Raw genomic sequence first — 144,179 nt, 5'->3', positions numbered from 1 at the left:
AATGGTACCAAATCTGAAATTAGTCTCTAATCTGACCTTTCTACATATGTATTGGCATAAGTCTATGCCAGTTATTTTTCTGAAGCCTGTGATTCCTGATGAAGAGCTTTAGCCTGAAGCATCAACTCTCCTGCTTCTGGGATGCTGCCTGACTTGCTGTGCTTTTCCAGCATGACACTTTTCGACTCTGACATCCAGCTTCTTTGGTCGTCACTTTCTCCTTTGAGAAGTTTAAACCAAGAATATTTTTTGTTGATCAAAGTGCAATAGGAACCAATTCATGAAATTCAGATATCTCACATTTACCTTAACTATGGGAAGGCGAAGACATTATTGTCAGTCTTTGAAACCATTCTGACAAACTTTTGCAGTATCAGTGCCTCACCTTTAGAGTGGTCCCAGATATTGCACAGCTGCAGTATTTTGTTTTGCACTGAGCTATATGTTGTTCTCACTTTTTTCTTTGTGAAAGATTACAAAATTAACTTGGATGAATGAACTTATAATTTCTTTAACCAATGTTGGGAGAAAAAAAAATGTCAGTATTTCAAGTGCTGATAAAGTAAAATAAACTGAATCAGTAGAAAGGGTTTAAGATGGATATGGAGCAAATGCTGGCAAATGGGACTAGATTAATTTTGGATAAATGGTCAGCATGGGCAAGTTGGACTGAAGGGTCTGATTTTGTGTTGTACAACTGTGACTTCATTCTCTCAATTATTCAAGAAGTTGAATACTTCGAGGAGGAAAAGGAGAATTTATGCAGAGAATGCACGTGAAATGATGATTGAAGTATATCAAACTCACATTATATCATTACCTTTTCCTCTGGGTTCTTCAATGAACAAACTTGTTTTATTATCTGACTAACTATGTATCATGTGATTTGTTTCGCACAAAATATTTCATTAGGATCTAGTGAACTGTTGAGAAGTGTTCATTTTTAAAATTGACGTAGTTTGATTGTTAAGCAAGAAATGGTTAGTGTTTTACTCCCACTAAATCATTGCTCCATAAAAGGTAACAAGCTTTTTATCTTTTCTGGGCACTGAATATATGGAAGTCAATTCTGAAATTAAAAAAATCCTCGTCGGTAATGTTCCCACATATGTGGAGTAATTGCTTCTGGTCAGTCTTCAGGTTATAGAGGCTCGGAAAGAAATGAGTTGGCCAAAGTTAGCAACATCATTTGGATGGACTATGCTCATTGGGGAAACTTGCAGGATCTGCAGAAGGAACACGTGTTTCAGAGTGTATGCAATAAACCTGAACATTGTTATTTTTTCACAGAGCTTGTGACCCGACTGGAGCAGCAATGAAGCTCGAATTGTTTTGTTAAATTTCCGAGCTTGTCAAATTATTGTCGGTAAATGCAGGTTACTTTATCAAAGCACATTTCACACTTCCCAGCCAGGAATTTGATCCCAATTCTGTCAGTCCATCCATTCCTATGGATAACAGGTATTTTAAATGTGAGCACTCCATTTAACTATTTGAATTGAATACTTCAGTGGTTAAGTCCTCTTGGATTCTTAATTTCAAATTACTCCATGTGATTTTTTGTCCCCCCCTGAATTTGCCAAGCCCTGGGCAGTTCTGGAATATTCCAAATATTTACAATAGATGCATTCACACTATTGAAGGCAACCTGGCAGATTTGAATACCATTCCGGGAGTCCACAACAATACATAAGTAACTTTATGAATTGCTTACTGTCCACCAACAACACAAGCCAAGTACTATTGGAACCACAGATTGTCTCCCATAGATTCCTAAATCTAAACAGTGCATTCCAGATATGCTCACTACCACCATCTGGGAGCAGTCTCCCAAAGTGCTCCCAGAAGTTAGAAAGCACACACACTGCCCTCCAAAGCTAAATCTGCTGTCACAGGCTTCACTCTTATTGCATACAATGACATTTATTGTCCAGTTCTTTAACGTGACAAATAATTTTACAAACAATTTATAAAATACTTTAAATCCTGAAGAAATGTGATGTCAGCCCTTTGTAGAAGTGAATGGAAAGTGTGATGTTTGCTTGACCTTTGTCTCTGTGTATCAGACCGAACTGAACCTTTTGCAAGATGTGGGATGTTTCCTACACACTTTGTTTAAAAAAGCAACGATTATGCTCTGAGTTTTAAATGTTCAATCAGGTTTAATAAAAATCCTTCCAAAAATTGAGTTTGACTTCGACTTCAGCTCTTTTGAAGAGACATGCTCTTGGCCTTCAATTTTGTGACATGTGATCATTCTCTGGTAAAGGTGGCTGTGTGCAACACTGCAGGATGTTGTGCTGAAGTGCCTCATTGGGTGGATGAGCTTTATTACTGGTGTAACTTGGTTAATTTTGAGATGGAATATTATTTTGAGTTAAATCGTGTTTTTAAACTGAGACGTGTCTGTGTAACTCAAGTGTGGAAACTATGCTCATGTTTGCAATGAACCTTTCACTTTTGGAGATTAGTATTTTTCCGATCTGTTTTGTAAATAAAGTTCACTATAGAAAGCACAGTACTGGAGAACCGCAGGTCCAGCAGCATCTCTGAGGGGAATTAAACATTGGAAGCTCCAAGTCTCATGACCATTTGTCCGTTCAGACGAAGAGTCACTGAAATTGAAATGTAACATTATTTTTCTCTCCACCAATGCCCTCAGAACTGCTGAGGTTCTCCAGCACTTTGTTTCTGGGGTTCAGATCTCCAGCACCTGCAGTTTATTGTTTTGTTATTGATCCTATGATTTGACTTGGGGAGCGAGAGGCAGCAACTGTGATCAACTAGAATAAAAGTCCCCAACCATGGAAAACAAACCGGTTCTTTATACTTTGCAAAACACGACTGTAAATAAGAAATGAAATTAAGCTAAGTGCAAGAAGGCATACCACCTGCCTTGTCTCAAACTTGCTACTCATCTCTGAGAACTAATCTGTCAGAATTGTGTTTGCTCCATTCCTTTGAGATCACAGTCCACAAATGTCCCAGTTCCAATTCCTGGGCCGGGCCCAGTTACCACATTGCAGTGGGGGAGGGAGATTTGTGTCAGCCTGAAGCTTTTGTTAATAACAACATCGCAGGTTGAAGTTGACGGTTTTGACGAATATTGTGTCATCAAACTTGGAGGAAATCCTTCCAAATGTATTGATTAACTGGACTGAGCCTGTTTACATGCTGACCTGTTAGTAGTGCTGTAATATTCTAAGTTAAGAATCACACAACACCAGGTTATAGTCCAACAGGTTTAACTGGAAGCACACTAGCTTTCGGAGCACCGCTCCTTCATCAGGTGATTGTGGAGGGCACAATTCTAAGGCACAGAATTTATAGCAAACATTTAGTGTGATGTAACTGAAATTATCCATTGAAAAATACCTTGATTGTCTGTTGAGTCTTTTATCTGTTCGAATACCATGATAGTTTCACTTCTTTCATGTGTAAATCACAAAACCTTTTTTTAAAAAGTTGCATTCCTGACAGTGGCCAACCAAATCACTCATTGTATTAATCACTGCACAGTCTCAACAAAGGAATGAAACTGGATGGACCACATTACATCTACTAACGCACTGGAAAATACAACCACACAATCAGCCCTCTTGACCCTTCTGTCTCACTGTGGGCCAACAACAGCAACAGAACTGTACTCCAGCCCAATCTGAAATCTCATGGCCTGGTATATTCCCCACTCAACCATTAACAGCAAGCCAGGGGATCAACCCTAGTTCAATGGAGAGTTCCGCAGGGCATGCCAGGAGCAATACCAGGCATACCTAAAAATGTGGTGCCAACCTGGTGAAGCTACCCAACCTACATGCCAAACAGCGCAAGCAACACCAAATAGAACTATGTGATCCAACAACCAATGGATCAGATCTGAGCTCTGTAGTTCTGCCACACCTAGTCAGGAATGGTGATGGACAATTAAACAACTCACTGCAGGAAGCATCACAGGTATCCCCACCCTTACGGATGGAGGAGTCTCACACATCCATATAACAGACAAGACAACAGCATTTGCAGCAATCTTCAGCCAGCAGTGCCAAGTGGATGAGCCTTCTACATTGGTCCCTGACATCACAGACGTGAATCAACTTGGTTGAAAACTTATTTCAAATCAGATCAAGAAATGGAGAAGTAGTGTAAAGGCTGTCGGCCCTGCCAGCATTGTGGCAATAAGACTGATGGCTGTGCTCCAGAAATTGCTGCCCACCAAGACAATTCCAGCACTGGCACCTACTGACATTGTGGAACATTTCCCAGGGATCTTCAACACAAAAACGCAGGACAGAGCCAACCCAGCCAATTTCCCTCCATCAGTGGACACTCGCTCAGCAGTGAAGTGATGGAAGGTGTCATCAACAGTGCTGTCAAGCAGCTGCTCAGCAATAACCTTCTGTGACACCCAGTTTGGGTTCTGCCAGGGCCACTCAGATCCTAGTCTTGTTACAGACTTGATTCACAAACTGACAAACAGCTGAATTCCAGAGGTGAGGTGAGGGTGATAGCCCAGTTGCACTCCAAGACCACTATTTCGACTTCAATGATATCACCTGACCTCACCACAGTCTCAGCTCATTTGCTGAAACTCTCATTCATTCATTTTGTTGACTCTAGATTTCATTATCTAAACCCACTCCTGGCCAGTGTCCCACAATCATCCTCCTTTTAATCTCCAGAACATTGAAAACTCTACCGCCCAAGTGCTCACTTGTACCAGAACTTGCTGATCCATCAAAAGGTTCCCATTTATCAGCAACAACAATTTACTTTCACACCCTTGACTTAATTCCTGGCTGTAATCATTCCTGTCTTCCTGCACCACACACCCTTTCATATCTGAATAACTCATTTTAGTTTAGTCTCCCAATGATGTGTTTATTTTTGAGTTCAGCAGTGTCACTGTTTCTATAGATTCCAAGGCAACATGGTCTGCAATTCCCACCCTTTAAGATCTGTTTTCTTCCTTTAAGGCATTCCTGAAAAATTGCTGATTTGGCAATGGGTTTGGTCACTGGACATAATATTCTCCAGCTGTGGCCTTATGTCAAAAGTTCTCAATATTTTTGTGAAATTAAAAACATGTGGATTTGTACAGATATCTTCTACGTCTCACTATTGCTGAGTGAATAATCTGTAATGTCTCTTACCCAACCACATTGTGGGAACGCCTTCACCATTCAAACTGCAGCTGTACAAGGAAGTCAAACATCACCCTCTCCACAGGCAACAGGGCTTTGGCAATGATCACTGGTATCTGTGGAAGGTGAAATACACATGATGTTTCAGGGAGTGCAATATGAATTATAGGGAATAAAAATGGTGCAGAATTTGACTGTCAGAAATGGAAGAAAAATCCACTCACTATTGGAAAAAAAGAATTCTTGACTGTCAAAGATATTGTGGAAAAAATAACCTGATAATGGAGCAGCGTATGGTCAGGAGTCGGGCAGCAGTGGACAATTCATTTACAAAAAGGTCTGTGAACGTCGTGGTAAAATACTAAACATGGCAAAAATACACTCATGTGAGACTGAGGAAGCTGGATAACGAACAAGTGGACATCAAGAAGCCCAGAGGTGAATCAGAGCAGTGTTCACTTTTATGATCCCACAGTCAGAGATGTCTAGCACAAAAACAGACTCTTCAGTCCAACCCATCTATGCAAACCAGATATTCTAACCTAAACTATTCCCATTTGCCAGCACTTGACCGTCATCCTTCTGAACCCTTGCTATTCAAATGCCTTTTAAATGTCACAATTTTGGTTGCCCTTTAGGCTCCTTTTGAATTTTCCCCTCTCACCCTAAACCTATATCCTCTCGTTCTGGGTTCCACCACCCCAGGGTAAACACCTAGTCTATTTACACTATCCATGCCCCTCACAATTTTATAATCCTCTTCAACATCACACCTCAGCCTATGACACTCCAGGGAAAATGGCCCCAGCCTATTATCCCTCTCCCTGCAACTCAAATCCTCCAACCCTGGCAACATCCTTAAAAAATAATTCTCAAACCTTCCACGTTTAAGTGCCTCTTTCTGATAAGAGGGAGACCAGAATTGCACACAATGTAACAAGTGATCTAACCAATGCCCTGTACAGCTCCTTTACTCGATGCTCTGACCAACGAAGGAAGAATTCCAAACAATTTCTTCACTATCCTATCTACCTGTGACTCTACTTTCAAGGAACTATGAACATGCACTCCAAGGTCTCTTTGTTCAGCAAGACTCTCCAAGATCTTACAATTCAGTGTGAGTCCTGCTCTGATTTGCTTTTCTAAAGTGCAGCACCTCACATTTATCTAAATTTAACCCTATTCGCCACTCCGCAGCCCATTGGCCCATCTGATCAATATCCCATTGTATTCTGAGACAACCTTTATCACTGTCCACAATACCTCCAATTTTGGTGTCATCTGCAAACTTACAAACCGTACCGGCTCTATTCACATCCAAATCATTTAAATGGATGAAGAAACAAATCCAGAAAAGAAAACATCCATATCTCTGGGTTTGAATGTGCTCTGGGTAAATCCTGCCCTATGAATCTCTACCAGGGAGGGCTGCACATTGTGGGATATCAGTAGGATTAGTGTTACTTTTGCAATTCCATTTTACAAAGGAGGTGAACTCACACCAGTGGGTAATTGTTTTAGCCAAGTGCTGGGTCAACAAGAATGGAAACGATGTGGAGGAAATATATAATTGTTTTTGTATTAGCTAAAACTGTATGTCAGAAGGTAGACATTATGGGCAAGTAGATAAGATGTTGTGAGGGGATGAAGTTAAGCTAGATACGCCTGTACAAACAGTAGGTATAAACATGTGCTTCCCACTTTTACAAAAACACAGGAACAAACCCCAATTAAAAGGGTCATAGGGATCAGAACGGCCTCGGGAAAGGCACAGATGAAGGGGGTAGATAATGATGAAGAAGGGATATGCCTAACAATGACCTATAACAGGGTAAGGTCAAACAGCCTTGTGAGACCAGAAATAAGCATTTTATCACAGACAAGGCCGGATAAGGCAAGAGGTAAACAGGGGTAATGGGGGCCGGTCTTAGGGAAGTGGACGATGTAAGCAGGGGAGGGAGCAGTGTAAAACAATAGACATCAAATCATATAAATGTTATGTATGAATTGAATTTAGTGTGTGTATGTCCCTTGCCTTGAGAAAGGGACATCACACCCACTTGCAAGTGTAAAATAAATGACACTATTGATTCAGATCTTGTCTCGGACTGAAATTATTGAAGTGAGTGGGCTTTGTTTCTCACAAGTGGGGGCTCGTCCGGGATTTTCTTCCATCACCGGGGGGAGTGGCTGGCCTTGGATACTGGGAAGACGCGTCCCGTTCCCCATTGAGGAGCGGTCTCGTGTCCTGGTTTGGTCTGCTCCCTTGGGCGACTGGTACGAATCCCACAAGAGAGACATCTGAATCAGACAGTGATAGGAGCTCGATAGACAATACGGCACAAAGGGGCCAGGCAACTCTGTGCACAGACCAAGGTAAGAAACCTGACTTTTAAGTATTGCCTTGGTGGCCGGGATTGAGTTTTAGTAGTTAATAAGGGACTAACGAAGGAACTCAATATGGGTTGTGCCGTGGGTAAGGAAAAAGCCTCCGGGAAAAACAAAAGGAGGAAAAAGCAATGGAATTGGAGGCGGGGTCCCTTACAACATACCTCCAGAAAGTTCTTTGGGGAGGATGTTGTGGAATTGGCAAAATAATACTTGTACAGGGGAAAAAGATGCATATGGACTAAGGAATCCATTCTTCGTCCCGCCTCTTTTGGCCAAAATTCAGGTCGGACAAAGACTGGGTTTGTAAATATCTGAATTTATTTGTCGATGAGTGAGAGAGAGAGAGAGAGAGAGAGAGAGAGAGAGAATGAAGAGAGCTGTACAGCTGGTAGAAAGTTTAACCCTTCGTGATTTGGTTTGAATGCACATTTGTTTGTTGGTGATTGAATGTTTGCGTTTTATTCCCTGGAGCTTGAGTTCCGGGACTGTTTTGAATCTGATTCTTATTATGGAAACTTAACATGATTTCTTTTAAGGTTAAGGATTCTACAGAGATTGTGAAAAACAAAGAATGTTAACTCCTGTTCTTCTTACAGGTCATGACTGCCTTACTATCAGTTTCTAACTAATCTCTTCTATCTTTACATAAAAGCGATTTATGGAGGACAGTTGAAGTTTCAGTTCAACATTAGATTGTAGTAAAAACAAGATCCTATGGTTAATATCTGTGACCTTGGATTCGGCCATTGTTCATGCATTAGAAGATTTTTTCTTTAAACTGGAATAGACAAATAATTTTAAGGCAGCTCTGATTATTTCAAGACCTATAGTATTGTAATTGAGCAATGATTGGTCAGGACTACTTAAGAAAACTAATTTTGGATTTAAATTAAGGGACTAAAACTGGGTGATTACAGTGGATTTCAAAATTGAGAACTGTATGCATTTGACATTTTGAATATTAAATACTGAATAAATGAACGTAAATATATAAATATATTTACAAGTTTGGAACAGGCTTTAAAGTTAGTCAAGCATGAATTGATGAATTGGTGTTTGAAGTTATGGGGAGCTAGAAATATTGCAATATTTCTTTAAAAAAAAAGAAAAAGGGGAAGAACGTAATGACTTATCCCCTTCGGGAGGTACCAATAGGGGACAAAGATTGGGTTTGTAAGTGTCCCCCTCAGCAGTGGGGAGGTCAGAATATTTAAAAAAGAAATGAAGGTCCTGGTTGAGGATCTGGTAGGGTTGTCTGAACAAACTGATCAATTTTTGGGGCCCAGTCTGTATACCTGGGCTGAGTTAATGTCTATTTTGAATATACTATTTACTGGGGAAGAAAGGGGACTTATATGGGGAGCAGCCATTAAAATATGGGACAGGGAACATCCGATTGGAGATGGAGATGCTGGACAGGGAGAGGTGAAGTTTCCCCTCAGAGACCCCCAGTGGGAAAATTAAAATCCGGAGCATAGAGAAGAAATGAGGGAATTGAAAGACCTGATTCTAAAAGGAATAAAAGAGGCAGTTCCGAAGTCACAGAATTTGACTAAAGCCTTTGAAGTTAGACAGGAGAAAGATGAGACTCCCTCAGCTTTCTTGCAAAGATTAAGAGACTCAATGCGGAAATATTCTGGAATGAACCCTGAGGACCCAGTGGCACAGGGTCTTTTGAAAGTACATTTTGTGACAAAGGCATGGCCAGACATACAGAGAAAGATACAGAAGATAGAAGGGTGGAGTGAAAAGCCATTAGATGAATTGTTAAGAGAGGCACAGAAAGTGTTTGTAAAGAGAGAGGATGAGAGACAAAAACAGAAGGTGAAAATGATGGTAGCTACAGTTGATGAGGTAGTTCAGAAAAGAATGGAACCAATAGTGAGCAACTGGAGCGGTGGGTGGCAGCAGGTAGGGCAGAGAGGACAAGGGGGAGTGTTTGACAGAGGGTTCGAGCGACAGGGGCAGAGCTGGAAGACTCCACAGGCGGGATGTTATTATTGCGGAAAGATAGGGCATTTTAAGCGGGAATGTCCGGCTCTGAAAAGGGAAGAGAGGGCAATTCCGCTTATGAATTTTGATGAAGAATAGGGGTGTCAGGGGTTCCTGCCCTCGGGGGCCCACCAGGAACACTTGATAAACCTGAAGGTGGAACCCTGTAGGGAAGAGGTAGTCTTCCTAGTAGATACGGGGGCAGCACGGTCATCACTGAATTTTAAACCAAAGAAAGTAGAAATGTCGACATGGTCAATTACTGTTTCAGGGGTTAAAGGGGAGGGATTTACTGTTCCAGTATTTGAACCTATGATGATAGAAGGTCCTAAGGATAGGGTCAAAGGGGAATTGTTGTATATCCCTGATATAGGAAGTAACTTACTAGGGAGAGATTTAATTATCCTCTTAGGACTGGAGATTGGAATTCAGGAAAAAGAATTAGTTGTCCAAATGGCAATGTTGACAGAGGATATGGAGAGAGAGATAGACCCTATTGTATGGGCTAGGGAAGGGAATTGTGGAAAACTACAGATCCCCCCCCCCTTGAAATAAATTTAAAAAGGAAAGGGGATGTTGTCTGTGAGCAACAATATCCCATTTCCATTGAAGGTAAACGAGGACTGCAGCCAGTAATTGAAGGATTGATTAGAGATGGATTGTTGGAGCCATGTATGTCTCCTTATAATACCCCAATACTACCAGTGCGGAAATCCGATGGAAATTATCGATTGATGCAGGATTTGAGAACATTAAATCGAACAGTACAGATCAGGCACCCAGGGTGCCAAACCCCTCTACGTTATTAAGTAAGATCCCTCATGACCACAAATGGTTTAGTGTGAGAGATTTAAAGGATGCCTTTTGGGCTTGTCCCTTGGCAGAGGAAGGTAGGAATTTGTTTGCCTTTGAGTGGGAAGACCCTAAGACAGGACAGCAACAGCAATACCGATGGACTGTGCTTCCCCAGGGGTTTACGGAATCCCCGAATTTATTTGGACAGATGTTAGAACAAGTATTGGAGAAATTTAGCAGCCCCAAGGGGACTACCCTGTTGCAGTATGTAGACGACCTCTTAGTAACAGGAAAAAGAAGAGAAAGAGTAGTAGAAGCCACTAACAAATTATTGAATTTCCTGGGCCAGCAGGGACTGCGGGTATCTAAAAACCAACTACAATATGTGGAGCAAGAAGTGAAATACTTGGGACATTTAGTTAGTGAGGGAAAGCGAAAGATAAGCCCGGAACGGATAGAGAAAATAGTGGGAATGCCACTGCCCAGCACTAAAAGGGAGTTACGCAAATTTTTAGGTCTAACGGGTTATTGCAGATTGTGGATTGATTCCTATGCACTGGAGACTAAGAAATTATATCTCAAACTATTAGAGGGGGGAACCCAAATGTCTAAGTTGGGATGATAAGGAAAAAGAACTAGTTGAGAAACTCAAAAGAGATTTGATCCATGCCCCTGTGTTAGCCCTACCTTCCCTAGATAAACCTTTCCACCTCTTTGCTACCGTGGATAAGGGAGTGGTTTTGGGAGTATTAACCCAGAGGTGGGGGAAGGGATTAGTACATGAAGAATTGATTAAACGGGTCTTGGAGTCCCTATTACTTCCCCGAGAAATAGCAGTAGTGCATGTAAATGGTCATCAGAAAGGAAATGAACTAGAAGTTAGGGGGAATAGATTAGCCGATGAGGTGGCTAAGGAAGCAGCCCTGAACCCACAAGAAGTGGTGATTCATTCCCTAATACCTACTGTTCCAGGTCCTCGGGAAGCTCCTATATTTACTGAAAGCGAAGAAAATGAATTGAGAGATTTAGGAGCTGTAAAAACAGCAGACGGGCATTGAGGTTACCTGATGGAAGGGAAATGTTAAACAAAATGATGATGCGAGAGATTATGGCCGTCCTACACCAAGGCAGCCATTGGGGAGTACAAGCAATGTGTGATTTAGTTCTTAGGGAATATGGATGTAAAGGAATATATACAATTGCTAAACAAATATGTGAGGGATGTATCATATGCAAAAAGGTAAACAAGAAAGTCTTGAGAAAACAGACCCCGGGAGGAAGAGACCCAGGACTGAGACCTTTCCAGAGTATACAAGTAGATTATACTGAACTCCCCAGGGTAGGCAGACTAAAATATATGTTGGTCATAGTAGATCATTTATCTGGTTGGGTTGAGGCATACCCCCTAGCTACCGCCACTGCAAGTGGAGTGTCTAAAACAATATTGGAGCACATAATTCCCCGATATGGGCTCGTGAACCATATTGATTCCGACCAAGGAACTGACTTTACTTCTAAAGTGTTACAGGGGGTAATGAAAGGGTTGGGAATTTCCTGGGAGTTCCATACTCAATGGCACCCGCCATTATCGGGAAGGGTTGAGAGAATGAACCAAACACTCAAACGATAGCTCTCTAAATTGATAATAGGAACCAGACTCCCTTGGATCAAATGTTTACCTATAGCTCTCTTGCGAGTACGAACAGCCCCAAGGAAAGATTTGGGACTATCCCCCTATGAAATCTTATTTGGATTACCTTACTTGGGAACGAATGGAGAATTGCCAATTCCCGAAACTAAAGATTTGTTTTTAAAGAAGTACATACTGGGTTTGTCCTCCTCTTTGTCTTTCCTAAGGAAACAGGGTTTATTGGCACAGACTCCACCCCTTGAATTCACCGTTCATCCCATCCAGCCGGGCGATTGGATCTTAGTAAAATCATGGACAGAGACTAAATTACAGCCGGACTGGGAAGGGCCGTACCAGGCTCTTTTGACCCCTGAAACAGCGATAAGGACAGCGGAGAAAGGCTGGACTCACTACACTCGGATCAAAGAGACAGTGGACCCTCCAGTTGAGGAAGAAGTCTGGACAGCCGAATCAACGCAAGATTCGCTGAAACTCAGGCTAAAGAGACTTTGAGTAACTGATTATACAGTGGCGATGTGAGCGCGGGATTATTTCTGTAAGATTGTATATTCAGCATGATGGTTAGAATACTGGGAATGCTGCTAGAGATATGATGCTAGCCCTTTTAGTATTGGGATTTTGTCAAATATCATTTTCATATGTATTATTAACGGTCCCCAAGTCTGATAATCCACAAGTAATAGACGCTGATGTATGTAGCTTAGTAAATTGTGGGGACGTAGATAATCAGAGACAGTATCGCAGCTCTGAGATACATCTTAAGTCCTATGGGGATGGCCTTGGGGACGGTACTTGGTATAATGGTCTCGTCACAGTACACCAGACCCCCTTCCGACCAGCTCGCGATTGCCCTGATAAAAAGTGTAACCCAATATACCTAACAATAAGGAAAACCACATGGCACGAAACAATCCTGGGTGGGGCCACCTATGAGATACAATTAAATGAAACATTTGGGATAGAAATGAAAGCAAATGGGAAGGATTTCTTGGGCTGTTGTTTCCGAATTAGTGTAGGACAGGGAAAACGGGTAGAACTACTGGGTAATAAGATACAATCTTTCACCCCTCCCGATGATCCTAAAGTAGTAAAATTTATAGAGGTAAAGGACTTGAAACAGACCATTGAAATAGAAACTGGGTACGGGGATGCAAATGCCTGGGTTGAATGGGTAAAGTATACTGTAAAAAGTCTGAACAAAAGCAATTGCTATGCATGTGCCTCCGGTCGGCCAGTGGCCCAGGTGGTTTCCTTTCCGCTCGGGTGGAAGGGAGACAGGAAGGGCATGAAATGTATGATAGCCCTGTATCAGGATGAGACTGCATGGAATGATAGGAATTGTACCTCCCTATCTCTGATGTTCCCTCCCTTGGAGAAGAAAGATGTAAAAGTTCCCCCCCTGTTTTCTGCCGCAGTTGGAAATCACACATCGTGTGTGTAGACGAGGTACAAGTCAGTCGAAAGATTTGGGGGAGCTGAAACTATGTACAGAGATTAAGAATGTCACCGAAACGGAGAAGGGAGGGCACTACTCAGCATTAAAGGTTCCCCGAGCGGATCTGTGGAGGCAAAATATTGAGACCCACGCTATCTCCAGATTGGAGAGGGATATGTGCAATTGTACAATTGGCAATTCCATTTACCCTGGCATTTGAGAAGGAAAACAAAGGAGGGAAAAAGGGAAGGGGTAAGAGATTACTGTTAGACACTTCTTTCGATGACAGGATTTATCTTGATTCGGTAGGAGTCCCTAGGGGAGTACCGGATGAATTTAAGGCTCGTAACCAGATTGCAGCAGGCTTTGTGCCAGCTCTCTTTTGGTGGGTAACAATTAATAAAAATGATCATACCCTGTATACGAGGGCTCACCCAAAGGTTGATTGAAACAGCCTTAATGAAACAGATGCCCCTAAAAGGGAATCAGGCTGAAGGACTTTATCGACTAAATAATGAGGGGATGAGTGAGACCAAGATGGATGAAATCTCTGGGATGATGCTTGCGAATTTCGGGAGCGATGCTTAAAAATAAAATATTTGCAGAAGATAACAAATGGTAATTAAAAGAAAGAGGGGGAATTGTGGGATATCAGTAGGATTAGTGTTACTTCTGCAATTCCATTTTACAAAGGAGGTGAACTCACACCAGTGGGTAATTGTTTTAGCCAAGTGCTGGGTCAACAAGAATGGAAACGATGTGGAGGAAATATATAATTGTTTTTGTATTAGCTAAAACTGTATGTCAGAAGGTAGACATTATGGGCAAGTAGATAAGATGTTGTGAGGGGATGAAGTTAAGCTAGATACGCCTGTACAAACAGTAGGTATAAACATGTGCTTCCCACTTTTACAAAAACACAGGAACAAACCCCAATTAAAAGGGTCATAGGGATCAGAACGGCCTCGGGAAAGGCACAGATGAAGGGGGTAGATAATGATGAAGAAAGAATATGCCTAACAATGACCTATAACAGGGTAAGGTCAAACAGCCTTGTGAGACCAGAAATAAGCATTTTATCACAGACAAGGCCGGATAAGGCAAGAGGTAAACAGGGGTAATGGGGGCCGGTCTTAGGGAAGTGGACGATGTAAGCAGGGGAGGGAGCAGTGTAAAACAATAGACATCAAATCATATAAATGTTCTGTATGAATTGAATTTAGTGTGTGTATGTCCCTTGCCTTGAGAAAGGGACATCACACCCACTTGCAAGTGTAAAATAAATGACACTATTGATTCAGATCTTGTCTCGGACTGAAATTATTGAAGTGAGTGGGCTTTGTTTCTCACAACATCCACACCACTGAACTTTGCCCCTGGCAAAGCTGGCGGCCGCGCACGTGTCCAGTGAATCTTTGCCCCGAATAAAGATGGCGGTGATCACACAATTATGTTATTTTCCAGTTTACTGCAAAAACAGGACTGTAAGATTCAAATTTGTATTTTCCGATGTGCACCAAATGTTTGTAAAACCTCTCAGCCCATACCAATACCATTTCCCTCCCACTTCCTGCTGTTTATTTCTTTCCTTACCAACAGCTCTCCATCCACATGTCCCGCACATCCGCGCCCACCGCAAGGATGATCACGTGGTATAGTCTAGTCCCGTCCCTCATTTACTCTGATTGGTCGGAGGACCAAATGCCCCGCCAGGTCCTCCAGCTCTGCCCCTGCCTTTCCATTGGTCTTCTGCTGACATCAACTACCAGGGGCCCATTGTTGCCTGGAGCATGCGCACTGCTTCACGGCTTTTGTTGCTGTTTATCAGTTACAAGAGTGAGACACAAAGTTGAAAATCACACAACCACCTGATGAAGAAGCTGCAAAGCTAGTCCTTCCAAATAAACCTGTTGGACTATAACCTGGTGTTCTGTGAATTTTAATTTTGTCCATCCTAATCTAACACCAGCACCTGAAAGTCAAGAGTGTGGGAGGAATGCAAAATATAACAACAAAAGAACTCGGAACAGGAGAAGGCTATCCTGCCCTTTAAGCTTGCTCTGCCATTCAATAAGATCATGGCTGATCATTTTGTGGACGCAGAACCATTTACCAACGTTCTCACCATATCCCTTAATTAATTAGTTATTTCTTTTTTTAAAAAGTTATCTTAGCTTTAAAAACGTTTAATGAACTAGCATCAACTACTTCCCTGGGCAATGAATTCCATAGAGATCAAGAAGTTCTTCTCAATTCAGTCCTAAATTTGCTGCCTCTAATCTTGCAGTGATGCTCTCTTGTCCTGGCTATGTCTGCCAGTGGAAACACTCTCTCTCCTTCTGTTTTATACATTCCATTTATTATTTTATATGTTTCCCATTCTTCTGATTTCCAATGAATATAATCCCAATCTACTCAGTCTCTGTTAAGCCAAACCCCTCAACTCCGAAATCAACCTAGTTAACCTCATCGGCACCCCCTCTAGTGCTGGTACATCCTTGAGCAAGTAAGGAGACAAGAACTGCATGCAGTACTCCAGATGTGTCCTCACCAGCACCCAATACAGCTGGAACATAACCTCTGCTTTTAAACACGATCCCTTCAGCAATGAAGGCCAAAATTCCATTTGCTTTCTGAATTGATTGTTGTACATGGTAACCAACCTTCATGCACAAGGATACTCAGGTGCCCCTGCGTAGCAAATGATGCAACTTTTTAAAATTCAAGTAATAATCTCTTTTTAATGTTTCTCCAACCAAACAGTAGGACTTTACATTTATGAACATTCTATTCCAAATGCCAGCCCATTGCCCACTCAATCACTGTATCTATGTTCCTCTGCAAAGTTTCACAGTTCTCCACACACTTTGTTCTGCTACTCATCTTAGTCTCATATGCAAACTTTGACACCCTACATGTGGCCGCCAACTCCAAATCATCTGTATCAATTCCATATAGTCGCAGTCCCAACACTGATCCCTGAGGCACACGATGAGTCACTGATTGCCAGCCGGAATAGTACTCATTTATCCCCACACTTTGCTTCCTGTTAGTCAACCAATCTTCTATTCATGCTAATACTCTACTCCTAACGCCATGCACCTTTATATTATGCAACAGCCTCTTGTTGCAGGCCTTTTGGAAATCCGGGTACACCGCATCCACTGGATCCCTGTTGTTCACCTTGCTCGAAATGTCTTCATAGAATTCCAACAGATTTGTGAAGCAAGACCTGCCCTACATGAACCCATGCTCTGTCTGTCTAATGGGACAATTTCTATCAAGATTCCCTGCTATTTCTTCCTTGATAATAGACCCAAGCATCTTTCCCACTACAGAGAATAAGCTAACTTGTGTATAATTCCCCACCTTTTGTCCACCTCCTTTTTAAAATAGTGGCATCACTGTTGCTGCTTTCCAATCTGCTGGGACTGCCACAGAGTCCAGTGAATTTTGGAAAATTACTGCCAGTGTATTTGCTATTTCTCCTGGCATCTCCTTTAGTACCCTGGTTTGCATTCCATCAGGGTCAGAAGACTTTTCTGTCATTAGCTCAATTAACTCTAACAGTCCAACACTAGCTGTTCTGTAATAATGATGGTTTCCAAATCCTTACCTATCTTTAACTCTTTGCTCATTATTGGCAAGATATTAGTTTCCTCCACTGTGATATCCCATAATTAAATGCTCCTTCTCATTTTCCAAAGGACCAACATTTACTTTAGCCACTCTTTTCTCATTCAGTATAAAATTTTGCTATCTGTCTTTATGGTCTGTGCTAGTTTATTTTTCTCATGTTCTATCTTACGTTTCTTTATAGCTCTTCTGTGGCTTTCTGTTGACCTTTAAATTTTTCCCAGTTCTAGTTTCAGGCTGTTTTTGGCCACTTTGCATGCCTTCTCTTTGAATTTGATCGCTTTCCTTAGATACCCATCACAGAGTATGCCTTTTCTTAGAGTCCTTCCTTTTCACTGGAATATGCCATTGTTGAGCACTTTGTAAATTGCCTATGAAAATCTTCCACTGCTCATCAACTGTCCCACCATAACATCTTTGTTTCCAGTCTACTTTATCCAGGTTCTCCCTTATTCTATTGTAGTTCCCTGTGTTGAAGCACAGGACCCAGGTATTAGATTTTATCTTCACATTCTCCATATGTATTCTAAATTCAACCATACAGTGATCACTTCTTTCAAGAGGATCTCTAACTCTGAGGTCATTAATTATTCCTGTCTCTTTGCACAGGGCCAGATGCTGGATAGATTGCTCCCTTGTCAGTTCTATTTCAATCTGTTCAAGACAACTATCATGGATACACTTAATAAACTCAAGGCTACCCTGACTGAGCTGGTTTGACCAAACTACATGTAGATTAAAATCACCCATGATAATAGCTGTACCATTTTTACCGGCAATAGTTATTTCTTTGTTTATTGCCCATCCCAGTGTGATGTTATTATTTGGTGGCCTGCACACTACATCTATCAGTGACCTTCTTGTTGGAATTTTGAATGCATCATTCCAGTTTCTCCTAATGTACAGCATTAACAACAACTACTTGCATTGAATGGAATCTTTTACAATGGCAAATCTCCAAGGTGTTTCATGGATGATCAAAATATTGATTAAAGAGAATGATTTTAAAATACATCTTAAAGGAGGATAGAGAAGGTTAGGGAGGGTATTCCACAGACTTCTGCCCTTGACAGCACCATTCGTGGAGTGATGCAGGTGGGATGGATTGGAAAGGGAACGTGCAAAGGGGAAATGGAGGAGCACAGGCTGTGCATAAGGTCTTAAGGACAGAGGAGGTTCCAGACTGAGTCTGTCTGTCAGAGAATATGGCTGCCTCATGGAGTTTGAAGCACTGCAATGGGTGTATGCATGTCACGTTAGTCGTGGAGAGTATAACGGTGGCTGAGAGAACTTTTGATGAGGACTAGTCTCCTGAGGTAGTGTGGGCTGAGGTTAGAAACAGAAGAGGAGAGGTCACACTGCTTGGAGTTTTTTTTTATATAGGCCTCTGCAGAGTTCCAGGGAGGTGAAAGAGAGGATTAGCAAAATTATTCTGGATAGGAGTGAAAGTAACAGGGTGGTCATTATGGGGGACTTTAACTTCCCCAAAATTGACTGGAAATGCTCTAACTCTAATACGTTGGATGAATCGGTTTTTATCCAATGTGTACAGGAGGGTTTCCTGACACAGTATGTTGAAGGGCCGACAAGAGGGGAGACCACATTGGATCCGGTCCTTGGTAATGAACCATACTAGGTGTTTGATTTAGTTGTAGGTGAGCACTTTGGAAAGAGTGAACATAATTCAGTTAAGTTTAGTTTAGCGATGGAAAGGCATAAATACATGCCACAGTTCAAGAGTTATTGATGGGGCAAGGGCAATTATAATGCTATTAGGCAAGAATTAGATGCACAGAATGGGGTAGCAAAATGCAGGAAATTCAGACAATGGAAATGTGGAGCTGGTTTAAGGAACAGATATTGCGTGTCCTTGATAGGTATGTCCCTATCAGGCAGGAGGAAGTGATAAGGTAAAGGATCCTTGGTTTACTGCAGAAACTGCATCTCTTGTTACGAAGAAGAAGGAGGCTTAGGTGTTGATGAGGCAAGATGGTTCAGATGAGGCGATGGAGAATTACAGATCAGCTGAGAAGGATTTAAAGAGAGAGTTAAAAAGAGCAAAGAGAGGACACGAGCAGTCTTTAACAAATAGAATAAAGGAGAACCCTAAAGCTTTCTATGGGTATGTGAGGAATAAAAAGATTATTAGGGTAGGAATAGGGCCAATCACAGACAGAATGGGAAGATGAGTGTTGACCCTGTGGAGATCGGAGAGATGCTAAATGAACATTTCTCATTGGTTTTCACTCAGGAAAAGGAGAATATTGTAGAGGAGGAGAATGAGGTATGAGATATTAGACTAGAAATTATCAAGGTTAGTTATGAACAGGTGTTATCAATGATGGAAGGAGTGAAAATAGACAAGTCCCCTGGGCTGGATGGGATTTATCCGAGGATTCTCTGGGAAGCTAGGGAGAAGGTAGCATAGCCTTTGGCTTGGATATTTGAGTTGTCATTGTCTGCAGATTTGGTACCAGAGCACTGGAAGATTGCAACTGTTGTGTCCTTGTTCAAGAAGGGCAGTAGAGATGATCCAGGTAATTATAGACCAGTGAGCCTTACTTCTGTTGTAGGAAAGTGTTAGGAAAGGAGTATAAGAGATAAGATTTAAAATCATCTGGCAAACATCAATTTGATTTCAGATAGTCAACTTGGTTTTGTCAAGGGCAGGTCATGTCTCACAAACTTCATTGAGGTTTTTGAGAAGGTCACCAAGCTTGTAGTTGAGGGTAGGACATTTGACGTGGTACACATGGACAAAATTAAAGCCTTTGACAAGGTTCCACATGGTACGCTGTTGGAGAAAATGCAGAGGCATAGAAACAAGCCTCACTACGAGAGCAGATTTGTTCAAGCAAATTCGAAGGCAGGTTTGCAGGTGGGAAAGCAAGCAAGAAAGCTCCATTCTTGTCCATGTAAAAGGCTGCAGTTGACGAACAAAGCAGTTTCTCCCCAGTTTCAAACTGGGACCTTCCGTGTATGAGGCGAACGTGATGAGTCCAGTTACTAGTCATGTGCCACCAGGATCTGTTTTGGGACCACTGCAGGTATAGGTGAATGGATTAGGAAATTTGCAGATGACACTAAAGTCAGTGTCGTAGTGGACAGTGTGGAAGAATGTTACAGGTTGCAAAGGGACTTGGATAAACTGCAGAATTGGGCTGAGAGGTGGCAAATAGAGTTCAATGCAACTAAATGTGAGGTGATGCACTTTGAGAAGAATAACAGGAAGGCTGAATACTGGGTCAATGGAAAAAATCTTGGTACTGTGGTGTGCAGAGGGATCTTTGAGTCCATGTACATAGATCCCTGAAAGTTGCTACTTCGGTTGATAGTGCTGTTAAGGCGGCAAACGGTGTGTTAGGTTTCATTCGTGGAGGGATTGAGTTCCGAAGTTGAAATACCATACTGCAACTATACAAAATGCTGGTGCAGCCACACTTAGAATATTGTGTTCAGTCCTGGTGCCCATATTTCCGGAAAGATCTGGGAACATTGGAAAAGGTGCAGAGGAGATTTACCAGGACATTGCCTGGTCTGCAGAGAAGGTCTTGTGAGGAAAGGCTGAGAGACTTGAAACTCTTCTCATTGGCAAGAATAAGGCTAGAGGGGATTTGATAGAGATATACAAGATGATCAGAGAATTAGAAAGGTAGACAATGGAGGTATTTTTCCTAGGATGATGACGTCAGCGTGGGGGGAATGGGGGTGGAACCCTGCTCATGACTCCATTCCTCCCACTCCAGTTACAGGCTCCGCCCCACTCCCAGCTCCACACCCACACCAGATCCCAGCTCCCAGCCCTGCTGAGTTTTCACCATCCCTCCAGACCTTCCCCTCACTGAGGACGAATGATCAGTTCTCAGCAAAGGCCTCACCTTCATCCCCCGCCGTCCACGCATCAATGAATTTAATACACGCCGTGACGTCGAACAATTCTTCTGTTGCCCAAATCTCCGAGCTTACTTTCACAATCAGGACTCCTGCCCACCTTCCGAGGACCCCTTCGCCCACCTCCAACACACTGCATCCACCTGGACACCCCGTGCTGGCCGATTACCTGCCCTCTACCTCTTCATTTCCAACCGCCGCCGGGACATTAACCGCCTCAACCTGTCTACCTCCCTCCCCCACTCCAACCTCTCACCCTCACAACGTGCAGCACTCCAATCCTTTGGCTCCAATCCCAACTTCACCATTTCGCCAGCAGATAAAGGGGGTGCAGTGTTAGTCTGGCACACTAACCTTTACACCGCTGAAGCCAAACGCCAACTCAAGGACACCTCTTCCTCCTGCCCCCTCGACCATGACCCCACCCCCATCACCAAACCATCATCTCCCAGACCATACAGAACCTTATCACCTCAGGAGATCTCCCACCCACAGCTTCCAACCTCACAGTCTGGGAACCCCGCACTGCCCGGTTCCACCTCTTTCCCAAGATCCACAAGCCTGACCACCCTGGCCGACCCATTGTCTCAACATGCTCCTGCCCCACTGAACTCATCTCTACCTACCATGACACTGTCCTATCCCCCCAGTCCAGGAAGTCCCCACATACATTAGAGACACCACCTACGCCCTCCATCTCCTCCAAGACTTCAGTTTCCCGGCCCCTAACGCCTTATCTTCACCATGGATATTCAATCCCTCTACATCTCCATCCGCCATGACCAGGGCCTCCAAGCCCTCTGTTTTTTCCTCTCCCGACATCCCCACCGACACGCTCATTCCTTTGGCCGAACTGGTCCTCACCCTTAACAATTTCTCCTTTGAATCCTCCCACTTCCTCCAGACCAAAGGGGTAACCATGGGCACACGTATGGGCCCCAGCTATGCCTGTCTCTTTGTTGGCTACGTAGAACGGTTGTTCTTCTGTAATTACACCAGCACCACTCCCCACCTCTTCCTCCACTACATTGATGACCGCATTGGTGCCACCTCATGCTCCCGCGAGGAGGTTGAGCAATTCATCAACTTCACCAACACATTTCACCCTGACCTTAAATTTACCTGGACCATCTTTGACACCATCATCCCCTTCCTGGACCTCTCCATCTCCATTAATGATGATCGACTTGACACTGATATTTTTTACAAACCCACCGACTCCCACAGCTCCCTGGATTACACCTCTTCCCACTCTACCTCTTGCAAAAATGCCATCCCGTATTCCCAATTCCTCCGGCTCTGCCATATCTGCTCCCAGAAGGAAACGTTCCACCACAGAACACACCAGGTGGCCTCCTTCTTTGGAGACCACAATTTCCCTTCCCACGTGATTAAAGATGCCCTCCAATGCATCTCGTCCACAACCCGCACCTCCGCACTCAGACCCCACCCCTCCAAATGTAACAAGGACAGAACGCCCCTGGTGCTCACCTTCCACCCCACTATCCGACGACATTTCTGCCACCTCCAAACAGACTCCACCACCAGGGATATATTTCCCTCCCCACCCCTTTCTGACTTCCGCAAAGACCGTTCCCTTCATGACTACCTGGTCAGGTCCACGCCCCCCCACAACCCACCCTTCCATTCTGGCACCTTCCCCTGCCACCGCAGGAATTGTAAAACCTGCGACCACACCACTTCCCTCACCTCTATAGAAGGCACTAAAGGAGCCTTCCAATTCCATCAAAGTTTTACCTGCACATCCAGTAATATCATTTACTTTATCCGTTGCTCCCAATGCGGTCTCCTCCACATTGGGGAGACTGGACATCTCCGAGCAGAGCGCTTTAGGGAACATTTCCGGAACACCTACACCAATCAACCACACTGCCCTGAGGCCCAACATTTCAACTCTCCCTCCCACTCTGCCGAGGACATGGAGGTCCTGGCCTCCTTCACCGCCACTCCCTCACCACCGGACACCTGGAGGAAGAACGCCTCATCTTCCGCCTCGCAACACTTCAACGAGAGGGCAACTTTCAACTGTTTCCTCATTACCCCTTCCCCCACCTCATCCCAGTTCCAAACTTCCAGCTCAGCACTGTCCCAGTGACTTGTTCTGACTTGTCCTACCTGCCTATCTTCTTTTCCACCTATCCGCTCCATCCTCCGACTGCTCCCGACCTATCACCTTCATCCCCTCCCCCACTAACCTATTGTACTCGATGCTACATTCTCCCCAACCCCACCGTCCTCTAGCTTATCTCTCCACGCTTCAGACTCTCTGCCTTTATTCCTGATGAAGGGCTTGTGCCCCAAACGTCGATTTTACTGCTCCTCGGATGGTGCCTGAACTGCTGTGCTCTTCCAGCACCACTAATCCAGAATCTGTACCCCACCACATCACTTTGGTATCTGGCTGTGCACAAAGAGGAGTGGCACAGTCTGTACTGGGGCCCTGAAACACATGGTAAAGGCTATAATCACCAGAGCATTGAGAGCCCCACCACATTGTTTGCATGTTCTATTGTTTTTACAGTGTTCCTGCCTTCCCTTGTTTTTTCTTAATAAAGTGGTTATTACACACAACTGCACAAGCTGTGAAATGAACTCAGGCATCTCGATCCAAAATTCGGGATATTTTCAGCACATCACAAGGCATCGACTCTAACTTCCCTTGTCCCTTAGCCTGCTGAGTCGCGCCTGAATCAACTCCGCAATTGTGAGGAAGGGGCGGAACAGGAGGACCGAGCAGCGGCCGGTCGTCTAACCACAGTGAGTGAGGAGCGGGGCCAAAGCATTCTCGGGAGTGAACGCTTCAGGATTGATCATTCTCACCACAAAGTGGAGCATTAAGCCTCTCCCGTGAATCAATGTGAGATTTTTAAGAAATAGTTGAGATGTAAATCTGATAACGTGCATTAGGGAGATTTAAACAATCCTTAGATAAACACATGGGTGATTTTGCACTCGTGTAGGGGGACGAGCTGGGAATAATTCATAGGCCGGCGTGAATAATTCACAGGTAGGTTTACACAACTCGAGGAAGAAACTTATTTTCAAACTCCCAGAACGATTGGTAATTTACATACCTGGCTAGTATGGTTAAGTTGGACCAAACAATCTATTTGCATACTAATCATCTCAATGACTGTAACTCGACAGAGCAAATGTTAATGACTAATATTTCACCCACGATCCTGTGCAGATATGAATATTCTCTATAAACTCACTGATCACCTCAGACGCACGCGCGGTTTGGTTTCTATGTGGAGCATGCGCAGTGTCACATTGATCAGGACACGGAGAGCGACATGGAGCTGATTTCTCCGGCAGCGGCTGCGATCGGATTCAGAAAGTCGCGCTTAGAGCCGGTGTGTGGGAGCCCTCGCTGGGAAAAAGGAGCGGAGAAAATTCACAATTCCTGGATACAGGTTAAAAATAACTCGGAAAAGACCCTCCAGGCCCGGGTAAGGAGGTGGCGGTCTCTGATCAGGGAAGGGGCCCAGCGTCACGGCCGCCATTTGTTTGAGGGAAGAGGGAGCGCGGTCCTGAGGGCCGCCATCTTGTGAAGGTCAAGGTGCAGGAGGGCGGGGCTCTGGGGGTCTGTAGAACAATCCGAGGAAAGGGAAGCCCCATTGTTATTGATTAATCCCACGAACACAGCGTCACTGGGCGGTCCTGCAGGAATATCCTCTCTCAGTCCTGCTGGGATGTTTCACCCCATCAGAACCAGCAGCTCTCCTCCTCTCTCAGCTCCCCTTCTGTCCTTCCTGCAGCATCTGTCCCCTGGAACATTGAGCTGCCTGTCCTGTCCCTCCCTCAGCTGTTGTTTCTGTAATACCTGTGATATCCCAGTCGCACCTTCGATTACTTCACTAAAGACAGGAATGTACCTGATGGATTTTTCTTAACATCAGCAATTGTTTAATACTCACTTACAGGTTTTTAATTACATTGTTTTTGAAGCATTTACTTCACATTCAATCATTTGCAATGGTGGGATTTGAACCTGTGTCCAGAGAACATTTGCTGAGTTTCTGGATAAATTGTCACACAATAATGCCACTGGGCCATCAATTCACCTGCTCACAGTTTGTATATCCCAGTGCAACATGAATCAAAATCCTTTCTTACTGCACAATTGTTTGACCCGGCACTCTGTTGATGTGACTCAGTACCTCTGCATGTGGTATCCCTCACTGTGAGTGTCTAATTGCAGCCTCTGTCAGCGTCTCTCACTTTTGAAGCTACTCCAGATCATGAGTCAACAGAATTCTCCACTCCAGAGAGATGAGACAGCACAGGTCAGGAATGGAGACTGGGATTTTCCAGATCTCTGTGGGCTCACTGCCATTCTATATGTGTAACCCTCACAGCATCAGTCTAATTTCCCACTCTGCCTATTTATGTGTCTTCTACAGGTACTCATGGAGTTCCTGACTCAATAGACTTGCCAACTGCTGGTTGGGACGATGGTTGGTCAGCCAGAAAGACAAAGTCAGGGAGGTCGGGAGTCTTCAATAAATCCTGCTGCCAGGTAAGATCATTCCAGTGCACAGAGCAGAAATTAATAATGGGGACCCAAACATCAGCTAACAAGACATGACATAGGGAAAGTGCTGGAGGGGGAGCACAGTACAGACACACCCCAGGCTCAATCACCACGCCTGCTGCAAGTTATGTTGTAATGAGACAGTTCCCAGTTATCAGTCCAGGCCTGTGCTTTCTTAGAGAGCATCAGAACAACTGAGGGGAAAGCAGGCCTCCCAGGAGAGGGTGGTAATGCTGCCTGGGATCTTTCTGTTCCCTATTCCCTCTCCAACACTGTATCTATGGCTTGTATTGAGGACCAGTGTCTTCAATCATTCTAACTCCTATAACAGTTCCTATCTCTGTCATCTCCTCCCCTCTCACCAATTATTTCACATATTTGAAACCTCCAGTCCAGATGACCATCCGTATCGCTGTAACTTGCTTCAGTCTCTCCAACATGCCTTGTCTCGATAGTCTCCTCCTCCAATAACTGGAGACAGAGGGTCTGTTTCTGTGCGTCATGACTCTTCGGCCGATGTTTCCTGAATGGAATGAGTCGGAATTGCCTGTGTTTGGCTCATATCCCTTCAAACCTTCTCCTCTCCATGTACCTGCCCGAGTGTCTTTTCCATGTTGTAATTGTACTTGTTTTTCCCATTTCCTCTGGCAGTCCATTCCGTCTATGCACCATCCTCTGTGGATAATGTTGCCCCTCAGCTCCCTCTTTAAATCCTTGTTCTCTGACCTCACATTTATGCCTCTAGCTTTGGACTCACCTACCCTTGGCAATTCACATTACTTAGACCCTACATGGTTTCATAAACCTTTATAAGGTCACCCCGTGGCCTCCTCTGTCCAGGAGAAATATTGACGACAGTGTTACCCATATCTCCAACTCATGTACTCAATGCTCTGACCAATGAAGACAAGTGTGCCAATTGCCGCTTTCAACACCCTGTCGCCCTGTGATGCCAGTCCAAGGAACAATGCACCTGCACCCCTTGGTCACTCTCTTTTCTACAACACTGTCCAGGGCCCAACCATTACCCGTGTTAGTCCTCCTTGGTTTGTCTGAACTAAATCCAACACCTGAATTAAACTCCATCTTTCATTCCTTGGCCCATTAGATTAACATCCCCTTCAATAACTATAATCTCTGCCCACTGTTCCACTAATCTTGGTATCCATAAACATACAAACATATTTTCACTCAAATTATTTATGTAAATGGTGCACAACAGTGGTCCCAGCACCAATCTTTACAGCACACTGCTGGTCAGAGGTCCCAGTCTGAACAACAACCCTCTCCCACGACCCTCTGTCTCCCACTGTCATCCCATGTTGTATCCAGTTGGCTAGCCCTCCCTGATCCCTTGTGATCTACCCTTACTAACCAGTGTATCATGCTACACCCTGACCAAGGGTTTGCGGAAGTCAGAAACAACGTCTGTTGCTCTGCCTTCGTCTTTCTTTTTGGTCACATCTTGATCAAACTCCAGTCAAGTTTGTGGGACATGTTTTCCCATGAACAAAGCCATGTTGGCTGTCTGTAATCAGGCCTTATCTTTCCAAATGCATGTAAGGCCTACCTCTCAGAATGACCTCCAACAACTGACCCACCCTGATGTCTCGCTCATCAGTCTGTAGTTCCCTGGCTTTCTCTTGCAGCCTTTCTTAATTAATGACACAACATTATAATCATAGTCAGAGAGTCAGACTGCACTGTTCGGTTAACGCTAACCATACTCTAAAACGGATCTCATCGCACCTGCCTGTTTCTGGATCATATCCCTTCAAACCTTTCCTATTCCTGTACTAATCCAAATGTCTTTTAGACATTGTAATTGTCCCCATGTTCACCCCTTCCTTGGGAAGTTCATTTCACTCACAACCCACCCTCTGTGTAATAATGTGCCTCATGTCTTTTTTTAAATATGTCTCTCCTCTAAACTCAAAAATGTTGTGCCTTGTCTTGAAACTCCCCTGTCCATGGGAAAAGACAACTCCCATTAACTCTATCTATCCTTCTCATGATTTTATAAACCTCTATGAGGTCATCTGTCAACATTGGGGTTTCAGTGAAAAATACTAACCTGTTCAGCCTTTCTTTATACTGAAGCCTTTCGTACCCAGCCACATCCCAGTAAATCTCCTTCCAACCCTTTCCAGCTTCATAATATCCTTCCTATAACTGGGCGACCAGAACTGGACACAGTATTCCAGAAGAGGACTCACCAATGGCCTGTATAATCTCAATGCGACTTCCCAACTCCTATATCCAAAGGACTGAGCAATGAAAGCAAGTGAGGCCAGCACCTTTTTTTAAACTATCCTGTCTCTCCATGTTGTAATCTTCAAAGAATTATGTAGCTGAACCCTGAGGTCCCTCTGTTCTACAACACTACTGAAGGTCTTGCCATTATTTGTATAAGTCCTGCCCGTGTTTGTTGTACCAAATGCATTACCTCGCATTTATTCAGATTGAACTCCATCTACAGTTTTTCAGCCATTCACACATTTCATCAGGATCCCTTTGTAATCTCGGAAAACCTTCTTCACGCTCCACAATGCCACCCTCCGGTCTATCAGCCTATCACACATAGCTCTCTATGGTGCAAATATCTCTGCTAGGGGCCCTACAATTTCTTCACCAGCTTCCCACAATGTCCTGAGATCCACTTGATCAGGTCCTGGGGATTTATCTACCTTTGTGTTTTAAAACCTCCAGCGCCTCCTTTTCTATAATGTGGACTCATTTCAAGACATTGAGTCATAGAGATGTACAGCACAGAAACAGGCCCTTCAGACCAAATCCTGCATGACGTTTCTAGTCACATTTGTCACAATTTTGCCAATATCCCCCTAAACCTTTGCTATTCATACACCCATCCACATGCCTTTTAAATGTATTTCTATCAGCCTCCACTATTTGCTTTTACAGCTTATTCCATCCACTCTGCGGGAGCCAGTTGTCCTTTAGACCCCTTTGAAAAGTTTCCCTCGCCTGGGGAAATGACCTTGTCTATTGACCCTGTCGATGACCATCATGATTTTAAACACCTTTTATCGGTTAACTCCTCAGCCTCCCATGTTCAAGTGAAAACAGCCCCAGCCTATTCAGGCTTTTCCCTGAAGCACAAACCCTCCAACCCTGGCACCATCTTTGGTCATTTCTTCTGAACGCTTTCATGTTCCACGACATCCTTCCGATGGCATTGAGACCAGAATTACACACAGTATTCCAATAGTGGTCAGGCCAAACACTGTTTCGTTCCCTGAGCGCCCCAGTCTTTCTCCACAGTAAGTTCCAAAGTGAAATATTTGTTTCGGATCTTGTAGTTTCACACATCGTTGCCTTCATTGATCATTAAGGAGACCGGGTTTGTCCCGAGCTCTTCTTTTGCTCTTAATAGACTTGTAGAGTCTCTTTGGATTCTCCTTAACTTTCTCTGCCAAAGCTATCTCGTGTCCCCTTTTTACATTCCTGATTTCCATCCTAAGTGTATTTCTACAGCCCCGATGCTCCTGAAGGGATTCCCTTGAGTCAGCCAGTTATATCTGACATGTGACCCCTTTTTTTCCTTGACCACAGCCTTGAAACTCAGCCAGTGTTTCCTAATTCAGTCAGCATTGAGCTGCACACTAACAGGAACACGCTGGCGCTGAACGCTCCTTTTATCTCGGTATTAAAATATTCCTACTTGCCAGACTTCCCTTTATCTGCAAATAGCCTCCCCGGATCTACTTTAAAAATTCCTGTCTAATACTATTTTGCTCCATTGAATAACTTTAACTTGTGGACCAGGCCTGTCCTTTTCCATCACTATTTTCAAACTAATATAATTGTGGTAACTTTCCAAAATGCTCCCACACTAACACCTCAGTCCCGTTCCCGACCTTGTTTCCCAAGGGGAGGTCAGGTTTAGCCCCATTCTCCAGTTGGGCCACTTACATAATGACTTGGAGTTTTCGGAACACACTTAACAAATACCTTCCATCTAAATGCTTAACTTAGTAGCAATCCCAGTCCAGGTTTGGAACGGTTAAGGTCCCCTATCATTACAACCCTATTATTCTAATAACTATCTGAAATCTCCTCACATATTTGCTCCTTCATCTCCCTTTGCCTATCGCTGTAGTCCGACCGTAGAAAACTAATGACCAATTTTTATTTCTCAGCTCCACTAATATCGTTTAACTGGGCGATCCTACATGAATCCTCCCTCTAGGTACTGCTGGGATGTTTCCTCCAATCAAATCCACCAGCTCTCCTCCTGTTTTGCCTCCTGTTCTATCCTTCCTGTAGTATCTGTCTCCGGAACATTGAGCTGCTGCTCCTGTTGCTCCCTCAGCTGTGTTTCTGTAATATCTATGGGATCCCAATCCCATGTTCCCATCCATGCTCTGGGTTCATCTGCCTTATCTGTCTGGCCCTTTGCATTGAAATAACTGCAGTTTAATCAACCAGTTTTCCCTAATTGTCTGCTATGTTCTTGCCTGCCTTGTCTACTTATATTCCTCTCTTGAACATTTGTACCAGCCTCAACTTTCTTTCTGGCCTTACGACTCTTTGGGGTCACACAGCCCTGCCAGATGAGTTTAAATTCTCTCGAGCAGCTTCAGCAACATTCCCCACCTGGATGTGGGTCCCCTCCTGCTCCCAGTTCAGGTGTATTCCCCACCCTGTCTTCCTGTGCTGACACCTTCAGACATCCAGGGACTTACCCACCAATGTCCCTGTATTCCTCAGTACTCCAGGAGGACCGACCATTCATTATGTATATCATTCATTTATTAGACTTCCCACAGTGCATTACCTCACAGTGATCAGAAGTAAACTCTGTCTGTCATTACTCTGCTCAGTTTATCATCTGATCGATATCAGACTGCAGCCTGAGTCCATCCCCCTCACTGTTATCTGCAAACCTACCAATGTTACCTTCTGCTTTGATATCCAAGTTATTAATGTATGGAAAAGCCAGCAATGGTTCCTGCACAGATCCCTGTGGTACACCCGCTGGGCAAAGGCTTTCAATCACAAAACCAACCCTCCACCAATTGTGGAGCCAATTTGCCAACTTACCTTAAATCCAATGGGATCTTCCCTTTTGGACTAGCCTTCCATGTGGGACCTTGTCAAAGACCTTAATGAACTCCATATAAACCACATCATCTGCACTGCCCTCATCAATATCAGAGGACAGTCGTCTAGCAAATCCATACAGACAATCCCGAATGAAATTGCGGGGGCATCCGTTTTTAGCGAATACATTGTATAGGTGTTCTTCTTCCTCTTTTTGCTGTTCTGGTGTGCTGCAGTGTGTTGTGGCCCTTTTGAACAGTGTCTTGATGCAACTTTTGTGTGTGTTGGGGTGGTTGCTTTCATAGTTCAGGACTTGGTCTGTGTGTGTGGCTTTCCTGTATACCTTTGTGGTGAATTCTTCATTCGGTGTTCTCTGTACCGTCCCGTCTAGGAATGGGAGTTGGTTGTCCTTTTCTTTCTCTCTAGTGAATCGGATTCCTGTGAGTGTGGCGTTGATGATCTGGTGTGTGTTCTCTATTTCTGTGTTTTTAACGATTACAAAGGTGTCATCTACATATCTGACCCAGAGTTTGGTTTGAATTTGCAGTAAGACTGTTTGTTCTAACCTTTGCATTACCGCTTCTGCTATGAGTCCAGAGATGGGTGAGCCCATAGGTGTGCCGTTGATTTGTTCATATATTTGGTTGTTGAATGTGAAGTGTGTTGTGCGGCACAAGTCCAGTAGTTTGAGTATGCCGTCTTTGTTGATATGTTCACCGTCCTGTTGTCTGTTCTGTTTGTCCAGCAGGTTGGCTATTGTTTCTCTGGCTAGGGTTTTTGTCGATGGAGGTGAACAGTGCCATTACATCGAATGAGAACATGGTTTCTTCCTTGTCTATGTGTATATTTCTGATGATGTCCAAGAATTCCTGTGTTGACTGTACAGAGTGTCTGGATCCGCTGATCAGGTGTTTCAGTTTCTGCTGTAGTTCTTTAGCCAGTTTGTGTGATGGTGTCCCTGGTAGTGATACTATAGGTCTGAGTGGGATGGCTGGATTGTGCACTTTGGGTAGTCCATAGAATCTGGGGGTGTTGTTGCTTTCAGTTTTCATTCTCTCTCGTTCAAACCTGGTTATCTATCTGTTTTCTTTTGTAGTTTTCTCAGTGTGTTATTTATCCTATTGGTGAGCTGTGGGGTGGGGTCAAACTCCACACAATGTCATTCACAGATGCCTCGGGGAAAGACAACGGAATGAAGACATGCCACGACCCAAAGGACTAGTCACACTATCATACATCAAGAACATTTCGGAACTGACAGCCAGACTACTGCGACCACTAGGACTCATAACCGCACACAAACCAACAACCACGCTCAGACAACAACTCACCAGGACGATGGACCTGACACCCAGCATGAGCAAAACCAATGAGTGTACAAAATCCCATGCAAGGACTACACAAAACACTACATAGGACAAACAGGAAGACAGCTAATGATCCGCACCCATGAACACCAAACTGGCCAAGAAACGACACGACCAGCTATCCTGAGTAGCCACGCACGCAGATGACAAGCAACGTGAGTTAGACTGGGACAACACTACTATTATAGGACAAGCCAAACAGAGAACATCCAGGGAATTCCTAGAGGCATGGCACTCATCCACAGATTCAATCAATAAGCACATCGACCTGGACCCAATATACTGGCCATTGCAGCGGACAGCTGGAACTGACAACCGCAAGTGGCAGATACAAACCACTATAAATGCCGGAGGAAACAGCACAGAAGCGCTTCACAGGAGGCTCCCAAGCACTGAGGATGTCACCTAGACAGGGGACGAAACATCTGCAACACAAATTCCCAACTCGGCGAACAGAACCACAACAACGAGCTCCCGAGCTACAAATCTTCTCCCAAACTTTGAAGCCCTTTAGACTCTACAAAGCTCTGTCATGAACAAGCCACCATCTCTCTAGTTCCTTTGCCTTCTTCAGTGTCTGCAACTCTCGCTGTATCTTCCAATAAAGTTGTTTAGATACTGCAGGTCTGCCTAGCTCCCCAGATAACCTGTTCCATCCCCTACAGCTCCCTCAATCACTGTAACACCCTCTGCTCTGTCTAATCCTCCTCTTTCCCACTGTCTTCCAGGCACAACGGCGATCCTGTAAGAGAGCAGTGCGGAGTGGGATATTATAAATCTCAGCTGAGGCTTGAGGCCTACCATTCCCTGGGAGTCACAAGGGGAGAGAAGCTGAGAGAGAGCAGCACAAAGCAGGAGAATATAAATCAGCAGCGAGGGTCAAGGCCGACTGGGACTTGGATTTGGATATAAAGCAGAGCAGGAGGCTCGAAATCAGCACCGAGTCACAGAGGGAGTGACCGTGTGAAGGAGCAACTTGGAGCAGGAGCATGAGGCTGACTCCCACCTGGGAGAATATAAATCAGCCCTGAGGATCGAGGCCTAGTTGTACCTGGGAGTCACAGAGACGGTGACCCTGTGAGGGAGCAGACTGGAGTGAGAGCTGGATAATTACACGTCCGAGGAGACACATCACTGTGTGTGCACGTGTCCCTCCATTGTTCTGTGTTTGCGTGTGTGTCCCCTTCCCGCGCTGTGTGTGTGTAACTCTCCTCACTGTGTGTTTTGTACCTCCCTGGTTGTGTGTGTGCATATCCATTCCTCACTTTGTGTGTGTGTGTGTGTGTATGTATCCCCTCTCGCTTTCTGAGCACATGTCCCACTGTTGCTGTTTGCGTGTCCAACCCTCGCTGTGTGTGTGTGTGTGCGCCACTCTTGCAGTGTGTGATGGTGTCCTCCCCTCACTCTGTATGTGTGTGTATGCATATTACTCACTCACTGTGTGTCTCTCCCTCGCTGTGAGTGTGTGTGTATGTCCTTCTCTCACTGTGTGCGCATTGTTCTTGCTGTGTGTGTGCGCGTGTCCCCCCTCGCAGTGTGTGCGCGTGTCCCTCCCCCGCTGTGTGTGTGTGTCCCTCCCCCGCTGTGCGTGCGCGTCCCCCCTCGCAGTGTGCGTGCGCGTCCCCCCCTCGCAGTGTGCGTGCGCGTCCCCCCTCGCAGTGTGCGTGCGCTTCCCCCCTCGCAGTGTGCGTGCGCGTCCCCCCCTCGCAGTGTGCGTGCGCGTCCCCGCCTCGCAGTGTGCGTGCGCGTCCCCCCTCGCAGTGTGCGTGCGCGTCCCCCCCTCGCAGTGTGCGTGCGCGTCCCCCCCTCGCAGTGTGCGTGCGCGTCCCCCCCTCGCAGTGTGCGTGCGCGTCCCCCCCCTCGCAGTGTGCGTGCGCGTCCCCCAATCGCTGTGTGCGTGTGTCACCCCCCTCGCTGTGTGCGTGCGTGTCCCCCCCTTGCTGTGTGCGTGCGTGTCCCCCCCCTTGCTGTGTGCGTGCGTGTCCCCCCCCTTGCTGTGTGCGTGCGTGTCCCCCCCCTTGCTGTGTGCGTGCGTGTCCCCCCCTCGCTGTGTGCGTGCGTGTCCCCCCCTCGCTGTGTGCGTGCGTGTCCCCCCCTCGCTGTGTGCGTGCGTGTCCCCCCCTCGCTGTGTGCGTGCGTGTCCCCCCCTCGCTGTGTGCGTGCGTGTCCCCCCCTCGCTGTGTGCGTGCGTGTCCCCCCCTCGCTGTGTGCGTGCGTGTCCCCCCCTCGCTGTGTGCGTGCGTGTCCCCCCCTCGCTGTGTGCGTGCGTGTCCCCCCCTCGCTGTGTGCGTGCGTGTCCCCCCCTCGCTGTGTGCGTGCATGTCCCCCCTCGCTGTGTGCGTGCGTGTCCCCCCCTCGCTGTGTGCGTGCGTGTCCCCCCCTCGCTGTGTGCGTGCGTGTCCCCCCCTCGCTGTGTGCGTGCGTGTCCCCCCCTCGCTGTGTGCGTGCGTGTCCCCCCCTCGCTGTGTGCGTGCGTGTCCCCCCCTCGCTGTGTGCGTGTCCCTCATTCGCTCTGTGTGAGCGTGTCCCTCCTTCACTGTGTGCGTGCGTGTCCCCCCCTCGCTGTGTGCGTGTGAACCCCCCTCTCTGTGAGCGTGCGTGTGTCCTCCCCTCGCTGTGTGCGTGTGTCCTCCCCTCGCTGTGTGCGTGTGTCCTCCCCTCGCTGTGTGCGTGTGTCCCCCCCTTGCTGTGTGCGTGCGTGTGTCCCCCCCTCGCTGTGTGCGTGCGTGTGTCCCCCCCTCGCTGTGTGCGTGCATGTGTCCCCCCCTCGCTGTGTGCGTGCATGTGTCCCCCCCTCGCTGTGTGCGTGCGTGTCCCCCCCTCGCTGTGTGCGTGTGTCCCCACCCTCGCTGTGTGCGTGTGTGTCATCTCCTCACTGTGTGGGTGTGTCCCTCGTTCGCTGTCTGTGAGCGTGTCCCTCGTTCGCTGTGTGTGCGCGTGTCCCTACCTCGCTGTCTGTGAGCGTGTCCCTCCTTCGCTGTGTGTGTGTGTCCCTCCCTCGCTGTGTGTGTGTGTACCTCCCTCGCTGTGTGTGTGTGTCCCTCCCTCGCTGTGTGTGTGTGTCCCTCCCTCGCTGTGTGCGTGAGTCCCCCCCTCGCTGTGTGCGTAAGTCCCCCCCTCGCTGTGTGCGTGAGTCCCCCCCTCGCTGTGTGCGTGAGTCCCCCCCTCGCTGTGTGCGTGAGTCCCCCCCTCGCTGTGTGCGTGAGTCCCCCCCTCGCTGTGTGCGTGAGTCCCCCCTCGCTGTGTGCGTGAGTCCCCCCCTCGCTGTGTGCGTGAGTCCCCCCCTCGCTGTGTGCGTGAGTCCCCCCCTCGCTGTGTGCGTGAGTCCCCCCCTCGCTGTGTGCGTGAGTCCCCCCCTCGCTGTGTGCGTGAGTCCCCCCCTCGCTGTGTGCGTGAGTCCCCCCCTCGCTGTGTGCGTGAGTCCCCCCCTCGCTGTGTGCGTGAGTCCCCCCTCGCTGTGTGCGTGAGTCCCCCCCTCGCTGTGTGCGTGAGTCCCCCCCTCGCTGTGTGCGTGAGTCCCCCCCTCGCTGTGTGCGTGAGTCCCCCCCTCGCTGTGTGCGTGAGTCCCCCCCTCGCTGTGTGCGTGAGTCCCCCCCTCGCTGTGTGCGTGAGTCCCCCCCTCGCTGTGTGCGTGAGTCCCCCCCTCGCTGTGTGCGTGAGTCCCCCCCTCGCTGTGTGCGTGAGTCCCCCCCTCGCTGTGTGCGTGAGTCCCCCCCTCGCTGTGTGCGTGCGTGTCCCCCCCTCGCTGTGTGCGTGCGTGTCCCCCCCTCGCTGTGTGCGTGCGTGTCCCCCCCTCGCTGTGTGCGTGCGTGTCCCCCCCTCGCTGTGTGCGTGCGTGTCCCCCCTCGCTGTGTGCGTGCGTGTCCCCCCCTCGCTGTGTGCGTGCGTGTCCCCCCCTCGCTGTGTGCGTGCGTGTCCCCCCCTCGCTGTGTGCGTGCGTGTCCCCCCCTCGCTGTGTGCGTGCGTGTCCCCCCCTCGCTGTGTGCGTGCGTGTCCCCCCCTCGCTGTGTGCGTGCGTGTCCCCCCCTCGCTGTGTGCGTGCGTGTCACCCCCTCGCTGTGTGCGTGCGTGTCCCCCCCTCGCTGTGTGCGTGCGTGTCCCCCCCTCGCTGTGTGCGTGCGTGTCCCCCCTCGCTGTGTGCGTGCGTGTCCCCCCCTCGCTGTGTGCGTGCGTGTCCCCCCCTCGCTGTGTGCGTGCGTGTCCCCCCCTCGCTGTGTGCGTGCGTGTCCCCCCCTCGCTGTGTGCGTGCGTGTCCCCCCCTCGCTGTGTGCGTGCGTGTCCCCCCCTCGCTGTGTGCGTGCGTGTCCCCCCCTCGCTGTGTGCGTGCGTGTCCCCCCCTCGCTGTGTGCGTGCGTGTCCCCCCCTCGCTGTGTGCGTGCGTGTCCCCCCCTCGCTGTGTGCGTGCGTGTCCCCCCCTCGCTGTGTGCGTGCGTGTCCCCCCCTCGCTGTGTGCGTGCGTGTCCCCCCCTCGCTGTGTGCGTGCGTGTCCCCCCCTCGCTGTGTGCGTGCGTGTCGCCCCCTCGCTGTGTGCGTGCGTGTCCCCCCCTCGCTGTGTGCGAGCGTGTCCCCCCCTCGCTGTGTGCGAGCGTGTCCCCCCCTCGCTGTGTGCGAGCGTGTCCCCCCCTCGCTGTGTGCGAGCGTGTCCCCCCCTCGCTGTGTGCGAGCGTGTCCCCCCCTCGCTGTGTGCGTGCGTGTCCCCCCCTCGCTGTGTGCGTGAGTCCCCCCTCGCTGTGTGCGTGCGTGTCCCCCCCTCGCTGTGTGCGAGCGTGTCCCCCCCTCGCTGTGTGCGAGCGTGTCCCCCCCTCGCTGTGTGCGTGCGTGTCCCCCCCTCGCTGTGTGCGTGCGTGTCCCCCCCTCGCTGTGTGCGTGCGTGTCCCCCCCTCGCTGTGTGCGTGCGTGTCCCCCCCTCGTGTGTGCGTGCGTGTCCCCCCCTCGCTGTGTGCGTGCGTGTCCCCCCCTCGCTGTGTGCGTGCGTGTCCCCCCCTCGCTGTGTGCGTGCGTGTCCCCCCCTCGCTGTGTGCGTGCGTGTCCCCCCCTCGCTGTGTGCGTGCGCGTCCCCCCCTCGCTGTGTGCGTGAGTCCCCCCTCGCTGTGTGCGTGTGTCCCCCCCTCGCTGTGTTCATGTGTCCCACCCCTCGCTGTGTGCGTGCGTGTGTCCCCCCCTCGCAGTGTGCGTGCGCGTCCCCCCCCTCGCTGTGTGCGTGCGCGTCCCCCCCTCTCTGTGTGCGTGAGTCCCCCCTCGCTGTGTGCGTGTGTCCCCCCCTCGCTGTGTTCATGTGTCCCACCCCTCGCTATGTGCGTGCGTGTGTCACCCCTTCGCTGTGTGCGTGCGTGTCCCCCCCTCGCAGTGTGCGTGCGCGTCCCCCCCTCGCAGTGTGCGTGCGCGTCCCCCCCTCGCAGTGTGCGTGCGCGTCCCCCCCCCTCGCTGTGTGCGTGCGTGTCCCCCCCCTCGCTGTGTGCGTGTGTCCCCCCCTCGCTGTGTGCGTGCGTGTCCCCCCCTCGCTGTGTGCGTGCGTGTCCCCCCCTCGCTGTGTGCGTGTGAACCCCCCTCTCTGTGAGCGTGCGTGTGTCCCCCCTCGGTGTGCGTGTGTCCTCCCCTCGCTGTGTGCGTGTGTCCCCCCCTCGCTGTGTGCGTGTGTCCCCCCCTCGCTGTGTGCGTGTGTCCCCCCCTCGCTGTGTGCGTGTGTCCCCCCCTCGCTGTGTGCGTGCGTGTGTCACCTCCTCGCTGTGTGGGTGTGTCCCTCGTTCGCTGTGTGTGAGCGTGTCCCTCGTTCGCTGTGTGTGCGTGTGTCCCCCCCTCGCTGTGTGCGTGTGTTCCCCCCTCGCTGTGTGCGTGTGTCCCCCCCTCGCTGTGTGCGTGCGTGTGTCACCTCCTCGCTGTGTGGGTGTGTCCCTCGTTCGCTGTGTGTGAGCGTGTCCCTCGTTCGCTGTGTGTGCGTGTGTCCCTCCCTCGCTGTGTGAATGTGTCCCTCCCTCGCTGTGTGAATGTGTCCCTCCCTCGCTGTGTGAGTGTGTCCCTCCCTCGCTGTGTGAGTGTGTCCCTCCCTCGCTGTGTGAGTGTGTCCCTCCCTCGCTGTGTGAGTGTGTCCCTCCCTCGCTGTGTGTGCGTGTCCCCCCCTCGCTGTGTGCGTGCGTGTCCCCCCCTCGCTGTGTGCGTGCGTGTCCCCCCCTCGCTGTGTGCGTGCGTGTCCCCCCCTCGCTGTGTGCGTGCGTGTCCCCCCCTCGCTGTGTGCGTGCGTGTCCCCCCCTCGCTGTGTGCGTGCGTGTCCCCCCCTCGCTGTGTGCGTGCGTGTCCCCCCCTCGCTGTGTGCGTGCGTGTCCCCCCCTCGCTGTGTGCGTGCGTGTCCCCCCCTCGCTGTGTGCGTGCGTGTCCCCCCCTCGCTGTGTGCGTGCGTGTCCCCCCCTCGCTGTGTGCGTGAGTCCCCCCTCGCTGTGTGCGTGTGTCCCCCCCTCGCTGTGTTCATGTGTCCCACCCCTCGCTATGTGCGTGCGTGTGTCACCCCTTCGCTGTGTGCGTGCGTGTCCCCCCCTCGCAGTGTGCGTGCGCGTCCCCCCCTCGCAGTGTGCGTGCGCGTCCCCCCCTCGCAGTGTGCGTGCGCGTCCCCCCCCCCTCGCTGTGTGCGTGCGCGTCCCCCCCCTCGCTGTGTGCGTGCGTGTCCCCCCTCGCTGTGTGCGTGCGTGTCCCCCCCTCGCTGTGTGCGTGCGTGTCCCCCCCTCGCTGTGTGCGTGCGTGTCCCCCCCTCGCTGTGTGCGTGCGTGTCCCCCCCTCGCTGTGTGCGTGTGAACCCCCCTCTCTGTGAGCGTGCGTGTGTCCCCCCTCGGTGTGCGTGTGTCCTCCCCTCGCTGTGTGCGTGTGTCCCCCCCTCGCTGTGTGCGTGTGTCCCCCCCTCGCTGTGTGCGTGTGTCCCCCCCTCGCTGTGTGCGTGTGTCCCCCCCTCGCTGTGTGCGTGCGTGTGTCACCTCCTCGCTGTGTGGGTGTGTCCCTCGTTCGCTGTGTGTGAGCGTGTCCCTCGTTCGCTGTGTGTGCGTGTGTCCCTCCCTCGCTGTGTGAATGTGTCCCTCCCTCGCTGTGTGAATGTGTCCCTCCCTCGCTGTGTGAGTGTGTCCCTCCCTCGCTGTGTGAGTGTGTCCCTCCCTCGCTGTGTGAGTGTGTCCCTCCCTCGCTGTGTGAGTGTGTCCCTCCCTCGCTGTGTGAGTGTGTCCCTCCCTCGCTGTGTGAGTGTGTCCCTCCCTCGCTGTGTGTGTGTGTCCCTCCCTCGCTGTGTGTGCGTGTCCCTCCCTCGCTGTGTGCTAGCGTGTCCCTCCTTCGCTGTCTGTGAGCGTGTCCCCCCCTCGCTGTGTGCGTGCGTGTCCCCCCCTCGCTGTGTGCGTGCGTGTCCCCCCCTCGCTGTGTGTGTGCGTGTCCCCCCCTCGCTGTGTGCGTGCGTGTGTCACCTCCTCGCTGTGTGGGTGTGTCCCTCGTTCGCTGTGTGTGAGCGTGTCCCTCGTTCGCTGTGTGTGCGTGTGTCCCTCCCTCGCTGTGTGAATGTGTCCCTCCCTCGCTGTGTGAGTGTGTCCCTCCCTCGCTGTGTGAGTGTGTCCCTCCCTCGCTGTGTGAGTGTGTCCCTCCCTCGCTGTGTGAGTGTGTCCCTCCCTCGCTGTGTGAGTGTGTCCCTCCCTCGCTGTGTGAGTGTGTCCCTCCCTCGCTGTGTGTGTGTGTCCCTCCCTCGCTGTGTGTGCGTGTCCCTCCCTCGCTGTGTGCTAGCGTGTCCCTCCTTCGCTGTCTGTGAGCGTGTCCCCCCCTCGCTGTGTGCGTGTGTCCCCCCCCTCGCTGTGTGCGTGTGTCCCCCCCCTCGCTGTGTGCGTGAGTCCCCCCCCTCGCTGTGTGCGTGAGTCCCCCCCTCGCTGTGTGCGTGAGTCCCCCCTCGCTGTGTGCGTGTGTCCCCCCCTCGCTGTGTTCATGTGTCCCACCCCTCGCTATGTGCGTGCGTGTGTCACCCCTTCGCTGTGTGCGTGCGTGTCCCCCCCTCGCAGTGTGCGTGCGCGTCCCCCCCCTCGCAGTGTGCGTGCGCGTCCCCCCCTCGCAGTGTGCGTGCGTGTCCCCCCCCCTCGCTGTGTGCATGCGTGTCCCCCCCCTCGCTGTGTGCGTGTGTCCCCCCCTCGCTGTGTGCGTGCGTGTCCCTCCTTCGCTGTGTGCGTGCGTGTCCCCCCCTCGCTGTGTGCGTGTGAACCCCCCTCTCTGTGAGCGTGCGTGTGTCCCCCCTCGGTGTGCGTGTGTCCTCCCCTCGCTGTGTGCGTGTGTCCCCCCCTCGCTGTGTGCGTGTGTCCCCCCCTCGCTGTGTGCGTGTGTCCCCCCCTCGCTGTGTGCGTGTGTCCCCCCCTCGCTGTGTGCGTGCGTGTGTCACCTCCTCGCTGTGTGGGTGTGTCCCTCGTTCGCTGTGTGTGAGCGTGTCCCTCGTTCGCTGTGTGTGCGTGTGTCCCTCCCTCGCTGTGTGAATGTGTCCCTCCCTCGCTGTGTGAATGTGTCCCTCCCTCGCTGTGTGAGTGTGTCCCTCCCTCGCTGTGTGAGTGTGTCCCTCCCTCGCTGTGTGAGTGTGTCCCTCCCTCGCTGTGTGAGTGTGTCCCTCCCTCGCTGTGTGTGTGTGTCCCTCCCTCGCTGTGTGTGCGTGTCCCTCCCTCGCTGTGTGCTAGCGTGTCCCTCCTTCGCTGTCTGTGAGCGTGTCCCCCCCTCGCTGTGTGCGTGAGTCCCCCCCTCGCTGTGTGCGAGCGTCCCCCCTCGCTGTGTGCGAGCGTCCCCCCTCGCTGTGTGCGTGTCTCCCCCCCTCGCTGTGTGCGTGCGTGTGTCCCCCCCTCGCTGTGTGCGTGCGTGTCCCCCCCTCGCTGTGTGCGTGCGTGTCCCCCCCTCGCTGTGTGCGTGCGTGTCCCCCCCTCGCTGTGTGCGTGCGTGTCCCCCCCTCGCTGTGTGCGTGCGTGTCCCCCCCTCGCTGTGTGCGTGCGTGGCCCCCCCTCGCTGTGTGCGTGCGTGTCTCCCCCTCGCTGTGTGCGTGCGTGTCCCCCCCTCGCTGTGTGCGTGCCTGTCCCCCCCTCGCTGTGTGCGTGCCTGTCCCCCCCTCGCTGTGTGCGTGTCCCTCATTCGCTCTGTGTGAGCGTGTCCCTCCTTCGCTGTGTGCGTGCGTGTCCCCCCCTCGCTGTGTGCGTGTGAACCCCCCTCTCTGTGAGCGTGCGTGTGTGTCCCCTCGGTGTGCGTGTGTCCCCTCGGTGTGCGTGTGTGTCACCTCCTCACTGTGTGCGTGTGTCCCTCCTTGGCTGTGTGTGCGTGTGTCCCTACCTCTCTGTGTGAATGTGTCCCTCCCTCGCTGTGTGTGTGTGTCCCTCCCTCGCTGTGTGTGTGTGTCCCTCCCTCGCTGTGTGTGTGTGTCCCTCCCTCGCTGTGTGTGTGTGTCCCTCCCTCGCTGTGTGTGTGTGTCCCTCCCTCGCTGTGTGTGCGTGTCCCTCCCTCGCTGTGTGTGCGTGTCCCTCCCTCGCTGTGTGTGCGTGTCCCTCCCTCGCTGTGTGCTAGCATGTCCCTCCTTCGCTGTCTGTGAGCGTGTACCCCCTCGCTGTGTGCGTGAGTCCCCCCCCTCGCTGTGTGCGAGCGTCCCCCCTCGCTGTGTGCGTGTCTCCCCCCTCGCTGTGTGCGTGTCTCCCCCCCTCGCTGTGTTCGTGTGTTCCCCCCCTCGCTGTGTGCGTGCGTGTCCCCCCCTTGCTGTGTGCGTGTGTCACCTCCTCGCTGTGTGCGTGTGTCCCCCCCTCGCTGTGTGCGTGTGTCCCCCCCTCGCTGTGTGCGTGTGTACCCCCCTCGCTGTGTGCGTGTGTCCCCCCCTCGCTGTGTGCGTGTGTCCCCCCCTCGCTGTGTGCGTGTGTCCCCCCCTCGCTGTGTGCGTGTGTCCCCCCCTCGCTGTGTGCGTGTGTCCCCCCTCGCTGTGTGCGTGTGTCCCCCCCTCGCTGTGTGCGTGTGTCCCCCCCTCGCTGTGTGCGTGTGTCCCCCCCTCGCTGTGTGCGTGTGTCCCCCCCTCGCTGTGTGCGTGTGTCCCCCCCTCGCTGTGTGCGTGTGTGTCCCCCTCGCTGTGTGCGTGTGTCCCCCCCTCGCTGTGTGCGTGTGTCCCCCCCTCGCTGTGTGCGTGTGTCCCCCCCTCGCTGTGTGCGTGTGTCCCCCCCTCGCTGTGTGCGTGTGTCCCCCCCTCGCTGTGTGCGCGTGTCCCCCCCTCGCTGTGTGCGCGTGTCCCCCCCTCGCTGTGAGCGTGTGTCCCCCCCTCGCTGTGTGCGTGTGTCCCCCCCTCGCTGTGTGCGTGTGTCCCCCCCTCGCTGTGTGCGTGTGTCCCCCCCTCACTGTGTGCGTGTGTCCCCCCCTCGCTGTGTGCGTGTGTCCCTCCCTCGCTGTGTGCGTGTGTCCCTCCCTCGCTGTGTGCGTGTGTCCCTCCCTCGCTGTGTGCGTGTGTCCCTCCCTCGCTGTGTGTGCGTGTCCCTCCCTCGCTGTGTGCTAGCATGTCCCTCCTTCGCTGTCTGTGAGCGTGTACCCCCTCGCTGTGTGCGTGAGTCCCCCCCCTCGCTGTGTGCGTGTGTCCCCCCCTCGCTGTGTGCGTGTGTCCCTCCCTCGCTGTGTGCGTGTGTCCCTCCCTCGCTGTGTGCGTGTGTCCCTCCCTCGCTGTGTGCGTGTGTCCCTCCCTCGCTGTGTGTGCGTGTCCCTCCCTCGCTGTGTGCTAGCATGTCCCTCCTTCGCTGTCTGTGAGCGTGTACCCCCTCGCTGTGTGCGTGAGTCCCCCCCCTCGCTGTGTGCGAGCGTCCCCCCTCGCTGTGTGCGAGCGTCCCCCCTCGCTGTGTGCGTGTCTCCCCCCTCGCTGTGTGCGTGTCTCCCCCCCTCGCTGTGTGCGTGGGTCCCCCCCTCGCTGTGTGCGTGGGTCCCCCCCCCCCTCGCTGTGTGCGTGTGTCCCTCCCTCGCTGTGTGTGAGCGTGTCCCTCCTTCGCTGTCTGTGTGCGAGTCCCCCCCTCGCTGTGTGCGAGTCCCCCCCTCGCTGTGTGCGAGTGTCCCCCCCTCGCTGTGTGCGTGTGTCCCCCACTTGCTGTGTGCGTGGGTCCCCCCCCTCGCTGTGTGCGTGGGTCCCCCCCCTCGCTGTGTGTGAGCGTGTCCCTCCTTCGCTGTCTGTGTGCGAGTCCCCCCCTCGCTGTGTGCGTGAGTCCCCCCTCGCTGTGTGCGTGAGTTCCCCCCTCGCTGTGTGCGTGAGTCCCCCCCTCGCTGTGTGCGTGAGTCCCCCCCTCGCTGTGTGCGTGTGTCCCCCCCTCGCTGTGTGCGTGGGTACCCCCCCTCGCTGTGTGCGTGGGTCCCTCCCTCGCTGTGTGTGAGCGTGTCCCTCCTTCGCTGTCTGTGTGCGAGTCCCCCCCTCGCTGTGTGGGTGAGTCCCCCCCTCGCTGTGTGCGTGTGTCCCCCCCTCGCTGTGTGCGTGGTTCCCCCCCTCGCTGTGTGCGTGAGTCCCCCCCTCGCTGTGTGCGTGAGTCCCCCCCTCGCTGTGTGCGTGAGTCCCCCCCTCGCTGTGTGCGTGAGACCCCCCCTGGCTGTGTGCGTGAGTCCCCCCCTGGCTGTGTGCGTGAGTCCCCCCCTGGCTGTGTGCGTGAGTCCCCCCCTGGCTGTGTGCGTGAGTCCCCCCCTGGCTGTGTGCGTGAGTCCCCCCCTGGCTGTGTGCGTGAGCCCCCCCCTGGCTGTGTGCGTGCATGTCCCCCCCTCGCTGTGTGCGTGTCTCCGAGTCCCCCCTCGCATGGTGTGCGTGTGTCCCCCCCCCGCTGTGTGCGTGTGTCCCCCCCTCGCTGTGTGCGTGCGAGTCCCCCCTCGCTGTGTGCGTTTGTCCCTCCCTCGCTGTGTGTGCGCGTGTCCCTCCCTCGCTGTGTGCGTGTGTCCCTGCCTCGCTGTGTGCGTGTGTCCCCCCCTCGCTGTGTGCGTGTGTCGCCCCCTCGCTGTGTGCGTGTGTCCCCCCCTCGCTGTGTGCGTGTGTCCCACCCTCGCTGTGTGCGTGCGTGTGTCCCCCCCTCGCTGTGTGCGTGTGCCCCCCCGCTGTGTGCGTGCGTGAGTCCGCCCCTCGCTGTGTGCGTGAGTCCCCCCCTCGCTGTGTGCGTGAGTCCCCCCCTCGCTGTGTGCGTGAGTCCCCCCCTCGCTGTGTGCGTGAGTCCCCCCCTCGCTGTGTGCGTGAGTCCCCCCCTCGCTGTGTGCGTGAGTCCCCCCCTCGCTGTGTGCGTGAGTCCCCCCCTCGCTGTGTGCGTGAGTCCCCCCTCGCTGTGTGCGTGAGTCCCCCCCTCGCTGTGTGCGTGAGTCCCCCCCACGCTGTGTGCGTGAGTCCCCCCCTCGCTGTGTGCGTGAGTCCCCCCCTCGCTGTGTGCGTGAGCATGTCCCTCCTTCGCTGTGTGTGCGAGTGTCCCCCCCTCGCTGTATGCGAGTGCCCCCCCTCGCTGTGTGCGTGTGTCCCCTCCCTCTCTGTGTGCACGTGTCCCCCCTCGCTGTGTGCGTGCGTGTGCCCCCCTCGCTGTGTGCGTGCGTGTCCTCCCCCTCGCTGTGTGCGTGCGTGTGTCCCCCCCCTCGCCGTGTGCGTGCGAGTCTCCCCTCCCCGTGTGCGTGCGAGTCCCCCCTCGCCGTGTGCGTGTGTCCCCCCCTCGCCGTGTGCGTGTGTCCCCCCCTCGCCGTGTGCGTGTGTCCCCCCCTCGCCGTGTGCGTGTGTCCCCCCCTCGCCGTGTGCGTGTGTCCCCCCCCTCGCTGTGTGCGTGTCCCCCCCCTTGCTGTGTGCGTGCGTGTGCCTCCCTCGCTGTGTGCGTGTGTCACCTCCTCGCTGTGTGCGTGTGTCCCCCCCTCGCTGTGTGCGTGTGTCCCCCCCTCGCTGTGTGCGTGTGTCCCCCCCTCGCTGTGTTCGTGTGTCCCCCCCTCGCTGTGTGCGTGTGTCCCCCCCTCGCTGTGTGCGTGTGTCCCCCCCTCGCTGTGTGCGTGTGTCCCCCCCTCGCTGTGTGCGTGTGTCCCCCCCTCGCTGTGTGCGTGTGTCCCCCCCTCGCTGTGTGCGTGTGTCCCCCCCTCGCTGTGTGCGTGTGTCCCCCCCTCGCTGTGAGCGTGTGTCCCCCCCTCGCTGTGTGCGTGTGTCCCCCCCTCGCTGTGTGCGTGTGTCCCCCCCTCGCTGTGTGCGTGTGTCCCCCCCTCGCTGTGTGCGTGTGTCCCCCCCTCGCTGTGTGCGTGTGTCCCCCCCTCGCTGTGTGCGTGTGTCCCCCCCTCGCTGTGTGCGCGTGTCCCCCCCTCGCTGTGTGCGCGTGTCCCCCCCTCGCTGTGTGCGTTTGTCCCCCCCTCGCTGTGTGCGCGTGTCCCCCCCTCGCTGTGTGCGTTTGTCCCCCCCTCGCTGTGTGCGTTTGTCCCCCCTCGCTGTGTGCGTGTGTACCCCCCTCGCTGTGTGCGTGTGTCCCCCCCTCGCTGTGTGCGTGTGTCCCCCCCTCGCTGTGTGCGTGTGTCCCCCCCTCGCTGTGTGCGTGTGTCCCCCCCTCGCTGTGTGCGTGTGTCCCCCCTCGCTGTGTGCGAGCGTCCCCCCTCGCTGTGTGCGTGTCTCCCCCCTCGCTGTGTGCGTGTCTCCCCCCCTCGCTGTGTGCGTGGGTCCCCCCCTCGCTGTGTGCGTGGGTCCCCCCCCCCTCGCTGTGTGCATGTGTCCCTCCCTCGCTGTGTGTGAGCGTGTCCCTCCTTCGCTGTCTGTGTGCGAGTCCCCCCCTCGCTGTGTGCGAGTCCCCCCCTCGCTGTGTGCGTGTGTCCCCCCCTCGCTGTGTGCGTGTGTCCCCCACTCGCTGTGTGCGTGGGTCCCCCCCCTCGCTGTGTGCGTGGGTCCCCCCCCTCGCTGTGTGTGAGCGTGTCCCTCCTTCGCTGTCTGTGTGCGAGTCCCCCCCTCGCTGTGTGCGTGAGTCCCCCCTCGCTGTGTGCGTGAGTTCCCCCCTCGCTGTGTGCGTGAGTCCCCCCCTCGCTGTGTGCGTGAGTCCCCCCCTCGCTGTGTGCGTGTGTCCCCCCCTCGCTGTGTGCGTGGGTACCCCCCCTCGCTGTGTGCGTGGGTCCCTCCCTCGCTGTGTGTGAGCGTGTCCCTCCTTCGCTGTCTGTGTGCGAGTCCCCCCCTCGCTGTGTGGGTGAGTCCCCCCCTCGCTGTGTGGGTGAGTCCCCCCCTCGCTGTGTGCGTGTGTCCCCCCCTCGCTGTGTGCGTGGTTCCCCCCCTCGCTGTGTGCGTGAGTCCCCCCCTCGCTGTGTGCGTGAGTCCCCCCCTCGCTGTGTGCGTGAGTCCCCCCCTCGCTGTGTGCGTGAGTCCCCCCCTCGCTGTGTGCGTGAGTCCCCCCCTGGCTGTGTGCGTGAGACCCCCCCTGGCTGTGTGCGTGAGTCCCCCCCTGGCTGTGTGCGTGAGTCCCCCCCTGGCTGTGTGCGTGAGTCCCCCCCTGGCTGTGTGCGTGAGTCCCCCCCTGGCTGTGTGCGTGAGTCCCCCCCTGGCTGTGTGCGTGAGTCCCCCCCTGGCTGTGTGCGTGAGTCCCCCCCTGGCTGTGTGCGTGAGTCCCCCCCTGGCTGTGTGCGTGAGTCCCCCCCTGGCTGTGTGCGTGAGCCCCCCCCTGGCTGTGTGCGTGCATGTCCCCCCCTCGCTGTGTGCGTGTCTCCGAGTCCCCCCTCGCATGGTGTGCGTGTGTCCCCCCCCCGCTGTGTGCGTGTGTCCCCCCCTCGCTGTGTGCGTGCGAGTCCCCCCTCGCTGTGTGCGTTTGTCCCTCCCTCGCTGTGTGTGCGCGTGTCCCTCCCTCGCTGTGTGCGTGTGTCCCTGCCTCGCTGTGTGCGTGTGTCCCCCCCTCGCTGTGTGCGTGTGTCGCCCCCTCGCTGTGTGCGTGTGTCCCCCCCTCGCTGTGTGCGTGTGTCCCACCCTCGCTGTGTGCGTGCGTGTGTCCCCCCCTCGCTGTGTGCGTGTGCCCCCCCGCTGTGTGCGTGCGTGAGTCCCCCCCTCGCTGTGTGCGTGAGTCCCCCCCTCGCTGTGTGCGTGAGTCCCCCCCTCGCTGTGTGCGTGAGTCCCCCCCTCGCTGTGTGCGTGAGTCCCCCCCTCGCTGTGTGCGTGAGTCCCCCCCTCGCTGTGTACGTGAGTCCCCCCTCGCTGTGTGCGTGAGTCCCCCGCACGCTGTGTGCGTGAGTCCCCCCCTCGCTGTGTGCGTGAGTCCCCCCCTCGCTGTGTGCGTGAGCATGTCCCTCCTTCGCTGTGTGTGCGAGTGTCCCCCCCTCGCTGTATGCGAGTGCCCCCCCTCGCTGTGTGCGTGTGTCCCCTCCCTCTCTGTGTGCACGTGTCCCCCCTCGCTGTGTGCGTGCGTGTGCCCCCCTCGCTGTGTGCGTGCGTGTCCTCCCCCTCGCTGTGTGCGTGCGTGTGTCCCCCCCCTCGCCGTGTGCGTGCGAGTCTCCCCTCCCCGTGTGCGTGCGAGTCCCCCCTCGCCGTGTGCGTGTGTCCCCCCCTCGCCGTGTGCGTGTGTCCCCCCCTCGCCGTGTGCGTGTGTCCCCCCCTCGCCGTGTGCGTGTGTCCCCCCCCTCGCTGTGTGCGTGTCCCCCCCCCTCGCTGTGTGCGTGTGTCCCCCCCTCGCTGTGTGCGTGTGTCCCCCCCCTCGCTGTGTGCGTGTGTCCCCCCCTCGCTGTGTGCGTGAGTCCTCCCCTCGCTGTGTGCGTGAGTCCCCCCCCTCGCTGTGTGCGTGTGTCGCCCCCTCGCTGTGTGCGTGTGTCGCCCCCTCGCTGTGTGCGTGTGTCCCCCCCTCGCTGTGTGCGTGTGTCCCCCCTCACTGTGTGCGTGCGTGTGCCCCCCTCGCTGTGTGCGTGCGTGTCCTCCCCCTCGCTGTGTGCGTGCGTGTGTCCCCCGCTCGCTGTGTGCGTGTGTCCCCCCCCTCGCTGTGTGCGTGTGTCCCCCCCCTCGCCGTGTGCGTGTCCCCCCCCTCGCCGTGTGCGTGTGTCCCCCCCCTCGCCGTGTGCGTGTGTCCCCCCCCTCGCCGTGTGCCTGTGTCCCCCCCCTCGCCGTGTGCGTGTGTCCCCCCTTCGCTGTGTGCCTGTGTCCCCCCCCGATGTGTGCGTGTTTCCCCCCCTCGCTGTGTGCGTGTGTCCCCCCCTCGCTGTGTGCGTGTTCCCCCCCTCGCTGTGTGCGTGTGTCCCCCCCTCGCTGTGTGCGTGTGTCCCCCCTTCGCTGTGTGCCTGTGTCCCCCCCCGATGTGTGCGTGTTTCCCCCCCTCGCTGTGTGCGTGTTTCCCCCCCTCGCTGTGTGCGTGTTTCCCCCCCTCGCTGTGTGCGTGTTCCCCCCTCGCTGTGTGCGTGTTTCCCCCCCCTCGCCGTGTGCGTGTGTCCCCCCCCTCGCCGTGTGCGTGTGTCCCCCCCCTCGCCGTGTGCCTGTGTCCCCCCCCTCGCCGTGTGCGTGTGTCCCCCCTTCGCTGTGTGCCTGTGTCCCCCCCCGATGTGTGCGTGTTTCCCCCCCTCGCTGTGTGCGTGTTTCCCCCCCTCGCTGTGTGCGTGTGTCCCCCCCTCGCTGTGTGCGTGTTCCCCCCCTCGCTGTGTGCGTGTGTCCCCCCCTCGCTGTGTGCGTGTGTCCCCCCCTCGCTGTGTGCGTGTGTCCCCCCTTCGCTGTGTGCCTGTGTCCCCCCCCGATGTGTGCGTGTTTCCCCCCCTCGCTGTGTGCGTGTTTCCGCCCCTCGCTGTGTGCGTGTTCCCCCCCTCGCTGTGTGCGTGTTTCCCCCCCTCGCTGTGTGCGTGTGTCCCCCTCGCTGTGTGTGTGCGTGTCCCCCCCTCGCTGTGTGTGTGCGTGTCCCCCCCTCGCTGTGTGTGTGCATGTCCCTCCTTCGCTGTCTGTGAGCGTGTCCCTCCCTCGCTGTGTGTGTGCGTGTCCCCACCCCTCGCTGTGTGTGTGCGTGTCCCCACCCCTCGCTGTGTGTGTGCGTGTCCCCCCTCGCTGTGTGAGTGTGTCCCTCCATCGCTGTGTGTGACCGTGTCCCTCCCTCGCTGTGTGCGTGTGTCACCCCTCTCGCTGTGTGTGCGTGTGTCCCCACCCCTCGCGGTGTGCGTGTGTCCCCACCCTTGCTGTGTTCGTGTGTCCCCCCACTCGCTGTGTGCGTGTGTCCCCCCCTCGCTGTGTGCTTGTGTCCCCCCCCATCGCTGTGTGCATGTGTCCCTCCCTCGCTGAGAGTGCGTGTCCCTCCCTCGCTGTGTGTGCGTGTCCCTCCCTTGCCGTGAGTGCTTGTCTCTCCCTCGCCGTGAGTGCTTGTCCCTCCCTCGCTGTAAGTGCGTGTCCCTCCCTCGCTGTGTGTGTGCGTGTGTCCCTCCCTCGCTGTGAGTGCGTGTGTCCCTCCCTGGCTGTGTGTGAGCGTGTCCCCCCTCGCTGTGTTTGTGCGTGCCCCCCCCCTCGCTGTGTGTGAGCGTGTCCCCCCTCGCTGTGTGCGTGTGTCACCCCCTTCGTTGTGTGCGTGTGCCCCCCTTCGCTGTGTGTGAGCGTGTCCCTCCCTCGCTGTGTGTGAGCGTGTCCCTCCCTCGCCATGTGTGTGCGTGTCCCTCCCTCGCTGTCTGTGAGCGTGTTTCTCCCTCGCTGTCTGTGAGCGTGTTCCCCCTCCCTCGCTGTGTTTGTGCATGTCCCTCCCTAGCTGTGTGTGAGCGTGTCCCGCCCTCGCTGTGTGTGAGCGTATCCCCCCCTCGCTGTGTGTGAGCATGTCCCCCCCCTCGCTGTGTGTGAGCGTGTCCCTCCCTCGCTGTGTGTGAGCGTGTCCCCCCTCGCTGTGTGTGTGCGTGTCCCCCCCTCGCCGTGTGCATGTGTCCCTCCCCTCGCTGTGTTCGTGTGTGTCCCCCCTCGCTGTGTGCGGATGTCCTCCCCTCGCTGTGGTCTTGTTTCCCCACCCTCTGTGTGTGCGCGTGTCCCCCTCGCTGTGTGTGTGCGTGTCCCCCCCTTCGATGTGTGCGTGTGACCCCCTCGCTGTGTGTGTGCGTGTGCCTCCCTCGCTGTATGTGAGCGTGTCCCTCCCTCGCTGTATGTGAGCGTGTCCCCCCCTCGCTGTGTGTGTGCGTGTCCCCCCCTCGCTGTGTGTGTGCGTGTCCCCCCCTCGCTGTGTGTGAGCGTGTCCCCCCTCACTGTGTGTGTGTGTGTCCCTCCCTCGCTGTGTGTGTGCGTGTCCCTCCCTCGCTGTGTGTGTGCGTGTCCCTTCCTCACTGTCTGCGTGTGCCCCCCTCCCTCACTGTCTGCGTGTGCCCCTGCTTCGCTGTGTGTGTGCGTGTGTCCCCCCCTCGCTGTGAGCGTGTGTCCCCCCCTCGCTGTGAGCGTGTGTCCCCCCCTCGCTGTGAGCGTGTGTCCCCCCCTCGCTGTGAGCGTGTGTCCCCCCCTCGCTGTGAGCGTGTGTCCCCCCCTCGCTGTGAGCGTGTGTCCCCCCCTCGCTGTGTGCGTATGTTCCCCCTCGCTGTGTGTGAGCGTGTCCCCCCCTCGCTGTGTGCGTATGTCCCCCCTCGCTGTGTGTGTGTCCCCCCCTCGCTGTGTGCGTATGTCCCCCCTAGCTGTGTGTGTGCGTGTCCCCCCCCTCGCTGTGTGTGCGTGTCCCCCTCGCTGTGTGCGTGTGTCCCCCCCTCGCTGTGTGCGTGTCCACCACCTGCTGTGTGCGTGTGCCCCCCCTCGCTGTGTGCGTGTGTCCCCCCTCGCTGTGTGCGTGTGTCCCCCCCCTCGCTGTGTACGTGTGTCTCTCCCTCGCTGTGTGCGTGTGTCCCCCCTCACTGTGTGCGTGTGTCCCCCCCTCGCTGTGTGCGTGTGTCCCCCCCTCGCTGTGTGCGTATGTCCCCCCTAGCTGTGTGTGTGCGTGTGTCCCCCCTCGCTGTGTGTGCGTGTCCCCCTCGCTGTGTGCGTGTGTCCCCCCCTCGCTGTGTGCGTGTCCACCACCTGCTGTGTGCGTGTCCCCCCCTCGCTGTGTGCGTGTGTCCCCCCCCTCGCTGTGTACGTGTGTCTCTCCCTCGCTGTGTGCGTGTGTCCCCCCTCGCTGTGTGCGTGTGTCCCCCCCTCGCTGTGTGCGTGTGTCCCCCCCTCGCTGTGTGCGTGTGTCCCCCCCTCACTGTGTGCGTGTGTCCCCCCCTCACTGTGTGCGTGTGTCCCCCCCTCGCTGTGTGCGTGTGTCCCTCCCTCGCTGTGTGCGTGTGTCCCCCCCTCGCTGTGTGCGTGTGTCCCCCCCTCGCTGTGTGCGTGTGTCCCCCCCTCGCTGTGTGCGTGTGTCCCCCCCTCGCTGTGTGCGTGTCCCCCCCTCGCTGTGTGCGTGTGTCCCACCCTCGCAGTGTGCGTATGTTCCCCCTCGCTGTGTGTGTGTGTGTCCCCCTCGCTGTGTGCGTATGTCCCCCCTCGCTGTGTGTGTGCGTGTCCCCCCCCCTCGCTGTGAGCGTGTGTCCCCCCTCGCTGTGAGCGTGTGTCCCCCCCTCGCTGTGAGCGTGTGTCCCCCCCTCGCTGTGAGCGTGTGTCCCCCCCTCGCTGTGAGCGTGTGTCCCCCCCTCGCTGTGAGCGTGCGTGTCCCCCCCCCCTCGCTGTGTGTGTGCGTGTCCCCCCCTCGCTGTGAGCGTGTGTTCCCCCCTCGCTGTGAGCGTGTGTCCCCCCCTCGCTGTGAGCGTGTGTCCCCCCCTCGCTGTGAGCGTGTGTCCCCCCCTCGCTGTGAGCGTGTGTCCCCCCCTCGCTGTGTGCGTGTGTCCCCCCCTCGCTGTGTGCGTATGTTCCCCCTCGCTGTGTGTGAGCGTGTCCCCCCCTCGCTGTGTGCGTATGTCCCCCCTCGCTGTGTGTGTTTCCCCCCTCGCTGTGTGCGTATGACCCCCTAGCTGTGTGTGTGCGTGTCCCCCCCCTCGCTGTGTGTGCGTGTCCCCCTCGCTGTGTGCGTGTGTCCCCCCCTCGCTGTGTGCGTGTCCACCACCTGCTGTGTGCGTGTGCACCCCCTCGCTGTGTGCGTGTGTCCCCCCTCGCTGTGTGCGTGTGTCCCCCCCCTCGCTGTGTACGTGTGTCTCTCCCTCGCTGTGTGCGTGTGTCCCCCCTCGCTGTGTGCGTGTGTCCCCCCCTCGCTGTGTGCGTGTGTCCCCCCCTCGCTGTGTGCGTGTGTCCCCCCCTCGCTGTGTGCGTGTGTCCCCCCCTCACTGTGTGCGTGTGTGTCCCCTCGCTGTGTGCGTGTGTCCCCCCCTCGCTGTGTGCGTGTGTCCCCCCCTCGCTGTGTGCGTGTGTCCCCCCCTCGCTGTGTGCGTGTGTCCCCCCCTCGCTGTCTGCGTGTGTCCCCCCCTCGCTGTCTGCGTGTGTCCCCCACTCGCTGTGTGCGTGTGTCCCCCCCTCGCTGTGTGCGTGTGTCCCCCCCTCGCTGTGTGCGTGTGTCCCCCCCTCGCTGTGTGCGTGTGTCCCCCCCTCGCTGTGTGCGTGTCCCCCCTCGCTGTGTGCGTGTGTCCCCCCCTCGCTGTGTGCGTGTGTTCCCCCTCGCTGTGTGTGTGTGTCCCCCCCTCGCTGTGTGCGTATGTCCCCCCTCGCTGTGTGTGTGCGTGTCCCCCCCCCTCGCTGTGTGTGTGTCCCCCCCTCGCTGTGTGCGTATGTCCCCCCTCGCTGTGTGTGTGCGTGTCCACCCCCTCGCTGTGTGTGCATGTCCCCCTCGCTGTGTGCGTGTGTCCCCCCATCGCTGTGTGCGTGTCCACCACCTGCTGTGTGCGTGTGTCCCCCCCTCGCTGTGTGCGTGTGTCCCCCCCTCGCTGTGTGCGTGTGTCTCTCCCTCTCTGTGTACGTGTGTCTCTCCCTCGCTGTGTGCGTGTGTCCCCCCTCGCTGTGTGCGTGTGTCCCCCCCTCGCTGTGTGCGTGTGTCCCCCCCTCACTGTGTGCGTGTGTCCCCCCCTCGCTGTGTGCGTGTGTCCCCCCCTCGCTGTGTGCGTGTGTCCCCCCCTCGCTGTGTGCGTGTGTCCCCCCCTCGCTGTGTGCGTGTGTCCCCCCCTCGCTGTGTGCGTGTGACCCCCCCTCGCTGTGTGCGTGTGTCCCCCCCTCGCTGTGTGCGTGTGTCCCCCCCTCGCTGTGTGCGTGTGTCCCCCCCTCGCTGTGTGCGTGTGTCCCCCCCTCGCTGTGTGCGTGTGTCCCCCCCTCGCTGTGTGCGTGCGTGTCCCCCCCTCGCTGTGTGCGTGTGTCCCTCCCTCGCTGTGTGTGAGCGTGTCCCTCCTTCGCTGTCTGTGTGCGAGTCCCCCCCTCGCTGTGTGCGTGAGTCCCCCCCTCGCTGTGTGCGTGAGTCCCCCCCTCGCTGTGTGCGTGTGTCCCCCCCTCGCTGTGTGCGTGGGTCCCCCCCCCTCGCTGTGTGCGTGTGTCCCTCCCTCGCTGTGTGTGAGCGTGTCCCTCCTTCGCTGTCTGTGTGCGAGTCCCCCCCTCGCTGTGTGCGTGAGTCCCCCCTCGCTGTGTGCGTGTGTCCCCCCTCGCTGTGTGCGTGGGTCCCCCCCCTCGCTGTGTGCGTGTGTCCCTCCCTCGCTGTGTGTGAGCGTGTCCCTCCTTCGCTGTCTGTGTGCGAGTCCCCCCCTCGCTGTGTGCGTGAGTCCCCCCCTCGCTGTGTGCGTGAGTCCCCCCCTCGCTGTGTGCGTGGGTCCCCCCCCTCGCTGTGTGCGTGTGTCCCTCCCTCGCTGAGTGTGAGCGTGTGCCTCCTTCGCTGTCTGTGTGCGAGTCCCCCCCTCGCTGTGTGCGTGAGTCCCCCCCTCGCTGTGTGCGTGTGTCCCCCCCTCGCTGTGTGCGTGGGTCCCCCCCTCGCTGTGTGCGTGGGTCCCCCCCTCGCTGTGTGCGTGGGTCCCCCCCTCGCTGTGTGCGTGGGTCCCCCCCTCGCTGTGTGCGTGTGTCCCCCCCTCGCTGTGTGCGTGTGTCCCCCCCTCGCTGTGTGCGTGCGTGTCCCCCTCTCGCTGTGTGCGTGTGTCCCTCCCTCGCTGTGTGTGAGCGTGTCCCTCCTTCGCTGTCTGTGTGCGAGTCCCCCCCTCGCTGTGTGCGTGAGTCCCCCCCTCGCTGTGTGCGTGAGTCCCCCCCTCGCTGTGTGCGTGAGTCCCCCCCTCGCTGTGTGCGTGTGTCCCCCCCTCGCTGTGTGCGTGGGTCCCCCCCCTCGCTGTGTGCGTGTGTCCCTCCCTCGCTGTGTGTGAGCGTGTCCCTCCTTCGCTGTCTGTGTGCGAGTCCCCCCCTCGCTGTGTGCGTGAGTCCCCCCCTCGCTGTGTGCGTGTGTCCCCCCCTCGCTGTGTGCGTGGGTCCCCCCCCTCGCTGTGTGCGTGTGTCCCTCCCTCGCTGTGTGTGAGCGTGTCCCTCCTTCGCTGTCTGTGTGCGAGTCCCCCACTCGCCGTGTGCGTGAGTCCCCCCCTCGCTGTGTGCGTGTGTCCCCCCCTCGCTGTGTGCGTGGGTCCCCCCCCTCGCTGTGTGCGTGAGTCCCCCCCTGGCTGTGTGCGTGAGTCCCCCCCTGGCTGTGTGCGTGAGTCCCCCCCTGGCTGTGTGCGTGAGTCCCCCCCTGGCTGTGTGCGTGAGTCCCCCCCTGGCTGTGTGCGTGAGCCCCCCCCTGGCTGTGTGCGTGAGCCCCCCCCCTGGCTGTGTGCGTGAGCCCCCCCTCGCTGTGTGCGTGCATGTCCCCCCCTCGCTGTGTGCGTGTCTCCGAGTCCCCCCTCGCATGGTGTGCGTGTGTCCCCCCCCCCGCTGTGTGCGTGTGTCCCCCCCTCGCTGTGTGCGTGCGAGTCCCCCCTCGCTGTGTGCGTGTGTCCCTCCCTCGCTGTGTGTGCGCGTGTCCCTCCTTCGCTGTCTGTGAGCGTGTCCCTTCCTCGCTGTGTGCGTGTGTCCCTGCCTCGCTGTGTGCGTGAATCCCCCCCTCGCTGTGTGCGTGTGTCCCCCCCTCGCTGTGTGCGTGTGTCCCCCCCTCGCTGTGTGCGTGTGTCCCCCCCTCGCTGTGTGCGTGCGTGTCCACCCTCGCTGTGTGCGTGTGTCCCTCCCTCGCTGTGTGTGAGCGTGTCCCTCCTTCGCTGTGTGCGTGAGTCCCCCCCTCGCTGTGTGCGTGAGTCCCCCCCTCGCTGTGTGCGTGTGTCCCCCCCTCGCTGTGTGCGTGGGTCCCCCCCCCTCGCTGTGTGCGTGTGTCCCTCCCTCGCTGTGTGTGAGCGTGTCCCTCCTTCGCTGTCTGTGTGCGAGTCCCCCCCTCGCTGTGTGCGTGTGTCCCCCCCTCGCTGTGTGCTTGGGTCCCCCCCCTCGCTGTGTGCGTGTGTCCCTCCCTCGCTGTGTGTGAGCGTGTCCCTCCTTCGCTGTCTGTGTGCGAGTCCCCCCCTCGCTGTGTGCGTGAGTCCCCCCCTCGCTGTGTGCGTGTGTCCCCCCCTCGCTGTGTGCGTGTGTCCCCCCCTCGCTGTGTGCGTGGGTCCCCCCCCTCGCTGTGTGCGTGTGTCCCTCCCTCGCTGTGTGTGAGCGTGTCCCTCCTTCGCTGTCTGTGTGCGAGTCCCACCCTCGCTGTGTGCGTGAGTCCCCCCCTCGCTGTGTGCGTGTGTCCCCCCCTCGCTGTGTGCGTGGGTCCCCCCCCTCGCTGTGTGCGTGTGTCCCTCCCTCGCTGTGTGTGAGCGTGTCCCTCCTTCGCTGTCTGTGTGCGAGTCCCCCCCTCGCCGTGTGCGTGAGTCCCCCCCTCGCTGTGTGCGTGGGTCCCCCCCCTCGCTGTGTGCGTGAGTCCCCCCCTCGCTGTGTGCGTGAGTCCCCCCCTCGCTGTGTGCGTGAGTCCCCCCCTCGCTGTGTGCGTGAGTCCCCCCCTCGCTGTGTGCGTGAGTCCCCCCCTGGCTGTGTGCGTGAGTCCCCCCCTGGCTGTGTGCGTGAGACCCCCCCTGGCTGTGTGCGTGAGTCCCCCCCTGGCTGTGTGCGTGAGTCCCCCCCTGGCTGTGTGCGTGAGTCCCCCCCTGGCTGTGTGCGTGAGTCCCCCCCTGGCTGTGTGCGTGAGTCCCCCCCTGGCTGTGTGCGTGAGTTCCCCCCTGGCTGTGTGCGTGAGTCCCCCCCTGGCTGTGTGCGTGAGTCCCCCCCGGCTGTGTGCGTGAGTCCCCCCCTGGCTGTGTGCGTGAGCCCCCCCCGTGGCTGTGTGCGTGAGCCCCCCCCTGGCTGTGTGCGTGAGCCCCCCCCTCGCTGTGTGCGTGCATGTCCCCCCCTCGCTGTGTGCGTGTCTCCGAGTCCCCCCTCGCATGGTGTGCGTTTGTCCCCCCCCCCCGCTGTGTGCGTGTGTCCCCCCCTCGCTGTGTGCGTGCGAGTCCCCCCTCGCTGTGTGCGTGTGTCCCTCCCTCGCTGTGTGTGCGCGTGTCCCTCCTTCGCTGTCTGTGAGCGTGTCCCTCCCTCGCTGTGTGCGTGTGTCCCTGCCTCGCTGTGTGCGTGAATCCCCCCTCGCTGTGTGCGTGAGTCCCCCCCTCGCTGTGTGCGTGCATGTCCCCCCCTCGCTGTGTGCGTGCATGTCCCCCCCTCGCTGTGTGCGTGTCTCCCCCCCCTCGCTGAGTGCGTGTCTCCCCCCCTCGCTGTGTGCGTGAGTCCCCCCTCGCATGGTGTGCGTGTGTCCCCCCCCGCTGTGTGCGTGTGTCCCTCCCTCGCTGTGTGTGAGCGTGTCCCTCCTTCGCTGTGTGTGAGCATGTCCCTCCCTCGCTGTGTGCGTGTGTCCCTGCCTCGCTGTGTGCGTGTGTCCCTGCCTCGCTGTGTGCGTGAATCCCCCCCTCGCTGTGTGCGTGCATGTCCCCCCCTCGCTGTGTGCGTGCATGTCCCCCCCTCACTGTGTGCGTGTCTCCCCCCCCTCGCTGTGTGCGTGTCTTGATATTCTATGAATTTACGTCGAATGAAAGGGGAACAAATAAGGAAAGATCGAGTGCAATAGTTTATCCAGTGGGATTGTGAATTTTAATGTAATACTCCACACAAAGTTCTGATAAGTATTTTAAACAGTCAATTGAATTGGAACCGCAGAAAACTTTTCCAATGAAATGAATCTTTCAGTCTTTCACAACCTTTTGCTGTGTGAATCATACCGCGATCCATCATACAGCGTGATCACCAAGTTGGCAACAATATTAGATCCACCAATTTTCTTTAGCCATCACAACATCTGCACATACCCATCTGCGGTGTGCCCAGTGCTATTTGTTGTATCCAGGCCCCAACACATTTCCTGTTCATGAGCTTATGAGCATAGTTCCTGATCTGTCTGATCAGATTGAGAAACCTTTTCTATCATTTCATCCCCTCCCCTCAGAATTCTAAAGGTATCAATAAAATAAGGCGTTAGACCAAATGATGTAGGATTGGAAGTCGGCCATTCAGCACATCGAGTCTGCTCCACCATTCAACGAACTCATGGCTGATCTGATAATCCTCAACTCCATTCTCCAGCATTGCCTCGACAAAGCTTTATCATCTTTCTGGTTAAATATCTGTGTGGCACAGTTTGAAAATACACAACAATTCAGCTTCAACAACAATTTCGGCAAGGAGTTCCATCGATTTACTGGCCCCTGAGCAAAGAAAATACCCTATAGTCGTATGCGGCCCTGTGGCAAAGTGGTTAGCGCTGCTGCCTTATAGCGCCAGAGACCCGCGTTCTATTCCTGCCTCAGGCGACTAGCTGTGTGGAGTTTGCACGTTCTGCGTGGGTTTGCTCCGATTTCCTCCCACAGTCCACAAATGTGCAGTTTAGATGAATTGGCCATACTAAATTGCCTGCAATGCGAGGTGTAGGTGGGTCGGTGCAGACTTGTTGGGCTGAAGGGCCTGTTTCCACACTAATCTAATTTCTGAACTAAACACGCAATATCTAATTCTGCTTTCCTCTTACCAGAGGGTGAACCACCAGCCCGTAACTACCCTGAATATTGAACGTTGATAAATGTTATTATGTGATTATAGAGCTCCCCTCCGTCTTCTTTGTTTCAAGGAGAATAATCCCAGCCTTTCATTCCACGAAGCTCCATTTTCTGCAGTGTTGACAACATGCTCATTAATCTCTGCTGTCCCTGCAGCGTCCTTACATATTTTTACGGCAGGCGGAGACATTTATGTGAAGAAACGGTTGGAATTTCAAGCACAGACGGGAATTGGAACTTGAAATCAAGCATGACTGGAATCAGATTTTCCACACAAGGACGAAATAGAGTAATGAACACTCCGACAAATGAGAATCTAATCATATTTCATTGACATTCAATAACTTTACTGTAAACAAATTACCCCGTGCAGTCGTCCACAGAGCTATTATTTCGGGGGGAAAAAACTTATAGAAACTGGCGACATAAACACTTTGACAACAACAACATGTTCTTTTGACATTTTTTGATTATAAACTCAACTCATTGTTCTGTGAATCCTACATCTTTTGCAAGGCACAATTGAGACGTTAATATAACTCTCTCCATTTGCCTAGATGGGTGTAACTTCAATAACACTTGAGGAACTGGACACCGTCCACGACAATGCAGTCACTTGAGTGTACCCTATTCAACACCTGCAATATTCATTCCCTTCACCACTAAGGCGAAATTGCAGCAGAGTGCACCAACTATAAGATGCACTGGAGTAAGTCATTCGGGCATTTTTGACAACCTTCAAAGCTCAACAGCTGTACTAACGATAAGGACAAGGTTGGAAGATGCAACGAAACGCCACCATTTTCAACTTACCCTCCAAGGCCCATAGCACCCTGAGGTGGAAAGGAATCAGTGAGAAAATCATTGCTTTAACGGTCTTGATGGGCAAAGTTGCATACTTCAGCCTTTCATCTTTTGTCTTACAATTTTAAGAAAAATGTTGATTTATGCCATGACCAGACTTGTGCTCAGTCCTTTAGCTGTTCCCTAAACTGGTGGTTGCGAAAGTTCTGATATCATCCACAGCCTGTGGTCAACAATAGAAAATATCTGAAAATCCTCTCAATCAACTGACTCCCGTCAAGATTAGAGTGGTGTTGGAGAAGCACAGCAGGTCCGGCAGCATCTGAGGAGCAGGAAAAATGGACATTTCAGGCAAAGGTTTCAGGAATGAGACTGGGAGCACATTGGAGGGAGAGAGAAATGGGAAGGGTGTGGGGCTGGGGAGAAGGTAGCTGAGAGTGCTGTAAGTGGATGCGGGTGTGGGGTGAACATGATATGTCAGAGAAGTAGGTGGGAATGAAAATGCACAGGTGGGACAGGTCAGGCAGACGGTGTTGAGCTGGAAGGTGAGAACTGGGGTAAGGTAGGGGGAGGGGAAATGAGGCAACGGGTGAAGTCCAAATTGATGCCATGGGATTGAAGTGTCCCGAGGCAGATGATGAGGCTTTCTTCCTCCAGGTTGTGAGGCAGTGGGAATACAAGAGGCCCAGGACCTGCATGTCCTCGGGAGAGTGGGAGGAGGAGTTGAAATGTTTAGCCAAGGGGCACTGGGGTTGATTCTTGGGGGTATTCTGGAGATATTCTCTGAAGTGTTGTGTGAGAACACATCTCTTCTCTCTAACTTAGAGGAGACCGCATCGGGCGGAACGTATACAAGAACTGGCATGTGTGGAAGTGCAGGAGAAACTTTGATGGACGTGGAAGCCTCCATTGGAGCCTTGGATAGAGGTGAGGAGGTAGATGTGGGTGCAGGTTTTGGAATTCCTGCAGTGACAGGGAAATTTATATTTCCCTCCCCACCCCGATCCACTTTTCAAAAAGACTCTTTCCTCCACGACTACCTAGTCAACTCGACGCCCTCCAAAAACCCACCCTCCCCTCACCGCACCTTACCCTGCCACCACAGGAATTGCAAAACCTGCACCCACATCTTCCCTCTCACATCCTTCCAAGGCTCCAATGAGCCTTCCACATCCATCAAATGTCCGTGTGCACTTCCACACATATCGTTTATTGCATCTGTTGCTTGGGATGTGGTCTCCTCTACATTGGGGCCAACAGACACATTCTCGGAGAGCGCTTCAGAGAACATTTCCAGGGAACCTGCAACATTCAACTCCAATGCCCCATGACCAAAAACATTAATTACCACGTCCCCCGACTCTCTCAAGGACATGCAGTTCCTGGGTCTCCTCCACCGCCATTCCCTCACCACCAGACGCCAGATCTTCCACCTCAGGACCCTCAACCCCAGGGCATCAACGTGGTCTTCACCAGTTTCCTCATCTCTCCACGGTCACCTTATCCAAGTTGCAACTTTCTAACTTGCCACCATCCTACTGACCTGTCCCACTTGTCTATCTTCCTTTCCACCTATCCGCTCCACCCTCTTCTCCGACCTATCACCTTTAACCCCATCTCTATCCACCTCTTGCACTCTCAGCTAAATCCTTCCCAGACCCAGTCCTCCCGTTTATCGCTCCACCCACGAGGCTCCCACCTTTTTTCCTGATGAAGGGCGTTTGCCGAAACGTTAGTTTTTTCCGCAACTCGGATGCTGCCTGACCTGCTGTGCTTCTTCAGCACCACTCTATTCTTGATTCTGATTTCCAGCACCTGCAGTACGCACTTCCGTCCATCTGATTCCCCTGTCCATTGATCTTGAATAGGCCGTTGCTGAAGTTCCAGCATCATTTCCCTGCTCTTTTATTCCCACCTGCTATCAAGAACAGAAAGTATTTCCAACCCATCGAGATCACATGATACCTTGTCCAATCACCTTCAAACATTCGTGAATGTCTACTCCAATTTCTCTTTTATTACTTTAAACCACTCAGTATTCACACTTTACTCATTGTGCGTCCTCAAATTCATTATCACCCACTTCACTGGATTGAATTCCTTTCAGCACATTTTCTTGCCAATTGTTTCCCTGCAGTCTATGGCTTTCTTCCTAATGGTTAACGACATGACTAATTGTTACCTGATTTGCAAACAGCTAAATGATGGCCACGACAAATAATTAAAAATCGTTGACCTATATGAGTAAACAATAGAACTCATAGAAGCCATGGTTCATAAGCTTGCAGAGGACAGCAGAATTGGAGACTGTAAAGAAGGTGATCTAAGATTCCAGAAGGATCTTAATCCATTGCGTCTTTGGGTTGAAAAATGTCACATGAAGTTCAATCTGGATAAATGGAAGGTATTGCATTTTGCTACATCAAATAAGAGTAGGGCTTATACAATTAATGATCGGGCGTCGTAACGTGATATGGAACACACAGGCCAGGAATGCAAGTACATAATTAATTTTAGTTTGCTTCATATATAGACAGAATGGTTAAAAAATGTCATCTCGCCTTCGTTGCTCAGTCCTTTGAGCGTAGGGGTTGGTACGTTATGTTGAAGTAGAATAGGACATTGGGTGATGCGTCTTCTGGAACACTGTGTCCAGTTCTTGCCGCCCAGTAAAAGCAAGGAAATTATTCAGCTGGAGTAGGTTTAGAACAGGTATACCTGCGTATGGCTAGTGGGGAAGGTTTGTGTTATAACGAAAGGTTGGATAGGCTGAGAATATTTTCTCTCTAGCACTGGAGGTTGAATGGCGACGTGATAGAAATGTAAAAATTATTGAGAGTTCGGCTCGAGTTAACTGTAACTGTCTTTTCTCCAAGGAGGGGGGACTTCAATACGAGAGGGAAAATGTTTAAATTGAAATGAGGGATTTAAAATTAGACATGAGAGGCTTTTTTAACAGAGGATGGTTTATGTGTGCAATTCACTTCCTGAGGCAGTGATGAATGAAAGTACATTTGCAATATTTACAGGCTATTTGGATCGATAAATGAATTGGAAAGTATCAGTGGGATTAACAAAAGCTATTCATTCATGCCTAGTACATAATTTATTGCCCAGAGGGAAGATCAGAATCAACCACGATATTATGGATCTGGAGTCACATACCAGCCAGACACAGACGACAAGCAACATGAATTCGACTGGGACAACACTATCATTATAGGGCAAGCCAAACAGAGAACAGCCAGGGAATTCCTAGAGGCATGGCACTCATCCACAGACTCTATCAACAAACACATCGACCTGGACCCAATATACCGGCCACTCCAGCGGACAGCTCGAACTGACAACCGGAAGCAGCAGAGACAGGCCACTACAAATGCCGGAGGAAACAGCACAGAAGCGCTTCACAGGAGGCTCCCAAGCACTGAGAATGTCACCTAGACAGAGGACGAAACGTTTGCAAGACAAATTCCCAGGTCGGCGAACAAAACCACAACAACGAGCACCCGAGCTACAAATCTTCTCCCAAACTTTGAGTTTCCTTCCCTATGAGGCATTAGTGAATCAGATCTACAACAACTGATTCAACATCATCATTAGACTCCAGGAATTTATTGAAATAAAATTCCAGCATCTGCCTTGCCAGGGTTTGAACCCGTGTCCACAGAATTATATCTGTACATTCATATTAACAATGCAGTAATAATATCACAAAGGCGTTGTTAACCCTCAGCAGTTGCAAGAGCCATCAGATGCGACTCGTCTCGTTTGGCATTATGTTCAGTATGAGCTGGTAGGACAGAAAGGCCTGTTTTCATGCTGTGTGAGTCTATGACTTTGACGCTATGAAACTGGCAGCTGGTTGGGATTAACAGCAGCATTGACAGTTTAATTGATCTCCTTCTGGGATATGTAATCTTGTTGGTTACTGTGGAGGTTCTTCTGCTCATTGAGCCCTTCCCACACACGGGACTGTTGAATAGCCTGTCCCCAGTTTGACTGAGTAGTTGAGATTCCACTTCAGCAGGTAATTGAATCCGGCATTGCGCTGGTTTCTCTGTGATATCGTTGTCTTTGTATCTACCCAGGATGAACGATTGGTTCAAATCATGTCCATGCAGACGCAAGTACCGTTGTCCATGTTGTGAATGTGTTTTTATTCTTCCTGATATATCCACAGGGTGTGGATGTCGCTGGTCAGGATAGCATTTGTTGTTCTTCCTGATTCGCTGCTGCCTCTCTGCACAGAAGATATGGATTCGATCCCAGTGTCGTGTGACTGTGTTCAGTTTGCACATTCTCTTCTTGCTTGTGTGAGTTTCCTCCCACAGTCTGAAGGTGTGTAGGTTACTGGGATCAGCCATGGGAAATGAAGGGACTGAACAGGTATGGAGTGTGGGTCTGAAAAGGATGTGCTTCAGAGGGATAGTGTCCCACACGGTCGTCATTCTCGGATTAAGGGTCAGCTATTTGCTTCAGGTCCTGGAGACACAAGTAGGCAGGATTGGGTAAAGATGGTAGCATCCCCTATATAAGTGACATGCATGAATGGGATTGCAAGAAATTAAAGTCATGTTCTCTGTTCCTGAGGTCAGGCTTCCATTCCAGGTTTTATTCATCAAACTTTAACATTACCAGTTCCGTGTGTGAGTCCCCAGGGATGAGTAGTTTATTTTTTACCACAACACCACCTTCTCCTGGTTGCAGTATTTATTGGGAACAAGAAGCTGATTCTGAGCTGATGCGAACAAAAGCAGATGCCAATGTCAAAACCACTGATCCAAATAGGAAAATGAAATTTCGAACCTTGCCACCCTAAAGTTAAAGTCTCCACACTCTTTGGATGCGCCAATCGGCTGTCTCAGCAACATGTGCTGTTTATAGTCATAATATTATAAATGGGGGCAAGTATTCCCTTCCGCCCCGCTTTTGAGCAGGAGCTGTCCCAACCGGAAATACATGCGCCTCTCTCCTGTCATTCCATCCCAGTTTCCAATCGGATCTTCGTGCATGCTTCATACAGTTTCTCTGATTCCGGTTCTGGAACTAGGATTATGTGTGATTTCATGCAGCAATTGGTCCTGCCTTCTGTGGGCAAAGTGATGAAGTAGCCGAAGTTCATATATAATGATATTGAAGCATACGTTTCAACAATATTCTGCAATCTCCCAAGAGTTTGGAGAGTTTCATTAATCCCATTCTCCTGTACGCTCATTCATGGAATCTCCACAGTCTCTGGGGACGCTAAAGTTAAAGATTCGGTTCATTCTGCTTTCCCACATGCCTGTCGCTATGTCCTGATATTGTACATTCTTCCTGACATTTCCTCTGCTACCATACAGGTTGCAGTTTGCAAGCGTGCTATGTGGAATGCTGTAACCGTTTAGTTGTTCGAATTTTATGTTGCGATTGCAGCGACCTCGGCTAGAATCCACATCATGGCAGTCAGTTCTCTCAAAGTTTTACTTTTGGTGAAACACGGTCAGAAATTAATCGTTTTTACAAGATAATATTCTCCGAGGTGATGATCGGTTTTCCATCGAATTTTGTTCTCTGATATTTCTACGTTTCATGTATCAGGATTTTAACCCAAAAGTTCTCGAAGATGTCTCTCCCTCGCACTCTCCCTAACTCTCTTTTCCGTCTCGCGTCCCATTTGACTGAGGCATTGCACAATCTAACATACACTTTCATGTTGATCCCATCCAGTCTGTGCCGTTGCATTCACTGTTGCCCCAATCTCTTCATTGGCACCTTCAAATCATTCGATCCATTGGGATAGCTTGGCTGTGACATCAATTCGCTTTTAGCAGCTTTTACTGACATGGACAAGAGATTATTGGAGTGTGAGGCTCAATAAAAGGGCATAAGGAATAATTGGGGAAAAGAGACTCTATTGGAAAAGATCCCCCGTGAGGGATTTCTGCGATAGCCTAGTGGTATTATCGCTGGATTGTTAACACATCAAAGCCAGGTAATATTCTGGGGAGAAGGGTTGGATTCTCACCACGCCACGAAAATGATAGTTTGTGAATGCAATAAATACCTAGAATTAAGAATACGTTGTATGAAAAACCCATGTGTTTCACTGACGTCCTTGAGGGAAGGAAACTACCGTCCTTATCTGGTCTGGCGTCCTCGTGACTCCAAACCGGAAGGCAATAAATGCTGCAGCGCCACCCCCGATGCTGTTACAGAATAGAAATATGTTCATTCGGCTCATTGCTAGAATTGTCCAGGGATGAGTCGCACTGGGAGAGTTGCAGGAGAGATTCACTCGGATAGTGTCGTAACTGAAATTGTGCATTGAAAAATACCTTGATTGTTTGCTAAGTCTCCGATCTGTTAGAATGACCATGTGAGCTTCACTTCTTTCATATGTAAAGTGCAAAGCTTTTTTATTTTAAAGTTTCATTCTCAGGTGATGTTTAACAACTGGTGTCTGCCCCCCTGTGCTGCTGTCTGTTCCATAATATTTAGACTGATTCTAATTTATAAAAATGAGTTACCAGAGACTTACATGGAGTCATGCAGTTTTTGAGCAACGTACAATGTAACTCTGTAAGTACAAATTCACCCCACAGACGTGTGTGTGTGTGTGTGTGTGTGTGTGTGTGTGTGCGCGCGCGCGCACGCGTGCACACTCGTGTAGGAGGGTCTTTGTTTGTAGATAGGGCAATAGGATCACCTGTACTGTGACATGAACCCAATGACCATGGGTACCAGTCTGCGGGGGCACTTTTAGCTGCTGCCTTTTCCAAAGACCGCCTTGTAGGGTTGTCACCCGAAGATCCGAGTTCGAATGTCCTGGATCACTGAAGTGCTCTCCAACTGGGAAGGTGACACCTGTCTTTTGATTGATGTGCAGCGCCGATTCCGTTGTTGTAGCCTCTGCTCAGCTTCACCAATGTACCATGTCTTAAGGCATTCTTGCCTGTAGAGTGTTGGTTTTTGTTTAGATGAGCGTCAGTCTAAACATTATGGCATGGACGCAGCACACAGGGACTAGCACCTTCAACATATTATCTGTGCTGACCTGGTAAAGCCCACCTGAGAATGTAACTGTGAAAAGAAAGTTTTTCGATTTACATAAGAAAGAAATGAACCTAACATAGTCATTCTAACAAATGGAAGACTTAACAAGCAATCAAGGTATTTTTCCAATGTATAATTTCAGTGACATTACACTGTAACCGTTCGCTATACATTCTGTACCTTACCACTGTGTACTCCACAACCACCTGATGAAGGAGCAGCTCTCCAAACGCTATTGCTTCCATTAAACTTGTTGGACTATGACCTGGTGTTGTGCGATTTTTAACTTTGTATTAGAATGCGGATCTCACAATTAAAATAGAGACGAAGAAGCATTTATTCTCTCAGACAGTTCCGTATCAGTGGACTTTCTTGGAGCAGAAGGCTGTTGAGGAAGTGTCATTAGGTGTAATGAGGCTGAGATCGGTAGATCTTCAAACAGCAAAGACATCAAGCATTATGGCAAAAGGCAAGAAAGTGCAGTTCAAGGTTAACAGATCAGATATGAAACCATTCAATAGTGGAACAGACTTGGTGGTCTGAATGGTGAGTATTTGTTCCTAAAATTGTTGGCCTTAATATGAAGCTGCAAAACAGACCTGAGTAAAACGTGCCAAATTTTAAAAAAGCGTGGTCCCCCGGAGCACTGAACCGAGGTGAAATGTACAAAGAGCAGCACACAAAGGGCAGACAATATTGGGTAATTGATCCGAAGTGATCAGTATACCAAGTTAAACAGGAAAACCGATATTCAGTATCTACATTGAACCTGGCTCCACGAGGCATGTAGTTAACTTTCACAAACCACTATTCCCCTTCCGTTTTCCTGACGCCCCCTCCGTTCTTGTTTTAAACTGATTGAACGTCAGGCAATTGCCAATGACATTGCTGATTTGGAACTGTAGCATATAGAACATAGAACATGAGAGTGCAGTACAGGCCCTTCGGCCATCGATGTTGCGCAGCCATGTCATACTAATCTGAAGCCCATCCCATTACAAAATTCCATGTACGCCCATATGCCTCTCCAATGACGACTTAAATGCACTTAATCTTGGCGAATCGACCACCGTTACAGGCAAAGCATTTCATGTCCTAACTACTCTCTGAGTAAAGAAACTACCTCTGACATCTGTCTTATACCTTTCTCCCCTCACTTTAAAGTTGTGACCCTCGTGTTTGCCGTCCCCAAACTTGGAAAAAAACTCTCCCTGTCCACCCTATCTAAACCTCTGATTATCTTGTATGTCTCTATTAAGTCACCTCTCAGTCATATCTCCAACGAGGACAGTCTCAAGGCCCTCAGTCTTCCCTCATAATACATTCCTTCCATACCAGGCAACAGGCTAGAAAATCCCCTCTGCACTCTTTCCAAAGCGACAACATCCTTCTTATAATGCGGAACCAGAACTGTTGACAATACTTCAAATGTGGCCGTACCAGATCTTTGTACAGCTGCAGCATAACCTTCTGATTCCAGAACTCAATCCCTCTATTAGTAAAGGCCAAAACACTGTTTTCCTTCTTAACAACCCTGTCAATCTGAGTGGCAACTTTCAGGGATGTGTGTACATGGACACCGAGATCTCTCTGCTCATCTGCACTCCCAAGAATCTTACCATTAGCCCAGTACTTTGCATTCCGATTACTCCGTCCAAAGTGTATCACCTCACACTTGTCCACATTAAACTCAATTTGCCACCTCTCAGCCCAGCTCTGCATCCTATCTATGTCTCTCTGCAACCTACTACATCCTTCGTCACGATCCACAACTCCACCAACCATAGTGTTGCCCGCAAATTTACTAACCCAACCTTCTAAGCCCTCATCCAGGTCATTTATAAAAATGACGAATAGCCCTGGACCCAACATCGACCCTTGCGGAATGCCGCTAGTAACTGGACACCAAGATGAACATGTTGCATCAACTACAACACTCTGTTTTCTTTGAGTGAGCCAATTACTGATTCAAACTGCTATGTCTCCCACAATCCCATTCCTCCACATTTTGTATAATAGCCTACTGTGGGAATCTTATCGAACACCTTGCTGAAATCCATATACAGAACATCAACCTGCTTACTCTCATCTACCTGTTTGGTCACTTTGTCAAAAAACTCATAAGATTCGTTAGGCACGACCTTTACAAAACCATGCTGACTGTCCCTGACCAGATTATTCTTTTCTAGATGATTATAAATCCTATCTCTTATAATCTTTTCCAACGCTTTACCAACAACTGAAGTGAGACTCACTGGTCTGTAATTACCAGGGTTGTCTCTAAAACCCTTCTTGAACAAGGGAACCACATTTGCAATCCACCAGTCCTATTCCTGTAGATAATGATGATTTCTGGATCAATGGCACTGCCTCGGCAATCTCTTCCTTTGCTTCCCAGAGGATTCTAGGATAGATCCCATCTGGCCCAGAGGACTTGTCAATTTTTACACTCTACAGTATTTCTAATACCTCTTCCCTGTGAACCTCAATCTCTTCGAGTCGAGATGCAAGTATCTCTGTATCTTCCTCGCCAACATTTTCATTTTATATAGTGAACACTGTGGAAAAATATTTATTTAGTGTTTCCCATGTCTCCTCTGACTCCACACACAACTTTCCACTATTATTCTTGATTGGCCCTAATATAACTCTCGTCATTCTTTTCTTCCTGACATACCAGTGGAAAGCCTTCGGGTTAACCCTGATCCTATCCGCCAACAACTTCTCATGTCTCCTCCTGGCTCTCATGTCTCCTCCTGGCTCTTCTGAGCTCTCTTATTAGGTCATGCAGGGAAACGATTCCTTCTGATGCACAACATCATTCTGCTTCAAAATATCAGGCAGTATTTCATGTTGATTACTGTAAACGTTAACATTTAACAAGTCATGACAGTGAAATCACTGAATCCTCATCACTATACTACCAGGGAAGATTTCTGTTAAAATCACCCTGGACACCAAGAAATTCGCCATTCTATTCTCCCATCCTTCTGTGCGTGATCCCCTCGGCCCAATTCCGGTCTTGTTGGTTGGTTTACAATACTGAGGCTATCCAATCATCTTTGCATTTCAGTTTCTAAAGGATGAGAACTTCTCTCTGAGCTGGCAATGTGCTTGCTCAGTGGTGATAAAACTGTCCTTGTAAACTAGAAAAGTGCTTGAAATAGGCGATTCCTGTTTTGCATTCCAAGAACTTGAGGCAAACCGTTTGGCAGGACAGGAAATAGCGGGCGTGAGCAGTGATCAAGTTTGGCAGCAAGAACGAGGTGAGGCAGTATAAACTACAGAGTAATGGGGAAACAATGGGCAAAGAACACTGGGACGGGAGGGGCTGAATGCTTCCTTTCTTTGCTGTAACCAGACATTGGTGTTGATCTCTGAAACGGGACAACATCAGACCAGTCGATGAAATCTTACTTTCTCCTTGTTTTCTCCCGAGGCCTGTGTCACACTTGGGGAAATGTGTCTGCGTGCTTCAGTCTATGGGTAAAAATGGGGTTCAGTTCCCATCTCAATCTTTAATCCCACTTATTGCGTTTTACGAGATTTAAACGTACCAGAGAAATTAGTATTCAGGTGAAACGTCAGAGCTTACAAGGTTACAGACCAAGTGCTGGGAAATGAGATGAAGGGACCCATTTCTGTGCTGTAAACACTCGATAATTCAATCGTTTTTGAGGGGAAACATATCTGCAGTGACATAATTCCAAAAACTGAGTTATGAAGAAACGGTGCAACTGCTTCTGCCCTCATCCCTGGTGGTCTAGTGGTTAGTATTCAGCGCTTTAACTGAGTGCCCTGGGTTTCATGACCGTTCAGGAAATCAGGACTTCTTGTTCCTGATGCAGAGAGCGCAGCTCTACCAGGAATCTGTTCCATGCCTTAGATCAGTCAATACCCCAGCTCATCAAAGAAGGGAAAAGTGCCTTCCCTCTCTCTGCATAGTCAGACAGTTAATCCTTCATTCTCCTCTGATTCCACTTTCCAAAGAATTTCAAAATAATGTCAAAACTGAGTCTCAGCTATTTCTTTTCTGTGCTTTTCATCCATCGGAGCTGCAGCGACTAAGTGCTTTGGTTTCTGAAAACGAAACGTACCCATGAGCAATGTATTGGGCTATTCCAGGATTGCCTTCTCTGACAACAGTGGGACATGACTGGTGTTGTCTATGATATGGAAGTGCCAGTGTTTGAGTTGAGTAGACAAAGTTAAAAATTACACAATATCAGGGCAGAGTCCAGCAGGTTTATTTGGAAGCACTAGCTTTAGGAGAGCCGCTCCTTCATCAAGTGGGTGTTTTTCTGCAGAAACTTGGTGTGTGTGTCAATATGCGCGAACTTTTGGAAGATCATTTGGACTTTAACCGATCCGTTCGTGGTGTCGACGGTACCCATGACTTGGAGGTGTTGGTGTTGGACTGGGGTGGAAACATTTAATAATCACACAAAGCCATTTTAGATTCCAACAGTTGACAAACACCTGATGACGAAGCAGTGCATGGAACACTGGTGCTTCCAAATAACTCTGTTCGATACAATCTGGTGCTGTGTGATTTTTACTCTGATAGCTCTTGGTAATGTTTAACTGATCGAAGACAGTGAAAGAACTTTCATTCGTGGAGATGAAAATTTCAAATATTATCCACAACAGCATAACAAAAGTGATTAGGTTGGATTTGTGATGAATCTCCACAATGCGCTTGTGCAAAGTAAAAGTCGAACTTACAACTGTCTGATCCGGAGCCAGCTCTTCGAATGGTTGCACCAATGGCCAGATGCACAGCCGAGATTTTACACGCTGCAGAGCTCTGGTGTTAACAAGGACATGAGCAATAACAGTAACAGTCACAAGGTGAACAAAGAGCAAAGATAATCACCATCATGATTCACTTCAATTTGGCCTCAAAACAACGAGCATTCACAATCTGATCAGCCAATCAATGAGGTCACTGCCGATCTTAGAAATTGCAACTGACTTTGATGCGTTTTCACCATAATTTGAGGTAAACTCCAGCCTAATCATAACATCGCATATTCCCATTAATTTTTATATTTAGATATCGTTAATGACCTGTCCGAATTTGCAGGAAATGAGTGAAAACGTCCTTCCGATGATGTAATCCAGCGCAGAGTCGGCCAGAAATGAAAAGACAAAGACATGAAGCATCACTCCCATTTCTCTCTGTACCAATGCGTTTTCCTGAGTTGAATATTTGCAGGACTTGTCTTTACTATCTAAAGAATTAATTATTTTCCCGGGAAAGATTCTTCATAAATCAATTAACATATGAGGTGTCGAAACATATTTTACTTTAGATTAAAATAGTTGAATATCCTTTCCCCCAGCCTAATATCCCAATGCTCCCTCCTCTTCCATGGAAATACAAGCTTCTCCAGGTGATGTTGGAGCTCCCAACATGACGTTACAATGCTCCTTGCTGCTCCATGTCAATAGAAGCTGCTTTACTTGAAGTTGGACCTCCCAGTTTGATGTCCCAATGCTCCCTGTTCCATGTCATTACCAGTGGTGCAGTTGAGTTTAGACCTACCACTCTGATGTCCCAATGCTCCCAGCTGTTACATGTCACTGAAAGCTGGTCCTTGTGTGGTTGGAGCTCCCAGTCTGATGTCCCAATGCTCCTTGCTCCATGTTAGTAGAAGTGGTGCAGCTCAGGCTAGACCTACCACTCTGATGTCCCAATGCTCCCAGCTGCTATATGTCATTAAATGCTGATCCTTGTGAGGTTGGAGCTCCCAGTCTGATGTGCCAATGTTCCCTCCTCCATATCAATAGAAGCAGTCTAGTTGAGGTTGGATGTATCACTCTGATGTCCCAATGCTCCCTGCTGCTACATGTCATTAAAAGCTGCTCCAGGTGAGAGTGGAACTCCCAGACGGATCTCGCAAAGCTCCTTACTCCATGTCAACTGAAGCTGCTCCAAATATGGTTAGATCTTGCATTCGGATGTTCCAATGCTCCCTGCTGCTCCATGTCAACTGAAGCTGCTCCAGGAGTGGTTGGAACTCCCAGACTGATGTCACAACGCTCTCTGGTCCACGTCAAAAGACGCTGCTCCAAATGAAGTGGGAGATCCCATCCCTGGCAGCTCACATACTTCTATACCATCATAGAAATACTGCCCACTGAACATCCCCACCACTGGACCAATGGTGGAATAACCACATCATGAGAACCGAATATTATTTTTAGTCACCACCAAATCATTATTTCCAAAAGTCATTCTTTCTTAAACCTTATTTCGCATGTGCATACTGCAGTCCATCCGAAGTAAGATAATGGTGCTAATTGATGTATGCTTAATAAAAATTACATCCTATTTTTCATGTTGATTAACTGCGAGTTAACAAGAACAATGTTTGTATTCAAAACACACTTTTATTCCAGGTGAGAGAATGTAGTTTGCATTATTTAAAATGAACTTGTTCACTGCGTAAAATGATCAAAAAGATTTTAATTTCAAAACAACATTGGTAACGTTGTCATCCATCTTGAAATGTGGTGTCTTCTTCTTTCAACCAGACGGGTATTATATCAAAAAGTCTATTACTGATATGCGTATAGACACTTTAAATCGCAAGGATTGTGAAGGTTTGTAACTCAGGTTGAGGTTTAAGGTGTAGGTTTGCTCGCTGAGCTGTAGGTATGATATCCAGACGTTTCATTACCTGGCTAGGTAATACCATCAGTGGCGACCTCCATGTGAAGGGAAGCTGTTGTCTCTTGCTTTCTATTTATATCTTTCTCCTGGATGGGGTTCCTGCAGTTTGTGGTGATGTCATTTCCGGTTTGTTTTCTGCGGGGTTGATAGATGGCATGTAGATCTATGTGCTTGTTTATGGCGTTGTGGTTGGAGTGCCAGGCCTTTGGGAATTTTCTGGCATGTCTTTGCTTAGACTGTCCCAGGATCAAGGTGTTTCCCAAGTCGAATCGGACTACCAAGAATCCATAAACCAGGAGGCCCCCCTCAGACCCATAGTCTCATTACCCGGAACACCAACTTACATACGGGCCAAAGGACTACACGCAAGACTGAATGCCTCATAGAAGAGTCACAGCACTCCATCCACTCCACCCAGGAGTTCCGAAAAATCATCAAAAACACCAAAATAGAGGAAGAAGAAGCAACGATCTCATTCGACATAACAGCACTGTTCACCTTCATCAACATCGACCTGGCAAAGGAAACATTTACCACACTTTTAGAAGAGACCATCACAGACGCACCAACAACCATCAATCACATTACCAACGAAAACATCATGAAGCTAGTGGACCTGTGCCTCACCACCCACTTCACTTTCAACAACATATCTACAAACAAACCAACAGCACACCCATGAGATCTCCGCTATCAGGATTCATAGCAGAGGCGGTTATGCAAAGTCTAGAACAAACAGCCCTACCAACAATCAAACCAAAAATCTGGGTCCGCTACGTAGATGACACCTTTGTCATCACAAAACAAAACAAGATAGAAGAGACATTTGACATCATCAACAACACCTTCACAGGCATAAAGTTCACCAAGGAGGAAGAAACCGACAACAAACTCGCATTCCTGAACGTCACAGTAGAAAGAAAGGACAACGGAGAACTACAAACCTATGTATACAGAAAACCAACAAACACTGACCAAATACTTAACTACACCAGCAACCATCCCAACACACACAAACGAAGCTGTATAAGAACACTCTTCCAACGAGCCACCACACACTGCAGCACAGACGAACTTCGGAAAACAGAGGAGAACCACCAATTCAACGTATTCGTGAAGAACAGATACTCAAAAATGCAGTTCGCTGATTCGTCAAGAACAAACCACGACAAGCAGACCAAACACAGCCAGAACCCCTAACCACCTTACCATACATCGAAGAAGTTTCAGAAATTACAGCCAGACTATTCAGACCCCTCGGAATCCTAGTAGTACACAAACCCACCAACACTCTCAAACAAAAACCAACTTAAAAGACCCAGTACAACCCAAGGACAAAACCAACGTCATCTACAAAGTTCCATGCAATGACTGCCACCAACACTATGTAAGACAAACAGGAAGAAAGTTAGCCACCAGGATATACGAACACCAGCTAGCCACAAAAAGCCACAACCTTCTCTCCTTCGTAGCCCTACATACGGATTAAAAATACCACTATTTCGACTGGGACAACACATCTGTCCTGGAACAGGCTAAGCAAAGACATGCCAGAGAATTCCTAGAGGCCTGGCACGTCAACCACAATGCCATAAACAAACACTTAGATCTAGATGCCATCTATCAACCCCTCAGAAAACGAACAGGAAATGACATCACCACAAACCCCAGGAACCCCATCGAGGAGAAAAATATAAATAGAAAGCAGGAGACAACAGCTTTGCTTCAATTGGAGGTCGCCACTGATGATGATGTTACCTAGCCAAGTAATGAAACGTCTGGATATCAAAGTTACAGCTTAGTGAGCAACCCTACACCCTATATTTTAAATCATTTTTCATGTTTATGTTGCATGAATCTTACGGTTATTGATCCACACTTTAGTTTCACTCCCTATAGGTAACATGCTGATTTCTCCTGTTGTTCATAGTTCAATGTGAAGCATCCAGTGTGTGCATAACGAGAAGGAGCTTGCTTCCCACATCTTGTGTTTATCTGTGCCTTATGTCCAGCATTCATCAATGGCGAGAGCAAGGGGCGAGGGCGAGACCAATGTGTAAGTCTCTCCGTGCGCATGCACGGCACCCACAGCGGCAATTCTCCACTGTGCGTTTACAGCTAGTTCTCTGTGCCCCTAAACCCACACCCTGCCCCTTTGAAATATCTCCATTATTTTGTGCTGTTTCGCTGTGCTCTTCTCACCAGGATGAATTACTTCTACTCAACTCCCTCCAGATTTCATCTGACAAAACGTTCATTAAGAATCCCTTTGCATAAACATGCACTTCGCAGCTCTCGGTATTTGATTTTCCTGGATGTCTTTCATACGAAAAAACGTTCACAGCAGCTTGTAATGAAAAAAAAAAATCGCGTTTCGTTTCATTATCCCAAAGAAACCTCCATTTCAATGCAGTTTCGTCAAACGGCACAAACTATTCCTTGCGATTTTGTAATAGCGACAAAGCATATAAACTGACCGTTGGAGCTCCAGTTTTAATGCAACAGCTGAAAACAGCACCATTGAAAGCCGTTAATAACAGCGACGAGAGTGGGGTTCGAACCCACGCCTGCCGAGCGCAATGGATTAGCAGTCCATCGCCTTAACCTCTCGGCCACCTCGTCACAGACGCTCGAAAAGCTATGACCTTATGAATAATTGAATTTCGTCAATTATGCAGAGCAGCAGATGTTTCTCCCTGGTGTTGGTGAAATGAGAAACAACACAGTCCAAGACGATGGTCTGACCCCTGGGTTGTGGGGCAAGTGCACTCCCACTGTCACACTGTGCACACATTTTTCTGAACAAAAATGAGGAAATGACTATGTAACAAGGTCAGTTGAATTCTGTGAAATTTGAAGTCAACGGAATGAAGAACCCGAGACAGCAGGAGGTGTTCTTACAATAAAGAGTTGGATAGAGCTCTTAACGATAGTGGAATCAAGGGTTATGGGGATAAGGCAGGAACAGGATACAGATTGAGGATGTTCAGCCATGATCATAATGAATGGTGGTGCTGGCTCGAAGGGCAGAATGGCCTACTCCTGCACCTGCTGTCTATTGTCTATTCAACTGCCTGTGAGGAATTGTTTTCCAGACTGGAGGAGAGTGCATAGTGCTCAATATCATTATTCCGAAGACCTAACTTCCGCTCAGATGTTTTTGACACGCACTTGTGAACAGAACAGACAATTTCAAAATCCAAAATATGGCTAAACTGACAATTGAACTCAACAATGCAAAAACCTTGATGTGTATCATTTTCCTGGGCGTGCGACACCAAGTCACTGTATGATCACAGGAACACAGTGAGCAAGTGTCAGAAGGAAAATGAGTGCAGTTCCAGAGCGCATGATGGGAGCAGCACGTGACACACGGGGAAGTGCATTTCACACAACAGGAACACTTCCCAAACAGCGGACTGTGGTGGAAGAATTCAGAGGGAGTTTACACTATGAAATTTGCTGCCAGAGACACAATGAAGAACTGTCATTGAGTCTGTTCAAGATGAAGATTTTAAGATTTCTACAGATGCAAAACAAAATAAAAAGCTCATGAGTTAATGAAGGCAAAAGACGAAATTGTACATTTCATCAATCTACCCATCTTTACAATGAGTAACTCACCACTTTCCTCACTCGGGGACAGAACCACTGGTGAAGATGATCATATAATCCCCGTTTACTAGCCATGGAATCAGAGAAACTCGGTTTCCCAAACGTTAAAGTAAAACCAGGAATGTGGAGGTAAGCATTAATGTGTTGCTCCTGTGCTGAAGGTGACCAGTGCACGGTATCTCTGTTCCAGTATAGTGAGCTGTGCTGTGCCGAAGTTTTAATTTTGAGCCTCACATGGAGCAGCTTTAATTTGTCCTCGTGTTGAGGGGTACGGACAGAAGGTGATATTGAGCAAAGCCAAGTTTATGGGAAAATACCCGTGTTTGTAGATTGAGAAACTACCTCTTCTGGATAATGACTCCTTGATCAACAAAGATACTGCAAGTATCTAAAACGTGAAGAAACATATGTGGAGAGAGAGCCGAAGGTGATTTTTCACCAGATGGATAACGTTTCCAATGCGCACTGCTTTAAATTCTGGGAAAATAGATGTTGAACTGATTTCATGTTACACAGTTTGTTACAAACTCACAAAGGTTGTTGCAATAATAAAAAAAGAAATCACATAGGACCGTTTGAATATTGTATTGAACTGAATTTTGGTGTGAGCATATTTTATCTTAACTGGCGTGCTGCAGAGAAGTACAGAGGGATAACAATTCAAAAGGACCCATTCTCCTTGGTGGATTTCTTGGGTGGAGTTAAGAATGTACGAAATGTACATAACATCATGTGAATGTGGTCAAATCTTTAAAGTAGGTGTTGCATCTCCAAGTGACGATTCAATTCCTAGTCATTAGGATATAACTTCTGTATGCAGTTATTTTAGGACATCAGCTCCATTTACCGAGTTTCACCTTGAATAATACGCCACACCTTACCAATCCATGAACTTGTCATACTCAGTCTTATTCAGTTGTACGTGTTCATGAAATATCTTTGTGTCTCAAGTCAACAAATTCGAAATTGTTACGCAACCATACTGACTTTCACTCAATGGTAAATTCTCTCCTTGTTCGTTTGTTCGTGTACCTTTTAAACCACTCTGAAGTCAGCTTCTACGTTTTACTTCTGTAAAGTCGTTCACGATTTAAATAACTCTATTGAGTGGAAGAAACTCTCATCCAAACTTTTCTTAATCATTCCCTAATTGTTTTCAAGCTCAAAGGACAGTTATTGCTTCACTCGAAAGAGGGACTTTCCCCGATTTACTCATTCAAACCTCGTGTTATGTGAAAATCTCATTTGTTGACATCAAACTTGCGTGTTTTTGCTCCAGCATTTCCAAATCTCGTGTATAAACTCCGTCATTCTTTCTATCATCCCGATGAAACCGGTTGTGTCTTTTCTGATATTCTTATGTCTTAGTAAACAACGTCACTTGGCTTTCTAATATCTTGCTATCCAGGAAACAGCGTCTGTGCCCTTTCTCACTTCTTTACATGCTTTTGGTGGAGAATGAGGATAAGGATTACACACAATGCTTCCACTGAGTGTGACCTAAAGATTTTACAGTTACACTATGAACTCTTTGCTTTTTCAATACGACGTCTCTATTTATAAACTCCAATAAGGTTAATTACTATCTATCCAGTTCATGAACATCGTCTTCATGGAGACGAAAATTATCTATCACTTCCTTTATTCTTCCACGGAATGTCTGAAAGGTTTGTAAGGCCAACATCTCCATATCCCCGTGTCCGGAGTCAGTCTCAGCTATTTCTAAAGGTGACTGAAGTTCAAATACTTCATAGTGTGTCTCCCGTCATTCCAGTGCAGACTGGTTCTGGACAGTAAATGCCATCACCAAAGGCCACCGTGGATCTGAAATCAACAGTTTTCATATAGTAATAGTCGTACCTATTGGGTATCGTATGTCCATGTTCTTATTCAATTTGTTCATCATTTCTTCGGTCCCTATACTGAATTCTACTGAATGATTAATTTGTGAATGGAGACATTCCCTTCACCACTCATTCGAAGCTCCATGGAACATTAAAAGATTTTACTCATACGCATCCAGACGACAGTCCTGCCATTATTGGGATGAATCAGTGAACATTCCCCACGAATCCTGGAAGGCAAGGATTTCCTTTTCCATTTTAGGAGATCATTACAGCACTGAATCCCATGTGTGCGTTCATTATAACCGAAACAGTTGCAGCAAGACTTTAAAACTAAGATTTTGCTAAGATCTACTTGCATTGGTTGTCCCAAAAATTACATTCCATATTATGGTATGTTTGTGAATGAAAGCACTTTCTGATTCTTGAGCAATTATATTTCAGTTTTGTCAAAAATTATCATTCGCCGTTCTCTCTTTGCCTTTCATTTTCCCGTTTTATATCCCGTATTTTATCTGTTTATCTTAAGTTTTCAATAATTTCAATCAATCTCGCTCCTGATTACCAATCCGAGAGAATGCCACAATTTTGTCAATTTAAATGCAGTGCAGCTGTAGGGCGCGGTGACCAAGTGGAAAGGCATTGGTCACGTGAACCAAATAAAAGGAGCCGGCTGGTGGATCTGGCCATTCCATCGTAGTCATATTTAAAACATTTAATATAATCCTTAGCCAAATCATATTTGGCAGAAAACAAGAAAACAAAAACGAAAAAATGGCTGATGTTGAAAATCAAACAAAAACAGACGTTGCTGGAATATTTCAGGATGTCTGGCAGCATCTGTGGAGAGATGGACCCAATGGATGTGAAACGTTAACTGTGATTCATCTGCACAGATGCTGCCAGCCCACCTGTGATTTTACAGCAATTTCTGTTTTTGTTTCAGATTGGCAGATTTTGTCGCAGTCCATGAGAACAGTGCTCATTAGAATCAAACAGAGAGCGTGGACCTGGTAGTGAAATGAGACAGTAATAATGAATGAGTGGAGAGTATTGTACTGGAAAAGGACAGCAGGTCAGGCAACATCCGAGGAGCAGGAGAATGGACGATTTAGGTATAAGCCATTCATCAGGAATTAGACTTGTGAGTCGGGCAGAGGAACAAAGCTGAAGCCAGGTGCCAACTCGCAGGCACCTCCTCCTACAGACCACGATCACAAACTCTCCTCCCCTCACCAAACCATCATCTCCCAGACCATCCACAATCTTATCACCTTTGGGCACCTCCCAGCCACAACCTTCAACCTCATTGTCCGGGAACTGCGCACTCCACAATTCTACCTCCTTCCTAAGATTCAAAAACCTGACTGCCCCAGTCGACCTATTGTCTTATCCTGCACCTGTACCATCCGAATCATCTCTTTCTACCTCGACACAATCCTCTCTCCCCAGTTCAGGAAATGCCCACTTACATTCGTGACACCCCTATGCACTTCACCTCCTTCAGGAATTTCATTTCCCTGGCCCTCAACACGCGATATTCACCATGGTCATCCAGTCCCTGTACAAATCCATCTGCAATGACAGAAGTCTGCAAGCCTTCCATTTCTTAATCTCACACCATCCCAACAGGTCCCCTTCCACCAACATCCTCACCCACTTGACTGAACTGGTCCTCACAATCAACAACTTCACTTTCCAAATCTCCCACTTCCTCCATCGACACTGGTAGTCATGGGCACCCACATAGGACCTAGCTATGTCTGCGTGTTTGTCAGATAAGCGGAACTGTCCATCTTTCACAGTTACACAGGCACCATCCTACACCTATTCCTACGTTACATTGATGAATGTATTGGCGCCACTTGGTGCTCCAACGAAGAGGTTCAATAGCTCACCAGCTTTACCAAAACCTTCCACACCAACCTCAAATTTATCCGGATCATCTTGGCAACTTCCTTCGCCTTCCTCGACCTCTCCATCACCGTCTCTGGCGACTGACTAATTAAAGACATATACTGTAAGCCCACCGACTCCCAAAGGTATCTAGACTACATCTCCTCCAACTCTATCTCGTGTAAAAACGACATTCCTTATTCCCAATTCCTCCGCTTACACCACATCTGTTCCCCCGGATGACCAATTGCACCTCAGAAAGACCCAGTTGGTCTCCTTCCTCCACGGTCACAAATTGCCTTTCCACGTTAGTTGACAATGCCCTCCAGTGCATCACCTCCACTTCACGCACCACCATCCTTGAGCCCCATGCCTGTCAACGCAACAAGAAAAGAACTTCCTGGTGCTCACCTTCCACCCCACCAACCTCCGCATAAAACGCATCATATTCTGCCACTGATGCCACCTCCAAACAGACGCCACCACCCGAGATATATTTCGCTACCCAGCTCTGCCAGCACTCCAGAAAGACCACTCCCTCCACGACCCCCTCTTGAGGAAGACACTTCCCCCCACCAGCACATAACCTTCTCCTGGCACCTTTGACTGCCACCAAAGTGAGGGTGAAACTAGCACCCACACAACTCTCATCTCCAACCAACTCCCGAAGGGACCGTTCCACATCCGTTGGAAATTCACCTGTACAAATACCAATGTCATCTACTGCATCCGTTGCACCCAGTGTGTTCTCCTCTACATCAGGGAGACAGGATACCTTCTTGCAGATCATTTCAGAGAACATCTCTGGGACACCCGCACCCACCAACTTCAGCGTCCCGTGGCTGAACACTTCAACTCCCCCTCCTCCCCAATCAAAGGCTCGCAGGTACTGGACCTCCGCCACGGATAAACCGTTACCCACCCAACGCCTGGAGGAGGAATGCCACACATTCCGGCTTGGGACCCTTACACCACGCGGGATAAATGTGAATTCGAACAGTTTCCTCATTTCCCCCAAGCATAAGCCTTCAACTCACCACCGCCCTCTCGACCCATTCCATCACTGCCACTTCTGACCTCTTATATTCTCCGTTCTATTCATCCATCTATTGCTTTCCAGCTATTTCCCCTCAACCACACACCACTTCCATTTATCTCTCAGCCCCGACTCACAAGCCTTATTCCTGATGAAGGGCTTAAGCCTGAAACTTGAATTCTCCTGCTCCTCGGATGCCACCTGATCTGCTGTGCTTTTCCAGCATCACACTGATCTCCAGCATCAACTCTGATCTCCAGCATCTGCAGCCCTAACTTTATCCTTGGAATTATCAATGACCTTGGAATGAGGATATCCTTCGATATCAGTGATCACACTGTAACTGATTTTTCCATTTATTTTGGGTGAGGGCAGGCTGGATCTGGGATGAGCACTTAACACCTAAACAACTGGAATAGTATCAGATAGCGAAGTTAGGGCGGGCTGAAGTGAAGTGGAAAATTCTGCCAGAAAATGGGTCAGTACAATTGCATCACATCACCCAGATTGTAAAAGACTCGCACAAGGAGAAAATCAACTTCAGTGTAGGCACAATGACAGGTAAAGTGGAAAGGAGACAATACAACACACTGAGGTGCAGTGGAATTATTTATGTGAAAGGATTCGATATATAAGCTCCACCTTTACATATGGACAGCCCTCACATTGGAAAAAGGAATTTCCTGCAGTGTAACGGCGTCTTTTGCCTGTGACATCACAATGTTGAGAGACACTGACATAGTTTCTTCTGTAGCAGCATGGCCGAGTAAAAGCATGATCGTCCCATCAACCAGAATTCAATACTTCAAAGCTCTCCACTGCGCTATCCAACTTATTTGCTGCTCCTGTAGTCAGATCTCAATCGCTTCACTGTGTATCTTCTTCTGCTTCCAGCTTCACGGAAACACTTGAAACGTGAACAAATCCACTTTCCACTTTCACCAATCTTTTGCAACTCCCGAGTTGGCACAGGTACGAGTGACCGATTGGCCTTATCGAGCGTTCTCAATCTGGTATGATCTGAATGATAAAGTGGACTGTGTCTGATCTGCAGAATGTCCCCACGCGGGACGGTGCTGTTTATCCCATCCCCGTGGACTGAGCTGTCTCTATTGGCAGAGTATTCAGCCATTCCCCTCCACTTGCAGGCATTATGAGGGGATGTAAAACGGATATGCTCTGAAGCTTCCTCTCACGGGCACAGCCAGGTGCAAGAGGGCCGCTGGAACCTAGCAACTTTGATTGTGAACTTCCTCCAAATATCATTTATTTGAGAGAGAGAGAAACGTGCTGAGTTGGTGGGAAAGAGAGAAATGGGCTGTGGACTCTCTTCCCTCAGTAAAATTCAAATCAGTGCATTTTTGTGCTGCCCATTTGATGTTCAGAATCAATCTTCACAGAACAATCCAGCAGAAAGGCTTTTGTTTCACAGGAGTCGGTTTCTTTGCTGCAATCAGGCATCAGTTAAGATCTGTGTCCAAACTGTCCCAGATGAAGTGACTCCGAATGAAACCCTCACTCACTGAGAACCATCCCCACAGCCAGGAGCTGCGGGGCTGCAGACAGTCCAAAGCGGAAGGGAGGATTAAAAATGAGCCATTATTTCACCCTCAGCCACTCTATCACAGAGACAGGGAGAGGGACGGCAGAGACGGGTGACGTCATTCACGTGCCGACAGAAGCCGTTCAGCCCAACGAGTCCACAGTAAATCTCTATCGCTTGCTTCTCTCTGAGGTTATTCATCATCAGTGCTGCTTGTTCTAATAATAAGGAACTGTATCTGTCTCGAAATGCTGTCTCCAACATACTGAACCACATGTCATTCACGGCTGTTCATCTCACCAGAGCACCCTGCTGTGTGACACAGTGTGGGGAATAACTGCAAGGCGTCAGGGGCACGGTCCACACCACAACTCATTTCTCTCAACTTCGCCAGTGTATTCCCAACTCAGTCAAGTGACTTTGCAAATCAGGTCATAACAGACCGACGGAGAACAGCAAAAAAATCTTTCATAACTTCAAACGTGTGTTTCCTTAAATGTATAAATGTGGCGGGTCTATCTATTTCAGATACCATTCAGTATAAGGACGCAAAAGGCACATCAATATGTAATACGAAGAACGGAGCACTGTTATAGCAAAATACTGGCAGTGGCAGTACACACACTGAAAGCTGGAATTGTAATCGAGCAGAGGATGCTTTTCATTCATTAATTTCTGGATTATGCGCCAACCACGATCCCTCTGGGCCGCTCTGTTATCGCTGACCACAGCAGTTTCACGCAGTCTTCAGGTTTTTGTAGCATGTCCCTTCGAGGATGACGTCAAAAGATCTTCACTGTTATTGTGTGATACGCTGTTTCACAGATGTGTCCCGGCTGCGTCAATATAACTACTGTGTAACTTCCCCAATGCTGCTGTTTTAATTGTAATTTCAATCAGGATCACAAAATGTGCCACACTGCAGACAGAGTCCATGCAGCCCACCTTCGCTCTGCTGGCTCCACGCAATGAGGAAATGACTGTGTTTTGATTGATTGATTGTCACATGGACCTAATTACAGTGGAAAGCGTTGTTTGCGAAAGGTAAAGGCGGATCAGAGTAATCAAGGACATGCAGATCACAGCGTGAGAAAAGCAAAATTTGACCAGACTCGGGAATTCAGGTTACTATGTATAATACGTGCGCTCAGCAAATTGGCAAGATCAGCATTATTTCAAGTTAGACAATTCATTTCTCAGAGCAGCACCGGCCGAGAAGAAACGGTTTTTGAACTTGCTTGTGTATGGTTTCAAGCTTTGGAATCTTTATCTGAACTCGATCTCATCGAAATCATATCTTCTCAGTCAAAAATGAAGTAGTGTGCAAAATTCCAAGGCTCATCTGCAAGGTGAACCCGAGACCTCTCACACGTATGTCACCTGACTGAGGCAAAATCACACCCAAGACAAACAAGCGAGAACGGCGCCAGACGTGGTAATCATAAACCAGGTGATTTTTTTGCTATTTCTGCTGTTTCAGAGTGAAAGAAGCACCGAGTTTTCATACAGCTCCTTTCCATTCTGACTCGCTTCTCCCAGGAGGCTGTGCTAGCTGCTTTCCCGGAACAGGGCGGTCTTCATTGAGAACTGGACGAACTCATCTGCCATTGTCACGTAGTGTTGGTGGAGAGCAGCTTGAACGCGGTCTTCAGCTCCCTCATTAAACACGGGTTTGTTGAGCGGAGTAGCGGTCAGCTGGGAGTGGGAAGTATGGAAATTCTGGAAAGGTGTAGAAAAGTGAGATCGTGCATGCACAAGAAATCATCTTCTTTTGGGAACCCTTGTCCAAATAATGCGATCTGAGACAGATAGAAAATGCAGAAATGTGAGCAAAGAGTGAATCTCTCCCCATTATTCAGGAACAGTGTCTGTGCTTCTCGAAGTCACGGGGAGGCTTCTGCTGTCTGAATTAGCATGGGATATTAATGCACCGAATTCTGTCGCTCACGCAGCTGATGTGATTTCCACATTGCCTCCAGTTCAGATCATAGATTTCACAGCTCACATCATCCCAGAGTGACAGGAAAGAGAAGGAAGCGATTTAGATCATCATCTTAACACAACCTGGGGATAAATTGGATGTGGGAGAGCGGACAGCCTCGACTGATTCCAGCATTTACAATCCCACTGTTCACAAGATCTGACCACATGGAAAGAAATGACACAGTGACAAGATGTATTGAATCCGATTCCAAGCAAAACAGAAGCCGATGGAATGAAAAGAGCCATGACAGCGGGAATGTAACATTATCTGTGAGGAAGTTGTTTTCCAGACTCGAGGAGAGTGCACAGTGCTGTTTCCAGGGGTCAATATTTGGATAAGTAGACTGAATCAGCATCGGAATTAGTGGTGCTGGAAGAGCACAGCAGTTCAGGCAGCATCCAAGTAGCTTCGAAATCGACGTTTCGGGCAAAAGCCCTTCATCCCTTTATTCCTGATGAAGGACGTTTGCCCGAAATGTCGATTTCGAAGCTACTTGGATGTTGCCTGAACTGCTGTGTTCTTCCAGCACCACTAATCCAGAATCTGGTTTCCAGCATCTGCAGTCATTGTTTTTACCTCGTTGAATCAGCATCGGCTATTCTTGTACTGCATCTTTTGTACAATGTTGCAAAAGTACGGGCCTTTTGTATAGACGGGACAACTTCAAAATCCTCAATGATGCAAAACACACAAATGAGGCGAACAACAAAGCAACCGCAGAAACTCGTGTTACGCCATCGGGTAAACACCCGGCTCAACTTTTGCTCAAATTCGCTCTCTGTCAAATTCCTGAGCCTGATATTCGAATGGTCTATGTTAATAAAAACTGTTCGCATCTCACAGCTTCAGTATTTAATAGGCCCCTACATGTATGTCTGACAACAGTAATTGATCCCTCACTGTGTTACTCAGCACACGTAGAGAAGAAATAAATATAAGAACAACAGTCATGTATCTGACTGGGATTTGACCCGATGCTGCTGCAGCCAATCGATTCAGCTGTAACTGAAATTACTTCCACCTTTCCTGTGTCGGTAATAAGATTGCACAGCTTAGTGGTGAGTTTTCATGCTTTGAATTGGACCCAGCATCCTTTCTCAGGTTGAAAATTACTGGGATATAAAGGCATGGTGAAAGACACGGTAGAGTTTACTGGAATATAAAGACGTTAGGAATGACACGGTCAGTGTTCACTTGATACAAAGTCGATAAAAAAGACAGACATGACGGTTTCTTTGAGATACCACCACTAGAAAAGGAAAGAGCAGATTTAATGGGAAGGTGGGACAGATAAAAAACCATGCGGGAGAAATCAGGAAAGACTTCGTTGTGTCTGAAGGGAGGTGATCCAGCTAATGTGACGTTGGTAAGAGTAAATCTGAGGGAACTTCCTTCGTTTAAGTGAGTGGAAACTAAAGGGTGGAGTTTCAAAACCAACGGGGAATGATGAAGATGGTTGGAGCAGATTTTTCTTTTTTATTCTGAGAATTATTGAAATCGGAGATGAATTTTCAGAAATAAAAACATTTTAGGAGCTGATTTCATTATAGTTCAAAGGTCGTGTGCAGACACACAAGGAGTGAATTTAACAACGATAGGGATTCTGGGCTGCCTGGATGGCGAGGCAAAAGGGACATACTCTCGAAGTGGATAACGTTCATCGGAAAGAAATTGCATAATACCTGCACTTGAAAATGCTACGTATGAGAAGAGCTGCTGGCGTTGATAGGTGTTGCAGTTTATTCTACATGAAATATTATATATTGTAAATACACTGAGCTGTTTGGTTTATCTCTGCATTGAATGGAAGTCTGTTAGCTCAGTCCACTGACTAACTAGTTATGTGAAAAGTGAGACCAACAGCATGGGAGTAATTCTCTCACTGTCTCAGGTTTGCATAAGGATCATCATCTACTCCGCTCTCCTGATCTGTAATACTATGGTGCCTCTAGTGAGTAAGATTTGGCCTGTAGATGGAAAACATCATTATCATTGCCATTTGTTGCCTTGAACATTTGGTCACAATCACTCGAAAGGAGAGTGAGTCCATTTAATACTCACTTATCTCCGCTTAAAGACCCCGGTGACAAGACTCGACCTTATTCAAGTTTGCACCCTCTGCTCCTCCCAACAGCAAAACTACTTGTTATGCCTTTGTCAGAGTTACTGACAACATGCAAACTCCCCAAAGAGATAAATCTAATACTTTCGATTGGATAATGAACTGTGCGTGTTTGAAGGAAATGGAATGATATGAAATGAGTTAAATAGACTTTCCCAGAATGTAATCCAGTGCAGGCTGAGCGATTTGAGAAAAGTCATTAAGCTAAAATTTCACCTCTGTTTCCCTATCCACAGATGGATATTCAACTGGGGAATATTTGAAGCTTTGCAGATAATAATTGACAGAAATGTGAAACTGGAGTTTTCAAATAAATGCTACTTTACTCAATATTGATTTCAACTGCGTATGATGCCCTAATAATCCCTTGTCAATGTCAGTAACAGCATCTTTAGATAAGCATTCAACTCACAACCGTTGCATTTTACGCATCTTTAAGTAGCAGGCGCTAAACAATTGCGTGACTGAAGCCGCAGACAAGCAAGCTGGTCACATGTCCTACTCATAACCTTAGGAACTTTAACTCAACTGCCCTACTTTTGCTGTGGTTCTGAAATTAAAGCTAACGCAGACAAGGTGAAACTGACATGGACCTGTGATTATTGAAGCATCAGGCTCAGGAAGGGGACACATAAAAATATGCAAAATAGACTTCATTGAAAAATGGGTTTCCGTTGGTTCCTGCGTTGTTTACAGACAATGTTACATTGCCGCTGTCGCCAGACCTTTCCTTCGATCGGCTTCAATTCGAATCGATAAAACTTCGCAACTTCCTTCTGAAAGTTCATACTGGTCACATGAAACACACTGCATTTAGCAATAATCTCCACCATTCCGACATCCATGAACACGTTTCACGGTTTCCATGAATACCGAGGATGTAGGAGTGTGACGCAAGAATACATTCAATTCCAGTTTAAATTGTAAAGTCGGAACAATGCACAGTAAGACTCAGAATGTCAGAAATTCATGTACGTCTCCGTGTCGGAAGTGCAACAAATCAGAGGGATAATCTGTCCCTGAATCCCCACGTTTGCTTGCTCTATGTGTTCAGTGAGAAACCTGTGTGAAGGAGCATGCAGTCTGACAGAGCGCCTGGGAGAATCTTCGATTGTCTGATCTAAAGCTGCAATAGGAGCTCTCCATTCTGGCTGTGAGAGCGGTGGGGTAAATGGGAGGACCTTGATACTCCGTGGTGTAGATTCACATTTCAATATGTTATTGTTGAAAACCCTCTGTCAGAAACAGCACTGACAGAGAGGAACAGGAGGACGCTATTCCAAACACCGGTCCTACGCCGCCATTTGACATTGTCATGACTGACCAAATACATCAATATCTTTCCCCGGTCCATCCACAACAGCCTGTCGCCCAAAGGGAGAAAGACATTTAAGCAATCGATAATGCCTGTGAAACTATTGGGACTGGAATATGCGTTTAGAGACAGTGGGTTTCTGCACGAATTTTGTAGGTTTCGTGGGTTAGCAGTTGATTCTGGTCTGATCATGCTTCAATTGATATGATTCCGTCGAAACTCACCAACAAGGAGGTCAGGAAATTTCTGTGGTAAACAGCAATTTCAAGAACCCCAGACGACGGGAATTAACGATGAATCAAAAGAATAATAATTGATTCAGCTGATATCTGAACGCCGATTCTGGTGAAACCCAAAACAACAAACTTTGTATAGCAATGTTAACAATGCTGTAGAAATCTAACGCGCTTTTCATTGCACCACCGAGCCGCGCTAGCCATAATTTTACTGTACCCAAAGTTGTGGTTGTCGTGGAGAAAATGTAATAAATCTCCAGGAGATGCGGAGAGTTCTTCAAGGAGTAGATCTTTTATTAGCAGACAAAAAGCCGTGCCACACAGAAAGCAAATTCTTGAACGACCCCGAAACTCAGGATCCGTGGCTCTTTATACCCTTTCTTTAATTATATTTCTATTAGCTTACCAGGATGCCCAACTGTGTTAGTCAGAATTATTTCACTCCAGGTATACAATAAACCATTATCGCTCTACTTCTGCCAATAGGGTTTTTCTATTGTCACGATTATGTATTTTACTGCCACATCTGCTGCAGTGATCTTCCAGCCCAGACTAACCTGTCATGATTAGATTTTTAGCTACCCCATCTGCCACAATGTTTTCCTGTCCCAAGCTGATTAGATATTTAACGTCTTTTTTTCTGCTACAAAGGTTTCAAGCAGGCTGACGCAACTATCAATTAAATATTTAAAGTCAAGTCCTAAATATTTATTGTCACGACTTGTCCCAAACTGCAATGATGATATTTAGCTGGCAAGGTTGACGTTAATAATTGCTATGATCACAGCCTGTCACAGTAACCGTTCAGCCCCAGTCTGACTCTGCTAATTCGTGGAGGAGCATTCCACTCTGCTTATCCCATCCAGCCACAGTGGCCCCATCCTACCACAGTGACCTTTTTACTCGTGAAGCATTCCACAGACCCCTTGTAACAGATCGACAGTAGTATCCATGCTTTTACCCTTCCCATGCTTTCATGCTCCGTACTTTCCTTACGGTGTTCGGACATTTGATCAGATAGCTGTTCGTCTTCGTCCAACTTTCCAGTATCTGGTCCTTATCCATGTGTGCTCTAGCTTCTCAAGTATTCGGCTAAGTACTCCTGAAGTGTTTTGATGACTCATAACTTTACCACTCGTTCAAATAGTGAGTTCCAATGATACAACACTCTCAGAATGAAAATGTTCGTCTTATATCTCCTCTGATTATCCTCCCCCTTGCGTTTAACATAGATCTATGTTTGTAAACACTTCCCATAACAAATTTATTCCTATAACACGTATCTATCCCCTTACTGTACACCCTCCCTCACTCACTCTTCTCCGCTCTCAGATAAAGAGCCTGAGCGAAGCTAATTTATCTTCGCCATGACGAGATTGTCGTGCTACAAAAGTACAGCAGGTCAGGCAGCATCCGAGGAGCAGGAGAACCGACGCTTCTGGCATAAGCCTTTCATCAGGAATGAGACGTGTTGGTGGGGGCGGAGAGATAAATGGGCAGCAGTTGGGGTTGAGTGGAAGGTAGCTGGGAAAGCGATAATTGGATGGAGGCGGGGGAGAAAGTGATAAGTCAGAGCGGGAAAAGATGAATAGTTTCGGAGGGTGGTGCTGAGTTGGATGCTTCGGACTGTGATAATGTGGGGGAAGGGGAATTGAAGATGATTTATCCCGTATTGTTACAGGGTCCCAAGGCAGAATATGAGGCGTTCCTCTTCCAGGCAGCGGGTGGTAACGGTTTGGCGATTGTCCTGTTCTGCAAACCACATTTCAGGGGAGATGTGAAATACCAAAGCCTAAAAAAAGGACAAAACTTATAGAATCAGAGTTGATGGAATTAGACACAACGCAGACAGAAACCATTTGGCCAATTGAGTCTGCTCTGTGCCGCCGAAGAGATTCACACTCCCCTGCCGATCTTTCTAAACCCGCATCATTGATCCAGCTACAAAGATAGAAATATTTTCAAAAGCTCAGCGGGTCAGGCAGCGTCGATGGAGAGAAATCAGAGTTAACATTGCAAATCAAAAACTGTTCCAAGGAATGTTGACCCCAAATGGTCATTCTGTTTTCCCTGAGCTGCAATTCCTACTTTTGACTTTGCCTTTGTCTTTGATTATACAGTCCATTCAGGTTTTGTTTGCCATCTACCTGAAGTGCACACCTTTGGACAGTGAGAAAGAATCGGAGCAATCAGAGGAAACCCACACGGAAGAGAGAGAAAAGGAGCGTGCAAATTCCACACAGTCAGTCACATCAGTCTGGAATCGAATGCGGGTTTCTGGCCTCTTAGCCCTCCCAATCTGTAAGCGCCCGTCCCGGATGCGAATTGAACCCAATCTCACGCAGTGACAGGCAGTGGTATTACCCTTGAGTTCTATGCAAAAAGAAGCCTATGTATCAGTACTGGAAATCAATAATCGATTAACTATCCGAACTCTGTTTTTAAATCACTTGACCGACAGCCTTGTAGGTCTTGTCATCAAAAATTCACATCTAAATACTTCTGAAAGTTATGAGGATTTCTGCCTTTCCAACCTTTGCATGCACTGAGTTCCTTTCAACCACTCGCCGTTTCAAAACGTTTGTCTGCGCATTCACTCAAATCTTCCCTCCTCTGTTCTTAAATCTATTACCCCGTGAGTGATCTCTCCATTATAAGGAAACTTTTATTTCAGTCCAAGCCATCCGTATCCCTGATTATTTTTTATATCTCAATCATGTCTTCTCTCGATCTCTTCTGCTCTCAGTCTATCCAATCTCTCTTCATAACAGGAGCTCTTCTACCCAGACAACGTTCTGGCAAATCATCCCTGCATCATTTCCAGTGCTAATGTGATTGCAGAACTGCACGGAATAGTCTACATAGAGCCGATTGAGCAAGTGAAATAAATGATGTGGAAGTCTGCAGAAAAAGGTCTTTTTGGAAAAAAGTTTCTTTTCCTCAGAGCTGCCCTGTGTTCTTTTCCTGAGCCTGAAGTTCCAATAATATCTGATCCCTGTCATTAAAAACTGTTATTTGACCATTGATCTCAAAACCACAGTATCGAAATGGATTGACTGGTCTGAAGGTCGCAATGGTATGATTGTGGCACGTTCATCCAGCAACAGCGAGCGCAGCAGCACAGACTGAACAGGGTTCAATGTGAAAATGATTGTAAGGGAAATAGGAGGGGGAGCGTAAAGGAGGTCAGTGATTGTGGGAGGGAGAGAAGTCTCCAAGAATGGGTGAGTCTGAATTCTGATATTTACCTCACAGAGATGTATGAGAGAAGGGATTGATGAAAAATCATTAATGTTAGAGAAAGTTTTCATGTAAAATCAATTAATTCATTTCTGTGTTTCGTTGGCATGTACCACACGGAGTTAAAAAGGGGAGAAGGTTACATGCCGTAACTCGGATTCTAACGAGGTTACTGCGGCCACAACGCACAACACTGAACATTATACGATCACTGGGCCATGCAGAGATGCGTGTTTGAAAAGAGCAGTAACGACAGAAACATAGGACATGTTAGGAAGAATGGAGAGACACAACAGGACTATATGGCGAGCAATAATAGACATGTGGGAACTCAGAATTGGCTGTATATTCAAATTGGATGTTTCAAGAGGCTGAGGAAGATCCATCGAGTACTGCATATTGAAGACTGAGGTTGATAGATTTTTACAAAACATCAAATTCTCGAGGGATACTGCAGGATATTGTTGAAATGTATGTTTCATCAGCAATGTGGTTTCACATTTGTTGCCTCACGAGCTTCCCCACAGAAGGAAGTACCCATTTCTGCAGTGGATCACATAATCGCAGTTCCTCCACCCAGAATCAATGGGCTGCAAAGATCAAACTGGAAATTGGCATGGAAATGAACACGTGAAGCTACTCTGTCACACCAGTAATGCGATCGGTGAGCACATTGTCCTTCTATGATGGTACAGAATGGCATGAAATTCCGAGACTGGGAATTCTCCTGGTCAAAGTCGGGGAGGAAGGGCATATTTGTCTCCGGTTATTAGATTATTAAGATACAACAACAGCATTAACCCGCATTGCAGATTGGCTCAGCGGAAGCGTGCTGCAGCCTTAAGCGAGAGGTCGATGTATTGCAAGCATTCAGTGCAATTTTCCTTAACAATGTTGTGTTATTTTGACAGTAAGAACAGTTTTTTTGATCACATCATCCTCTTGCTCCCAGCAAACACTCCAGTACAGCGTACATCAGTTTCATTCCGACACAGCCACATGTCATATTCTCACTCCCTCTGAGATGATTGGAATTTCCAATGTCATTCTCTGAGATGGAGCAACGTAGCATTGAGATGGTAGTGTAGTGAACAAAGAAGAATAAAGAACACATAACATTTGTAGCCCATGAACAGGACCTTTGGACCTCCAAGCCTGAGCTGAACCAAATCAACTGTCTAAACCTATCACCCAATTCCTCAGCATCTGTTTCCGTCTGCTCCCCACTTACTCACGCATCTCTCAAGGCGCACCATGAATGAAACGACCGTGCCTGCCTCTACTACCTCTGCTGGCAGGCACCTACCACCCTCTGTGCAAAATATTTTCTACACCTATCCTCCTTAAACGTTTCACCTCTCAACTTGAAGGCGTGACCTCTCATTATTGAATAACTCACCTGGGGAAAAAAGCATATCTCTATTCACCCGGTCTGTACCCTGCAAGATTTTGTAGACCTCAATCAGGACCCCTCAATCTCGTTTTTTTCTACTGAAAACAATCATAAACTTCTTAATTTCTCTTCACAGCAAGCATCTTCCATACCAGCAACATCCTCGTTAACCTTCTCTGCACCCTCTCTGAAACGTCCACTTCCTTTTGCTAACTTTACCAGAACTGTGCGCAGTATTCTAAACGTGGCCGAACCAAAATCTTGTACAATTTTAGCATTACCTGCCAGCTCTTAGACTCAAAGCCCGGCCCTATGACGACAAGCATGCCATATGCTTTCTTGACCGCTCTATCCACCTGTGCCGCCATCGTCATGGTACAAAGGACCTGAACTCCCAGATCATCAAATTTCTCCAAGGCTGTCCCGTTTACAGTGTAGTTGGTTCTAGAATTAGGCTTCCCAAAATGCATCACTTCACATTTGCCTCGATTGAACTCCATCTGCCACTTCTCCGCTCAACTCTCCTGTCTATCTATATTCTTCATTCTTTGACTGATCCCTATGCTTTCTGCTACTCACCAATCCTCGAGTCAAATGCAAATGTAGTGGCGATATCGTGGGCGAGCAACCCTTGGAGACTGGAACATGGCAGCTGCTGGTATTTACATCGATGAATAAAATCTGGAGTATTAACCCCGATCAGAGGAACAGAGGCAAAAAATTTTGATTTCCGAATACTCATTCATTCTTGTCCCTTTGAAAGGGGAATTTGCCGTCCTTAACGAGACGTGCCAACATATGACTCCAGACTGACAAAAGTGCGGTTCACCCATAGAATCACTCTGACTCAGTTCAAGGTGAATTAAGAATGAACAACAAATAATGTTCAGATCATGATGGCCACACTCCGTGGGAGAATAAAGAAGAATAGAAAAATGGATGACGTGGAAAATTGGGAGTCATCTCTGTTTGGACTCAAATTCAACTGATTATCCAAGCTAAATAGACACATGGATACCCACACCGCCAAGAAGTCAGCTCCATAGGGCGACATCCGGAAAGGATTCAATTACCCGCTGAAGTGTAAACCTACGTGCCCAGGCACAATGTGGATAGGTCATTCACCACTCCCATATGTGAGAAGGGATCACTCAGGAGGCCAACTGGCAGAGTCACCATCAGGTTTACAAATGACATCAGGGGTCCGATTGTGCTGTTATTGCAGGTGTTCATCCCATCCAGCAATGAAGCATGTTTGAACGCCTGTTTCCAGGGGAGTTCCATTGTTTCCTGATGTAGATCAACGATTCAGACTTAGTTGTAGGAGTCATGATTTAGAAGTTTGCAAAGGATGCAACAATTGGTCGTGTATTTGACTATGATGAATAATGTCAGGGCCTGCAGAGATGTATCAATCAGGTGGAAAATGAAAGCGGCGAATGGAATTGAATCCAGACTAGTAAGTGTAATGAATTTGGGGAGTTGTAACAATAACAGTGAGGATTCTGAATGGTGAACGGAACAAACAGGAACAAAGAGATCTTGGAGTGGATATTTACAGATCACTGAAGATTTTTGGACAGGGAGCTCAGTTGGTCGAGAGTATCTTTGGATATTTTCTGTTGTTGATCTCAGACGGTGGATGATATTCGATCTTTAGCAACCACCAGTTTAGGAAACAACTAAAAGAATGAGCACAAGTCTGGTCAATGCAATCATCAACATTTTAAAAGATGTAAGATAAATGATGGAGGGCTGAAGTATACAACTTTAGCCATCAAGACCGCTTCATCACTCAGTGAATTTACCACTGATACATCTCCAAGTCATGCCTTTATGTGCCTTGGAGGGTAACTTGCAAATAGTAGCGCTTCAGTGCATCTTCAGCCTTGTCCTTCTCGTCGGTACAGTTTTTGAGCTTTGAATGTTCTGGAAACACAGCCTAGATGACTTACTCTACCGCATCTTGTAGGTGGTGCACTCTACTGCAATTTTGCCTTAGCGGTGAGGGTAATAAACATTCAGGTATTGAACGTGGTACAGTTAAGTGACTGCGTTGTCGTGGAGGATGTCCAGTTCCTTCAGTAGTATTGAAGCTGCACACATCCAGGCAAATGGAGGGAGTTCTGTTACACATCTAATGTGTGCCTTAAAGATGATGCAGGCTTCACGGAGACATGAGTTGTGTTAATAATCAAACGAAGTCGACTGACGGACATTTTTTTGTCATCAACTTCTTTATATGGGCGGTCAGGTTCCATTTCTCCTAAATATTAGCTCTGAGGGCGATTGCACGGAGGACGTCAGTTACAACGAAACCATTGAATGTCATTAGAATATAATTAGATTCTCATTTGTCAAAGTTATTATTATTGTATTTGTGTGGACTAATCCGATTCCAATCGCAATTTCATTTCAAATTCCAGTTCCCGTGCTGTAAGGGACAGCAGAGATTTACGAGAATGTTGTCAACTTTGGATAAAATGGAGCTTCGGGGAATGATTGGTCAGGCTTGGATTATTCTCCTTGAAACAAAGTCGTGGGATTTTGGGTAGATACAGGCAGGTGCCGTGCACCAGAGGACATAATCTCAGAATGAGATAGCGCTCAGTTAATTGAGAAATGAAGAGTCATTTCCATGCTCAGAGAATATGTGGCTTTTTTTTGGCAACCGAAGTAGAGGCTAAGTTGTTGGTTATTTTCAAACTGTGTCAGGTACTTAATCAGAAAGATGATGAAGTTTGTCGAGGTAAGTGAGCAGAATGGAGTTGAAGATTATCAGATCAACCATGAGTTCGTTGTATGGTGGGACAGACTCGATGGGATGAATGGCATACGTCCACTTTGTTTAACATTTGGTCTAACGCCAAATTTTATTCATAAATTGAGAATTGTGAGTGGATGCGATGAAATGATAGAAAAGGTTTATCAAACAGGAACGAAGCTCATAAGGTCATGAAGAAGAAATGTGCAGTGACCTGGGAACAACAAATGACACTCTGCACAGCACAGGTGGCGGTTTACAGACGCTATGATTGCTGAAGAAAATTGGTCGACCTTGTACAGTTAGCGAGTCAGTCATCACGCTGCATGTGAAAGAATGAAAGGTTCGTTTCATTGGAGCAGTTTGCTGCGGTTCCAATTCCGAGTGTCTGTTTCAAATACTGATCAAATCATTGTGTGGACTGTTAGTTTAAAATAATCATGAATAATCCCATTGGATAAACTTGTGCTCCCGATCACTTGTTAGTTATTTCTCTATCAGTCATTTAAATTAATGGAAGGACAAGATGGAATGAGGGACATAAAGAAAAAAATGTGTACCTTCTCATTACGCCAATTTAATTTACAACTGATTAGAACATCTGCTCTCATTCTTTATTTCAATTTTAATGTGGTGATTATCATTCGTGAATTTCCCGTGCAGTGAAGGGCAAGAACAAAATTCTCGATCCAGTGTAAACCAGAGGTGTGGGATGCAAAATAAAAATGCAGTAGTGTTATGTGGAAAGAGCAACCAAAATGTGACTCAACCCGTGAATGTGGAGCACCGTAGTATAATAACCCATAATCTCCCGGTCTCCTCAGCACGTTTTGGAAAGGGGTGACATGTGACCTCATCAAGGTTACATGTGGTGAAATTCGTGGATGAGAAATGTCTAGAGCTAAATTGATTCCACATCATACTGTTTCTGCTTTCACCAGAATTACAATAACAGCAAAATTCAAGAAATAGCCATGCTCGTCGGAATGAACATCTGTCATTGATTCATTCTGAATCAGAACTGTGTCAGAATGAAACAGCAAACAAGAATTTCCCGTCATATTCACACCCACATTTTGCCTTGACTCATAATTTCTTCAGTGACGTTCTCTCTCACGTGAAGAAGTAGCCATGGAGAGGGATATAAAGACGAGGTTGCGGTTCAATAGCCATTCTCATATGGATTAACTGAATTGGGTTAAATCGCAAGAAACGCTGTTTTGATCGTTTCATTTTATTAATTAAACTGAAAGTCACACTGTTCATTGTAATAATTGGAAGTGAATAAGATTTATCTCATTGGAACGATTAATGATATATGCAAATTTGTTCTGATTTATTTCAGCTGAAAGAAAATACTGCTTAGAAAAAGAGACGATTAAAGTCCAAAAGAAAAACCAACAGTTCTGTTGCTCGTGCTTCGGCAGAGTTCAATGATCACTAAATGGACCAAACATCATGGTGATCACATCTTTTAGCCACGTGATTAAAGCAGGAAGTCGATCACCAAGTAACGGTTCACTTACCGCTCATTATGTAATATCTTTCCTTTACAATAAAAAAATCCACTGAGTTCCATTTGCAATGCTTCAGATGGCATAGTATGCCAAATCTTTCCAAATCCAGGGTATTTGAAACAAAATCTTATTCAGCTGTGCATGTTCACGTAATTTCTAGACTTTTAAAGTCAACCAACTGAGACATTGTTTCCCCGCGGCTTCCAACCGACCACACCCCACCCCTACAACTTTACCTCGCCACAGGCTATTTCTATACTTGTGAAATTTATTCCTTGTATGTCACCAAATGTGCCTTTCCAAATATTTTGAATAACAGATTCTTGGAGTGTCAGCGATTCTGCTCTCATCATTTCTTTGTCCCTCAAAGGTTTTGAAGGTTTGACATTTAAATATTTACTCACTTGAACACAAAAAACACGAGTCACAAAAATACCAGTCACAACTAAAAACAGTCACAAAAAGCATTGGCTCGTTACAATAAGACCCTTATGAAAAATGTTCTACTCAACAGTAATTCGACGACTGTGAACATCTTCATATCGTCCTTGCAAAGAACACTCTTATTATTCCTAAACTTTTATTATCCTAATTTATTTCGACATTTGTATCAGAACTAGGAAGAAAACGAGAAGCAATTCACGAGTATTTGCAGGAGTGAAAGTCAAAATAAATTAATTTTACAGTGTCACCATTCAGTATTTTCTCTGACTAAGCAGATAAAGATGTTTAAAGTGCGAGCTCAAAATGTTTTCACCTACAGTTGTACTAAGTCAAAATTAAGTTACTTTATTGTGCGACACTCCAACTGGAACCCTGATTGGAAAGCGGCTCCGTATGTTGATGTTAGAATCCTCGGTCATTTGTAATAAAGCATGGTTATTGGTTTTAGTGAAATATTTCCTGTGCAATTACTGAAGTCAGATGTAAGAAATCAAGTGCATGTATTGGGTGGAATTGTTCACCAAATATTTACTGTGGTTCTTGTTCTCAGGAACAATAAGATACTTCCTCAGGTTTTTCTCCTGAGCAGTAATTAGATGACCAGGAAGAATTTGTGTGACTGTATGCGCCGTGTCTGTGAGCATTTTTTAAAAATTACATTGAGATATTTTACTAATAACGGAAGGGATTAATAATCGTGTGTTAAAAGTCTTAACTAATGTCATATTTTCTTTATAAAATTACGAGGATTCCTTTGTGCAACAATGATTTGGAGATGCCGGAGTTGGACCGGGGTGGACAAAGTTCAAAATCACACGACACCAGGTTATAGTCCAACAGGTTTGTTTGGAATCACTAGTTTTCAAGGTGCTGCCTCTGTATCGGGTGATCTGATGCACAGACAGCGCCAGGTAAACCAATGCTTCCAAATAAACCTGCTGGACTATAACCAGGTGTTGTGTGATTTTTTTAACTTCGTGAAACAAACTGAAAAACCACATGTGATAAGTGAGATATATGCAAAATCGATTTTCAAAGCATTTCATCTTTACAATCAATTTGACTCGGCCATTGGAAAAATAAGGTAAAAACAATGACTGCAGATGCTGAAAATCAAATACTGGATTAGTGGTGCTGGAAGAGCACAGCAGTTCAGGCAGCATCCAACGAGCAGCGAAATCGACGTTTCGGGAATAAAGGCAGTGAGCCTGAAGCATGGAGAGATAAGCTAGAGGAGGGTGGGGGTGGGGAGAAAGTAGCATAGAGTACAATGGGTGAGTGGGGGAGGAGATGAAGGTGATAGGTCAAAGAGAAGAGGGTGGAGTGGATAGGTGGAAAAGAAGATAGGCAGGTCGGACAAGTCAAGGAGACAGTAAGTGAGCTGGAAGTTTGAAACTAGAATGAGGTGGGGGAAGGGGAAATGAGGAAGCTGTTGAAGTCCACATTGATGCCCTGGGGCTGAAGTGTTCCGAGGCGGAAGATGAGGCGTTCCTCCTCCAGGCGTCTGGTGGTGAGGGAGCGGCGGTGAAGGAGGCCCAGGACCTCCATGTCCTCGGCAGAGTGGGTGGGGAAGTTGAAATGTTGGGCCACGGGGCGGTTTGGTTGATTGGTGCGGGTGTCTCGGAGATGTTCCCTAAAGCGCTCTGCTCGGAGGAAAAATAAACCAAACTCTCAGGCAGTTCATCAATTGAACATTAAGTAGAAATTAAACTTAATAAAAGACATAGCAATAATGAGATGAATTACAACATTGTATTGTATAATAAAGGTAATCTGAAGAACTGAAGGGTAATAGCAAGTGGCATTTGCTTCATTTTACTGAAGAAAAATCGAACTTTTTTTTCATCTTGCTTGGACTAGAAAATAAGGATAAGTACATGTGAGGTGTTCAAATATACAATACTGATGTGCTAAATGCTTATTGAATCTCTTCTGCAGAATTAAGTTCACAGAATAAACAATGTTTGGGCATTCATGATCTGATTGGCATTAAAATCCTCTTGTCCACCATATGCATAATAATTGGATGTAGCAAGGTATTTTGATTTTAAAATCAAATGAATTTCATTTCTTAGATATATTAAATTTTGAAAACTACTAAGTCCTCAAACTTAAAATTTAGAGACAATGCAATGTGATACATCCTTTTATTAATAACCTGCAGATAAAAGATTGCAGATTGTGAGATTATTAGAATGAATGACAGACAGAAGCAGATCCAAAACTGGATTTAAAAACAATGCAAACTCCGCTTAGTTATATTCTAATCACCATTCTAAGCTGCTCTGATGCATCTCTGTTCAAGATGAACTCACACCTCCAACAGTAATTATTGGTGAAATGGCATTAGATATCTCATAATTTATCAGGTTGTGATTACTTTGATTCTCCTAGGAGAGAGACACTAGTAGAGCTCCACAAGTTCCTTTCGTTATCTTCCCACCAAGGAAGGGTGGGATTATAATCGATTGGGATTACTCAAATGCAAACGAACCAGTGTTCATTCCGATAACTGGGCTGGTAATTAATTAGACTGTTTCTGTGTAATCGACTGAGAATGAAATGGCAATTCACAATAATGATGGAACTAATCACATATGCTCTTACTTAAAAATTAAGATTATGATAATTGAGAGAAAGATAAATAGACACATCATGCACTTATTGTAAATTCATAAAAAAATACAACTGCTGTATATGTTTAAAGTGTTTTTTTTCTTATAATAGAAAGATCATTAGAACATTTAGCAGTAGGACGCAATCTGAAGAAAATGTTATTCACAGTGACTATTCAGCTGCAGAGAACTTCCCCTCCTTCCACAAACGTATAACTTCCAACAATTCCATATTCACTCTGATTGATAAAGGAAAGAGCAAACAGCTGTAAAATCCTTTTTTCTTGTTTTCACAAAATGTCACAAATTTGAAATTTATTTTAGCTTTAAAATATTTAAATCTTACTGTGAACAGAAATACAATAAATCTTGGCATTGAAGAACAATATAATCAAACCAAATTAAAATACACATTGATATTCACAATAATTGGGGGAGTGAACACTGCAATTTATTTCCACCAGTTGATGTACTGAGCCATAATTCCAACTTCATACTCCATTTGGATAGGCAATGGTTAGATATTAGCAATAACAAAATTATTATTATACTGTCAGTGAACTGAATATTAATGAGAAATCTCACATTGCTATTTGAATGAGCAATGTGTCGAAATAAACAGTAATTATTGGTGAAATGCCATTAGATATCTCATAATTGATCAGGTTGTGATTACGTTTCTTGTAGAAATGAGTAGCATTCAAATATTTCCAATGAGCATTGGGTGGAAAAGCAATGCTTTTTGGTGTAGACCTGAACGGTTTTTTTTAATTGCAGTATCGGCACTAAGAAATAATGGATTAAACTGATGTGAGAATCTCACCTTACTGAATATTTCCAAGCTTTCTAACATGTTTCTAGTTCAATCTTCAGTATAAAAAGGGTAATTTTGGCTCAGCACATCTGTAACTGTAAACATTTCAATACATCACCAAAGTTATTAATCTGACAATTCAGAACAAATATAAAAAAAATACCTCTGTAAATGTCATTGACTATATCTTTTGATTATAGTTAAGTTCATTCTCTACTTACTTTATTCGTATTTCTGACACCAGTGATTAATATTGATTAGATTAAATGTCATATGAGTGAGACATTAGTTTTCTCTCAATGATCTGTGCAGCACAGGAATAGGTCATTTGGCCCATAACGTTGTGCAGAACATAATGCAAAAGACACTCACCGCTTCGGCCTACCCTTGGTCCATATCCTTCCAAATTATCTAAATGAACAGTAAAGAGCCTTAACCATCGCTGGAAGTTCATTCCAGACACCTACCCCCACTCCCGTGTAAAAAAACAAATTGCCCCTTGAACTGTCTCCCCTAACCTTAAACGCAAGTCACATAGTTTTGACGTTTCAACTCTGGGAAAAACATTCAGAGTGTCAAACCTATCTATGTATCTCATGATTGCATAGACTTACATAAAGTCTTCCCCCAGCCTCTGCCACTCCACAAAAAGGTAGAATGAGTTTTTCTCGCCTCTCCAAATCCAGACAGCATCCGGGTAACTGCTCTCTGTACCTTCTCCAAAGCCTCCATACCCGTCTTGTAATGTGGCAAACAGATATGAATACAATCATTTAAGTATGCCTTAAACAAAGTCTTATAACATGACTTTGGTTACAACATGACTTCCTGACTCTTGTAACCAGTTCCCTGACCAATGAAGACAAGCATGCCATTTGCCTTCCTTACCACCCTATCTAATTGCATGGTCATTTTCAGGGAGCCATGGTCTTGAACGCCAAGATCACTTTGAACAACAAAGCTGTTCAGGGTCCTGTCATTATGCACTTTTCCTGAGTATTAGATCTCCCAAAGTGAAACACCTCACACTTATATGGATTAAACTTCACCTTGAATTTCTCTGCCCATATCTGCAATTTATCTTTTATCCTGCAGCATTCCTTGACAACCTTCTACATTATCCACAACTCCACTGAACTTTGTAATGCCTGCAAACCTATTAACTCACTCAATTCGATTTTAATCCATGTCACTTATATACATTTTTATCACAAACAGAAAAGTTTCAGTACAGATCCCTTTGGAAAAAAAGACAGAAAATGAAAGAAATGCAGAATTCTTGAATAAATGTGGTTTTTCAATGACAGAACAATGCTGATGAATAATCTCTGAAGGTCTATTTTTGTTTTTAAATTAAGCCAATATTTTAATTCTCAGTTTTCTGATCTTAATGAATACCGAGTAAAAAAAGAGCTTTGAAAATATTGAATCATTTTAAGTGTTGAGTTCTAACATTAATTGTTAGTTTATTGCCATTTCAATTACCACACCATAATGTATTTGAATCTTAGTAATGAGCATCAGGCGATTCACATTTCAGTTTAATCCATTATTTCTGATTGCAAGTATCATAATGAAATATTAACTTTCTTTTCAGGTCAACAGACCTGCAATCCACCAATGGTTTCTCATCCAAAATTCATAATAACTATCTCGTTTTCTTTCATTTGAATTCTCATATTAATGGAAGGAATATTAATCAGCCTTGTCAATTAAGAAGTGGCTAACTATTTTTCACATAAATATTTCAGTTCTTTCCAACATATTGCACAATTACATTGCAATAAGGGTTTTCTCATCATTCTTAAATTTGCTATCAGCCATTTTAAAACTAATTATTGCAATTAACAAACCGGTAATCATTGTTGAAATCTAATATCTCCAACTTTTGATGAGGAATTACGGCTCAGTACATCAACTGATGCAAAACGTATTGCACTCTACAATCTCTTAATCTTACCAAAAATAGTTTGAAGTGTGGAAGCTTAGTTGGATTGAACTGACTGTGAGCAAAAATGCATTCTGAAGATGGGTCACTGGACCCAAAGCATTAACTCTGATTTCTCTTCACAAATGCTGCCAGATCTGCTGAACTATTTTCCAGCAATTTCTGATTTTGTTTCTGATTTTCAGTAGCCACCGTTTTTTGCATTCTTGTCCTGATAGTTTTTCATTTCAATGCCAACATTTCTGTTTTCTGATTATTACAATAAGAGCTAACTGTTTTCATGCTAAATATCATTTCAATTTCATGTATTTCTTCCATACGCAAAACAGAATTAACAAATATTTGTTCTCGCAAGGTTTGTGACGGTTTATACCTCAGGTTGAGGTTTATGGTGTAGGTTTGCTCGCTGAGCTGTAGGTTTGATATCCAGACGTTTCATTACCTGCCTAGGTAACATCATCAGTGGCAACCTCCAAGTGAAGCGAAGCTGTTGTCTCCTGCTTTCTATTTATATCTTTCTCCTTGGTGGGATTCCTGGGTTTTGTGGTGATGTCATTTCGTGTTCGTTTTCTGCGGGGTTGACAGATGGCATCTAGATCTCTGTGCTTGTTTATGGCGTTGTGGTTGGTGTGTCAGGCCTCTAGGAATTCTCTGGCATGTCTTTGCTTAGCCTATCCCAGGATAGATGTGTTGTCCCAGTTGAAATGTTTTTTTTTTACACGGATGAAAAAAAAAACACCATTTCGACTGGACCAACACATCTATCCTGGGATAGGCTAAGCAAAGACATGCCAGAGATTTCCTAGAGGCCTGGCACTCCAACCACAATGCCATAAGCACACACATTGATCTATATGCCATCGATCAACCACGCAGAAAACGAACAGGAAATGAAATCACCACAAACCCCAGGAACCCCATCCAGGAGAAAGATATAAATAGAAAGCAGGAGACAACAGCTTCGCTTCACTTGGAGGTCGCCACTGATGATGTTACCTAGCCAGGTAATGAAACGTCTGGATATCAAACCTAAAAATCAGCGAGCAAACCTACACCCGAAATGTTTGTTCTATTACAGTAAAACTTGAATTCTTAGAAATCACAATTTTGTGAAAATGAGGGAAGTTGTCTTTCGCTGAGTAGTCACATTGAATGACTAATTCTTTATTTCCAATTCATATGCATTACAAAGCAGTTTAATTTTAATTTCTGTATATGAATAATTGTTTCAAACATATCGAATTATTTGACTATCGTGACATTTTTATTTCATTGAGATCAATGTTGCTTCGGTCTATCAGTATTAGAAATTACTAATTATTTTAATTGGTCCATTACACACTGAACTGTCTAATACAATCCTAGTCCAATTATCACAATAAATATCTGAGCAGTTTCCCATTGAGTAACCATAGTAAGTATATGATTATAGTCCTGCCCATCCTGCATGGGAACATTATTGAGCGCTCTGGTAATGTCTGTACTAATACACCAGGAGGCATGGGTTCAATTCCCACCTTCAACAGAGATGTGTCAAAGCACCTCTGAGTTGGTTAGAACATATCTAGGTGTCTATTGAATTGCTTTTCAATCCAACATTTCCTCAACTTGTATCTGTTGTTCATTGCTATGACCACAACATCTGCACTTTATTGGCTTTAGGTCACTGATTAAAATATAAAGGGGATCATGCTGCTTCTAAATACCTATCAACTTTGCAGTATTAAAGATTCTACAGTGTCAATAATATTTAAATTGAGAGGGGAAAGATCTAAGAGGGATCTGACGGGCAATTTTATTCGTACAATATGTTTGGCACATATGGGATGAGCTGTGAGAGGAAGGGGCAGCGGCTGGTACAATTACAACATGTAAACGACTTTTGGACAGTTACATGGATAGAAAACATCCAGAGGGGTATGGAAAAAACACAGGAAAATGGGACGAGTTTAGTTTAGGAAACCTGGCCAGCATGCCAAGTTGGGCTGAATGGGCTGTTTCTGTGTTGTGCCAATCTACCATTCGACAATTCAAAGTTGACTGTGATTGGTAAAGGAGAGAACGAGCGTGTGTTAATTCTGTTTTGTGTCCAGAAATAAAGTGGAATGAATTTTAATTTTGTCATGTAAAATAGTTCACTCTTATTGTGATTAAAAACACAATGAATATGAACATTGAAGTGAAATATAATTAAATCAATTCAACTATGTTTCCATGGTTAAAGCAGAAATTGATCTTTACAATGATTGTGAGATTGTACACTGCAATATCTTCACAACAGTTCTTGCACTGAGCCATTATTGCACATTTATACCCCTTACTGAACTGAACAATTATTAGAAATTAGAATTTTGAAAATCTATCTACGCACTTAGAAGAAGGAGCAATTTAATTTTGCTACATGAGTGTGCAATGTGTAGACATGAACAAGAATTATTGCAGTGAAATGTAATTGCAGTTCCCTGAATTTCTACGGCTGAGATTAATGCGATCATTCAAATCAGTAAAAGTCAGATACTTGCAAAGTATGTTGGATGCACACTGGTTTCATTGTGGGATAGTTGACCTGAAAACAACAATATTGTTACAGTGGATTAAATTAAACAATAGATTAATTTAAAATGTGGATCACGTTAGAAATACAAACAAATTATTCTGCAATTATTATAAAGCTAATGAATTCAAAATAAATGCTGTAATCTGAACAAATAAATCTATTCAATATTTTAAAAACACTTTGCTCTGATGTTGATTAGACGTCCATTATGTTCAGTAAACTGAAAACTGAAATATAGTCGCGAGATTGATGGACTGGGAACAATACATGAGTCATTCAGTAATTATTGAAAATAATTTATTTTTGATGAAAAATGCAGACAATACAATTCACAAGTTATTGTGTTTGTTGAACTAAACAAGAGATGTAGGTAACTTCATTTCTCGAAAAAAATACAGTAATGCATTTCATTCAATTCAATTAATTGTAGAAACATGTATTTTTAATTTATGTGATTTTATCCTGATCAATGTTCAAACATTAGTACCTGAATTAGGAAGAAAATTATAGGTAAAGAAAGTGAATATCTGAGTGACCACAAGATACAGTCAATGACCTTTGATAGAAAATCAATTTGCATGATTTTGTGATTATTGAACATTAATAAGTAATGTTGTAATAAAAATGAAAACAAAATCAACAGTTCCAAAGCAGCTGTTTGTTGTAACAAATTGAACATAAAAACACTTCTGCAGGGCACATGATCTGAAAAAGCAAAAAATCTCTTGACGTGATATATCAGCTAAAAGATACTTTCCTTTTTTTTTGAAAAAGGGTACAACTTTCAAGAATTCAAAAGTTATCGTGTTTGTTGACGTGAACAAGAGATGTAGGTAACTTCATTTCTCGCAAAAGAAAAGTGGTATGGGAACTTTAAAAAAATTTTTAGCAAGAAAGACAATGTAGCTTTTAGTGTGATCATTTAAATGAAAGTGCATGTTCGTATGGAATTGAAATATAATCAAAGCAAATGAAACAGGATTAAAATAAACATCAACTCGAATTCCATTATTGAACTAAAAATCAACTAGCATTGCACTATTACAATAAAAATCAGCATTTGCTATGATTGCAAAACTGTACAGTGCAATGTGTTTACACAAGTTGATGTATGGAAACATGATACTACACTTAGGGATGAATGTACTGGATTGAACTATTATTAAATATTGGATATAAGCAACAATTAGTCTGAAAAACATTTAATGTCAAACATTAAATTGGTGAGAAATCTGATTTTACTGTGCAACTGTGTAATGTGTCGACATGAACAGTGAATATTAGGGTAGAATAGCAATCTGACATGACTTAACTGATAAGGTTTCATATTAATTCCATGATTACTTTGTGTTTTCACATCAAGAGGAGATAACATATTTACTATGAATGCTTGATTGTTTCATTAGTTGGTTTGTGGATGTTTTAACTTGGATAGAATGACTAATTATTTCATTGTAAGAAATAACATATTAAACTAAAATGGGAATCTCACGATGGTTGTCACAAAGATTTAACTGAATTACCGTCTGGTTAATGGAGTTACAATGAATTAACAATTAATTTTAGTACTCTGGCAAATTAAATGATTCGATATTTTAAAATTATTTTGCTCTAATGTTGATTAGACTTTTTATTGAGATCAGAGACTTGAAGATTAAATTGCTTTTTTGTTGGATTGACAAAAAAGATATTAGACATTCAGTGATTATTAATCATCATTGTTTTGTCATTCATAATTCTCAGTTATTCAACAATTTCTTGCTTTGCATTTCTTCTCAAAAAGAAAAATAATTTCATGGAATTTTTCATATCATCAATATTTACAAATTTGAGGCAGAGTTGGGAAGAGAATAAATAGAAAAGGAATGTGGGTATCACAGCAAAAATAGGTAACAGTATTTGTCTCACAATTATTTTCAAAATTTCTCTGAAAAAATGTTTAATCGGTTATGCGCAAATGCTTGAAGCTACACATATAGTGAGACATAATTACACTTTTGCTGTGATGAAGAGTTGGGAAACCTATCACAAACCTAAGTAATATTCAGGAATTTCTTCATCTCAATAAATGTCAGTATTAGCTTGCTCATCTATTAATGATGAAGGGTGATTATTGGTCAGAGAAAGATACGTGTAAATTATAAGATGGTGTCTATTGCATATCTTTGGATGGGGTGTTAGCGTGATGTTTGTTGTGGTTATTCATCTTGGGAAAGATAAGATTATTACAACGAGATATTCAGTGAACAGTGATTAGGTGACCTTGAAGACCATCGTTTGGTTTTATGTGCAGTGATTAAGAGTAATTTGATTTCAGTAGCATTGGGCTATTTTGCATGATTTGGCAAATGATTAATAATCTTGTGACAAAATTTTGAGGATGATCATGAGCTGTATTTGATCCATCCAGTGGGTTGGTACAAACATCCTTCACTGTTTTCCTTCCCATGAGAGGCGGGTTATGCTCAGGAACTGGCTGGAAGCCAAGGTGCCAGAAAATTTGGTTCAACCTCTCCAATACACAACTCTCAGGCTGGTTGTCACTGGATCCCCAAACTTTTGTGATCTCTTTTCTGGAGCTGAATGATGCTGGCTCTGTTTGATTTCATTTGAGCAGGTTTCTGTTCGATCAGATTTCTCTGGCTGTCGGTGAATTTCAAACATTCAATTTCGGGCCACAGGTCACTTGACCTCAGTCAATAATTAAAATAGAGTTCACTTATTGTGATAGCGATGTGATAATTAACGGTGGCGTTTTAACTAATGAAATGATTAAACATTTTCAATCAGTTTACACAGACATTAATTAGATATTCATTAAGATATGTAAACTGAGAAGTATAATCTACTTGAAGGATTACTGAATTGTAAGAAAGATTTAGAGTTACTGTGTTTTCTAGAAGGAATTGTTTAATCATTCAAATAGGTCAGCTCTTCCTGAATTCTACGTACCTTCCATTGGTTTATTTGTAGCGAACACTCATCTAGGACTCATTTGATTTGTCTTTTAAACTGTGTTTCAAGATTTTAACGGGACATTGACATTGATCTGAGCTGAGAAGTAGGAGATTGAGTTCAACCTGGAAAAGTGTGAAGAGATTCATTTTCAAATTTTGAATTTGAATGCAGACTATTGAGTTAAATGTAGAATTTTTGGTAGTGTGGAGGAACAGAGGGATCTTGGAGTCCATGTCCATCGATCCCTCAAAGTTGCCACCCAAGGTGAGAGGGTTGGTAAGAAGGCACATGGTGTTTTGGATTTCATTAGTGGGTGCAGCATTTAAGACCTGCGAGGTTATGATGCAGGTTTATAAAGCCCTGATTCAATCATACTTGGAATATTGTGTTCGGTTCTGGTCACCACATTGCAAGAAGGGTGTGGAAGCGTTAGAGAGGGTGCAGAAGAGGTTTACCAGGATGCTGCCCGAACTGGAGGGCACGTCTTCTGAAGAAAGGTTGAAGGAGCTAGGGCTTCTCTCATTGGAGCAAAGCAGGATGAGAGGCAACTTGACCGACAGGCTTAGATAGAGTGATGAGAGGCTCAGATCGAGTGAACAACCAGAGACTCTTTTTCGCAGGTGGAAATGACTATCATCAGGGGGCATAATTTTAAAGTGAATGGAGGCATGCTTCGTGGAGATGTCAGAGGTAGGTTCTTATTACAGAGTGATGAGTGTGCGGAATGTACTCCCAGCGGTCGTAGTAGAGTCAGATACAGTAAGTATATCTAAGTAACTCGTGGCTACGTACATGAATGATAGTAAAATGAAAGGAATGGAGGTTAGTTTGATCTTAGAAGAGGATAAAAGGTTAGCACAACATCATGGACCAAATATCCTGTACTGTGTTGTACTGTTCGATGTTCTATGTACTGAACTGAACAGTTATTACATATTAGCAACAAATAGATTTTCAAACCTCTATTAGCGAACATTAGAATAATGATAAATCTCACCTTGCTAATTGACTGAGCTATGTGTGGACATAAACAGGAATTATTGCAGGGAAAAGTAATTAAGGTTTTCAAAATTAATAAAGTTGAAGTTACCAAGGTCATTCAAATGGCGGCCTTTGCGTGGAGCCGCAGAAAATGGGGGAGATACTAAATGAATATTTTGCATCAGTATTTAATGTGGAAAAGGATATGGAAGATATAGACTGTAGGGAAATAGATGGTGATATCTTGCAAAATGTCCAGATTACAGAGAAGGAAACCCTGGATGTCTTGAAACGAGTGAAGGTGGATAAATCCCCAGGACCAGATCTGGTGTATCCGAGAACTCTGCGGGAAACGAGAGAAGTGATTGTTGGGCCTCTTGCTGAGATATTTGTATCATCGATAGTCACAGGTGAGGCGCCGGAAGACTGGACTTTGGCTAATGTGGTGCCAACGTTAGGGCAAGAAGGGCAGTAAGGACAAGCCAGGGAACAATAGACCAGTGAGCCTGACCTCGGTGGTGGGCAAGTTGTTGAAGCAAATCCTGAGAGACCGAACGTACATGTATTTGGAAAGCCAAGCACTGATCATGGATAGTCATCATGGCTTTGTGCGTGGGAAATCATATCTCACAAACTTGCTGGAGTTTTTTGAGGAAGTAACAAAGAGGCTTGATTTTGGCAGAGCAGTAGATGTGATTTATATGGACTTCAGTAAGGCGTTCTTCCCATGGGAGACTGATTAGTAAGGTTAGATCTCACGGAATATGGGGAGAACTAGCCATTTGGATACAGAACTGGCTCAAAGGTAGAAGACAGAGGGTTGGGGTGGAGGGTTGTTTTTCAGACTGGATGCCTGTGACCAGTGGAGTGCCACAAGGATCAGTGATGGGTCCCCTACATTTTGTCATTTATATAAATGACTTGGATGCGAGCATAAGAGGTACAGTCAGTAAGTTTGCAGATGACACCAAAATTGGAGGTGTACTGGAGAGCAAAGAGGGCTACCTCACATTACAACAGGATCTGGACCAGATGGACCAATAGGCTGAGAAATGGCAGATGGAGTTTAATTCAGATAAATGCGAGGTGCTGCATTTTGGGAAAACAAATCTTAGCAGGACTTATACACTTAGTGGTAAGGACCTCGGGAGCTTTGCTGAACAAAGAGACCTTGGAATGCAGGTTCATAGCTCCTTGAAAGTGGAGTCGCAGGTAGATAGGATAGTGAAGAAGGTGTTTTGTATGCTTTTCTTTATTGGTATTGAGTACAGAAGTCAGGAGGTCATGTTGTGGCTGTACAGGACAGTGGTTAGGCCACTGTTGGAATATTTCGTGCAATTCTGGCCTCCTACCTACCGGAAAGAAGTTGTGAAACTTGAAAGAATTCAGAAAAGACTTACAAGGATGTTGCCAGGGTTGGAGGATTTGAACTGCAGGGAATGACTGAACAGTCTGGGGCTGTTTTCCCTGGAGCATTGGAGGCTGAGGGGTGACCATATAGTGATTAACAAAATTATGAGGGTCATGGATAGGGCAAATAGGCAAAGTCTTTTCCCTGGCATCAGGGAGTCCAGAACTAAAGAGGGTAGGTTTAGGTTGAGAGGGGAAGACATAAAAGAGACCTATAGGGCAAGTTTTTCACACAGAGGGTCGTAAGTGTATAGAATGAGGTGCCAGAGGAAGTGGTGAAGGCTGGTACAATTGCAACATTTAAGAGGCATTTGGATTGGAAAAGGAGTAGGAAGAGTTTGGAGGGATATGGTGGGATTAAATTGTGTTGGGAAATGTGGTCGGCATGGATGGTTTGGAGTGAAGGGTCTGTTTCCATGTTGTATGTCTCTATGACTCGATGACTCTTAATGAGAAAAAAGTCAGATTTTTACAAAGAGTGTTGTATCAGAAATCATTGACTCTTTTGTACGTGTGATGACCTGAAAGAAAATGGATTTTTATATTCGTGTATTGGTACAAGGGAACACTAGATTATTTCAAATATGAAATTCATTGTAATTGTTCGCCAGAATAAGTTAAAGCTTTATGTAATTATTGTAATGTTGATGACTTAATAGTTGCTGTTAGAATTCTGAAAAAAGAAAATGTTATACTATTTGTCCTAAGAGTCAATAAATTAAATTAATATATGAACCACAATATACTTGTTAGCAAATGTAATTTAAATTATTATGCAATTATTGTCATGGCAATGACTTGAAAATTAGTTTTAGAATCTAAACAATAAATTGATTCAATATTTTGAAAGCATTTTGCTCTGAAATTGATTGGATATTTATTAAGATCGGAAAACTGAGGGAATATAATGTAATAGCTCGCTTGATTGGATTGAAGAAGAAAATGAGACAGTTCATGACAGTGTCAGTGACCACTGCACAGTCCTTTTGGAGACAGGTCCCACCTTCAGATAGAGCTGAGCAATGCAGCAACCAACAGATCAGATCTAAAGTCTACATTCATTCCACATCCAGTCGAGAATATTGGTGGACAATTGAACAACTCACCAGAAAAGGAGGTTCTACAAATATTCCCATCATTAATGATGGAAGAGCTGAACACATCAGTGCAAAAGATAAGGCTGAAGCTTTCTGGGAGCTAAATATCCAAGAATGCACATCCAAATGAAAAGGCAGGCAGGTGGGCAGAGAGGCTGGGGTTGCCTGAACAGTAAGAAATGCAATTAAGTCAACAGCAATAAATGACATCGGCTCAGATGATTTAGAATCTGTGTGGGTGGAGATGAGGAACCGCAAAGGTTAAAGAAAACATAATGGGAGTTATCTGCAGAGCTCCAAACAATAGTCAGGATTTGGGCATAAGTTACATGAGGAGATAGGAAAAGTGTGTAAGGAAGGTAAGGTTACAGTGACCGGGGGGATTTCAATATGCAGGGGGACTGGGAAAATCAGGTTGATAGTGGATTGCAAGAAAATGAATTTGTGGAATCTCTAGAAATGGCTTTTTGAAGAAGGTTGCAGTGGAGCAGGGCTGATGCCCGAAACGTCGATTGTCCTGTTCTTTGGATGCTGCCTGACCTGCTGTACTTTTCCAGCAACACATTTTCAGCCCCACTAGGGAACAGGCAATTCTCGATTTAATGTTGTGCAATGAGGCAGACTTGATAAGGTAGGTTAACGTGAATGAACCCTGAGGAGGCAGGGATCATAAAATGATAGAATTTACTCAGCAGTTTGAGAGGGAGAAGATGGAATCAGATATAACTGTATTGCAGCTGAATAAAGGCAGCTACAGAGACATGAGGGAGAAGCTGGAGAGAATTGACTGGGAGAAGAGCCGAGCAGGAAAGACAGTGGAACAGTGATGGCTAGGGTTTCTGGGAGTAATCCGGATGACACAGTAAAAATTCATCCCGAGGCAAAAGCAGCATGGATCAGGGAGGGTGAGGCAACCATGGCTGACTCAGGAAGTCAGGGAAAGTATACAAGCAACGTATCACATGGCAAAGGGCAGTGGGAAGTCAGTGAAATGGGAAGCCAAGAAAGACCAATGAAGAAAGACATAAGGAGAAAGAAGATTAAGCATGAGAGAAAGCGAGTCAGTAAAATTAAAAACATGATTTCAGAGTTTGTTTAGTTATATAAAGTTCAAAAGAGAGGTGAAAATGGACATTGTGCCGCTGGAAATTGAGGCTGGAAGAATAGTAATGGGGAACAAAGAAATGGATAAGGAACTGAATGAGTACTTTGCATCAGTCTTCATGGTGGAAGACACAAATGCTATCCCAAAACTTCAAGAGAGAGTCGGGGTGGTGGTAGTTTTGGGGGGGTTGGGGTGGGGGGTGGAACAGAGATGAGTGTGGAATATAAATCACGAACAGATCAGGCTTGGTCTTATTGAATGGTGGAGCAGGCTCGAGGGGTCGAATGGTCACCTTCTGCTTCTTTCTCACATGATCCCAGGACTGACAGCTTTGTTTAAAAGTCATTCACTAGATGTAGGTGCCACTGGCTAGGGCAAAACACATTACCCAGAGAGCATTTAAGAGTCACCAAGTAGAAAAGGCTAGAAAACTGAACGATTTGAAAATAGATAAATCACATGGACAGATGGACTACACCCCAGAAGGTGATAGCTGAAGGGATAGTGGAGGCTTTAATTGTGAGCTTTCCGGTATCACTGGAATCAGGGACTGTCCCAGAGGACAGGAACATTGCTAATAAAAACCCCAACCACAAGGAAGGAAAAAGAAGGGAAATTACTGGCTAATAACTCTGGCCTCAGTCGTTGGTAAATTGTTGGTAATATTTTATCAGTAATATTTAACTAATTGGTTATTTCAATTATAATGCAATCTCTACAAAAAGACGAAGTTTTTTTTAGGCGACAACAAATTTTCAAACAACTTCTCTCAATCTATCTCTCCTTCCTTTTCATTAGACTACGTAGGGAGGCATGGAAACACTACAGTGATGTAAGCTATATGTAATACAGTGAGACAGGAAAGCTAGTATGGCTCAAGTTGATTCTTGAAACCCACACAGTGAAGCAACACATTCACTGCATAATAAACATAAGACAATATTTCAACCCCACTCATAACGGCATGACAGAAATAAAATGTGGGTTGGTTGGATAGGCTGGTTTTGTTTCAGTTGGAGTGAGGGGTGACATGACTGAAGTATATAAGATCCTGAATGGTTTGATAAGGTGGATGTGGAAAGGATATTTCCTCTTGTGGGTCATTCCTGAACTAGAGGGAACTGCTTTAAAATTGGGTTCACCCTTTCAGGACATAGATAATGAAATTTGTTTCCTCTCAGAAGGCTGTGCAACTTTGGAACTCTCTGCCCCAGAAGGTGGGTTCACTGAGTATTTTTAAGACACCGGTTGATAGATTCGTGTTAAGGGAGGTTGGGGGAAGATGGAATAAAAATCACAAACAGATCAGGCTTGGTCTTCTTGAATGGTGGAGCATTCTCGAGGGGCATAATGGTCACCTTCTGCTTCTTTCTCACATGATCCCAGGACTGAGAGCTTTGTTTAAAATTCATTCACTGGATGTAGGCGCCACTGGCTATGGGCAACATTTATTACCCAGAGAGCAGTTAAGAGTCAACAATATTGCTGTGGGTCAGGAGTCACATGTGGGCCAGACCAGGTAAGGATGGCAGATTCCTTCCCTAAAGGACATCAGTGACACAGATGGGTTTTTCCTGACAATCAATAATAGTTTCATGGTCATCAACAGACCCATAATTTTAGATGATTTTTAAATTCAAAGTCCACATTTGCTGTAATACGATTTGAATCAGGGTCCCCAGAATATTCGCTGGGTATCTGGATTAACAGTTCAGTAATGTTAACACGAGGCTGTTACCGTGCTACAAAGGGACAGTTTTACGAGTGGAAAACAAAACCTTGATCAAACTGGATTAAATAAAGGAGTGCTGATAGAATGGAGGAGAGTTGAAGGGATTGGGGGAAGAGAATTACCAAGTTTAGGTTCAAAGCAGCTGAAACTAAAGCCACCAACAGGGAGGAGATGAAAACAAGAAACTCTCATGCAGCTGGAATTGGATAAGTGCAGCTACCTCAGGGAGGTGTGGTACTACACTGGGAGGACAGGGTGAAGGCATGGGTCGGTTTAAAAGCAGTGAACCAAATTTTGAAATCATATTTCTGAACATAATGTAGATGAGGTTAAAATGGAGGTAGATGTCTTACGTGACTTGCTATAAGGACACAGACAGTAGAATCTGAGGTGACCATGAGTATGGGGAGGTAGAGTGTGGGAGACAAGCTGGGACTGTATTGGATTAGTCACGGTGAGAGGGAACAAAATCTGGATGGAGGGTTTCAGCAGCTGATGGACTGACGCTCAGGTGAGCCATCGGAAACTGAGCAGGAGACCACCATCGAATAGGACAGAGAAACTGATCCATCAGCCTGAAACTGACTGACCACGTGGCTGTCAGTGACTCCAACACAAGTGAATGGAAACATTGCTCAGAGCCTGTTTCTGTAACATTCAACACAACCAGGAAATGGAAAGTGAATAATGAGCTGAAAACAAGGCCACTGCTCTGTCAGAGTCAAAATCATTCAACGTTCAGTTATTGAATATTACTGACTCTCAGAATATTCTAACCTGCAGAATCACAGTAAAAGGAGAAAGTAAATAACATTCTTGGCAAAGACAGAATGAACCAACTGCTTGTATAAAACTAGCTCAAAACAAATGTGCTGAATCCTCCACAAACTGACAAACACAGGTACCATCGGTTTATAGATAGACAATGAAATTCTTCAGAAAAACACGTCCCTGTTATGGTGTGTGGTAGTAACCATTCTCAGTGAGAACTGACACTTATTTTCTTTGAAAAACATCTGTTTCCCCTCAGAAAAGCAGGTATGTCGCGCAATTACAGAGTGAATTACATACAAAGGAAACCTGATCTGAGACTCGCAGGTTAATTAAGCTATTAGTGACAGTCCATTGCACACAACAGGAGTTTAGACCACAACAGATTCTAGTGAAACCAACAATGCAATGAAAAAGGTGAGTTAGTCTTAATAATCATGCAGCCTCTCTCGATCAAATAATTCTAGTCAACTTACAAACATTTTAAAACTATTAATACCAATCCATACATACTTATTTCCTGACCCAAGTTTCCTCCAAAAAATATATCTGACTATTCTCTTCAAAATATATTTTAAATGGTCAATTCATAATCATAATTCATTTCCAATTATTCTTAGAGCAAAACAACTTGCAAACTAAAATAGTTTTCATATCAATAATGACACTGGAAACTTTTTTATTAATTTAACCATATTTCCAAATATTGTTTTGGTTCATTATTGCAGTGAAGCTAAAATTAAAGTCTATTTATTTTCTCTGATATCCTTCCATTACTTTATTCCCTAATAACAATGCCCACGGTGTAATGGGTGACAAGCATTAAAATAAAATTGAATTTTCAATGCAAGAACTGGTACAAATAATTACATATTATTCAGTTCATTCATTGTCGTTGATTATCATAGTTATTTTCATTGTATGATCACGTTAAATTCACTTAAATAATCACAGTACAATTTTCATCTCTATAGATATGTCAAAGTGAATGTCAAATTATTAATATTTCAATAAAACCAAATTCACATTTTGCTCTGTTTTATTTCAGGAAAGACAGGATGTGTTACATTATTATGGGAAACAGGAACAAGTGAAGGTGGTGGCTCTCAGACGTGAGGCCTTAAAGCCAAAGGGCCAGGTGGTAGTTACAGTGGGGGAGGTACCTAGTGCCCCACTCTCCTCAGAAGGCAGAGAGGATGGTGACACTGACTGGAACGGGTAAGATGGTGAAGCACCCACGTATGGATCGAGGGACGACAATGGGTGGGATGACCCACCGCCCTATAAGGCCCAAAAGGCCCTGTCTATGGCTCCACTGTGCATCAAAGCTCAACTTAGACAGTAGGGAGCAACAAGGGGAACTGACAGAAACCAAACCTGAACCGTTTATCCAGCTGAACGACAGATGTTTGTGAATGAACACCAGCCTGATAGAGAAATGGTAATAATGGGCCTTATTGGGACAATATGGATGAATTAGTAGAGGTACACAGTCTCACCGAAGATGATGTACGGACCCTCCCTCGGCCCAAGATGCCCTGACGTGTACAGCAGAATCTGTCCCTGCAATGAGAGGGTGAGGGTGAGAGTCGGTTCCCCCAATGCACAGCCGATCAGTGGCTCCAGGCATTTACAGATATTACAGGGACACACTGGGGAGGGGACAGGCTGAATGGGCTAAAATAACTTTGGTGACTCAGAGACAAAAGGGTGATATCGAGGATCATACAGAAAGGAAGCCTGAGGTGTGTAAGGGCCACGGGGGATAACCAAACCCCAACCTGTGATGATGAAATAGGCTTGATGTATTTAAAAGATGACATGGGACCCTATTTAACTGTAATTATAAACATGGGACTCTCAGTGGGAGATAATTCTAACCACATTCTGAATTGGGCCATGAGAGCTGAGGCAAACGGAGAAACACAGGGGAATAGCTGCAGTACAGGGAGGGTAATCAGACCCACAATGTTACAAGGGAAGCAGAAAAGGGCACATAGACAAGGAACGTAGGCACAGAGAGGGAGATAGGTGTTCATATTGTGAGTGGCCTGTGTTCATGTAGATATATGCATAGCCATGAATATTCATTGATGCGCTGTTAAGGGGCCAACACTTTCATGATTCTAACACCGGAGCATCTTTGCCTTTTATGCCTCACCCTACAACTCAAATCCTCCAACCCTAACAACATCCTTGTAAGTCTTTTTTGAAACCTTTCAAATTTCACAGCACCCTTCTGATAGGAGGCAGGCCGGAATTGCACACAATATTCCAAAAGTGGCCTAACGAATGTCCTGTACAGCAACATGACCTCCCACATCCGATACTCAATGCTCAAACCAATAAAGGAAAACATACTGAACACCTTCATCATCCTATCTACCTGCAACTTGACTTGCAAGGACTATGAACCTGCAGTCCAAGGTCTCTTTGTTGCACAAACGTCTTCAGGGCCTTGCCATTCAGTGTACAAGTCCTGCCCTGATTTGCTTTTCCAAAATGCAGCACATCACATTTATCTAAATTAAACCCCATCTGATCAATATCTTATTGTAATCTGAGGTAACTTTCTTCATTATCCAAACCCCTCCAATTTTGTATGACCTGCAAACTCATTTACGATACCAAATTATTTATATGAATGATGAAACAAATCCAGAAATGAACATCCATTTCTCTGAGTTTGAATGTGCTCTGTGTAAATCCTGCCCAATGACTCTGTACCAGAGAAAGGCTGCACATGCGCCTGGCTGCACCTTGCCCCCTACAAAGCTGGTGGCTCCACAAGTGAACAGAGAATTCTTGCCCCGAATAAAGATGGCGGCGCACACTCATACCTGCAGCCACATTGAGGCAATTCCCCGTTTACTGTAAACACGAGACTGGGACGTTCAAATTTGTGTTTTCCGACGTGCACATTTTGTTTGTAAAACCTCTCCGCTCAAACAGAATTGCTCTCACCCTCTGCGGTTCCACAGACAGCCTTGATGATTTTTGTGGGTACCTATTCTCTGCCTGGTTATTCGTTTGTCCTTAGTGTATTTGTACAATCACTCTGGATTCTCCTTAAGCCTATTTCCTAAAGCTATCTCATGTCCCCTTTTTGCCCTCCTGGTTTACCTCGAGTATACTCCTACTGCCCCTATTCTCCTCTAGGGATTCACACAAACACAGCTCTCTGTACCTGCCATATGCCTCCTTCATTTTCTTGACCAGGCCCACAGTATCTTTCGTCAGGCAGCATTCTTTACACCTACCAGCCTTGGCCTTAACAGGAACATACTGTCTGTGTACTCTCATTGTCGCAGGCCTATGGAGGCAATGGCAGATGAGGACAGAGAAGCAATCATTCTCAGTAAAGAGGAAATGTTGGGAAAGATAACAGCCTAAAGGTAGATGGGTTTCCAGGCTCTGATGGAATGCATCCCAGGGACTAAAGGAGATGGTGGGGGAGGGGGGGGGAGTAACAAATAGACCTCGTGATAATTTACTACCATTTGTTGGATTCTGGGATGGTTTTGACAGACTGGAAGCTGCAAATGTGGTGCCACTATTTTTCAAAAAGGACCCGTTAGCTTAACTTCTGTAGTGGGGAAAATGCTTGAATCTCTCAAGGAAGTAGTGGTGAGATATCTGGGTCAGAATTGTCTCATTGAGCAGACACAACATGGATTCATGAAAGGCAAGTCACGTTTAACGCATTTACTGGAAGTATTGGAGGATACGACGAGTGCGTTGGACAAGGCGGACTCGGGGGATGTGGTGTACATGGATTTCCAGAAGGTATTCGATACGTTGCCACACAAAAGGCTGCTGAATAATGTAAAGATGCATGGCATTATGGGTAATGTATTATCATTGATACTGGATCGGTTAACCAACAAAAAATAAAGAATGGGAATAAACGGGTGTTTGGATTAATGTTGGCACTACGACTGTTTGCAACTTACACAAATGTTTTGGAGTTGAGGACCAAGTGTACGGTGTCAGAGTTCATATTTGATACAAAGATGAGGTAGAGCAATGTCTGCAGAGGCCACTGTCAGTCTGCACAGGGATACAGATCAGTTAAGTGAGTGGGTAAGGGTCTGGCAGATGGAGTTCAATGTTGGGATATGTGAGGTCATCCATTTTGGTCGGACTAACAGCAAACTGGATGATGAAATGGTGAAAACGTGCATCATGCTGCTGTACAGAGGGAGCTGGGTGTCCTTGTGCATGAATCACAGGAAGTTGGTTTGCAGGTGCAGCAGGTAATTAAGGCAGTGAAGGGAATATTGTCCTTCATTGCTAGAGGGATGGTTATGCTGCAGCTCTACAGGGTGCTGGTGAGGCCACACCTGGAGTACTGTGTACAGGTTTGGTCTCCTTACTTCAGGAAGGATGTACTGACACTGGAGGGAGTACAGAGGAGGTTCACTAGTTTGAGTTCGGAGTTGAGGGTTGGTGTATGTGGAGAGATTGAGAAAACTGGTTCTATAATCATTGTAATTTAGAAGAATGGGAGGTTGGAGAGGAAACAATAAAATTATGAAGGGAGTAGATAAGACAGAATCAGGGAGGCTATTTCCACTGGGGGCGGGTCAAACTACAGAGCATTAACTCAAAATAAGGGAGAACAGATTTAGGACTGAGTTCAGGAGGAGCTTCTTCAGCTAAAAGGTTGTGCATCTGTGGAATTCCCTGCCGAGTGCAGCATTTGACGTTATCAACTTGAATGCCTTTAAGGCAAAATGTAGATTTGTGAACAGGAAAAGAATTAAGGGTTATGGTGAGAGAACAGGAATGTGGAGCTGAGGCCATGAAAAGCTCAGACCTGATCTTATTGAATGGCAGAGCAGGCTTGAGGGGCTAGATGAAAGTTCTTGCCTTGTGCCATCAAAATTGGCCTTTGTCCAATTCAGAACCTTAACTTTTAGATCTGGTATATTATTTTCTGTAACTATTTTAAAACTAGTAGAATTATCAGAGACTCCCAACAGTGTGGAAGCAGGTCATTCAGCCAATCACATTGATACTGACCTAGAGAGCCTCCTAACCTCCCCCTATAACATTGCATTTCCCAGGGCCAGCCAACCTACACATCCCTGAACACTGTGGGGCAATTCAACCTGGACAATCCACCCAACCTGTACATCCCTGAACACTGTGGGCAATTCAGCCTGGATAATCAACCCAACCTGCACATCTTTGGACCGTGGGAGAAAACCAGAGCACCCGGACGAAATCCTTGCAGGAAATCCCAATAAGGTGATTATCCCTTTCTTATTTCCCAGTTCCACCTAAATAACTTCACTGGGCGTACTCCCAGGAATATCTTCCCTAAGCAAAAACATAATGCTATCCCGAATCAAAAATGCCACTCCCCCTCCTTCCTTCTCCCCCTTTCTATTTTTCCGATAGTATCTATACCCTGGAACATTAAGCTGCCAGTCCTATCCATCCCTGAGTGATGCCTCTGTAATTGCTAAAGTATCCCAGTGCCATGTTCAAAACCATACACTGAGCTCATCTGCCTTCCCTGTCAGGCCTCTTCTATTGAAGTAAATGCAGTGCAACTGCTCAGTCCGACTTCATTCTGTGCCTTGCCCTTGCCAGCCTTGACTATTTGACTTCTGAACTGTACCAGCCTCAGACATATCTCTTTCCTCACTATCTTCTTGGGTTTACACCCACTCCCTCTCTGGTTTAATGCCTCCCGAGTATCACCAGCAAGTCTCCCTGCCTAGATATTAGACACCTTCCAATTCAGGTACAATCCATCCTTCTTATGTAGGTCAACTCTACTCCGGAGGAGATCACAATGATCCAAAAAACGTGAACCCTTTTCCCCTGCACCAGCTCCTTAGCCACGCATTGAGCACCTCCTCCTCCTCTGTAATAAGGACATTTTTCAAGATGTCACCATTTATTTCCCCACATTCTATATCTCCCATGTACTTCTTCACAGTAAACACTCATGCAAAATACTTGTCTCCGTATCTCGCCCATCGCCTGCAGCTCCACACAATGGCTGCCTTGCTGATCTTTGAGGGTCTGTATTTTCTCCCTAGTTCGCCTTTTGTTCCTCATGTATTTACAAAAGCCCTTTGGATTATCCTTAACCTTATTTGCCAAAGCTATCTCACGCCCCCTTTTTGCCTCCTGACTCCCCTCTTAATGTTACTCCTACTGCCTTTATACTCAAATTTTTTTGGATTGGAATAAATGCAAAATATTACATCCTGACAAAACAAACGAGGGTAGGACTTACACTCAATAAAAGTAGGGCCTTGAGTAGTGATATGGGAACAAAGAGACCGAGGGCTTCAGATCTTTGAAGTGTGTGTTACATGTAGACAGGGTGGTTAAGAAGGTGCTTTGCACACTTACCTTCATTGCTCAGACCTTTGAGTCCAGGAGTTGGGACGTTATTTTGAGGATGTACAGGACGTTGGGGAGGCCTCTCCTGGAATACTCTGTCCAGTTCTGGTTGTGCTGTTATAGGAAGGATATTATTAAATTGGAGCAGGTTCAGAAGAGATTTACCAGCAGGTTGCCATGAATGGAGGGATTGTGTTCGAAGGAGAGGCTGGATATGCTGGGAATTTTTTTCACTGGCATGCACAAGGTTGAGGGGTGACCTTATTAGAGGTTTACAAAATCAGAAAGAGTGTAGATAAGGTGAATAGCTGGGGGAGAGGGAGATTCAAAACTCGGGTGCATTCATTTTGAGAAGAAATTAAAAAGATTTGAGAAAAGACATTAGGGTTTTTAAAAAAAATTATATGTGTGAAATGAACTTCCAGAGGAAGTGGTAGCTGTGAATACAATTACAATATTTAAAAGACATTCAGATAAGTACATAACTAGGAAATATTGGGATGGATGTGGACCAATCAGAGGCAGGTACAATTAGTTCAGTTTGGAATTATGGTCGGCATGGACTGGTTGGACCACAGGGCCTGTTTCCTTGCTGTATAACATTAGGACTCTAATCCTCACTAACTCTAAATTCCTCCATCCTCAACTCTCCCGATCACTGTCACCTCATCCAGCCTCACAACTCTTCCTTATTTATATAATTCCTCACCAGCCACAGAACGCTCCCTATCTCATGTCCTCCAGTTTCTCAGATCTCTGCGGTATGTGCCTTTCTTTAGTTCCAGCCTTGAGGATGCCCTCATTCACTCCGATTGGTTGGAGGACAAACTGGTACGACCGGGTCCTCCAGTACTGCCCTCTGCCCCATATTGGCCTGCGCTGACATCAATCATCGGGGCCCATTGTGAGGTGAGTGGTGGGATCCTCCCCCTCTCTGCCCTGGGATGAGCTTCTACATTCACAGTCAATGGGGCAGTATCACAGAGCACAGGGGCTGGGGCTATTCAGCCAATTTGGGATGTACCCTCTCCCTCTGAAGATGCTGCAAATCTGTCCCAATTCCCTTCCCATTTGCCCATAGCCCCCCACATCTTCCCTTAAACAGATTTAGAATTTTACTTTTTATGAATAACTGCTGAGTCTGTGTCAAGCTGCCATTCAGACTGTTCCAGATACTCAGAACTTACTGAATAAAATAATGTTCACATATTCACATTATTTGCCAATTACCTGAAAATAGTTACTAACATTGTGACATTGTTAACAATTCCCCTCTCACTGCAGATTAGATATCCTAGAAACAAATTTGCACCTGGTAAAAATCACTGCTTAACCTTCTCAGCTCCAAGGACAATTGTCTGTGCTTCTGCGAGCTCTCCACAAAAGAGGAACACATCGTATTTTCATTTATTAGTGTCATAGAGATGTACAGCACAGAAACAGACCTTTGGTCCAATTTGTCCATGACAACTAGGAATCTTCAACAAATGGAGCCCCAATTGCCAGCTATTGGTCCGTATCATTGGAAACTCTTCCTATTCATGCACCCAATCGGATGCCTTTCAAATGTTGTAATTGTATCAGCCTCCACTCCTTCATCTGGCAGCTCATTCCACACATACACCACACACAGCTTGAAAACTTTGCCCCTTAGATCCGTTTTTAATCTTTGCCCTCTCAACTTAAGCCCATGTGATCATGTTTTGAACCCAACTAACTGGGGGGAAAAGACCCTGGCTGCTCACCTTATCCTTGCCCCTTATGATTTTATAAATCTCCATGAAGTCACCTCTCAGTCTTTGACTCTCCAGGGAAATTAACCCTGGCCTATTCAGCCTCTCCCTGTAGCCCAAATCCGCCAACCCTAGCAAAGTCTTTGAAAATCTTGTCTGAACTCTTTCAAGATTCACAACTTCCTTTCCAGAACAGGGAATTTCGAACTCAAAACTTAATTCCTGAAATGGTTTAATCAATGTCCTGTCCAGCCACAATTTGATGTCCCAGCTTCTGTACTCAATGTATTGACCAATAAATATAAGCATACCAAACACCACCTTCACTAGTCTGCCTACCTTCGACTCTATTTTCAAGGAACAATGAACCTGCACTCCATGGTCTCTATGTTCAGCAACATACCCAAGGACTTTACCATTAAGTGTATAAGTCCTGCTCTGATTTGCCTTTCCAAAATCCAACAGCTTACATTTGTCTAAATTGAAGCCAGTCTGCCATTCCTCACTCCAGTGACTCATCTGGCATTCTGAACTAACCTTCTTCATTGTCCACTACACCTCCAATTTTGGTGTCTTCTGTAAACCCACTGACCATATCTCATATATTCACATCCAAGTCATTTATTTAAGGACCCAATATCCATTCCAGCAGGACAATGCTGCTCACAGGCCTCCAGTCCAAAAAGCAACCCTCCATCACCACCCTCTGCCTCCTACCTTCAAGCCAGTTTTGCATCCAAATGGCTAGTTCTCCCAACATTTCATGTTATCTAACTTTGCTAACCAGTCTGCTTTGTGGAACATCATTCAGTGTCCATATAGACAACGTCCACAATCTGCGTTATCAATCATCTTTGTCACATCTTCAAAAAAAAACTCAATCAAGTTAGAGAGAGAGAATTTCCCACACACAAAGCCATGTTAACTAGCCCTAATCAATCCTCGTCTTTCCAAATGCCTGTAAATCCTGTCCCTCAGAATCCCTTCCAACAACTTACCTACCACTGACATTAGGTTGACTGTTCTCTTGTTCCCTGGCCTTTCCTTACCACCTTTTTTAAATAATGGCACCCATCTTCCAGCACCTCACCTGTCACAAACAATAATATAAATACCTCAGGGAGGGGCACTGCCATCACCTTCCTAGCTTTCCTCAAATTTCTGGGATACACCTGATCAGGTCCCAGGGATTTATCCACCTTGCTACTGTTTAAGACATCCAGTAGTTCCTCCTCTGTAATATAGACACTTTTCAAGTTATCACTGTTTATTTCTCCAAACTCTCTAGAATAGAATAGCAGAGTATTTCTCCCACCTCCTGTTGTTCCATAGATGGCCTTGTTGATCTTTAAGGGGTCCTATTCTCTGTCTGGTTATTATTTTATCCTTAATGTATTTGTAGAATCTCTTTGGATTCTCCTCAAAATATTTCCTAGAGACATTTCAAGTCCCCTTTTTGCTCTCCTGATTACCCTCAAGTATATTCCTGTCAAAACGTGAACCTGTACTCCCAATTCCTCCGCCTCTGCCATATGTGCTCAACAATGCACTTCAACGCATATCCTCCACTTCCTATACCTTCACCTTCCCCCCCACCCCTCCAACCACAATAAGAATATAATCTCCCGGTCCACACCTGCCACCCACTAATCTCCATTAACCTCTGCTATGTCTGCTACCTACAGACAGACCACACCACTAGGGATATATCTTCCTCTCCAGCCCTTTCTATCTTCTGCAGAGACCATGGGATCTTTGGTGCTGATGTGCTGCCCCACGGATACCTCAGTCACTCACCCTGCCAAATGGCCTAGTGAGATTATCACTAGATGGATAATCCAGACACCCAGATAACGTTCTGGGGCCCAGGGTTTGGATCCCATTACGGCAGACAGTGGAATGTAAATTCAATAAAAATGTGGAATTAAGAATCTATTGAAGACCATGAATCCATTGTTGATTATTGCGAAAATAATCCTCATCAGATTCGCGAATATCCTTCAGGGAGGAAATCTGCCATCCTTACCTGGTCTGGCCTACATGTGACTCCAGCCCCACAGCAATGTAGTTGACTCTTTACTGCCCTTTGGGCCCAGCCAGTGACACCCTCATCCTGTGAATGAATAACAAAGAAGGTCAAGTCTTGTACATAACCATACTGTTCTTACAGATAAGTGATCTCTTAGTAAATTTGCTTTTCAACTCCCTGCTGACTATTGGAGAAGGGGGTCAACATTACAATCCCAATAAGGAGATCATCCCTTTCTTATTTCTCAGTTCCACCTATATAACCTGCCTGGATGTACTCCCAGGAATACCCTCTTGAAGCCCAGCTGTAATGTTAGCCCTAATCAAAAATACCTCCCCCCCTGCTCTGTTGCCCCCTTTCTATCTTTGCTATAGCATCTATACACTGGAAAATTAAGCTGCTGCTCCTATCCATCATTAAGTCATGCCTCTATAATTGCTATAATATCCAAGTGCGATGTTCAAAACCATACCCTGAGCTCCTCTGCCCGACCTATCGGGCCTCCTGCATTGAAATAAATGCAGTGTAACTGCTCATTCTGTGCCTTGCCCTTGTCTGCCTTGACTGTTTGACATCTGAACTGTACCAGCGTCAGACTGAGCTTTTGCCTCACTCTCTCTCTGGGTTTACCCACATTCCTTCACTGGTTTAATGCCTCCTGAATAGCACTAGCAACTGTTCCCTTCCAGTGCCAGTAAAATTCATCCTTCTGATGGAGGTCAATTCTACCCCACAAGAGATTCCAATAATGTGAACTCTTCTATTCCTATGTCATTGATACCAATAAACAACAGCCTCCCCTCAAAATGGCTATTCTCCCCTTTAAGAATATTCTGCTCCCTCTCTGAGAAATCCTTATACAAAAATTACACATTCGAATAATAAACCTTTCACTCACCAGGTCATCATAAAAGGATTACATGACACATTGAAGGTTTGGGGAGACCTTTTGAGAGAATGCGATGATTCAAAGGAGAATTTTTAGGCAGCAAATGGGATTGGTCTGGAACACAATACTCACACACACAATGCGAATATCCAGATCCTGATATACTGAGTAATTCAATTAGAGTTTAGCAGAATATTTACTGAGATTACCATCTGAATGTCCACCTGTAATATCCTGTAATACAAGTTTATAAAATCTATCACTGTCAGTTCAAGTTAGAAACTCACACCATCCCCTCCTTGTGGCCCAGAATTACTGTACATATTACCCTTGACGACATCAGCAGTCAACTCAGAGGGAAATCTGTGGGTTTCTAGGAGATTCCAACTTGAGATCTCATGTGACTGAACACAGCAGTTCTTTGACACATTGGAGAAAATGATCCAAGCGTCAGAGAGATATGGGGAACAAGAATTCCTTTCTTTTCTTTCATTCCGTGCTGCCGCTCTGCCTCATCAATAAGACATGGGTGTGAAAGGCTAATGCCTAACGATGGGCAAGTTGTCTCCATCCTGACCAATGGGTAGGAAGATCCTCTCAATCACTCCAAAGTGCATCCCGAAAAAGATAGCAACTCTGCCTGCTTCCCACTGCCCAGTGCTCCCAGTAAATGCTTGGAAGAATGGGAAGGGGGGGGGGGTGATATCTCCTAGAAAAGGCATAACTGTAAAGGTCTAAGAGGATTATGAAAAGAGAGAGATGCACAGGAGAAGGGGGCAACAAGTTGCCAGATGGGGTGTAACTTGGGAAAAATGGGAAATTGCTCATTTTGGAGGAGAAAATAAAAGAACAAAGTACTATTTAAATGGTGGAAACTGTAGAAAGCTGCATCACAAAGGGACCAGGGGTAATTGTTCAGGAAACACAGAAAGCTACCACACAGTTACAACAGGGAATCAGGAAGGGGAATCGAATGTTTTGTTTCAAAAGTTTTCAGTATTAGAGTTTGGAGTATATACCTGAGACTAACGTGTGGAAGTGCTGGTCAGACCACCATATCTGCAGTAATGAGAGCAGTTTTGGTCCCTTTAGAGAAGGAAATGTGTCACTTTATTGGAGGCATTTCAGGGAAGATTCAATGAGATGATCCCTGGTTTGGAGGGATTACCTTTTAGATAAAGGCTGAAAAGTTTGGAACTCTACTCACTGGATTTTGGAGAAAGAGAGGTGATCTCATTGAGACAGATGGGATTCTTAAGGGGTTTGACAGGATAAATACTGAGAGGATGTGTCTGAGGGTAAATACTGAGAAGGGAGTCTGAAACCAGATTCTGAGTCACGGAATCAAGGGTTCTGTTTTGGATTCAAGTATAAGGGAACACAGACGCGGGTAAGGGATTTCAGTAGCAATGGAGCTGGGGTGAGGTGGAGAAAAGCAACGTTTAAGAGATTGGATTTCCTGGTGTTGTGATTGTGTGGATGTCTGATCAGAAGGTCACCTTGGGGTCAGATATAACAGCAATATGGTGAAGAGTGTCGTTCTTCTTCAGAGAGTTCCCAGTGGGAGGGAGGGGCTCAGCAGAAAGGTAAAGATAAGGCAATGGGTTTAACCGTGACAATGTTTCATTGGCTGAAATTGCAGCTAATCGAGTAGTGCGAATGTGCTAAGCAGTTTGAATACTGAGTAACAGTGGAGTAATGGAGAGGGATGATGGGGAGGGAGAGCTGGGCATCGTCAGTGTACATGTCAAACCTAACACAGTGTGTTTGGATGATATCACCTCCTGGCACTATGTACGTGAGATACAGGAGAGACCAAGGATAGATCGTTGAGGGACACCAAATGCAAGGAATTCAGAAAGGAAAAGGAGAGTGGAGATGGAGCAAGATTTTCCAACAACCGTGAGGTCAAATAGTAGTTTTTCACAGAATGGGAGAGAAGGACATAAACAAAAAAGACCAACTGACAGAACAAGGAACAATGTCCATGAATTGGCGAGGGGGAGTGATGAGGCGGCAGTGGAGGAAAGAGAGTTGGAAAGTGAGTTTCGCGAGATTAGAGTAAAGGGTCAAGGTGAGCTCTGATAAGGCTTGATAAGACACTGGAGAAAGATGTAGGTTTAGGACAAAAACACCACGTGAGGCAGTTTGGCTCAGTTGGCTAGTGGGAGGGAGAGAAACAGCAGATCGGATCATCTCAGTCTTCGTGACAGAGAAACTCCATGTGCTCCTCACTCGTTGTTGGAGGGGAGGATGGAGGAGACAGGATGATGGACAGTGTTTTATAAAGAAACAAAACCAGGGTTAGTGATATTTAAAATGAATGAACAAACCTGATGTATTTAGCTTTTACCCAGAATCTGAATTCAAGAAAAAAAAAACGTATTAGGAATCTGCTGATCTCCATGAAACCACTGTCAATGGCAAAAAAAATCCTGCCAACCTGACAGCGGCCCAGCCAGCTACTCACTGTACTGATCACTGCAAAGTCTCAACACAGGAATGAAACTGGATGGACCAGTTGGCAATGAACAAGGCACCAGAAATTACAACCACAGAATCAGCCCTCTCGATGGTGCAACGTCCTCCTCACTAACATATGGTTTTTGGTGCCAAAATGTGCAGAGCTGTCTCACAGACTAGTGAAGGAACAGCCTGACATAGTCATACCCACGGAATCATCCCTTACAAACAATGACCAGACACCACCATCACCATCCCTAGATATCGAGAGTGTGGTGCTGGAAAAGCACAACAGTCAGGGAGCATCCGAGGAGAAGGAGAATCGATGTTTCGAGACTAAGCCCTTCATCAGCCTGACCTGCTGTGTTTTTCCAGTCCCAGACTCTTGACTCTGATCTCCAGCATCTGCAGTCTTCACCTTCTCCTGAAATCTCTGGATATGTCCTGTCCCACCAGCAGGACAGACCAGACAGACAGAGGTGGTGGTACAGTGGTGTACAGACAGGGAGGATTTGCCCTGGGAGTACACAGCATTGGCTCCGGAGACCAGGAAGTCTTATGGCTACTGCTGATTACCACGTCCCGTCCTCCCTTGGCTGATGAATCACTTCTCCTTCATGTTGAATAACATTTGGAGGAAGCACCGAGGCAATAAAATGGTGTCAAATGTACTCTGGGTACAGGATTTCAATGTCCACAATCGAGACTAGCTCTACAATAGAGTTACTGACTGAGCTGGCCAGGTCCTAAAGGGTATAGCTGCTCAAATGAGTCTGCAGCGGGTGGTGAGGGAACCAACAAGAGGGAAAAACATACTTGATCTCATTGTTATGAATTGACCAGCTGCAGATACATCTGGCCATGACAGTATCAGTGAGAGCGACCATCAAACATTCCTTTTGGAGACAAAGTCTTGTCTTAAAGTTGAGAAAAACCTCCATCGTGTTGAGTGACACTATCACCGTTCTAAATGGGACAGACTTTGAAGAGATGTAGGATCTCAAACTGGGTATCTCTGAGGCACTGTGGGACATCAACAGCAGCAGAACTGTTCTCCAGCACAATCTGTAATCTCATGGGTTTGTACATCCCGCACTCACCCATCACAATGGACAGTAAAGGAGGGCATGCCATGAGCAGCACCAGGCAGACGTAAAAATGAAGTGCCAACTGGGTGAAACGACCAAAGAGGACTATCTGCATATCAAACAACATCAGCAGCAAGCAACAGAGCTCAGTGATCCTAAATCCAATGGAGCAGATCGGAGCTCTGCAGTTCTGCCACACCCAGTTGTGAATGGTGATGGACAATTAAACAACTCACTGCAGGAAGCATCACAGATATCCCCACCCTTACTGATGGAGGGGCCTCACACACCCATGCACCAGAAAAGATAACAGCATTTGCAGCAATCTGCAGCCAGAAGTGCAAAGTGGGATGATCCATCTCAGCCTTCTCCAGTGGTTTCCAACATCACAGATGTGAGTTTTAAAGCAGTTCAGTTGAGTTTGAATAACATCAAGAAATGGTTAAGTCGTGCAAAGGCTACGGGCCCTGCCAATATTCTGGCAATAATACTGATGGTTTGAGCTCCAGAACTTACCACCCACCAAACCACGTACCGCTCCAGCACTGGCATCTACCGACAATGTGGAACATTGCCCAGGGATGTTCAACACAAAAATACAACGCAATCTAACCCAGCCAATTTCCATCGATCAGTCTACACTCGATCAGCAGTAAAGTGATGGAAGTAGTCATCGACAGGGCTACCAAGCAGCAGCTGCTCAGCAACAGTCAGATCAGCGACCCTCATTTTAGGCTCCACCAGAGCCACTCAGCTCCCGATTGTGTTACCGCCCTGATTCACAATCTGGCAACTAACTGAATCCCAGAGGCGAGGTGAGGTGAGTGTGATAACTCAGTCCCACTCCAAGACCACTATTTCTAGCTGATTCCACCCTTGTCTCAGCTCATACACTTTCATCCACCTTGTGTTATCTCCAGCCTTCATTTTCCAAACACACTCAGGGCCAGCTTGCCACATTCATCCTCCCTGTAATCTCAAGAAAGTCTAAATCTCTGCTTGTTGTTTCATCAAAAGGCTCCTAATTATAATCAACATACAGCCATAGAGATGTACAGCAAGGAAACAGATCCTTCGGTCCAAACCGTCCATGCTGACCAGATAACCCAACCCAATCTAGTCTCACCTGCCAGTACCTGGCCAATATCCCTCAATTTAAAATTCTCACACTTGATTTAATTCCTGGCTGTGATAATCCCTGGCTCCCTGCACCACACACACTGAGACCTCGACAACCCATTTTCTTCGAGACTCCCAACCATTTGTTAATTCATTACTTCACCTGTGTGGCTGTTTCGACAGTTGCTGCAGCAGCTTGGTCTGAAATTCGCAGCCGAAACCTCACAGGTCTGCTTTCCACCTTTAAGACATCCCTCAAAACCTGCTTTTTGGCAATGCTTTTGGTCACCTGACCTAATATCTCCATCTCTGGCCTTATGTCTAAAACTCTCAATAGTATTTTTGAGAAATTATAAGCATGATAATAAAAATACAAACTGTTGTTGATTTGGACATTATTTTCAAATTATCACTGTTGCTGAATGAATAATCTATAATGCCACATACCCAACCACATTGTAGGAGCACCTTCACCACACAAACTGCAGCTGTACAAGAAAGTCAAACATCACCCTCTCCACAGTCAACAGGGCTTTGGCATTAATCACTGGGATCTGTGGAAGGAGGAACACAGTTGATGTTTCAGGGAGTGCAAAATGGATTACAGGGAATGAAAATGGTACAGAATTTGATCGTCAGAAATGGAAGGAAAATACACTTGCTTGTTGGAAAAAAGAATTCTTGACTGTCATAAATATTCATGAGAAAAGTAATCTGATAATAGAGCAATACATGGTCAGGGGCTGGGCCGCAGTGAAAAACTCATTTAAAAAGGGTCTATAAAAGTAATAATACAGTAGTAAACAGACCAAAAATACACCCATAGTTCGAGACTGAGGAAGCTAGATATTGACAAAGTGGTTATGAGGGAGCCCAGAGGTGAATCAGAGCAGTATTGGCTGTTATGATCCCAGTGACTCTATACTAGAGAAAGGCTGCACATGCGCCTGGCTGCACCTTGCCCCCTACAAAGATGGCGGCTCCACACGTGTCCAGTGAATCTTTGTCCCGTATAAAGATGGCGGCGCTCACTCAGGTCTGCAGCCGCGCTGAGGCCATTCCTAATTTACTGCAAACACGGGACTGGGACGTTCAAATTTATGTTTTCCGACATGCACAATTTGTTTGTATAACCTCTCCGCTCATAGCAACACAGGTTTTCTCCCGTTTCCCTGTTTATTTCTTTCCTTTCCGTATCCTTTCTCTCCATAAGTTCCCGAGCATTCATTCCAGCGACTCTAGGCCGCGCGCGAGGGTGATCACATGGTTTAGTTTAGCTCCGCCCTTCATTTACTTTGATTGGTTGGAGGATCAACATTCCGCTGTGTCATCCAGTTCCGCCCACCGTCCTTTCATTGGTCCGGTGCTGACATCAGTCATCCGCGGGTCACTTTGTTGGCTAGAGCATGCGCAGTGCGGCCTGCCTTTGCTGATATGTTGGATAATGGGATGGGAGAGTTTACTGAGGGTAGGAATTCCCTTTGTGTGAGCTCTGCAGTAGATTTCCTGTATTCATGGAGGGAATTGCCTTCCCACTCATGACTGGATAGCTGTGATTGATGAATCAATCTAAATCAGTACATAAACACCCCATTTTGAGATCTTTAGCACATTGTATCACGCTCTTCTTTGGAAACAAAAACAAACATGAAACGGAGCCTCAAGGAATCGGAGCAGGAGTAGGGCATTCATCGCCTTCAGCTTGTTCCCCCATTCTATCAGATCATGGCTTGGCCAATCCAGACGTCAACACCTCTTTTATGCTTGATCCGCATAGCCCTCAACTGCTCAATATTTCAAAAATCTATCTGCCCTCTTTTAAAATAATTTGAGACAGAATCACAGATTCCCTACTATGTGGAAACAGGCCCTTCAACCCAACAAGCCAGAACAACCCTCCAAAGAGTAACCCAACTATTCCCCTCCCACATTTAACTTTGACAAATGTTTGTGCGAGAAAATTCTAGCCATTCACTGAGAGAAAATAATTCTTTCCTTTTTCTAAAATGAATGTTCCCTTATGTAATGTCCCCTGGTTTGAGACTTCACTGGTGCGAGAAGATCTAGTCAACATCTACCCTGTCAAGCTCCTCAGAATCTTGTTTCCATTAGATCACCCCTGCTTATCTATTCTTGACAGGTCAACCCTTTTGCCCTCAAAGCAACTACGTGAATCTTTTTTGAATGGTCTCCGATGTTAGTTTATCCTTTATTAAATTGATTGGTTGTTGGTCCTCCAACCAATCACTGTATACAGTACTCCAAGTGAGGACTCAGCAACAGCCAGTGTGGTTAACCAATCCTCAGTCCATGCTAATACATTTCGCCGATCCCATGAGCTCCTAAATTGTGCAATTAACTTTTATGTAGCACCTTATCATTTGCATTTTTAAAATCCAAATACAGAACATCATTGGATTGCCCTTTATCAGCCCTGCTTGTTATCTCCTCAATGAACTGTCACAAATTTGTCAAATATAGTTTCTCTTTCACAAAACCCAGTCTACCATGTTTAATGATAAGCTTTTCTAAATATCCTGTAATTTCTTACTTTAATATTCGACTCTGTAGATTCTTTCAGTAGATTTGCTAAGTATGATTCCCCTCTTAAATCCATGTGGACTCTGTCCAATCCTGTCACTGTTCAGTAAGAAACTTGACTGTGCTCCAATATACTTAGTAAATGTATCTGTATTTATTTTTAAAAATTGATTACTTCTAAATGCTGGACCCATGCAATATCAATGAATTAGTGACTCTGAATTTGGGTTATAATGTTTTTTCTATTAATTCCTTTTCGTACTGTGTTATGCAGACAGCACCAAGTGATCACTCTTAATTGTGAGTAACTTTGATAATAATATATTTTAAAAATGACATCCCAAAATGCTGCCTCATTATTGTGCAAGGAGGATTTTGCATTCAATAGTTTGCAGATAAAATTGAACAGATTTTTGCTGCATTTTGGCCAGACTGCAGGTTACACCAAAGTGGCAACTCTGCTATCAAATTCTTACGTGACACTGCCCAAGGCGATACTGATGGGACTTCACTTGGCCATTCTGGGTCACCAGCTTTATTTCCAGGTTTAATCCTATAATCATCCTAGAGCTTGTAATTTTAGACAACTTCTCTTTTAGGTACATATGTAAATATCATACTGAAATGTTGCACTGAATGGTACCAAATCTGAAATTAGTCTCTAATCTGACCCTTCTACAAATGTATTGGCATAATTCTATGCCAGTTATTTTTCTGAAGCCTGTGATTCCTGATGAAGGGCTTATGCCTGAAACATCAACCCTCCTGCTTCTTGGATGCTGCCTGACTTGTTGTGCTTTTCCAGCATGACACTTTTCGACTCTGATATCCAGCTTCTTTGGTCGTCACTTTCTCTTTTGAGAAGTTTAAACCAAGAATAATTTTTATTGATCAAAGTGCAATAGGAACCAATTCATGAAATTCAGATATCTCACATTTACCTTAAGTATGGGAAGGCTAAGTCATGACTAAATTATTGTCAGTAATTGAAACCATGCTGACAAACTTGTGCAGTATCAGTGCCTCACCTTTACAGTGTTCCCAGATATCGCACAGCTGCAGTATTTTTTTTTGCACTGAGCGATATGTTGTTCTCACTTTTTTCTTTGTGAAAGATTACAAAATTAACTTGGATGAATGAACTTATAACTTCTTTAATCAATGTCGGGAGAAAGAAAATGTCAGTATTTCAAGTGCTGATAAAGTAAAATAAACTGAATCAGTAGAAAGGGTTTAAGATGGATATGGAACAAATGCTGGCAAATGGGACTAGATCAATTTTGGATATCTGGTCAGCATGGGCAAGTTGGACTGAAGGGTCTGATTTTGTGTTGTACAACTGTGACTTCATTCTCTCAATTATTCAAGAAGTTGAATACTTCGAGGAGGAAAAGGAGAATTTATTCAGAGAATGCACTTGAAATGATGATTGAGGTATGTGAGATGCAATTTCGGTTCAAACAATTGAGATGTGCCTGACCCAACAGGCTGCTATATAATAAAAGACAAGACTTTTGCTTCTTTTCTAAAACATTTTGTATACTCAAAAGTAGGATAATTTAAATTGTGCAAATGCTGACATTTTGTGAGCAGAGTAAAAACAAGTCCTTGATTGATGAAACCATTAACACAGACAGGGAAGAATGAGTCCTTGACTGATAAGACTGCAGGATAGAAAAACAACTCGAGAGACATCTGCTACAGATTGATACAGAGACATCTGCTACAGATTGATAAGACCGCTAGCACAGACAGAGAAGAATAAGTCTTTGATTGATAAGACTACAGGGTCAAAAAAACAACAACTCTGGAGACATTTGTTGCAGACTTTGTGGTAAGGGTGCAAAATGGAGAACAATGACGGTTTAAGAATGTGAAACTCGTGGCTCGTTAGAGCCAAGGAGGGGAGGGACTTGTGCTGTATATAATAAGAAACTTTGTAAGCCTCGGCGCGCCTTTTTCTCAGAAGGGTGCCCAACTCTGCAGACTTGTAAATAAACCTTTGTTTTCCTGAATTTGTCTAGAGCGATTATTAAGAAGCGATTTTCGTTTCTAACAAACGTGGGGGCTCGTCCGATCAACACTCCGGCCGCGAGGGGAGCTGAGGAAGGATATCGGAGAAGGTGCACCCTGCCGAGTTCGGCAGTCCCTGATTCCTTGCTTGTCGCCCCGTGCGGCTTGAGCGAGTGATATCCGGGAGGCTCAGGAAAACAAAGGAGGGGTGTGGCCGAGGCAGTGTGAACAGTTAACGATCGAGTAATTTCGGTGCACCGAACCCAGGTAAGAAAAAAACTTGCGGGGACCGTGTTTCCAGAGGCTTGGGGACCTACGGGGTGCCTGTGGATTTTTCTACAGAGACGTGGGACTCAGGTATCTAGAGACCGGGGCTCGCCTGTGAGGGATTTTGCAGAGACCGTGTTTGAGGAGGAACGTGTACCTACGGGGTGCCTGTGATCTGTGTCACAGAGACGTAGGACACAGGAATCCAAAGACCGGGGGTGCCTGCAAAGGAACCTGGGCGATCACGGGACTGAAGGTCTGGGAATTGGCTAAATTGTGATAGATTATCACGGGATAATACAAGAAATACGAAGTGCTCGGCAATGGGAAATAAGGGATCCAAGGCAAATAAGGGAAGGGTGGGCTTGAACAGGGACAATGACACATACCTCGGGGTACCTGACGATAGTCCGTTAGGAAGAATGTTAAATAATTGGAATCAGGGTAGGAGAAAAGGAAAATCTAGAAGGAAGATGGTAAAATACTGTCAAAAGTGGTCCCAGAAACCTATTCAGGGCGACTCAGTGTGGTGGCCTAGATTCGGTACTGACGAAGACTGGGTCCGGCAAGCTCTCATTTTATATGTCAATTCGAATCCTAATGTTATTCTGGAAGAAAGTGATTATGCCCTTTGTTGGCTACCGGTCACAATATCTTGCAAAATGAAGGTAACTAATGAAGACTCGAAAGGGCAGAAAGAATGGGAACCTTTAGATCACTTACCGCCACCCTACGTGACCCCGTCTGCCCCACAAAATGTTCCTTCGGGTGACGACGAGTCAGGGGAAGGGGAAGAAAATGGGGAGGAATCACAGGCTGCCTCAGGGGTACAGACTAGATCTCAAGCTGGAAGGAGTCACAGACAAAACCCTGTCTCGATTGCAAGAATGAATCCACTCCGGGAAGTGCCCATGGGGGGGGCGAGGAAGGAGGGATGGGATATGTGAACGTTCCCTTGACGAGTACTGAAGTACGGAATTTCAGGAGGGAGATGACGGGTCTACTAGAGGACCCCATGGGCCTAGCTGAACAATTGGATCAGTTCCTGGGTCCGAATACTTACACGTGGGAAGAGATGTGTTCCATCATGAAAACATTGTTCTCTAGCCAGGAGCGACAGATGATACGACAAGCTGCACTCTTGATCTGGGAGAGAGAGGGGAGAGAAGGAGGGGAGCAGAAGTTTCCCCTCACCGACCCCGAGTGGGATAAGAAAACAGAAGAAGGATGGCGCAACATGAGAGACATGCGGGATTATTGGATAAAAGGAATAAGGCAGGCAGCCCCGAAGGGGCACAATTTTACCAAGGCCTTTGGTAATCATCAAAACCCGGAAGAAACCCCTACGGACTTCCTAGACAGAATTAGGAAGAACTTGCAGCAGTTCGCTGGGGTGGACCCTGAGACGGATGTGGGACAATAACTCATACGGGTAGAGTTTGTATCAAAAGCCTGGCCGGACATACGAAAGAAGTTAGAGAAAATGGATGATTGGGATAGTAAACCTCTAAGTGAACTACTACGGGAGGCGCAAAAGGTGTTTGTGAGAAGGGACGATGAGAAGCAAAAGAAGGCGACAAAGATAATGATGCAGACGGTGCAATAAGTGACAGCTGGAAGAAGGGAAAAGGGAGAGCCGTGGCAGCAACAGGAAAGGGGAGAGTCATGGCAAGAGCAGCGGAAAAGAGGACCATGGCCTGAACAAAGGAAGAGTGGAGGAACACGAGACCGCGACAGGGAAACGAGGAGGATACTCAGATGTTACTACTGTAATGAAAAGGGACATTTTAAGCGAGAGTGCCCCCGCTACAAGCGGGAGGTGCGGTCGTACGCCCTGATGGAGGAAGATTAGGGAGGTCGGGGGTTCCTACCCTTGGGGCAAAAGGACTATCGACAGGAACCCCTGGTAAACTTGAAAGTAGGGCCCCAACGGTCGGAGATCACATTTATGGTGGACTCGGGAGCCGAAAGATCAAGTATAATCCAAATACCCCCCGGCGCCCGAGCAGGAGGAACAGTTATGGGAGTATCTGGAATTGGAGAACAGAAATTGCAAGTCCCAGTAGTGGAGGACGTGGAAATTGGGTATGAAAACAGAACTACTAAACGAGACCTCCTTCTACTGCCATCGGCGGGGTTTAATTTGTTAGGAAGAGACTTGCAGGTCAAACTAGGGATTGGAACGGTACCAAGTAACGGGGAAATGGTGGTAAGGTTGTTCACCCTCACCGAAGAAGATGATCAACAAATAGACCCGGACGTATGGTACCGAGAGGGGAACAGAGGGGGTCTAAACATCAAACCTCTCCAAATCACCATGTTACCAGGAAAAGGCCCGGTAAGAAGGAAACAGTACCCGATTGCTATGGAAGGACGGGAAGGGTTACAACCTGTGATAGAAAGATTAATCACAGATGGACTGCTGGAGGAATGTATGTCCCCTTTCAATACTCCAATACTTCCTGTGAGGAAGCCGGATGGGACGTATAGGTTGGTACAAGACTTGCGGGGGTTGAATGAAGTAGTCCAGGCTCGATACCTGGTGGTACCCAATCCCTACACGTTAATGAGTAAAATTCCCCCCGAACATGAATGGTTCAGTGTAATAGATCTGAAGGATGCCTTCTGGAGTTGCCCCCTTGACGAAGAAAGTCGGAACCTTTTCGCATTTGAATGGGAGAATCCCTTCACAGGATGAAAGCGACAGTTAAGATGGACGGTCTTGCCGCAGGGATTCACGGAATCACTCAACTTCTTCAATGAACAAACTTGTTTTATTATCTGACTAACTATGTATCATGTGATTTGTTTCGCACAAAATATTTCATTAGGATCTAGTGAACTGTTGAGAAGTGTTCATTTTTAAAATTGACGTAGTTTGATTGTTAAGCAAGAAATGGTTAGTGTTTTACTCCCACTAAATCATTGCTCCATAAAAGGTAACAAGCTTTTTATCTTTTCTGGGCACTGAATATATGGAAGTCAATTCTGAAATTAAAAAAATCCTCACCGGTAATGTTCCCACATATGTGGAGTAATTGCTTCTGGTCAGTCTTCAGGTTATAGAGGCTCGGAAAGAAATGAGTTGGCCAAAGTTAGCAACATCATTTGGATGGACTATGCTCATTGGGGAAACTTGCAGGATCTGTAGTAGGAACATGTGTTTCAGAGTGTATGCAATAAACCTGAACATTGTTATTTTTTTTTCACAGAGCTTGTGACCCGACTGGAGCAGCAATGAAGCTCGAATTGTTTTGTTAAATTTCCGAGATTGTCAAATTATTGTCGGTAAATGCAGGTGACTTTATCAAAGCACATTTCACACTTCCCAGCCAGGAATTTGATCCCAATTCTGTCAGTCCATCCATTCCTATGGATAACAGGTATTTTAAATGTGAGCACTCCACTTAACTATTTGAATTGAATACTTCAGTGGTTAAGTCCTCTTGGATTCTTAATTTCAAATTACTCCATGTGATTTTTTGTCCCCCCTGAATTTGCCAAGCCCTGGGCAGTTCTGGAATATTCCAAATATTTACAATAGATGCATTCACACTATTGAAGGCAACCTGGCAGATTTGAATACCATTCCGGGAGTCCACAACAATACATAAGTAACTTTATGAATTGCTTACTGTCCACCAACAACACAAGCCAAGTACTATTGGAACCACAGATCGTCTCCCATAGATTCCTAAATCTAAACAGTGCATTCCAGATCTGCTCACTATCACCATCTGGGAGCAGTCTCCCAAAGTGCTCCCAGAAGTTAGAAAGCACACACACTGCCCTCCAAAGCTAAATCTGCTGTCACAGGCTTCACTCTTATTGCATACAATGACATTTATTGTCCAGTTCTTTAACGTGACAAATAATTTTACAAACAATTTATAAAATACTTTAAATCCTGAAGAAATGTGATGTCAGCCCTTTGTAGAAGTGAATGGAAAGTGTGATGTTTGCTTGACCTTTGTCTCTGTGTATCAGACCGAACTGAACCTTTAGCAAGATGTGGGATGTTTCTTACACACTTTGTTTAAAAAAGCAACGATTATGCTCTGAGTTTTAAATGTTCAATCAGGTTTAATAAAAACCCTTCCAAAAATTGAGTTTGACTTCGACTTCAGCTCTTTTGAAGAGACATGCTCTTGGCCTTCAATTTTGTGACATGTGATCATTCTTTTGTAAAGGTGGCTGTGTGAAACACTGCAGGATGTTGTGCTGAAGTGCCTCATTGGGTGGAGGAGCTTTATTACTGGTATAACTTGGTTAATTTTGAGATGGAATATTATTTTGAGTTAAATCGTGTTTTTAAACTGAGACGTGCCTGTGTAACTCAAGTGTGGAAACTATGCTCATGTTTGCAATGAACCTTTCACTTTTGGAGATTAGTATTTTTCCGATCTGTTTTGTAAATAAAGTTCACGATAGAAAGCACAGTACTGGAGAACCGCAGGTCCAGCAGCATCTCTGAGGGTAATTAAACATTGGAAGCTCCAAGTCTCATGACCATTTGTCCGTTCAGACGAAGAGTCACTGAAATTGAAATGTAACATTATTTTTCTCTCCACCAATGCCCTCAGAACTGCTGAGGTTCTCCAGCACTTTGTTTCTGGGGTTCAGATCTCCAGCACCTGCAGTTTATTGTTTTGTTATTGATCCTATGATTTGACTTGGGGAGCGAGAGGCAGCAACTGTGATCAACTAGAATAAAAGTCCCCAACCATGGAAAACAAACCGGTTCTTTATACTTTGCAAAACACGACTGTAAATAAGAAATGAAATTAAGCTAAGTGCAAGAAGGCATACCACCTGCCTTGTCTCAAACTTGCTACTCATCTCTGAGAACTAATCTGTCAGAATTGTGTTTGCTCCATTCCTTTGAGATCACAGTCCACAAATGTCCCAGTTCCAATTCCTGGGCCGGGCCCAGTTACCACATTGCAATGGGGTAGGGAGATTTGTGTCAGCCTGAAGCTTTTGTTAATAACAACATTGCAGGTTGAAGTTGACGGTTTTGACGAATATTGTGTCATCAAACTTGGAGGAAATCCTTCCAAATGTATTGATTAACTGGACTGAGCCTGTTTACATGCTGCCCTGTTAGTAGTGCTGTAATATTCTAAGTTAAGAATCACACAACACCAGGTTATAGTCCAACAGGTTTAACTGGAAGCACACTAGCTTTCGGAGCACCGCTCCTTCATCAGGTGATTGTGGAGGGCACAATTCTAAGGCACAGAATTTATAGCAAACATTTAGTGTGATGTAACTGAAATTATCCATTGAAAAATACCTTGATTGTCTGTTGAGTCTTTCATCTGTTCGAATACCATGATAGTTTCACTTCTTTCATGTGTAAATCACAAAACCTTTTTTTTTAAAAAGTTGCATTCCTGACAGTGGCCAACCAAATCACTCATTGTATTAATCACTGCACAGTCTCAACAAAGGAATGAAACTGGATGGACCACATTACATCTACTAACGCAATGGAAAATACAACCACACAATCAGCCCTCTTGACCCTTCTGTCTCACTGTGGGCCAACAACAGCAACAGAACTGTACTCCAGCCCAATCTGAAATCTCATGGCCTGGTATATTCCCCACTCAACCATTAACAGCAAGCCAGGGGATCAACCCTAGTTCAATGGAGAGTTCCGCAGGGCATGCCAGGAGCAATACCAGGCATACCTAAAAATGTGGTGCCAACCTGGTGAAGCTACCCAACCTACATGCCAAACAGCGCAAGCAACACCAAATAGAACTATGTGATCCAACAACCAATGGATCAGATCTGAGCTCTGTAGTTCTGCCACACCTAGTCAGGAATGGTGATGGACAATTAAACAACTCACTGCAGGAAGCATCACAGATATCCCCACCCTGACGATTGGAGGAGTCTCACACATCCATGCAACAGACAAGACAACAGCATTTGCAGCAATCTTCAGCCAGCAGTGACAAGTGGATGAGCCTTCTACATTGGTCCCTGACATCACAGACGTGAATCAACTTGGTTGAAAACTTATTTCAAATCAGATCAAGAAATGGAGAAGTAGTGTAAAGGATATCGGCCCTACCAATATTGTGGCAATAATACTGATGGCTGTGCTCCAGAAATTGCTGCCCACCAAGACAAATACAGCACTGGCATCTACTGACATTGTGGAACATTTCCCAGGGATGTTCAACACAAAAACGCAGGACAGAGCCAACCCAGCCAATTTCCCTCCATCAGTCGACACTTGCTTAGCAGTGAAGTGATGGAAGGTGTCATCAACAGTGCTGTCAAGCAGCTGCTCAGCAATAACCTTCTGTGACACCCAGTTTGGGTTCTGCCAGGACCACTCAGATCCTGGTCTTGTTACAGACTTGATTCACAAACTGACAAACAGCTGAATTCCAGAGGTGAGGTGAGGGTGATAGCCCAGTTGCACTCCAAGACCACTATTTCGACTTCAATGATATCACCTGACCTCACCACAGTCTCAGCTCATTTGCTGAAACTCTCATTCATTCATTTTGTTGACTCTAGATTTCATTATCTAAACCCACTCCTGGCCAGTATCCCACAATCATCCTCCCTTTAATCTCCAGAACATTGAAAACTCTACCGCCCAAGCGCTCACTTGTGCCAGAACTTGCTGATCCATCAAAAGGTTCCCATTTATAAGCAACAACAATTTACTTTCACACCCTTGACTTAATTCCTGGCTGTAATCATTCCTGTCTTCCTGCACCACACACCCTTTCATATCTCAATAACTTAGTTTAGACTCCCAATGATGTGTTTATTTTTGAGTTCAGCAGTGTCACTGTTTCTATAGATTCCAAGGCAACATGGTCTGCAATTCCCACCCTGTAAGATCTGTTTTCTTCCTTTAAGGCATTCCTGAAAAATTGCTGATTTGGCAATGGTTTTGGTCACTGGACATAATATTCTCCAGCTGTGGCCTTATGTCAAAAGTTCTCAATATTTTTGTGAAATTAAAAACATGTTGATTTGTACAGATATCTTCTACGTCTCACTATTGCTGAGTGAATAATCTGTAATGTCTCTTACCCAACCACATTGTGGGAACGCCTTCACCATTCAAACTGCAGCTGTACAAGGAAGACAAACATCACCCTCTCCACAGGCAGCAGGGCTTTGGCAATGATCACTGGTATCTGTGGAAGGAGAAATACACATGATGTTTCAGGGAGTGCAATATGAATTATAGGGAATGAAAATGGTGCAGAATTTGACTGTCAGAAATGGAAGGAAAATCCACTCACTATTGGAAAAAAGAATTATTGACTGTCAACGATATTGTGGAAAAAATAACCTGATAATGGAGCAGCATACGGTCAGGAGTCGGGCAGCAGTGGACAATCCATTTACAAAAAGGTCTGTGAACGTCGTGGTAAAATACTAAACATGGCAGAAATACACTCATGTGAGACTGAGGAAGCTGGATAACGAACAAGTGGACATCAAGAAGCCCAGAGGTGAATCAGAGCAGTGTTCACTTTTATGATCCCACAGTCAGAGATGTCTAGCACAAAAACAGACTCTTCAGTCCAACCCATCTATGCAAACCAGATATTCTAACCTAAACTATTCCCATTTGCCAGCACTTGACCGACATCCTTCTGAACCCTTGCTATTCAAATGCCTTTTAAATGTTACAATTTTGGTTGCCCTTTAGGCTCCTTTTGAATTTTCCCCTCTCACCCTAAACCTCTCTCCTCTAGTTCTGGGCTCCACCAACCCAGGGTAAACACCTTGTCTATTTACACTATCCATGCCCCTCACAATTTTATAATCCTCTTCAACATCACACCTCAGCCTATGACACTCCAGGGAAAATGGCCCCAGCCTATTATCCCTCTCCCTGCAACTCAAATCCTCCAACCCTGGCAACATCCTTAAAAAATAATTCTCAAACCTTCCACGTTTAAGTGCCTCTTTCTGATAAGAGGGAGACCAGAATTGCACACAATGTAACAAAAGTGACCTAACCAATGCCCTGTACAGCTCCTTTACTCGATGCTCTGACCGACGAAGGAAGAATTCCAAACAATTTCTTCACTATCCTATCTACCTGTGACTCTACTTTCAAGGAACTTTGAACATGCACTCCAAGGTCGCTTTGTTCAGCAAGACTCTCCAAGATCTTACAATTCAGTGTGAGTCCTGCTCTGATTTGCTTTTCTAAAGTGCAGCACCTCACATTTATCTAAATTTAACCCTATCTGCCACTCCGCAGCCCATTGGCCCATCTGATCAATATCCCATTGTATTCTGAGACAACCTTTATCACTGTCCACAATACCTCCAATTTTGGTGTCATCTGCAAACTTACAAACCGTACCGGCTCTATTCACATCCAAATCATTTAAATGGATGAAGAAACAAATCCAGAAAAGAAAACATCCATATCTCTGGGTTTGAATGTGCTCTGGGTAAATCCTGCC

General features: G+C 47.0%; 1 non-coding gene across 1 annotated transcript; it reads right to left on the bottom strand.

The window, feature by feature from the left end:
* Positions 1 to 74,809: 74,809 nt before the first annotated feature.
* Positions 74,810 to 74,891, bottom strand: trnas-gcu (transfer RNA serine (anticodon GCU)). Its single transcript has one exon. It is a non-coding gene; the product is annotated as a tRNA-Ser (tRNA).
* Positions 74,892 to 144,179: the final 69,288 nt, after the last annotated feature.

Source organism: Chiloscyllium punctatum, chromosome 21, assembly GCF_047496795.1.
Source record: "Chiloscyllium punctatum isolate Juve2018m chromosome 21, sChiPun1.3, whole genome shotgun sequence".
NCBI classification, from domain to species: Eukaryota; Metazoa; Chordata; class Chondrichthyes; order Orectolobiformes; family Hemiscylliidae; genus Chiloscyllium; species Chiloscyllium punctatum.
Note: the sequence above shows the minus strand (reverse complement) of the source record. Positions and strands in the feature narration are given on the sequence as shown.